The 121,896-nt window shown below is 38.2% G+C and overlaps 1 protein-coding gene across 11 annotated transcripts; it reads left to right on the top strand.

The window, feature by feature from the left end:
- Positions 1-418: 418 nt before the first annotated feature.
- Positions 419-106,066, top strand: KIDINS220 (kinase D interacting substrate 220). Of its 11 annotated transcripts, none has more exons than XM_076000530.1 (31): positions 419-582; positions 10,782-10,925; positions 17,665-17,763; positions 18,782-18,880; positions 19,599-19,697; positions 20,442-20,540; positions 25,303-25,401; positions 28,553-28,750; positions 31,044-31,142; positions 33,751-33,849; positions 35,174-35,272; positions 36,700-36,877; positions 40,774-40,938; positions 42,135-42,314; positions 43,094-43,259; positions 44,905-45,056; positions 45,240-45,529; positions 49,922-50,062; positions 50,799-51,042; positions 51,200-51,288; positions 52,715-52,859; positions 53,912-54,074; positions 75,054-75,232; positions 76,341-76,567; positions 78,626-78,739; positions 79,493-79,549; positions 86,336-86,368; positions 90,446-90,577; positions 92,534-92,632; positions 93,887-94,123; positions 96,298-99,191. In XM_076000530.1, the coding sequence occupies exons 2-31, from the start codon at positions 10,818-10,820 to the stop codon at positions 97,558-97,560; spliced, it is 5,352 nt and encodes a 1,783-aa protein (XP_075856645.1). In that variant the 5' UTR covers positions 419-582; positions 10,782-10,817; the 3' UTR covers positions 97,561-99,191. The 11 variants fall into 11 exon arrangements, with proteins under 11 accessions (XP_075856645.1, XP_012641161.1, XP_012641163.1 ...); XM_012785707.3 differs by having other exon boundaries at positions 20,439-20,540; XM_012785709.3 differs by lacking the exon at positions 86,336-86,368.
- The last annotated feature ends 15,830 nt before the right edge of the window (positions 106,067-121,896 follow it).

Here is a 121,896-nt window from a genome sequence, read left to right as displayed (position 1 = left end):
TAGGGGAGGCTGTGGGCGCTCTGGAAGACCAGGAGTGTAAACCCACAGGCGCTCAGAGAAGGCTGAGAGATCTGGCTTGTGGATTCGGGAAGGCTTTTGAGCTGGCCTTCGTTTGTAATGAGTGTGCAATGTCTTCTGAAGTTATAGTTGTGGTTTATTTCTCTTAATAAACTTGATTATAATGGTAAATAGGGATTATGAATTAACTATAAGAGGAGTGATATTGAGAATGAAAACAATATTGCCTGGGGTACTTGTAAAAAATACACACATTTGGAGGCCCAAAGGGGGACTCATCCTTCAGCCACTTGGGCGCCCACCTGCTGCGCCTGCAGCGCTCCAGTCCCGCCTCCTTCGTGCCCGCCCCGCCCCAGGGGCGTGGCCACTCAACGCCCCGCCCCAGCGCGCGGCCACGTGACCTGTCAGTTTGCGGAGAAGGAGGAATATGGCCGCCGGGCGTGGTGAGGGAGACGCTGTTACAGCCGCCTTCTCTTCCTTTGCGCTCCTCTGACACCGCCTGCGGCCGAGCGGGCCCATTCCGTCCGAGCTGAGGGCGCAGTCCTCGGGCCAGGCTGTGAGACGGTCAGTGTGGAGGTCCGCTGGCGGGGCTTTGCCGCGCGACGGGGGAGGAGGCGGGGGCGAGGCCGGGTGGAGAGAGGGCCCAGGTTGGGCGGGGAGCGGGGCTCAGTCCGGGCGGGGTGGGGGGATGGACAAGGTGGGGGGGCGGTGCAGCCTGGGTGGGGAGGGGGCGAGTCCGGGCGGGGTGGGGGGATGGACAAAGTGGGGGGGCGGTGCAGCCTGGGTGGGGAGGGGGCGAGTCCGGGCGGGGTGGGGGATGGACCGGGTGGGGCGGGGCCCAGGCCGGGCGGGGGATGGGCTCGTGGGCCCGGTGGGGAGGGGAGGAGTGGGAGCGGAGCGAGGTCGAGCCGGGAGGGGTTCTCGGGGACGGCCGGGCAGGGGAGCCCCGGGCGCTCGGGGTCTGGCTTTCGGGGCGAGTTCACTTGGCTGGAGTGCGGGTAGGTTTTCTGGACTCGTTGTCTCAGGTGGTCAGTCTTTCTCGGGGCAGAGTGGCCCCTCAGGGTTGGGGTGGGGTGGGGTGGGGTGGGGGTGAAGGATGTTAGTGAAACAGTTGTTTTTGTTCTTTAGCCGGGCAGCCCCTGGCACACCCACCAGCTGGAGAATCTCTTTAGTTGGTGCCTCTGAGGCAGTCGTTCTGTGTTTCTTTTCTGGGCTTCCATCGGTGAGGAGGTATTGTTTTCTCTCTTGCTTTCATATTGAGCTCCATTGCTCCATTGTCCTGGGTAGCCTTTTAAACGCCTGGCAAGATATCGGCAAGTCATCGATTTCCACGTTGCCATGATTTATTTATAGGGAAAGAATTTCTTTGTCAGCCTGCAGTGGTGGAATTTTTATTCTTTCAAGTTGTTTTGACAGGTTTAAACCAATGAAAAATTTTTCTTGTTAATTATTCATGCTGCCATCTCTGCTCCGTAGAGGTACTTGTTAAAATGTACCTTTGTTAGTCTTTCAGAGATTGCCAATTGTTTGGCCTGGGGTGTGGCTCAGGAATTACCCTCAGTGGGTCCCTGTCCACATTTGACAACACTGAGCACCAGATATCTACATTTTTTAAAAGCACCTTAGGGTATCGGGTGCAGAGCCAAGGTTGGGAAATGCTGTAGCAAGTTGTGTTCTTTGTTCTCCTTTAGCTTTGCTTGGGTGGACTACTTTCATCAGAATCATCCTGGGGTGCTTGTTAAAATGTCAGTTTCTAGGCCCCACCCCAGATCTACCTAATGGGCTTCTCTGGGGGAGGAGTGCAAGGGATATGTGTATTTGACAAGCTTCCCAAATAATTTTGAAGCTTACAAGTTTGCAAATCCTTGTTCTACACTTTGAATGATTTCCAGATCTATTTTTCCGAGTTGTGGGTGGGTTTCTTCAACCTAGTTCTTTTGGAGCACTTCAAATTCATCCTGTCCAAAGCACCCACAGCCCCCATTCACCCAGCCAGGGTGGTGGGGAAGGAGGCATAACCATGCAGAGAAAAGTCTACTCGTCCTCCTTACTTCTCTTTTGCTAAGGGCAACACCATTCTCTAGTCACCTGTACTTGATGTCTAGTCATCTTAAGCCTGTCCTTTTTCTTCTCCAGTCACATGATTAGTTTTATTTTTATATCCAGAATATCTCTTCTGAATATTTGGTGGGTCAGAAAGGTCAAATATTGGATATTTTATATTGTTCAAGTTAATATCTCTCACGTTTCCATTACCACTGCTTGGTCCCTCTTCTATGGGTTGTCTGTTTTAGTGATTCTCTGACAGGTGTCCAGGGCTCTGATTCTTTGTGTTTTTCCAGGCTGGGTCACATAGACTGTTGGGAGATTAACTTTTCTAGGATCATGTATGAGTGTGCTATCCCTTGTTCCTATGGTCAGTTTCTCCACTTTATGTGCTATTGTATTAGTGCTGCTCAGAAAGCAAGTACCAGAAACTTAATCTATTACCTCAAGGAAAAGGAGGCACATGTGACTGAATGAGAATCAGCAAGAAGTCAGGATCCCAGGCAGCACCATGTGCTGCATCTCTCAGGGGCCACACCTGTTCTTTTACTTAGGAGTGAGTCTTTAATCTGTTGTGTTCTCTCTGCTGACTTGGCTGTCTCAAAACTGTATCATTTACACATGGCCCACAATAACAGGCACAGTCTCTGGTTTCTAATTCCCAGTTCTAGAGAGAAGAAGCTGATTGAGCAGTCTCATGTCATAGATCATGTGCCCGTCCTGGTTATGGGCCATGGCAGAGAACATGGCTATTGAGGGTAGCAGGGACTGTGAGCAGGTAAAGTCCTTCAGAAGGGGCATTTTTAGTATACCTACGCAGTTTTTCAATTTCACAGTTACCTATTGAGTTTCTACTTGTTCTAGACCTATAATAGATTCTGGAGGTGCAAAAACAAAGGGGAGACAGATCTTAATAGATGAGTTCAAAGGTGACCCCTGAGCTGGATTTTGAAGGATGTGTTTTGGCTCCTTAAGAATGTTAAAGCTGGGTCAGGCACTGAAGGTAGTTGAATCTGCGTGGGCATGCTCATTCATTCTGCAAGTATTGGGCTCTGCAGTGTACCAGGCACTTTGCTAAGTGCTGGAGATGCAGCGGCAAACAAAACTGAGATTGTCCCCGTTCTCATTACATGAGTTACATTTGCTTGCGTAGAGGGAGCAGACAAAAAAAGTACCTGGTATGTGGAGTGATGCTGAGTGCTCTATAGAGGACTTTTAAAGTAGGGCTGTGGAATGGGGGATGATGGTAGAGGGGATGATGGCTATTTTATACACAGTGGTCAGGGATGCTCTAATCAGGTGACATCTGAATAGAAATTCAGAGGCTTGAGCAGAAAGAAGGAAGAAGAGTGGCATGAGATGAGCTCAGGGAGATGGGGAAGGGGTGGAATAAATCAAGCAGGGCCTTATAGGCCACAGTAGGGAGCTGGGATTTTGAGGGAGAGGATAATTCTTGGGGAGTTTTGAGCACAGAATGGCCATAAGAAGACTTATGATTTAGGAGGATCACTCTAGCATCTGTATGGAGTGGTGAGGTCCAGGCCCGGTAGTGTCAGCTGCAGGGCAGGCTCTGGGGACTGCAAATGGGTCAGTGTTGCTAGACTTAGGTGAAGGGAGGAGGAGAGGCGCTGGAGATAAAACTGTGGGAGAGGCCACATTCAGGAATTGATTGTGTTGTATCTGGAGGAAAACAAATTAGTAAGCATTGGGCAACGTGGTCACTAGTGTTGCTTGGTATAGTTTGTAATGGGAGAAGTTATAGGTTGTGTCTATTAACCATTTGGCCTTTTGGTGAAAGCACTTTGAATACCAAAAAAGTTTTGTCATCCTATTAGATTTGTTTGCAATTTCTATAAATGAGCTTACTACAACATGAAGATTTTTTTTCTAGCATCGCTATTGACTATAGCTGCCATTTTCAAAAATAGTGTCAAGAATGTATAACCTTATATTCCCAGTAGGCAAAAAATGGCATGGACAATAGATTCAAATGACGCCCATTTATTCAAGAGATATAGTGTCTTCTATGGGCCAGGAATTGTGCTAGGTGTTGGGTATTTGTTATAGAACAGTCTTTTCTTTTATAAAGCTTACATAATAGTGAGAGGGACCAGCTACTAAACAGGTAAATGTGTAAATTACAAGTTTATAAAAGTGCTATGAAGGAACAAAAAAGGATCCTGTAATAGATTCCAATCCAGGTTAGGGGAATCTACTAAGAAAGGGTGGTTAAGAAATGGTAATATCTATTATGTAAAATAGTTAATATTTATTGACCTTGTATGTGTTAGGCACCATTTTAATCCCTTTGTGTGTAACTGTGTAGTTATTTGAAGATGGGAAGATTTAGACAGTGAGGTCAAGCAGCTAGCCAGGAGGCGAAGGGTGAAGAAGAGAAGTTGTTTAATGGTTACAAACATAAGTCATATAGGAGGGATTAGTTCTAGTGTTAGATAGCACAGTAGGGTGATTATAGTGAACAACAATTTATTGTATTTTCCAAAATAGAAGGTTTGAAATGTTCCCAGCACAAAAAAATGGTAAATGTTGAGGTGATTGATATCCTAAATACCCTGATTTGATCGTTACACATTGTATACATGTATCAAAATATCATATAAACTCCATTAAAATGTGTAATTATTATATCTCAATAAAAAAATAAAAAATAAAAAACTAGCCCAAGGTGATAGTAAGTTGTAAAGTCAGGAGGCAAGCCAAGGGGTCTTGTTCTAGAGTCTGCACTGAGCTGCCCTTTAAGAAGGCTTTTTCAAAGAGGTAACATTGAAACTGAAGTATGAAAGATGAGAAGCTGCACAGATTTCTTGTGATGAAACATTTTTTCTTTTTTCTAATGAAAATGAATGTTGGCTTATTTTATCAAGTAAAACAATACAGCCCAAGGATGTGTGAAGGCAAAGCTAATCATCTCCTCCTTTTAGTCCTGCTTGTTAATAGATTCCAATCTAGGTTAGGGGAATCTACTAAGAAAGGGTGGTTAAGAAACGGCAATATCTATTATTATGTAAAATAGTTAATATTTGTTGACCTTGTATGTGTTAGGCACCATTTTAATCCCTTTGCGTGTAACTGTGCAGTTATTTGAAGATGGGAAGATTTAGACAGTGAGGTCAAGCAGCTAGCCTGGAGGTGAAGGGTGAAGAAGAGAAGTAACCAATTTTAGCAGCCAGATGTGTGTCCTTCCACACTTTTCTCCTTGTTCATGTGCATACACTGAATTTATACATATACAGGTGTATGTTTATTTTATCAAGTAGAATCATACTATACACATACTCTTTAACATGACAAACATAGGTTTTACTACATATCAACAAATATGGATTTAATATTATAATTTTATTTTGTATTTTCTAGGTATTTATATATGTGCCCACAAACATGATATTTTAATATTGATTATTCAGTGAAATTTATTAAACATTGTCCATGACCTCTAGTCAGAGACCACCAGCACCATGCCTGTAGTTGAACAAAGTTGGTCTCATTAACTTCTTGTGGGAAAGGAGTATGCGTTAGGGCACTAACTATTAGAGGGAATCTTTCTAAGAGGTTGTTAGAAAAGTCTTATAGGGTTTGAGCTTATGTTAGGTGATTTGGAGAGGACTTCAAAGAACAAAGCTTTGCTCTGTATTGGGTGCTTCAAGAAGTGGGTGGGGAACGACATGAATTGGAGGGGCGAAACTGGAGAGAGGAGGCATGAGTTGATAGCCTGTCAAGTTGATTCAGGGGAGAGATGGCGTAGTAGATGTTTTTAGGATTGATGCCTTAGATCACAACTGTTCCCTCTTTTCTGGAAACAGTGGCAATACTATGTGACCTTGTAACCTCCTCCCAACTTTGTGACTATAGTTGATCGGTTCTGGGTTGGCAACTGGCCCAGTCTGGGCTGTCAGTCCTTTCCTGAGACCTTTAGATCTGGGAACAAAGAGTAGACTGCTTTCTCTGGTGTTAGAAACTGTCTGATTTGAGGCTAGATAGCTGTGGGAAGCTATCTTCCTCTTTGTGTAGAAGAATTTGGTCTAGAATGAGAGTAGAGTAACTAATAGAGAAAGAGAATTCTGCTTGCATTTGAGGTCAGGTTCCACCTACATTTCCCATACTGTGGTTGTGGGAAATAAACCAGAATCCTTAAAATACATTTTTCTGTTTTGCTTAAGCTAGTTTAAATTTGTCTCTTGCAGCCTTAAGAGTCTTGATTAGTATGGACGATGAAGGCCAGAACTAAGGTGCTGAGCGTGGGGTTGGCTGATCTCAGGTGTTAGGAGGTGAACTGGACAGAAAGTGGTGACTGTGACTCTGCAGAGAGCAGCGTGCTTTGCTAGAGTGGACACCAGGGCAGTGTTCTAAGTGGAGGGAAGAAATTGGGCAGAGGCAGGTGCAGAGGCAGGTGTGGTATAGCAGGTGGGGGCAATTTTGAGTGCTTCAGCCTGGCTGGGCTGTGGGGATGGGGCTGGTATAAAGAGAGAGAGCTGATTCTGGGTATTGGTTACTGGAGTATTAGGCTTGAACCCAAAGTCTCTTATTGGTTTCTAATGGTACAAATATCACGTACTAGAAAATTTAGGAAATAAATATCCCAAAGAGAATAAAAATTATACTAATGCCATTTGCCATTTGTTCTGTTGCACTTCAGTATTTAAAAATGTGTATATTTTAAATAGTTGAGATGCTGTATATGTAGTTCGTAATCTTTCCCCCCACTTCTTATATCATAAGCATTTTTCGGTCATATATTTTTGGGAAACATTTTGATATATATACATATATGTATTTTTTTTTTTTTTTTTTTGAAACAGGGTCTTGCTCTGTTTCCCAGGCTAGAGTGCAGTGGCATCATCATAGCTCTCTGCAACCTTAAACTCCTGGGCTCAAGTGATCCTCTTGCCTCAGTCTCCCAGGTAGCTGGGACTACAGGTGTGTGCCAATCATGCCTGGCTGAGTTTTCTATTTTTTATATAGAGAAAGAGGGTCTTGCTATGTTGTTCAAGCTGGTTTTGAACTCCTGGCCTCAAATGATCCTCCCACCTCTGATGATTGTATATTATTCTGCTGTGTGAATATGTCATAATTTATATAATGCCCATCTCTAAGTTTTTGTTCTTATGAACAAAATTGCATTATACTTAAAATCTTTGTCCACATTTCTCATGTTTTTAGAATGAATTCCTAGGAGTGAAATTATTGGATCAAATAACATAACCTTTTTTTTTGAGGATTTTTAAAAAGTAAAGTATATAGAAGTATAATTTACATATAGTAAAATTCACCCTTTTTAGTAGACTTTTGTTTTAATCAAAAACCAAGATTTGTTCATGACTAGTGGACAGTTTTGAATTTTGACAAATGCATGTGATTGTATAACTATGACCACAGTCAAGACACAGAACATCCATTAACTCCCCAAATTCTCCTGCACCCTTTTGTAGTCGTCTTACTCCCCCCCCCCCCATCCCTGCTCTGTTTTCTGTCTCTGTAGTTTTCTTTTTCCAGATTGTCATATAAATAGAATTATACAGTACAATAGTTTCTGCCCTCTGGCCCCCAAAGACAGACTTCCTTCCCACACATAAAATATATTCACCTATACCAAGGCCCCCCAGAATCTCATATCATTACAGCATTAGCTCAAAGTCTAGATATCATTTAAATCTCAGCTCAAAAGTTCTAAATCTTGGCCGGGTATGGCGACCCATGCCTGTAATCCTAGTACTCTGGAAGGCTGAGGCAGGAGGATCGCTTGAGGTCAGGAGTTTGAGACCAGCCTGAGCAAGAGCGAGACCCCATCTCTATTTAAAAAATTGGAAAAAATTAGCCGGGCAACTAAAATAGAAAAACTTAGCTGGGTGTGGTAGCACGTACTTGTAGTCTCAGCTACTTGGGAGGCTGAGGCAGGAGGATCGCTTGAGCCCAGAAGTTTGTGGTAGCTGTGGGCTAGGCTGACGCTACTGCACTCTAGCCCCGGCAGCAGAGAAAGACTCTTGTCTCAAAAAGAGAAAAAAAAGTTCTAAATGTTATCATCTAGGTCAGGTGTAGTCCATTTGGAGGCACAATTCCATTCCATCAGTGAACCTGTGAAACATAAGAGATAAGTTATCTGCTCCAAGTACAGTTGGGATGCATGCACAGAATACCAGTGATAGACATTCCTATTCAAGAGTGATGGAAATGGAGGGAAAATAGGAGTCATCAGTCCCAAGCTATCTCCTTCTCTTAACAAAGCAAGTTTTTAAATTTGATGAAGTCTGATTTAGTTATTTTCTTTTTTTATGGACGGTGCTTTTAGTGTCATATCAAAGAAATCTTTCTTAATCCAAGGTCTCTAAGATAGTCTATGTTTTCTTCTAGAAGTTTTGTACTTTTAGATACCACATTTGCTCAATTTTGAGTTAGCATCTGTGTATGGTGCAAGGTATGGATTGAGGTTTGTTTATTTGCATTCATATGTCTAATTGAATATAATAAAGTTCCTACTCTGTGAGAACTTAAAAGTCTACTTGTGGTAGACAGACAGTAAGCAAACAATGTGTCCTTTTTATGATGGTGACAAGTGTCATCTGATGGAGAACAGTAAATCAGGACAAGGATATGGGAGTACAAGCTGCAGTGGAGCCCATGTGAGGTTGGTACTGTCTTATATATATCACATGCCAGGTGAGACTTTCTAATGAGGCTTCCAAAAGGAAGTAAGGGGGAAGAGAAGTTTAGGCAGATAAAGGAGAAGTGCAGAGACCCAGGGAGGGACAGTGCCCAGCATGGTTAGGCAGCCAAGGGATGATGGGGAGCGGTGGGAGCTGAGGTCAGGTGTGGCAGAAGTGAGAGGCTGTGCCACGTAGAGTTAACTAGGCTGAGGTAAAAACATTTGATTTTGCTTTCACTACTTTGAGAAGCCATTAGAAAGTGTGGGAGCAAAAAGGATGCATTCTGACTTAGTACTACTCACAGTGTGATTCTTCTGTCAGCATCTGCTGGGAGCTGGTGGAAGATGTAGCCCCACCCAGACCACTGAGTGAGGATCATTGAGAGTAGGACCCAGAATCTGTTGTAAAAGCTCTCCAGGTGTTGTTTTTTTTTTTTTTTTTTTTTTGGAGACAGAGTCTCACTCTGTTGCCTGGGTAGAGTACAATGGTGTGATCATAGCTCACTGCAGCCTCAAACTCCTGGGACTCAAGTGATCCTCCTGTCTCAGCCTCCCAAGTAGCTGGGACTATAGGCATGCACCACCATTCCTGGCTAGTTTTTTCTATTTTTACTAGAGACGGGGTCTCGCTGTTGCTCAGGCTGCTCTTGAACTCCTGAGCTCAAACAATCTGCCCACCTCGGCTTCGGAGTGCTAGGATTACAGGCTTGAGCCACTGTACCTGGCCTCTCTCCAGGTGGTTTTGATGCATGTTAAAGTGTTTTTTTTTTAATTTAATGCAATTGTTACTTGACAAGCATTTTATTTATGGGGCACAACATGATGTTTTGATACATGTTTATATTATGAAATGATCAAATCAGGCTAATTAGCATATCCATCGCTTCACATACTTATCGTTTCTTTGTGGTGAGAACTTTTTTTTTTTTTTTTTGAGACAGAGTCTCGTTTTTGTTGCCCAGGCTAGAGTGAGTGCCGTGGCATCAGCCTAGCTCACAGCAACCTCAGTCTCCTGGGCTCAAGCGATCCTCCTGCCTCAGCCTCCCAAGTAGCTGGGACTACAGGCATGCGCCACCATGCCGGGCTAATTTTTTCTATATATATATTAGTTGGCCAATTAATTTCTTTCTATTTATAGTAGAGACGGGGTCTCACTCAGGCTCAGGCTGGTTTCGAACTCCTGACCTCGAGCAATCCTCCCACCTCGGCCTCCCAGAGTGCTAGGATTACAGGCGTGAGCCACCGCGCCCGGCCTGTGGTGAGAACATTTAAAGTCCACTCTTTCAGCAATTTTGAAATATATAGTACGTTATTATTAACTCTAGTCACCATGCTATGCAGTAGGTCACTAGAACTTCCTCCAGTCTGTCTGAAACTTTGTACCCTTTGTCTGACATCTTTTCATTCCCCAGCTGCCCCGATGCCCACCCCCCAGACTCTGGTAGCTCTGGCCTAGCTTATGTTTTCAAAGTCACTGTGGTTGTGTTATAGAGGATGGACTGCAGGGAAGGCAGAGTGGAGGCAGGGAGGCCAGTCAGGAAGCTATGACAGTGGTCCAGGTGAGAGGTCATAGTGGCTCGTACCAAGGTGGTAGTGATGGAAGTGCTGAGTAGTAGTCAAATGTGAAATATATTTTATAGGTAGAGCCAAAAGGATTTGCTAATAGATTGAATGTAGGATGTAAGTGGAAGAAGTAAGTCTTGCATAATTCCAAGGTTTTTGGTCCTGGAGGAATGGACCCAGAGCTGCCATTTACTGGATGGAGACAGTAGGAGGAGCAGTGGAGCACTTCCTTGTATTTGAGGTGGTGATAATGGAGGCTTTGGGGATGGATCTAGAGTTTGGGGTGCGGAAAAGTTAACATTGAGATGAGTGTGAATCTTGGGAAGAAACATCTGGTCAGCATTTGACAGCTGAGCTATGGAGCCTTGTTTTCACTTCTACCACTGGAGGTGTACTTGCTCGAGTTCAATGTTAAGAATGATACTATATTTAATAGTAACTTAGTTTTTTTTCCTGAACCACAAATTATGTGTACTTTGTCTAATTTTAACAGGTATTGAAATAAAGATCACTACAACTTTCTGTGAAAATGTCGGTTCTGATATCACAGAGTGTAATAAATTATGTAGAAGAAGAAAACATTCCTGCTCTGAAAGCTCTTCTTGAAAAATGCAAAGATGTAGATGAGAGAAATGAGGTAAGACCATGTGTGTAAAATTAAATTCTTTCACAAAGATTTGTTGACCACTTACTGGGTACAAGGCACTGTGCTAAGGATAGAGGTAAGAAATAGGTGGTTCTCACCCTCACTAATGTTGAACTGTACTTATGGTATAATTTCTCATAGTTAAAAGTACTTCAAATGCCATGTTTTTGGAGTGCATTTTAACTTACATAAATGATTGAATATTGAATTTAGATTTATCATTGACTTTTTATTCCTTGATGGAATAATCAGTATTCAGGATGTTTGATTACTGAAATCTGAAGTTTTGCTAAGAAATGTTAGCATCTAGACTCTATCTTCCTAGGAATTGATTAACCAGGCAAAATTAGGAATTTTTGAAATTTTCCTTAATGGACCCCCCCAACTCTCTTCCATGATTGTTCATTCTACACAACATGGGATTGTAAAGATCCTTCCTCTTTAAGAGAGAGTTAAGTAGGTTATGTTATACTTAATAAGACATTAATAAATGTGTACTTAAATGAGATATTTTTATTTAATAATATGAGTAAAGAAAAGTTGATCTTATTTTATGAATAGCCAAGCTGACCATTATTTAGCATGTTTTAGGTACTAATAAATTTTTGTATAAATATTATATTAAAAAGTGGCAAAGTATGTGTTTGTTTTATAAAACTTAAGGAAAATAATCATGTTTCTCAGAACTGTATATATTTTCAATAAAGTATAATTTTTTTGCCATTAGGTAAGATTTTTATTTTACACATGTGTGTATGTATATGGATTGATATGTATGTATATATGTGCATATACATGTATCTGTGTAGACACAAAAATTTTTGTAAATTATTATAAAGAAACACATAAAATTTACTGTCTTAACCATTTTTAAGGATGCGGTTCAGTAGTGTTAAATATTTCCACTTTGTTGTGCAAAGATCTCCAGAATTTTTTCATCTTGTAAAATCAAAACTATGTATCTATTAAACAACTCTCCCTTTCCCATTTCCCCAACCTCTGACAACTACCATTTTACTTTCTGTTTCTACCAATTTGACTAATGACACCTCATATATGTGGACTCACATATTATTTGTCTTTTTGTGACTGGCTTATTTCACTTAACATAATATCCTCAAGGTTCACTCATGTTATAGCATGATTTCCTTCCTTTTCAAGCCTAAGCAGTATTCCACTGTATATATGTAGCACATTTTGTTTATCCATTCATTTTGGATGGATATTTAGGTTGCTTCTATCCCTTGGCTATTGTGAATAATGCTGTTATAACATGGATGTGTAAATATCAGAAATGTTTTTAAAAATGTGGAATTGACATTTATTGTAACTGTTTTTGGATATTGGGTACCTAATTTTGTTAAATGTTAACTCAGTCATTAATGAAATGTTGATCTAAAAATTTTATTGCAGTAATATGATAGCTAATGTTTTAATTGAATATTTAAATATAATGGTATATATTTTGTATGTATTTGCATAGCAACTGTATAAAGAATAAATACTGTTATTTATGACTTAATTCCTAAGTTACCTATCCAAGATATTATCTAGTAGAACTCAAATTTGAACCCTCCCCTATTTGACTTTAAACAAACTATAATCTGTTTACGACCCACTGCCTTTCTTTGAGTCTTCAGAAGAAAGTTCACCTAATGATGATGCCTCTTTCTTCCCAGTGTTTCTGTATCAAACAAAATGTGTTTTGGTTAGTTAACAACATCATTGCAGCCTTTTATGATTGTGAATAGTCAAAAATTGTTATAAATAGATAAGGTATAAAATTTATAATTGGAGATTATTATAAAAGAATTATAGAAATAATTGTTTTTATTAGCATATATTAGCATGTTTGTAATAACAATGTGATAGTTTAAAAACATTGTTTTACTTCTAGACATTTTCTGAATGAGAAAATAGAATACTGAGAAAATAGCTTCACTTGGAAGGAAAAACATAGTATATCAATAAGCATAAAATTATATTAATCTTATTGCCATAAGGGGCGAAGCATATTTGGCATAGAGCTTAATTTAGGATCATCCATGAGATAGCATTTAATGGATATTAATTATCATTATATCTAGTTTAACATTGTACCAGTTTAAATTGGAGTTTTAAAATAATAATTTGGAACTAGTTGAGATTGTTCAGTTATGGCTCAGTGTGAAGTCTGGAGATAAAGTAGCAGCATTCTCAAGGCCTTTTTTTTTTTAAAGCATTTTGCTTCTACGACTTCTTATAAAATTTAATTTTTATAGAATTATAAAAAGTTGGGATTTTCCCCTTATTAAAAGTAAAGTATTTAAGTAACTTCATGTTAATGTGTTTTAGTTATCAGTTTTGAGAAGGATTCTGAAATATTAGATCAATTAAATAATGTGGTTAAAATTTCTTGATACTGTGTTTAGCACATAATTGGCCGCAATCAGTAACTCTAGTTTCCTTCTTTTCTTTCTACTTTATTTATAAACTAGAATCTAGTTTTATTTTATTTATTTATTAAAAGGATTTGTTCTATAAAATTTGGATTCAGTCAGAAGGCCACACTCAAGATCCAGAAGGTCATATGTGGCCCCAAGGCTGCAGGTTCCCCACCCCGACAACCTCTTGGCCTGTGAATATTCATAGTGATCGCTAATCTTTGCCCTTTGTAGAGTAGTAAAGGGTTTTTTATTTTATTTTATTTTATTTTATTTTATTTTTTTTTTTTTGAGACAGAGTCTCGCTTTGTTGCCCAGGCTAGAGTGAGTGCCGTGGCGTCAGCCTAGCTCACAGCAACCTCAAACTCCTGGGCTCGAGTGATCCTTCTGCCTCAGCCTCCCGGGTAGCTGGGACTACAGGCATGCGCCACCATGCCCGGCTAATTTTTTTTTTTTTATATATATATCAGTTGGCCAATTAATTTCTTTCTATTTATAGTAGAGACGGGGTCTCGCTCTTGCTCAGGCTGGTTTTGAACTCCTGACCTTGAGCAATCCGCCCGCCTCGGCCTCCCAAGAGCTAGGATTACAGGCGTGAGCCACAGCGCCCGGCCTATTTTATTTTTGAAAATAGTAAAAAGTCATTCTCTTTGTTCTCTTTGGTACAAGGGGGTAGCGTTGAGGCTGGACATTTTTCTCCTGTTTAAAAAAATGAACTGGAAGTTTAAATTTAAGCAATAGATTTTGTTATGTGTTTATAAATAGATTTTAAAGGAAATTTCAAAGGAGGATTTCAAAATGTTTTAGTTTCACTACAATTATTGGAAGAAGTATATACCCTCCAAAGGTAACTGCTTTAAAAGGCAATGGTTATTTAGGTCTAATGCATGTAAATAAGTAGAAATGGGAACCTAGAAATTGGGAAGAGCGAAAAGATGGTTGAAGGGTAGATAGATGTTTTTGCATGGAAGTCTTCTGGGAAGCTGAGATAAGGTATGATACCTGTTGTGGGGAACTGCAGTTGGCGCATAGTGTTCTGTTTTGTTTTGGGTGTGTTTTGGCTTGAGGTCATTATAAGTAGGAGAGCAGGGGTTATGTAGGTTATATAATCTTATGTTTTTTGGAAAGAGATAGGCATGGGATTTGCTAGAATGTGTGGAGTTAGGTATGGAAGGAGTCTTTATTGATTCACTTTCAAGTGGAAGAATACAGTTGTCATGATATGATAAATTACTCTGTAGCTCTAAACTGTACTTACTAGATTGGTTAAGCAAGAACTAGGAGAATCTGAATATAGACTTTGTTTTAAGGCCCAACTTATCAGGTAACTATCCTATCTTCGAGGATCTAATAAAATTTTATGGCAGCCTTTACTGAAAACCATTATCTTTTGGAATAATGTAGCTAATAAAATATGTATCAGTTAGGAATTGCTTTGAACTGCATGTGACAGTACTCAAAACAGTGGTTAGACAAATTAAAGTTTTATTTTTCTCACATAATAACAAGCTGGAAGAGCCATTCCTAGGCTGATGTGGTGGTTTCAGGATGCCCTCAAGGACTCAGGCTTCTTCTGCCTCTCTGGCCCCCCCTCCCTGTGAGCGGATGACCTCCCATCACATGCTGACTCAGCTACCTCATTGTGTCTGCATATTGGCAAGAAGAGGGAAAAAGGGTGCAGACCAGCTGAGTTAGTTCCCTTATGGAGCTTTCCCTGGAGGCCCAGCCAGAGCAGGGCCATAGGGTTATTTCCAGCAGCAAGTGTGTCTGAACAGCGTGGGATTTTGACCTGAGCTCATTGTCACCCCCAGCAAAATCCTGTCCTAGATACTGGGTAGACAACTAATAGTTTCTGCAAGAAAAATTATGACTATTCAAGTCTTTTATTTGACATGTTCCTAGATAATCACATTTAAACCTGTTTCTTATTTGTTTTATAGATATTTATACACATTTATATTATGTTTTCTTTCACTCTCTAGAAATACTTATCTGTGTGAACTATATAAAATGTAACTGTGACCCCAGGAAGTAAACAGAAAGCCCCTCTGAGTCTTTGGAATTATAGTTTTGAAAACTATGGTGTAAAATTCATGTGTCATCAGGGTGAAGGATTCAGAGTTTGTTGGCTTTAATTTATATATTATACTAGGGACTTTTTATCGCTTTTTTTCCCAGTAGATTAGCAGGGAGAAGGATGCCGTAGATAGTATGCCAAAGAACTGAGAGCTGACAGAGGCAAGCATGGTGTAATAATGGATGTGTGTAGTCATGACTCAGAATCTTAAACATAATGTTTAAGGTAATCTGTTTAACAGGTAGCAGTGTTTGCACATTGCTTTTGCTTTTAAGAATGATGGTTATCATAAAAGTTATAATCAACTTTAATGCTTTTAATGGATACGCGTTTTGACCTGGAAAATCTGTCTATGTGTAATACCTCATTCCCTAATGACTCTGGTTAAATGGCATGTGGTTCCCACATATAATTTAGTATCCATCGTTATATGAGAATGTCTATATTTAACATGATCTACTTTTGTACTTTATTTAAACCAGTATTTGTGTTTAACTCTTGTGTTAGTCTTATAATAGCATTTGTTGTATTTTGCCAGTTATTAGAATTATTTGTTTGTATGTTATTCCTAATAGATTTTTTTTTTTTGAGACAGAGTCTCACTTTGTTGCCCAGGCTAGAGTGAGTGCTGTGGCATCAGCCTCGCTCACAGCAACCTCAATCTCCTGGGCTCAAGTGATCCTCCTGCCTCAGCCTCCCGAGTAGCTGGGACTACAGGCATGCACCCCATGCCTGGCTAATTTTTTATATATATATTTTTTAGTTGGTCAATTAATTTCTTTCTATTTTTAGTAGAGATGGGGTCTCGTTCAGGCTGGTTTCGAACTCTAGACCTTGAGCAATCTGCCCGCCTTGGCCTCCCAGAGTGCTAAGATTACGGGCGTGAGCCACCATGCCCAGCCTCCTAATAGATTTTTAAAGTCTTTGAGTCTTTGCTCACTCATTTACTCAGTCACTGTCCCTCACACTGGGTATATACGGTATCAAACCCATAAGCAAAACAGGCATGTTTCCCACTCTCATGGAGTTTAGAGGCTTTAGGAGAGAGAGACAATAATCAGTTGTTAATTGCACAAAAATATGATTATGAACAAGGATTAGTGTAGAAGGGAAAATTACAGGGGATCAGTAAGGAGGTGGGAAAGAGCATGAGGGCACATGTAGGGGGGCAGGAATGGTCCAGACTGGGCTGAGATGGAGGCCTGCTCTGCCCTTGCCATCATTCAGGGCTCCTGATGACCTTGGTTCTTATCCTGATGACTTTGGTTCTTATCCAAAAGAGCTGTGAGAAAACATTGCAGGGTTTTAAGCAGAGGAATGATGTCATATTGGTGTTTTAAAAAATCTCGATGTTTTCCCCCACACTGTTACACACATAGTAAGTAGGTGCTTACATTTAAATATTTGTGTAATTGACCTTAATTTTTAGTGCAAATTTTTCTCATTTACCTTAAATTGTTTTAGGACCTTTAGTATTATCACTTTTTAACCTGGTGCTTCTGCATGTTTTTTTTTGTCATGCACTTACAGAAATTGATCATGTTGATACTGCACTTGCAGTAGGTGAGGCTTGCTGCCAGAGGTGACTTGTCCTGGGATCCAGCTGCCTGGGTCCTGCTCCCATCTCTAGGGCTCAGGGAGCACTGTCTCTGTACTCGTGTGACTCATTCTTCGCACAAAGCTGGGAAACTCTGATTTGACTAGCAGGGGCTTTACTTTAATCCATTAAGTTTATAAGAGAAGGCTTTAAAGAACTACATATGTGTATTCTATATACCACCTGTATTTTTATTTATTATTTTACTTTTTCCCCTTCTAGTCCTGTTTTAAATAAAACATATATATGTTAAAAACACACTCTATATATTATATTCTAACTGTATTGTTAGAGAATTTGATTACCATAGGTATTCTGAGATTTTATATATATTTTGGTAATTACTTTCCAGATCCTAGTATTATGCATGTTTACTTTAAATGAATTTGCAATGCCAAGAAACAGATTACTAATACTGTAGGAAGAAAAATTATGTTTTATTTTCTCTTTGACTTTTAAATTATTAGTAAACTGAAAATTAAAATTCAAAGCTTTTTCTAAATTAAACAAATACAGTAAACACAGTAAGTGCTTAACATACCTTTATGAAAATATGTGTGGTATATTTAACCGTGGTGTTTCAGTAAAAGTGCAGCATCTTGATAAGTTCCCTGTGTCTTTCATATTCCCCAGTGTGGCCAGACTCCATTGATGATAGCTGCTGAACAAGGCAATCTGGAAATAGTGAAAGAATTAATTAAGAATGGAGCTAACTGCAATCTGGAAGACTTGGTATATATTAAAATAATGTACTCATTTGTCTTCATTTTCTTTTCCTTAACTTTGCTGTTTCTTTGTTTTTAAGAAGTAATTCTGAAGTAGTAGATTAAAAATTGCACTTTCAGATATATCTCAATGTCGCCTAACGGACTACATCAGTTTTTTAAAAGAGTAAATAATACAGGAGGGAAATTTTTCCTTTCAGTGAAGGATCTCAGCTCTTTATGTTTTTTGTATACAGCTGGCACTAGTGGAGTAGAGAGCACGTACACATACAGTTATCTGCCTGCCTAGAATATATCCATGTATGATTCATGTTGTTAAGTAACACCCCATAATGGTAACTTATAATAAATATCATTACATATGATAATAGCCAGAAAGATGTGGTCCCTTCTTCTATCACTTCTGAGGGAATCACCATTCCAAGAGGTTATATTTCCTCTAATTTTCCCTGTTTTTCTTGGAATTGCTTTTGAGGATCACACAGCTACATCTGTGTTGTTTTGTTTTTTTAATTCAATGAGCATTTGAATTAAATTACAATTATGAATAAAAGTTAAAATAGGATACTTATATCCTTTATTTAAAAAATAAAGGAGAATAGTTCATTTTTTTCTCACAGTTTCTAAACTTATATGGGATCTCTCTAGTTTCTTAGCATGTGAATATGCTCTAAAATTAGATTACAGCCTCTTAGATTTCAATTTATAGTATTAGTTGCTAGCCACAGGATTAGCTTTGAGGTTTTGATGTTCATCTTTTCTCCTTTTTACAAAACACAGTGTATGATTAGAAGTCCAATGCAAAGACTGGACAGTTGTGAAACCATTTCTACACCATTATTAGTGAAATAAGTAGACAGATAAATTCTTAAGAGACTTCAGTATTGTTTTAGAGTAGTTTAGAGTAGATCAAATCATGTCAATTTGGTATGATCATTTGGTATGTAAATTCAAATTTATTTTTCCTCACTTTGGAATGTTATTTTTGGTTTTAAAATGGTAACATTTTTGTGTATGTATTCAAGGATAATTGGACAGCACTTATATCTGCATCAAAAGAAGGGCATGTACACATTGTAGAAGAACTACTTAAATGTGGGGTTAACTTGGAGCACCGTGATATGGTATGTATGTTTTTTACAATATGTTCTTAATTAAGTGAAATCTTATTAACAATAATAGATGTGTGTGAAATCTTATATTTTTATGTGTGAAGTGATATCATAATAATGTTTTTAGGATTTGGGGTTAGACATTGAAAAGACCCTTAAGAATATTTTGGAACCCAGGTGTTATGATGTATCTTTTTAAGAATATTCTTAGTCATCATTTTTAGTTTATTTCAGAATTTAAAATTCTGAAATAGTGTGAAAAACACCTCATTCCCCTTCAATAAATGAATGTTTAGAACTTTGAGAAAATTGATTCGTTTTGTACTCTGAGGGACATCATATAGTTTAAAAATACTTATCAGTTTGAAGTTTAAATTTTCAGAATAATATTTACAGATTTGTTTTTATTTTACAATGTAATTCTGTTTAGATATGCCATCTGTACACATTAGAAGTTTAACAAGATGTTATCCTTAATTATCACTTAGCTCTTATTTGACCTTGGCATCTGGTTAAAGCATAAAGTGATGAAAGGGATTATTTCTGGCTTACTTTAAAATGTATATTTATATGGGGATTTCTGAAATTTAAAACTGCATGTAGTATTATCTTCATAATATAAACATTGGTTTATAAAGATATTCATAAGAAGAACGTCATTAGTGGCATTTTTATGCTCAAAGAAGATCCAAATTTTATCTCCCTTTCTCCCCCTTTCTTTTTCCTCTAGGGAGGATGGACTGCTCTCATGTGGGCATGTTATAAAGGCCGTACTGAAGTAGTAGAGTTGCTTCTTTCTCATGGTGCCAATCCAAGTGTTACTGGTCTGGTAAGTGTTAATAAGAAATTTATTTGTAATATTAAATGGTACGTATTCTTAGGGAATATTTAAGGCTGATTATACTTGACTTCAAAGAGGATAGAAATTTTCTGAATCTTCTGAATCTTATAAGCAATAATAATGTAGAATGTGCTTTCAAAACATAATGAGAATTTTTTTCTTAAAGTAAGTTTATTTCTCAATTTTTGTCCAACAAAAAGGCAGCTCATAAAGTTTAAATACTAACTATATAACATTTCAAAAAGAGATTTTGAAATCTTTAGTCATCTTTCTGTTTTTTTGTAATTATGCATTCTCAAACTGAACTTCTTTAAAGAAAAGAGACATTTATCAAATAACCATACCAGTTTTCTGTATATTCTGTTATATATACACACAATCCTCTTATTTTACTTTCTTCTAATTAGTATTGCCTCTTGGCTAGATAATCACATTTTAATGTGTTGAATTTATAAATATGTTCATAATGTGTTTATTTAAGGTTGGGTGCATCTCAGTTACCATTTATGTATTGTATTATGAGTGTTTTTAAAGAGGAGAATAGTTTGTTACTTGATTTTTTTAAAAAAAATATTACTTTGTGTTACTTCCTTTGATATTCACTTTACTTAGCAAATATGTTTTGAATGTCTACCTAAAACATTTTGTTTCTTTCCCACCCTTACTCCCTTCTTTCCTTCTTACCCATCTACCTTCCTATCTCCCTACCTACCTACCTATCTATCCCAGCAGTACAGTGTTTACCCAATCATTTGGGCAGCAGGGAGAGGCCATGCAGATATAGTGCATCTTTTACTGCAAAATGGTGCTAAAGTCAACTGCTCTGATAAGGTAGGTCAGCACAATTTTCCCAGGTTCCAGTCCATGTTATGTCCACTTAGTGTGTCAAGTTATAAGCATTTTATGTTTTTATATATTAATATATTTTATGTAGATACGTATCTGATATCGTAGCGTCCCGAGTGCAAGGTGCTCTTCTGCAGCGTGCCGTGCCTCTCTTCCTCATCTGCCTTAGTTGCTTTTCATCTGTCCGCCTCAGCTCATTTGATGTCACCTCTAGAAAGCTCCCTAGAATGTTGTTCTATCCTTTTTTTGTTTTTAATCTTTAACACGTACCTCAAATAGTCAATAAGTACATACCTAGTTATCTTATTCTCCCTTATTTTTGGAGAGCTTTGATGGCTTTCACTGTTTCGGGATGAAGTGCAGGCTTCTCAGTTTGGCTTTGGCCAACCTTCTCAGGCTCCCTTCTTGCCATTCCTTTTCATATATGCTGTACTTTGTTTATTCTGTTCCCTATGCTAGAAATGTTATCTCCTCTGTCTAATGAACTTTGATTTGTTTTTCAAGACTCATTTGAGGTGTTATCTTCCTTGTTAAGTCTCCTTAACCTAGGTGCTCCTTCCTTTGTACTGTCAGTTCTGTCTGTGTATACTTTCATTGTGTATGTAACCTGTTGCCTTGTAATGATTGATTTCTGCAGATTTCTTACTTCTAGAGTATAAGTTTCATAAAGATAAGGAATGTTTCTTTTTTTTCTCTTTTTGTACCTCTATTATTTCTTTTAGCTGTCTTAGAACTTAACACATCGTTGGGGTAATTATATTCATTTCAGATTAATAACAGTGTAGCTAAATACAGAAAAATAGCTGTTATTTAAATATTTGTTTTTTGTAATTGGAATAGATTCTGTGGATAAATTTCTCTAAGTGAAACAGTATTGCTTAACCTTATGGGGGTGTTGGAAATCATCCTTATCTTGATATGGATGGTGGTTATACAGGTGGATACAAAAGTAAAAAATCTTCAAAGTAGTACAATGAAAATTAGTGTATTTTTTGCACTTTATGCGTGTTATGCCTTATTTAAAAATACTGCATAAAATAATAGCTTAATGCGGAGTATAAGGAAGCTGTTGCAGATATTTATAATATGGCATTTAGGAATATTGCTTTTTATACTGTTTGCTAATTCAAGTTGACTGAGGTTTGAGGTGTGTCTAAAATGGCTGCAAGTTCTGTCAGTGTTTCTGATTTGACAATTTAATATCATGGAGAAACCTTTATTTTCTCCTGGCCTATAGAAAAATATTTATATCTAGCTTAGCCTTCAAGGCTCTCCAGAATCAGGTATTATGCTAACTAACCTGTCATTCTTTAGCATTTTGAGAAAATGTTTAGCATCTACTGTGTTTAGTGCCCTATGCCTTTACTTAGCATAAGAGATATAAAAACAAAGAAGAAGTCATCTCTGTTCACAGAAGCAGGGACATCAGTGGGACATGTAAAATGCAAAGGCTAAGGGTCAAGTGACTTAGGAATTTAAGGTGGGAGAATTCACTCATGGCTGAGCAGTCAGTAAAGATTGGATAGAAGTGAGACTTAATCTAGATCTTGAAGAAAGGATAGAGCTTATGTTAGGGAAGAGGAGGAGAGGAGATGAACTGGCCACAGGGGAAAATGAGAGCAAAAGCACCAGGGTGTCCTTTGTGTGGTGTGTTGAGCTGGCTTGAGTGGATTGGTGTGGGTGGAGCTGGGCTGAGTGTTGAGGAGGGAGTTGAGAGGAAGCCGGGCCACAGGTGGAGCCACCTTCAGGTGGGCCTTGGACACCCCACTGAAGATACAGAAGAGCACTGGAGAATCTAAGTAGTAGATTGGCACAAAGTGGTGTTTTACAAAAATTAATGTTTGGTAGCGCCCTGTGGGATGGATTGAAGACTAGGAGAATATTTTTATTGCTGACAGAACTAGGGAGGTTTCTGTGCGAACTAATTTTTTGAGAAGGAAAATGAAAAAGTTCTTTCAGATGTGTTGACTTTGAAGTGGTGGGGCACCTGTAGTTAGGCCACCTGCGAGATTGTGGACATCTGCAGGATAGAGGCTTGGGCTGCTGGTGATGAAGGGCTTACGAAGGTGATTCTGAAAGTTGTGAGTTGGATTGGTAACTGGGATCAGTAGCATTGCAATTGCAGTGCTCTGAGCAAAGGGCTGATTATTAGGAGTGTCTGCAGAGGTGGCAGAATTTGGCTGGCTCAACGTCGAAGGTGATGAATGAATTGAAAGTTCAAGTTGGAAGGGACAGTCACTTTAGTTCAGAATACTGCAGGGCTTTCAGGAAGAAAAGAAAGAACTGGCTAGTAGATCTTTAGATCTAGGGTTTAGGTGACTATCAGCGACCTCGGGGATAGTGGTTTTTGAATGTCTATAGCAGAAACTAGTTTTTAAGGGGCTTTTGGTAAGGAATTATAAATTATTTTGAAATGTTTGAAAGAAAGAACAACTAGTATCTTAAGGGATAGCTTGTTGGAAAAGTTTATTAGGATAGGAGAGACCTAAATTGAAAGGACCTAAATCAGAGACCTATTGGGAAGAGGGAATAAGAAGAAAAGACTGAAGATGTGGGAGGAGATGAAGTGAGGTTCTGGGTGAAACAGGAGGGTGGTAGGATCATGAATACATATGAAGAGATTAGGTTTAGGGGGCATAGAGGCCAGAATTTGAGAAAAAGAGAAGAGAGAGCCTTATTGAGGTAGTTCTGAGTGCTGACTCCGGAGCTGTTTTGAAGTAGACAGGAAGCAAGGTGAGAGATGGTCTTGCTGGATGTTAGAAAATCTTTTTCATGATGAAAGGTGAGATTGTCGGTGGAACATAGGGATGAGGACCAGCTGGCTAATGTGATGGGGTGGGAGAAAGAATAGAAATTATGGCATGTAATCTTGTATTGTTCAGTTTTATAAGAGGGCAAAAATCAAATGTAATAGGTGTTCAAAGGACGAGAACTTAATTATAATTAGTATATTTTAAAAAGGCTTTATAAAGGGTCAATGTCTATGTGTGTTATTTTTCAGGATATCTGAGATCTTGATTTATAAAGTTAGGGAAGGCAATTTAGCCAGAGAAAATGTTATCCACAAAGGAGGAGGCTAGAAAAGGGAATTTAATTCTAGGAGAAGACTACAGATGCAGGAGGGAAGTTGGGAATTTACTCCCCTACTCCTTATTCCGTCTCTCTTAAGCCTCCTTTGAGACAGTGGCTGTAACAACTATTTCCCTTTCATTATTACTTTCCTCCTTTTTGTTAGGCACCTGCTCCCATGTGCTGTATTGGCAGTCTCGTGATTCTGGCTGTCACGAGGTCCCAACCGTCAAGGAAGAGCGCCCAGGGCTACAACCTTCAACAGCGTGGTTGCTGGGGTGTCTGACATAATTTATAGCATGGCACTGCTCAGTATAGTAGCCCCTAGCCGCATATGGGTACTTAGACTCAAATTAATTAAAATGAAATAAGATAAAAATTCATTTCCTCAGTCATACTAGCCATATATCAATTGCTTAATAGTCATATTTGACTCTATTGACTGCTGTATTAGGCAGCACAGAATTATAGAGCATTTCTATCAACACAGAAAGTTCTATTGGACAGGGCTGCTGTAGAGAGTAGATGTTCATTAAATGTTAATTTCTGTGGGCTCCCAGGTACCTAAAGGTCACTGTGGGTATTGATATGTCTGTTGATTGCCAGAGACCCAAAGGTACAGCATTGCCTTTGTGCATGATTTACATTCTCTGATACCTTTTGAATCATGTTTCAGAGAAAGGTGCTTTTGGGTGCAGTCTCTAGGCTGAAGTTGTCATGTATAGAGGTTGATTTTGGCTGGGGGCAGTGGGTAAGAGCACAGACTCCAAAGCCAGACTTGTTGGGTTCATGGGTCTCTCTTGTTCCACCATTTGATAGCTTTGTGTTTTGGCCTGTTGATTAACATCTCAGGGTCTCAGTTTCCTCATCTGTGAAAATGTTAGGTATTATGAATTGCACTTACTCTTGTGGTAAGGATTCTGAGTGTTAACCTATGTAAAGTAGTTGGAACTAATTTAGCTTGTTTGGCACTTAGTTGTTACTATTTTCACCTACAATCAGTCTGTTGGACATTAAATTCTATTTCATAAGATATGTGAATTGAGGCTGGGCGCGGTGGCTCACGCCTGTAATCCTAGCTCTTGGGAGGCCGAGACGGGCGGATTGCTCAAGGTCAGGAGTTCAAAACCAGCCTGAGCAAGAGCGAGACCCCGTCTCTACTATAAATAGAAAGAAATTAATTGGCCAACTGATATATATATATAAAATTAGCCGGGCATGGTGGCGCATGCCTGTAGTCCCAGCTACTCGGGAGGCTGAGGCAGAAGGATCGCTCGAGCCCAGGAGTTTGAGGTTGCTGTGAGCTAGGCTAACGCCACGGCACTCACTCTAGCCTGGACAACAAAGCGAGACTCTGTCTCAAAAAAAAAAAAAAAAAAAAGATATGTGAATTGAAAATTTGGGGCTGTATGACTTTATGATGGAAAAATTGTCACTCATAAAAGTGACATAATTATTGTCACTCATAAAAGTTAAAAAGACATTTCATGCGGTGGTTAATCATCTGTTTAGGAGAAATAAATTGGGAGAAATAGGATTTATCTAGGATTAAAGTTATGATTAGTGTGTGCAGTTATCTAAGAATACTCAAGAGTATGATTTTTATTAAAATTCATGTTAAGAGCTAGTTTATTTTAGTAACCTCTGATAATTTTTAATTTATCGTTTGTTTTCATAGTATGGAACCACCCCTTTGGTTTGGGCAGCAAGAAAGGGTCATTTGGAATGCGTGAAACATTTATTGGCCATGGGAGCTGATGTTGATCAAGAAGGAGCTGTAAGTATCTTATATTTTAACTCCTGGTGATATAGATATGTTTTTGATTTTAAGAGAAAGACTGTTTTTCCTTAGTATTAATATATGTCTGGGAAAATTTCCCTCTAATTCTTGAATGATAGTGACTTAGAAAAACATGCATTTTTTTTTCTTTTATCGTAAGTGTGTTACATTATGAATACTATATACTATAAATATATTTTAAGGATCTATTGCTAATGCATATAAATTTTGTGAGGCTGAAAGTATTGTTAATGGAAAAAGACCCAAACCATGGCCTGGAGAACCATGCCCAAGAAGATTTGAGCAAGTGGTCTTGCCGTGGTTGGGTTTTATACATTTCAGGAAGGCAGGAATGACAGTATAGTCATAAATCAATATATGTAAGTTGCACATTGGTTTGGCCCAAAAAGATAGGACATCTCAAAGCAGGGGATTATAGGTTATAGGTGAGTTTAAAGATTCTTTGATTTGTAATTGGTTAAAGAAGTGAAACTTTGTCTAAAGGCTTGGAATGTTTTAAGTTAAGGAAGTCTATTAATCAGAGACATACCATTGGACATATACCCAGACTCAAGTGATTTGTTAAGTAAATTGATGACTTGCAGGTATGGTTTAAGCTTTGTCTTGTATAGCTTTAGGCCTGTTAATGAGTTACAAAGGATATCAACAAGAGAGGAGGTGGGCATGACAAGGCATGTCTGACCTCCCTTCTCATGACCAGTAACTCAGCTTTAGGGTATTTCTCAGGTCCCCTTGCCAAGAGAGAGTCCATTCAGTCAGCTCGGGGACTTAAGATTTTATCTTAGTTCACCGTATAAGTAATAACTTTTAGCAATATTAGTATGATATTATGATATGTATACAGTCATGTGTTATTTAACAATGGGGATATATTCTGAGAAATGTGTTATTAGGTGATTCTACCCTTATGCAAAAGTCTTAGAATGTACTTACTCAAACCTAGATGGCATAGCACACCTGGGTTATATGGCGTAGCCTATTGGTCTTAGGCTACAAACCTGGACAGCAAATTACTGTACTACACACTGTAGGCAGGCATTTGTAATACAGTGGTATGTATTTGTACATCTAAACATAGAAAAGGTATAGGAAAAATATGGTATTATAATCTTATGAGACTACCATTGTATATGCAGTCTGTCATTGGCAGAAATGTGTTGCACATAACTATATTTTGGTTTTTGTCTGTGTTTCCTAGCTCATTGCTCCCTTGCAATTTCCTAAGTGACTAGAGCAATGAGAGTATCTTTTGTTAACATGTTTTGCCTTTTGTGCTTGGTTTTGTTTTTTTTTTTCTGAGACAGAGTCTCACTTTGTTGCCCAGGCTAGAGTGAGTTCCGTGGCATCAGCGTAGCTCACAGCAACCTCAAACTCCTGGGCTCAAGCAATCCTTCTGCCTTATCCTCCTGAGTAGCTGGGACTATAGGCATGTGCCACCATGCCCGGCTAATTTTTTCTATATATATTAGTTGGCCAATTAATTTCTTTCTATTTATAGTAGAGATGGGGTCTCACTCTTGTTCAGGCTGGTTTCGAACTCCTGACCCACTGCGCCCGGCCAATAAACAGATTTTAAAAAGTCAGAAATCAGCTGTCAAAACCTAGAAAGCTTAACAATTGGTTAAAGACATCTTACTGACTAGCAGTTATGAATTCCTTATTGAGTATCACTATGTACCCCCTTTTGCCAAGTGTATCAGGGAAACTGGGGAAGCCTAACAAATTGCATTTCCCTCGAGCTTACAGTAATACAGTTAAAGGAAACAACATTTATACACAGGAAACAGTTAAAATAATATAGATGACTATTTGTAGAATTATTATATTATGTGAGATGGACTGTAAAGAATTCTGAGAAGAGATACCTCCAAGTCTCTGGCTATAATTAAACAAGAGTAAACTCTTTGTATCATACTTTTTTGGTATAATATCAACCAGTTCTCCTGTTTTCCATGTTGGCGGAAGCTACTAATTACCGAACTTGAAACTATGTGTATTGTTTTCGTGCCATGTGGAGACAGCATGATCCATAGGCAGCTGTGAACATCATACCTTCCACTTTTGCTCTTTGTGGACAGTTGGTCAAGTGGATGACTGGCTTGTCTCTCTGGTAACTGACTGCTACAAGATTTGAAAAGCTGTTTTGGGGGCTGATCTAATAATTGAAATATTTCTATAAGAAAATCATATGATATCTTAAAGTAAATCAGCATCTCAAGAAGCAGCTTTTTTTTTTTTGAGACAAGAGTCTGGCTCTGTTGCCCAGGCTAGGGTGCCATGGCATCATCATAGCTCACCACAACCTCAAATTCCTGGGCTCAAGTGATCCTCCTGCCTCAGCCTCCTGAGTAGCTGGGACTACAGGCGTGTCACCACACCTGCCTATTTTTTTTTTTTCTTCTATTTTTGATAGAGATAGGGTCTTGCTCTTGCTCAGGTTTGTCTTTAACTCCTAACTTCAAGCAGTCTTCTCACCTTGGCCTCCCACACTGCTAGGATTACAGGTGTCAGCCACCGTTCCTCCTCAAGAAGCAATTTTAACATGTCTGGTAATGAGCCAGATTCTTCTGTTAGGTGACTTATTGCTATCAAATAGATATGCAGTTTTTAAAAGAATGACTTAACACAGTTTTTGAAGTGTAGTTTCTAGATCACTGTAAAAGACAGAGTATATATTATACTTTTCTTGAAATACCTATAGCTATTAATTCATTAACTTCAGGTTTTCATATTAGTTTTATTATAAAGAATTCTTAGTTTGAAGTCTAATTTGCCTTACTCTGGATTATTTAATTTAGAATGTGTTTAATTTAGTCACCATGCCAACTATTTTATACTTAATTGTGTTAGTGAGAGGGTTTGTTTATTGTGAGTCAGTTTCAGGTTATCATTTAAAAAATGATAATAATAGTTATAATGGCTCAAGAGAATTAACGTATCTTCAGAAACAAAATATGCCTCCTGGCCATTTTTGGTATATGTCTGGTTGTTTATATTGGCATTTTATTGTCAGAAATGAATGTAATAATAGACATCTATTTGAAAACACCTGTTTTATGATTATGGAATACATCGTTATATTTTCTAGACTATACTAATTTCTTGGGCTTGCTTTTTTCTTTTTTAGAATTCAATGACTGCACTTATTGTGGCAGTAAAAGGAGGCTACACACAATCAGTAAAAGAAATTTTAAAGAGGAATCCAAATGTCAATTTAACAGATAAGGATGGAAATACAGCTTTGATGATTGCATCAAAGGAGGGACATACGGAGATTGTGCAGGATCTGCTGGATGCTGGAACATATGTGAACATACCTGACAGGGTAGGTTACCTGTTCATATTGCCTTCTAGTGGCGAAGTGGATGGAGGGTTGCTTTAATTGCCTCTTACCACCTTTCAGGATTCTTCATGCATGAGATAAACTTGTTTTAAGATAGGTTTCATTTCTACCTTTAAAATTAATAAGTTAAAATGATTCAATCTTTTTGAAGAATGTCCATTTTATGCTTGTCAAAAAGTTTTGTTACTGAAAATGTCACATGTACATCTGTAACTGTTCTTGATGTACATCACTGAAGGTGGTGTTCATGACTCAGGTTAGTCATTGTTCCAGGGCTTTAAGTACCACTGTTTATCCTTAAGATTTTCACAGTTCTTTCTATTGTCCTAACTTCTCTGAGGTTCACACTTAAATATCCAACTCTACCTGAACTCTCCACTTGAATGTTTACTTGGCTTCTTAAACTTAAGGCAAATAGATGACCTGGTTTTTTTCATCCCAAACCTGCTTTTCATTTAGTCTTCTCCATCTCAGCAAGTAGTGTGACCATTTGCTCTGTTGTTAAAGCCCCAAGTCATGTGCATTAGCCTTGATTTCTCTCTTTCCTCACCTGCCCCATCCAGTTCTCCAGCACGTTCTGTTGACTCCAAAACATCTCCTTTATCTGTCGCTTCTCTTCATCTCCACTATCACCTCCCCTGCTCAAGCCGCTGTCTTTCATTGTTGTAGCAATAGCATTGCATCTGGGTTATTTATTCTCCACCCTGTTCTCAGAGCAGTCTTTAAAACAATAAATCTCTCATGTACCCCTTTGTTTAAAGCCATCCAAGACTTCCTCCTGCATTTAGTATAAACATTACCTCTTTAGTTTATAGACACTGCATAGCATTGTCTTTGCCTCCCTCTTGTCCTCATTTTATACCACTCTTCCCTGTTTCAATAGGTTTCAGACATGTTAGCGCCTTTCCCCTCTTGAACATACTGATCTCACTGATCTCGTTCCTGCCCTGGGGACTTTGCGGCAGCTGTGCTCTCAGCTGGGTGCTGACCTTCAAATACTGGCTCCTTGTCATCTCCCTCAGCTTAAATGTTACCTCCTCTGAAAGGTCATCTTCTACTACTCAGTCCAGAGTAGCTACTGTGTCACTTTCTATCACATTACCCTATTTTAACTTTTTTTGCATAGCATTTGTCTAATTTTTTGTTTCCGGTATATCATCTTTCACCACCAGACTGTAAATTCTCCCAGAGCTGGGACCTTGTCTATCTTGTTTCCCCTGCCTAGCATGCTGCATGGCACATTGTAAGCAGCGAAATACTGGTAACCTTTTATTAATTTACTAGTCTGCACCCATGTTAATGCTAACATTCTCAACTCAGAGTTGTCAGCCTTGGGTTTATTTATCCTATTAATGTGGCAGTTAAGACACTACACTGTGGTGCTAAACTTAACAACCTTTGAGGACCTGCCTCTCGATTTATAGCACATTGGGGCCCTCTAAGGATTGAACTGAACTGCAGCTCCTGAGCCCCAACCCAAAAACCTACAACTGATTTGTAATTTAGCAGTAAATAAAATATTTATGCTATTTGCCAAAATAACTATTTCTAGTATTTGAAGTATTGGGAAGCGGTAATTAAAAATGATTGTTGCTTAGCTTGTATGCCTAATGTTAAAAAAAAAAAAAAAAATGATTGTTGCTTGATGAATGTAATTTTAGGGCAAAGAGATGTCCTCATGAGCATCTCTTTTGTGTTCATGAGAGAGGTTCTCAACTTTGTCAAAGTTTTGTCCTGGAAATGAATCAGGCTTATGCACTCCTGCACTGTGCCTGCCAAATTGACTAGATATTCATGGATGCTGGTCTGGAAACAAGCCTTTCCCTTAATTAACCCACCGATAGCTTTAGCTTTACCAGCTCCCTCTTGAGAATCCATGGCTTTTTCATGCAGCATTATTCAAAGGGATTTTTGTGTAATTTCCAAATGTTCTTCTAGGTCATTGATAACCACAGTGTCATTTTATTTAATTTACATTTGTAATGGAAGATTACCTTCAAAGAGAATAGATTCTTGTTTTGAATAATTTGTCTTTCTAAACTTTAAAAATGGAATATCAGTGTCCTCTATTTGAGGCATGGAGTCCTTATTCTGAGGGCTGTTAATATCAGGTATTAATATAAGTTAATTAAAATTTTTCTCTTAATTAGAGATAGATTTTTTCCCAAGAAATTTGTCGAAAAAAATCTGTTATATTAATAAATGATTAGCCTTAACTTCAAAACAGTGCTTATGTGTTCTCTCTATCAAGTCACCTTGTTTTTTGTCTTTTTAGAGTGGAGATACTGTGTTGATTGGAGCTGTCAGAGGTGGTCATGTTGAAATTGTTCGAGCACTTCTCCAAAAATATGCTGATATAGACATTAGAGGACAGGTATGTGTGATTATAGTACAGCTGTTATCTTTAAGTATGATTGGTTGTATATGTCCACTAATGATAATGTTATTCTTCCCACTTTCCTATGGAGATAAACTTTTATCCCTAATACATTTAATGGATGTATATTATTATTAAGTTTCACTACCATTATAAAATTTCTGTATTTATGTCATGTTAAATTTAGATCGAAGGAAACCAAAAAGAAGCTCATGTTTTTAGAATGTACTTCCCTTCCTAACATACAAATATATTCAATCCTGAAATGAATAGTGATTGAAACAGTTGAGTGTATGGCACTTATTTATTTCCTTTAGTTTTTTCCCTTTGTTTTGTCTTCTTTATCCATATGCTATTCTTTCATTCTCATTTTAGTTTCTTTTCCTTTTTCCCCATTCTGCTTGCTTTAGCTAGGACCACTTGGTATGGTAGTGCCTATGGACTTTGCTTAAGATAGTCATAGTTCACAGAGCTACAAAGGTTATTAACTTTAGATAAAAGCCTTGCCCATAGTTGTGAATTTATCTAATACTTAAAGAACTTTAGATTAAAAAAAATATTCTGGGTAACTCATTTTGTTGTTGGACAGTCTACATTTCTGCCCACTTTTTCCTTGTATTTAGCCAAAAAAAATCTCTTGTATTCAAATTCATTTTTGAATCAAACTAATAAATATTATGCAAAATGTTTTAGGGGAATTAACATGGGATACTTGCCTTTAAGAAATATGTATTTTTATTTATTTATTTATTTATTTTTGAGACAGAGTCTCAATAATAAATAAAAGAAAAATATATTTATTTATTTATTTATTTTGAGACAGAGTCTCACTTTGTTGCCCAGGCTAGAGTGAGTGCTGTGGCATCAGCCTCACTCACAGCAACCTCAAACTCCTGAGCTCAAGCAATCCTTCTGCCTCAGCCTCCTGAGTAGCTGGGACTATCGGCATGCACCACCATGCCCGGCTAATTTTTTGTATATATATATTTTAGTTGGTCAATTAATTTCTTTCTATTTATAGTAGAGACGGGGTCTCGCTCAGGCTGGTTTCGAACTCCTGACCTTGAGCAATCTGCCCGCCTCGGCCTCCCAGAGTGCTAGGATTACAGGTGTGAGCCACCACACCCGGCCTAAGAAATATGTATTTTTAAGGGAGGAGAAGGGGATTGGTATATATAAACATAATGAGTGAGATGTGCAATGTTTGGCGGATGGTCATGCTTGAAGCTCTGACTCGAGGGGTGGGGAGGAGCATGAGCAATATATGTAACCTTAACATTTGTACCCCCATAATATACTGAAACAATAAAAAAATGGAACAAATATATATTTTAATTTGGAAACTTATAGTTTATGTTTATTTTTATGCCTTTTTTAAACAAAAAGTGAAACCACAAGATGGTATATGATTGATTGCTTAGTGAAATGTTCAAGTATGAGTCTTGAGGTGGGGAAAGATGTTGTTAAGAAAGGAGACTTGAAAGAAGGCAGAACTTGAGCTAAGTTTGAAGATGGGTTGGATTTAGATAGGTAGAGAAAAGGAAGGCTGAGTGTTTCAGGCAAGGGCAGTAGTAATAGGATAAGAACATTTGATAAAATTGTAAAGTGAAAGACTGTATTCCATAGCTAGTGAGTAAATCAGTTTGACAGTGGGGTGGCAGGTGGGTGGTAGAGAAATTGAAATGGAAAGGAAGATGGGACCAGAGACGTTTGAGGGCCACCCTAAGGAAGTTGGCCAGATAGTGTAGCAGGGAACTAACTCCATGAGGGAAATTTTGGTATAGGAAACTTAATGTGGCAGCAGCAGAAAGTCATTCATTATCTTTTGGGTTAAAATCATGTTTTCAATAAAAGATGGTTTCCAGATCACCTATTTAGACTTTTACCTAACTACTTTGTGTCTGTCAATCCTGTTTTCCTATGTTTCAATCAGTTTTTTTGTTCTTTAGCTATACTTTCAAGGCCTGTGTGGATCAAATTTGGGTTTTTGAGCAAGATAGGATTTTTAAGAATCTGATTAAGAAAGTATAGGGGTGCAGGGTAAGTGGAGATTAAGAAAGCTAAAAATGATAAAAACAGTAATACCTATGTTTGTGAAATACATTCTCATGCATTATCTTTTGGAGCATTGGGCAGGTATACTTATACCATATTATAGATGAAAATCTACTGAAACATTGGACGAATATCTTATATTACAGATGAAAATCTTCTGAAACACTGGGCAGGTATACTTATACCATATTACAGATGAAAATCCAAGAGTCAGGATATTTAAGTGACTTGTCTGAGTTTACAGAGTTCAGGCATTGATGACTTCTAACCCAGTACATATTCTTGAAATCTGTTTGCATTACAAAAGTGTAGTTTATTTTATTAACTACATGGGATTGCTGCCTTTTAAGTCAAGCAATGTTAAGTTATCATAGGCTTCTTTCAGAAAGAATTCTCAAAAATAAATCCAAGATAGCATAAAGATTGATATTATTTCCCACCATGCTGCCTGTTCGAATGCTTTTTGACAGAAAAGATGTTTTACAAATAGGGGTTGTAAATATTGTATCTTATATGAAATGATTGCTAATTTTTGTTTTTAATTATATAGGACAATAAAACTGCTTTGTATTGGGCTGTTGAGAAAGGAAATGCAACAATGGTGAGAGATATCTTACAATGCAATCCTGATACTGAAATATGCACAAAGGTATAAATGGTATTTCTATTCTGTTAGCAATACCTAATGCTAAATATTCTGCTCATTTTATTTCAATCACTTTTGATTGGTGTTAGAGTTATATTGATTTTATTGGTAATATTCTATATTAAGTTGAGGAATAACTTTTATATCCTTTCAGGATTTGTTTATTCATAGCAAAATATAGTGTGTAATTTGTTCACTTCAATTAAATACTTTTCAGAAAGTACAATATAAGCTATTCATAAATTGTGGGCAGATTATTTCCTCCAGATTCTTTTATGTTTCTGTTATTGAGAATCCAGAACACATTTCCATTTAAAAGACAATTGTGACTGATGATTGATTCCCCAAACCAGCTACTGTAGCCTACTTTACTGAAATCATATGAAAAATAAAAAATTATATAAGACTTTGGTGATTGTATTTAGCCTTATGTATAGTTGTTTTCCATGGGGAAAATATTATTGGAATTCTGGATTGAAATGGCAGGAATTCTTAATGAATAAAGCAAAATTATGTAGGCACCTGTAAGAAAATCCTGGTAGGTTATTAAACAATATTTCATCTACTGGAGATCTGGACCAGTATATTTCTAAATGAGTGACAGCACCTCCAGTACCCTAGGGCAGAAAAGTTTCTGGGATACCTTCTGGTTTGTAGGTCATTCCTTGATCTTTTTTTTTTGGACCCCTGTGTTAGCCCCTGTGACTACCTATGGCTGGCAATCAGTTTTTTTATCTTTCCTAACTCAGCACTGAATTGTGGTCTCTTCTTATTTCCCTTGGTTTGGTTTTGAAAGCAATCATAAACTCTTTTGGGGTTTCTGAAGGCATCCTGCTTGTATTAAATGGTTTCCAATGTTATACACAGGTCTTTAGGTTTATAGAGAACTTAAGTGATGAAATTTCTGAAAAGCTCAAGATACTGGCCTGCCTGGTTGTTGACAGGCTGGACTGTGGGTTGGTTGGTGGGGAGATGGTGAGAATGGGAAGTAGCCTCTGGAGGGGCTGCCCCAGACGTCAGCAGGGGGGACCTGGTGGTTGACAGGAGCAGCCACTGCTGCTGAGTGCAGGGACTGATGCCAAGTGGGGTTTATAAGCAGGCGGAGACACCTCACACTAGATAAGGGATGCAAAGTTATTTTGATACAAACAGGTGGTTGTGCGAGGAAAGGCACCTTTTTTGTTAGCTTTTAAACTATGTTTTCTTGAGAATATTTTAAATAATAGAATGTTAATAGAGTCAGATATTTTTTGTCAAGTGCATTTGCATGATAAACATTTAGGTGTAAAGCTATTGATACATTAAACTTTCTTCTCTGTGCCCACAGGATGGTGAAACACCACTTATCAAGGCTACCAAGATGAGAAATATTGAAATAGTGGAGCTGCTGCTAGATAAAGGAGCCAGAGTGTCTGCTGTAGATAAGGTAAAGCATCTGTGCAGAAAAACCAAACAAACAAAAAAAGCATCTGTGCAGAGAACACTATTTTTTGTTTTTTGTTTGTTTGTTTTTGGAGGCAGGGTCTCACTCTATTCCCTGGGCTGGAGTGCAGTGGCATCTTCATAACTCACTGCAACCTTGAACTCCTGGGCTCAAGTGATCCTCCTGCCTCAGCCTCTCAAGTAGCTGAGACTACAGGCGCACATCATCACGCCCAGCTAATTTTTCTATTTTTTGTAGAGACAGAGCCTCGCTCTTGCTCAGGCTGATCATTATCTCCTGGCCTCAGTCGATCTTTCCAAAGTGCTAGGATTACAGGCGTTTATCCCTTCTCTTCATATTATAGCATAAGCTCCTTAAGGGCAGGAACTGTTCTGTCTTCTATCTTTGTGTTCTCCAGAGTGTCCAGCACAGGGCCTTACATACATAAGCTCAATGAACATATAGTTATTGTGCCACATTTAGGACATGGGAAGAAAATCTAGAGGAAAAGTCAAGATGAAGTCATGCCATGAAAGCCACAGAAAGAACAGCACAGGACATTTGCTTGTAGCGCCGTAGAGAGATCAGGGTGGGTGAGAACTGAGTATATAATTTGTTAAGTTTTGAGTCATTGGTTATCTTCAGTAGAGGTGTTTGTGAGGTAATGTTCATAAATGGGAGAGCACTTTGCACAGTGAAGAGGGCTTCTTTGGTTTTTACATACTAGTTTTTATTGGTGTCGGATGTGAACACTAATGTGATTGGAGAGTCTAATAAGGGAAGAAGGTGGGCTGATGTTAAGGAAAAGCGAAAGGTGAGGAGAGTGGAAGAGGTTGTAGCAGTCAGAGGACAGATATTACATAAAAGACTCAAAGGTGGAGAATGTAAAGCAACGAAATTTGAGGCTCACCATAGCTGGCAATAGGTCGACAAAGGTCACAGGAACTGTCTGAATGCCTCGTTAGATGGGATTTCAAGCATGGATCGTGGGGCTTTCTAGACAAACGAGGAAAGCTGTGAAATAGAATATAAATTAGTTGAGGAAGGTGATTGACATCTTTGGACAGTGAATATTTGGGTGATGGGTAGATCCAAACCAAGTGGATCCATGGCCTGGGAGGAGCTGCAAGGAGGAAGGACGCCTGTTGCTTCTCCTCTCAGTGAGTTGAGGGAAGGGGAGAAGAATGGCCTTCTTTCTGGAGGGAGTTGGGAGGAGTGATATCTGTGAAAAGCTGGGGAAGAAACTGGAGAAAGAAATTGTGGGGAAAGTAGAAATAAAAATTCATATTTTGTGTGTGCTCTAAATGAAAAATATGAAAGGATCAGATTTTCTATGATTTTACAGAACATGAAAATTGTTACTCTATATATGTAGAAAATGTGAAAATATAAAAATGTGGAAGTTCAAGTTTCATCCTGTTGTTTTACAGAAAGGAGACACTCCTTTGCATATTGCTATTCGTGGAAGGAGTCGGAAACTGGCAGAACTTCTTTTAAGAAATCCCAAAGATGGGCGATTACTTTATAGGCCCAACAAAGCAGGCGAGACTCCTTACAATATTGACTGTAGCCATCAGAAAAGCATTTTAACTCAAATATTTGGAGCCAGTAAGTATTGAGTTTTACTCCTAACTGAGCTTTTAAATAAAGAATGTTCTATCTTAAAAATATGAAAAATAAGAGGCCAGGCACTTTTGCATTGTCACTCAACTAGAAAATATCAAAGTTGAGAAAGTTATGATTTTAATGTGGGAAAGTTGTTCTCCCTATCTAAAGTTCTCCCGAATTGTAGCATTCTAAATTAAGTACATTCAGAGTCATCAGTCAGCTTTTATGGACCTCTGAAAATCTGGCCAACTTTTCTGAAAGTCTTTTCCCCCACTGTTGCCCAAGTTTACTTTGTGCTTTTATCACAGCATTCTCTGTTTCTGTGTGTGGCCCTGGCATGTCTTGTTCTCTGCCTTTGTGTTTTGCCCCCTCAGTCCATCCTCTCCATCCCAGGAATGCTCTCTTGTTACAGGGAACGCTCTCCTTCAAGGCTCATTTCATGTCACCTGTTCCCTTCTCAGTGACTTTAACTGATCTGCCTAACCAGATAAAATGTTTGCCTCATTAGCATACTTAAGCACTTGTGTTTATTTTTCTTTTTTTATACTGACTACATATAGCCTTTATTTCTTTTAGGATTTTCCCCTTTCCAGATCCCAAGCTCTTCACTGTTTCTTAGCTTTGTGTCCTCTGTAACATCTAGTATAATGCCCTGAATATGGTACTAACATAATAAATAATTTTTTTTTTTAAGAGACAGTGTCTTGCCCTGTCACCCAGGCTGGAATGCAGTGGCATGATCATAGCTCACTTCGACCTTGAACTGGGCTCAAGTGGGTCTCCCACCTCAGCCTCCCGAATAACTGAGATTACAAGCATGAGCCACCATGCTTGGCTTAAAATGGTTTTTGATTGACAAGAATGCACATGAGAATGTTATCATTCATATGTGCTGTTTTGAAATATGAAACAATTTTTTACTAGATTTCAAAAATTATGTTAGCCCCAGAAACCAACAGGATTTAGTAGAATGCCATCACCTCCCAGTTTAGCTTTTATATCTTATTTATAAATATGATTCTCTTTCATTATGAGTTTTTCTATTTTAAAATATTTTTTCTGATTAAAATAGTAATGCACCCTCATCACATTTTAAGAATGAAAACATGAATATAACAGAAAGAGCCACTTCCCCATTGTTCCCTGTCTCCCAACTTGTAGAGATCATTGTTTGAATGACACTCCAGGCTTTTCTTTACATTTATAGAAATGTTTTATACTAAGTATGTAGTTTTAAAAAAATGAGTCATTGCTATGTTATAAGTTTTGAATACTGAATTATATCATATTTTAATTACATAATCTTTCATCATAGATTCTGATAGTGCATTGAGTTCTCTGTTGCTGAATATTTAGTTTATTTTGCTATTAACAACTAGTGTTGGCTGGGCGCAGTGGCTCCCGCCTGTAATCCTAGCACTCTGGGAGGCCGAGGCGGGAGGATTGCTCGAGGTCAGGAGTTCAAAACAGCCTGAGCAAGAGCGAGAACCCATCTCTACTATAAATAGAAAGAAATTAATTGGCCAACTAATATATATAGAAAAACTTAGCTGGGCATGGTGGTGCATGCCTGTAGTCCCAGCTACTCGGGAGCCTGAGACAGAAGGATTGCTTGAGCCCAGGAGTTTGAGGTTGCTGTGAGCTAGGCTGATGCCACGGCACTCACTCTAGCCTGGACAACAAAGCGAGACTCTGTCTCCAAAAAAAAAAAAGCCCCAAAAAACAAACAACTAGTGCTGCAGTGAACAGCTTTGTACACGTATTCATTGACTCTTATTTTTAGGATTATTTTCTTAGGGTAAATTCCTAGAGGTAGAATTGCCAAGTCATTGCCCACAGTTTTGACAGACTTTCCCATATGGTTGTAAAAATTTGTTCCCCTGCTGGCAATATAAGATAGCACAATTCCCCACAACCTTGCTGATGTATTTCCAGCCTCTTAATCTTTGCTAATCAGATCAATAAGAAAAAAAAAAGATCTAATTTTAATTTGTGTTTTAAACTTATTAGTGAGATTGAGATCTTTTAATATATTCATAGGCTATTTGTATTCTTGCAGTTTCCCTTTTTGCATCCTTTGTCCACTTTTTAGTTTTTAATATTTTTTAAAAATTGATTTTAAGGCCGGGCGCGGTGGCTCACGCCTGTAATCCTAGCTCTTGGGAGGCCGAGGCGGGCAGATTGCTCAAGGTCAGGAGTTCAAAACCAGCCTGAGCAAGAGCGAGACCCCGTCTCTACTATAAATAGAAAGAAATTAATTGGCCAACTGATATATATATAAAAAAAAAAATTAGCCGGGCATGGTGGCGTATGCCTGTAGTCCCAGCTACCCGGGAGGCTGAGGCAGAAGGATCACTCGAGCCCAGGAGTTTGAGGTTGCTGTGAGCTAGGCTGACGCCACGGCACTCACTCTAGCCTGGGCAACAAAGCGAGACTCTGTCTCAAAAAAAAAAAAAAAAAAAATTGATTTTAAATGTCTTTATATGTTATGAATATCAATCTTGGGACCATCCTATATTTTGTATTCACCTCCTCCTAGCTTACTCTTGGTTTATGGTCATGGTGTTTTTATTGTCTCTCTAAAATTTATACATTTTTCTAGTTTGTTCTTTGGTCTTTTACTATAGTTTTGGTCCTGATATTATATTAAGAAAGACTTTTCCAACAAAGATTTTTTAAAGTTTCTCTTATATTTTTGTCTAGTATTTTTATGGTTTTATTTTTTATATTTAATTTTTTGATGTTTCAGAAATTTAATTTTAATAGAGGCTATTAAGTATGTTAATGCTTTTAGCTATATTGCCCAGGCTGGCTTCAAACTCCTGGGCTTTAGTGATCCTCCCGCCTCAGCCTCCTGAGTAGCCAGAACTACAGCCACCTGCCACCAAACCCGTCTGTGTAGCATTTTAATTTAATTTATATCTTAACAAATAAATGGTCAAACTCTCCTAAAACCACTTGCTAATTCATCCTTTCCTTTCTCCCTTATTTTAAGTGCCACTTATGCTAATATCCTGTACGAGTTCTGCAATGTTCTAATTATTATAGTTTTAATATTTTTATTCTTCTCCAGAGACAACTACCTTTTGGTAGTCTTTACAGTTTTTTTCTTAGCTATTCCTACATGGTTGTAAAAATTTGTTCCCCTGCTGTCAATATAAGGTAGCATAATTCCCCACAACCTTGTTGATGGGAATGGGAGTATTTCCAGCCTCTTAATCTTTGGTAATCAGATCAGTAAGAAAAAAATTCTCATTTTAATTTGTGTTTTAAACTTATTAGTGAGATTGAGATCTTTTAATATAATCATAGGCTATTTGTATTCTTGCAATTTCTTCTTGCTTTTCAATTTAAAACGATTCTTGTGGGTTTTAATTAGAATTGCCCTAAAGTGTTAGATTAATTTGAGAGCATTGCTGAACCTTTCTGCCTCAAGACATAGTGGGCAGAAAGGCTCAGCGTATCTATCATGTTCTTTAGTAACATATCTATCATGTTCTTTAGTAACGTTTGTAACTTTCTTTACGTGGGTGTTACTCATGTTAAATTCTTATGGACTAGTTTGTGTTTTAATTATCTTTTGTTGATTCTAAAATACACATTATTCTATAATGCATTTTAACATCTATGAAATTGAAATGTGTCCTGTAAGTAATGGATAAGAAAGTATTGTGTCAAAATTTAGCAGAATTTTTTTTCTTTCTTTCTTGTACATAAAAGTGATACCTCTTGTAATTGATAGGTAACCTAAATTCTATTAAATATAATATTATAGGTCTAAACATTTAAAATAAGTTTTTTTTCTTTTTAATTGAATAACAAATGAGAATGGATATTCCTTTTTAATAGTAAAGTCCACTGTTTAATGTAAGGATATTTTGTGTTTCTAATTACAGGACACTTGTCTCCTACCGAAACGGATGGTGACATGCTTGGTTATGATTTATACAGCAGTGCCCTAGCAGATATTCTCAGTGAGCCTACCATGCAGCCTCCCATTTGTGTGGGATTGTATGCACAGTGGGGAAGTGGGAAATCTTTCTTACTCAAGAAACTGGAAGGTAAAGGGCCTTCTCATGCAAAGTCTGTATATATAACAGGGTTTTTCTCTGAGCCTTTTTCTGAAGTGAAGGAAAAGGCAGAGCTTTCTGTATGAGCATGTGTGTTGTGTTATACAGTTTACTGACGTGAGCCTGTTAGAGTTTTACTCACCTCTGGTTGATCCTCCACACCAGGGGTCTTCAAACTTTTTAAACAGGGGGCCCCAGTTCACTGTCCCTCAGACCGTTGGAGAGTGCACACTGTGGGCCCAGGATGAGTCGGCTGCTAAGCAGGACAGACAGTGGCAGCAAAAACACCCAGAGAGCTGGATAAGTGTGCTAGGCGGCCCGTATGTGGCCCTCGGGCTGTAGTTTGAGGACGCCTCCTCCACACGGTCATTTGAGTTCTCTTTCTAAAACAAAGCCAGTCTGTGAACACCACATGAAACCCTGGCAACAGGTTTTCCAGGCCCTTCACAAACTTGTCCATTTGCACAGCTCCACCTGCCAGCACCACCTCTGGCACGCACCTTGTGTGTGCTGTGGTCACAGAGGACTATTTGCTCTTCCAGGAATAGACTGGATACTTTTTCAGAGTTGCTATCTCTGCTAGGAGCTGCTTAGACAGCTTCCCCCCTACTTCCTACCCAACACACACCCCTTTTTACTTGGTAAAATCTTACTCATTTTTCAAGGACAGTTTTCAGCATTGCCTGTAAAATTTTCCCCAAGTTTTATATGAAGAATGACTTGATGAGTTGGGCTCATATGGACTCAACACACACCTTTAAGAACAATATTCTTGAATGTGATTGGAGGGAGAAGAGGGGAGGAGGAATAGAGAGGAATGGTGAAGATAAGTACTTTGAAGACACAGAGTTTTATTTTCATTTTTGCATATGGAACAATACCTTGCTGTCTAATATAAACCATAAAAACTAAATACCAACAAAATCTTGACAAATGGAAGAATATGAAAAGAGATTTTACACATCCTCAATGTGAAACAGGGGAATGGTAGCTGTGTCCCTGGGGAACGAGATGTTTATATTAATATTTGGCAAGAGAATGTTGGTTAAAGTGGTAAGTAGCAATGTTCTATCTAGGGACCTAGTAAATGCCCAGTGAATGTTTCTGTTGAAAATGTGAACATTGCAAATTGAGTTAAAAGTTATATTTCTTAAATAGGAATAAAATTTTTCATATTTCTCTTTCAGATGAAATGAAGACTTTCGCAGGACAACAGATTGAACCTCTTTTTCAGTTTTCATGGCTCATAGTATTTCTTACCCTGCTGTTTTGTGGAGGGCTTGGTTTATTGTTTGCTTTCGCAGTCGACCCAAATCTTGGAATAGCAGTGTCATTGAGCTTCTTGGCTCTCTTATATATATTCTTTAGTAAGTCTTTATTTTTTGGCATTTTAAAAAATGTAAGAAATGTCAAGACTCAGTATTTTACTGAAACGTTATTTATATCTGTCTTTTAAAACCTATATGTGATTTTTATAAGTGAGTGAGAAAATTGATCTTTTTGCTATTTTATAAATTGGCCTAGAGGAACATTGTCACTACTGGGCTAGAGTAGCATATAAATGAGTAGACTACTTGTTAATATTGAAGCAGGACTCTAATTTTTTTATACTTGCCTTTTTATATGATAATTAATGATTTATATTTAAATCTTTTCTGAAAAGAAGGCTCCAAGCCATCACTGGCATGCTCTTAAGCATTTTGACTATGACTGTAATTTTTATTTTTATCTAAAAGCAAAGTAAAAAATATATATATAATTCCCTGTTCTTGGGGGTATCTTCACTTGCAAGAAAGGAAATAGATTTACTATTAGAGGAACTGGTAACTTCACCAATTGCAAATACTGATAAACCCAGTCATTTGCATTTGGATCTGAACTACAGATATGTTTCTGTTTAAGGCATTATATTTCTGATTATGTTTCTTAGATCATATTTGAGTTAGTTTACCTTTCATTTTTCACATATTTTCTATATCTTAGGATAGGTTAATTGAATTATTTGAGAAGTAGTTAGGAAATAATATGGGGACCACAAAAAGTGATGTCTGCTTAGCTGTCATTACTTGATATTTTACTGTGTAGAGGAAAGAAGCTACGTGGCTAATGACTGTTTTGGATAATTTTTTACAATGGTGCATTTCAGTTGTCATTTACTTTGGTGGACGACGGGAAGGAGAGAGTTGGAATTGGGCCTGGGTCCTCAGCACTAGGTTGGCAAGACATATTGGCTATCTGGAACTCCTCCTTAAATTGATGTTTGTGAATCCGCCTGAATTGCCAGAGCAAACTACTAAAGCTTTACCTGTGAGGTCAGTTGCTCCCTTTGACAGAAGTAACCTTTAATAAGTTTCAGTAAAAAAATTTTTTCACTTTAAAAGTTTATAATTATGCATCATTTCTCAATGTATGTTGAGAAACACGTTGGTACCTTGAACTTTTTAATGAAAAAAGTGAAAATAACATGTGCGATCAAATACATTGGGAAATACTTTATATATTCCTGTTGTATATTAAAGGATCAGAGATACTTTTCTATAAATAAACCTGTTTAACTTTATTTGCCAAATTTTATTTGGACATAAACCATTTTTTCCCCTTATGTCACCTGTTACTGTCATTTGGAACACCCTCTGAATAGATGACTGGATAAAGGATGAGGTCCTGCCACCAGCCTACTTCATCCAGGTTGGAGGCCCGGCCCCTCCTTATCTGAGCATATAGGCTCGGGAAATTCAGCTTGCTTCTCTGAGCTGCTCTTTCCTCACCTCTGGAAATATACTTATATATCTGAAAGTATTATTCATATTCAATAGGAAATTTATTAGAAAGCAGAAAAGATGATAAACACTTAAGTCAGGGGGTAAAGGAAAGGTAGAGGGCTCCAGAGGAAAGTAAAATGAAAAAAAAAAAGAAAATTAAAAGCAAAAGAAATTTGATAGAAAGGTAGAAAAAAAATTAAAAATGCATTAAAAGATGAAGAATTTTAAAATTAAAATGTGTAATTTAAGATGAAAATAAATAGGCCAAACCAGATGAAATATCAAAACTGAATATGAGAGGAAAATAAAGGGGAAAGCTTCCAAGTAATTAGCATATGAGATTAATTATTAAGAAAAGGATTCAAAAATGAAAAAGTTAAGAGGAAAACATACAGAGTAGAATAAAATAATTGGGGGAAATATTTTTACAGAAAATAAGAAAAACTCTCAAAATTAATGAGATCATATGTTTTTACAAGTTGGAACAACTAAAATAGCATCAGTCAAGACCACACAATATAGTACAGTGTAATACTAGATTGTATTTTGAAAGCAATGCTTATCTACTGGGTTGAGATTAGAGTTTAATTTAGAGATGAAAGAGAAAAAAGGAACTCATGCAGAAATCATGATGTAGAGACTAAAACCCCCAAAATACAGTTATTTTGAAGAACAATTGTGAAAAGAATATCTTACAGCTATTTTTAAATCTCTGATAGATGTTGAAGCTATAAATAAGACATTCTAAAACTTGAGTTTTTAAATGGCATTACTGGGCTTACAATTCTTTAATGATTGTAATTAATATTTTCTCAGGGTTGTAATCTCTGTTAGAAAACTTTGAAAAACTCTGTGTGGTCACATCCCAACATGGGCATCACCTAATCACCATATTGTGAAATCTGTTGGTGTCTGATATTCCTAGTCTAAGCTCTTTCATACCTTTTTTCCCTTCTGCCCTTGTTAGAATTACTTCATATAACTCTGCTGCATTTAACTTTTTTTATTATTTTTTTTTCCTAAAAAAAGTATATAAGATATTATAAGTAGAAGGTACCTAATTACAAGTTCTTTTCTCTCCTTGGAACTTAAAAAACATTTTGAAAGAGACATAAAGAAAATATAGGATACAGATATATTAAAGTTATTTGTTACTTGCTACCTGAGTAATGTTTTATTTGTTCTTTTCCACAAGGTTTTTGTTTACAGATTACAATAGGCTGTCCAGTGTAGGTGGAGAGACTTCGCTGGCTGAAATGATTGCGACCCTCTCGGATGCGTGTGAAAGAGAGTTTGGCTTTTTGGCAACCAGGCTTTTTCGAGTATTCAAGACTGAAGATACTCAGGGTAGGAGTTCCTTCCTTTTTCTTCTTTGGGTGTCATATTTAAGGGTTGAGGGTGGGATGAATGTTTAGTTTATTTTCATGAAAACACAACTTGAATATCAGACTCATCAGATGCCATGCCTGTAAAGGATTTTCTAGATATTTGATATGTTAACAGTTGTTAAAACCATTTGTTGTATTATAGGTAAAAAGAAATGGAAAAAAACATGTTGCCTCCCATCTTTTGTCATCTTCCTTTTTATTATTGGCTGCGTTATTGCTGGAATTACTCTTCTGACTATATTCAGAGTTGACCCCAAACATCTGACAGTGAATGCTGTCCTCATATCAATCGCATCTGTAGTGGGGCTGGCATTTGTGTTGAACTGTCGTACGTGGTGGCAAGTGCTGGACTCTCTCCTGAATTCTCAAAGAAAACGCCTCCATAATGCTGCCTCCAAACTACACAAATTGAAAAGTGAAGGATTCATGAAAGTAAGCACTCATTGGTTATCAGAAAAAATTGTAATGTGAATATGCCACCACTACCATGCCCATTTGGGTTTTAGGGCATATACTCTCTAAATGTTAAAAGTGTTGCATTTATTTTAGTTTAGTTAATATGTTAATTAATTCATTCAAGACTATTATTTAAAAGAGATCTCCCATATGCCCTTTGCCCCCATCCATTCATGGCCTCTCCCATTATCAACATCACCCACCAGAGCTGTACCTTTGTTACAGTTGATAAACTTACACATTATAATCACCCAAAACATATAGTACCTTAGGGATTAGTCTTAGTGTTGTACATTCTGTGGGTCTAGACAAATATATGATGACATGTATCCACCATTATAGTATCATACAGAGTAGTTTCACTGCCCTAAAATCCTCTGAGCTCTGCCTGTTCATCCCCTCTCTCCCAACCCCTGACAACCCACTGATTTTATTATCTGTGTAATTTTGCCTTTTCCAGAATGTCATACAGTACATACCCTTTCAGATTGGCTTCTTTCATATAATAATAAGCATTTGAGTTCCTTCTGTGTCTTTTCATGGCTTGATAGCTCATTTCTTTTTAGCATCAGATAATGTTCCATTGTCTAGATGCACTGCAATTCATTTATCCATTCACTTAATGAAGGACATCTCTGTTGCTTCGAAGTTTTGGCAGTTACTAACAAAGCTGCTGTAAACTTATGTATGTGTGCATGTTTTTGTGTGGGCTTAAGTTTTTAACTCCTTTGAGTAAATAACAAAGAATGCAGTTGCTGGATTATATGTTAAGGGTATGTTTAGTTTTGTTAGAACCCACCAAACTGTCTTCCAAAGTGGCTGTCTCATTTTGAGTTCCCACCAGCAATGAATGAGGGTTCCAGTTGCTCCATATCCTTGCTAGTATTTAGTGTTACTGGTGTGCTGGATTAGGGCCATTCTCATAGGTGTGTATTGGTATCTTATTGTTTGAATTTGCTTTTCCCTGATGACACATGTTGTGGAACATCTTCTCAGGGATAATGAAGAGATGGCTTCTTTGCCATCTGTATATCTTCTTTGATAAATTGTCCATTGAGATCTTTGGCCCATTTTTTTAATCAGGTTGTTTTCTTACTGTTGAGTTTTAAAAGTTTTTTGTATATTTTAGATAACAGTGCTTCATCAGGTATGCCTTTTGCAAATACTTTCTCCTATTCTTTGAGTCACTTTTTCATTCTCTTGGCAGTGTCTTTGCAGAGCAGAAATGTTTAATGAAATCTAGTTTATTAATTCTTTCTCTCATGGATTATGCCTTTAGTGTTGTATCTAAAAAGTTAACACCAAGCCCAAAGTCATCTAAATTTTCTCCTCTGTTATCTTCTAAGTGTTTTATACTTTTGCATTTTACATTTAGGTCTGTGATCCATATTGAGTTAATTTTTGTGAAGTGTGTAAGGTCTGTGTCTAGGCCTTTTTTTGCATGTAGATATCCAGTCGTTCCAGCACCATTTGTCTAAAAGACTATATTTTCTCCATTGTATTGCCTTTACTCCTTCATCAAAGATCATTTGACTGTATTTGTGTGGCTCTATTTCTGGGTTCTCTGTTCTGTTCCATTGATCCTATTTGTCTATTCTTTTGCCAATACCACCGTCTTGATTACTCTAGACTTTACTCTTTTTTGTAAGTCTTGAAGTTGGGTAGTATCAGTCCTCCAACTTTGTTCTTCTTCAGTATTGTGTTGGCAATTCTTTCAATAGGTGGGCATGAGCCACCGTGTCCAGCCTATCTTCTAATACATTTAGTGTTATACATTTTATAGTATAATACATATATCTTATGTATTTAGTATTATACATTTTCCTCTAAGCACTTCTTTTGCTGCATCCCAAAAATTTTAATAAGTTATGTTTTCATTTTTAGTTCAAAACATATTAAAATTTCTCTTGAGATTTCTTTTTTGACCTATGTGTTATTTAGAAGTGTGTTTTTTAATCTCTACATATTCTGAGATTTTCCAGTTATCTTTCTGATTTTGATTTCTAGTTTAATTCCACTGAGAGAAGACATTGTATGATTTCTATTCTTTTAAATTTGTCACAGTGTATTTTGTGGCCAAGAATGTCATCTGTCTTGGGAAATGCTTATGTGAGCTTGAGAAGAATGAGTATTCTGCTGTTGTTGGATGAAGTACCTGTAGCTATTGGTTATATCCAGTTGATTGATGGTATTGTTGAGTTCAACTGTGTCCTTACAGATTTTCTGCCAACTGGATCTGTCCACTTCTGAGTGGTGTTGAAGTCTCCAACTGTGATAGTGAATTGATCTATTTCTCTTTGCAGTTCTATCAGCTTTTGCCTTATGTGTTTTGATTCTCTGTTCTTAGGTGTATAAATGTTAAGGATTATTATGTCTTCTTGAAGATTTTACTCGTTTATCATTATATAATGTCCTTCTTTAATTCCAGTAACTTCCCTTGCTTTGAAGTCTCCAGTCAGAAATTAATACAGCTCTTCCTACTCTCTTTTGATTAGCATTAGCCTGGTATATCTTTCTCTATTCATTTACTTTTAATCTATTTGTCCTTTTATTTAAGGTGGATTTCTTGTAGGTAATATGTACTTGGGTCTGGTTTTTTGATCAACTCTGACAATCTCTGTCTAAGAGTTTAATTGTTGTCTTTACAACATTGACATTTAAAGTGATTATTGGTATGCATTAGATTAGTATCTACCATTTTTGTTACTGCTTTCTATTTGTTACCCTTGTTTTTAGTTCTTATTTTTGTCTTTCACTTTTTTTCCCCTGACATTTGTTTCAGTTGAGTGTTTTTCCGTTTTCTCACCATTCTTAGCATATCAGGTATACTTTTTTTTTTTTTTTGAGACAGAGTCTCACTTGGTTGCCCAGGCTACAGTGAGTGCCATGGTATCAGCCTAGCTCACAGCAACCTCAAACTCCTGGGTCAAGCAATCCTTCTGCCTCAGCCTCCCAAGTAGCTGGGAGTACAGGCATGGGCCGCCATGCCTGGCTAATTTTTATATATATTTTTAGTTGGCCAATTAATTTCTTTCTATTTTTAGTAGAGACAGGGTCTCGCTCTTGCTCAGGCTGGTTTTGAACTTCTGACCTTGAGCAATCCACCCGCCTCAGCCTCCCAGAGTGCTAGGATTACAGGCGTGAGCCACCGTGCTCGGCCTTTTTTTAAAACTTTTTTTTAGTGGTTGCCCTAGAGTTTGAAGTATACATCTACAGCTAATCCAAGCTCATTTTCAAATAATATTATACTGCTTCATGGATCATGTATTTTATAATAAAATGATCCTAATTCCTCCCTCCATTCCTTGTATCATTGCTGTCATTAATTTCACTTACATGTATAAGCATATATAATAGGATATGTACATGATATATGCATAAGCATGCATAATCAGGAGTAGCCACTTGTAAGATACTTACATGTACGTGGAATGAGAAAACAGAGGTCCTCGTATTTATTTTAAATTTTATTTCAGATTTTTTTTGTGAAAATATATATTTAGAGTGAGAAAAATTATAACTACAATATTTTTATAAAATAGGCTGTTATAAGTTAGTCAAAGGAGTTAGCAGATTATTCCACAGATGACAATTGTTATCTAATAATATAAATTCTTCTAGAGCCCAGTCAAGTAAGCAGATCTGTTTTTAAAAACAATGGATTGAACCACCAAAATGTATAAAGTAGGACTGTACTTTTCAAACTAGGAGGAACTTTATAGAATTCTGCAGTCCATTCCTTTGAGCAGGGTCAGGTGCCATAGGGAGCCAATGATAGTGTGGTCTTCCATCGTTTGGATTTGCATTCAAATCTGAGGCTTTTGACATTCAGAATATGTGGTTTTGGCAAGTAAGTCACTCGACCCAGTTTGTACTTTTTAAAATGGACATGTGACATTGCACAGGATATGACAGTGCACGATGGACATGACAGTATCTACCTTATAGTGTTATTCTGAGGGTGAAGTGCAATAATTTATGTGTAGTCACTTTCTAAGTTGTTATGTGCTCAGTACAGTTTCAAGGAGAACTACAACTGGCAGCAAGGACTGAATTTCTTTTGTTCCTGAGAACATGTGATATTTGTTTGTCCTTTCCTGAGATGCTTCACTTAGGATAATGGTCTTCACTTCATAGAAGTTTCTGCAAAAGACATTTCATTCCTTTTTATGGCGGAGTAGTACTCCGTGGTGTGTGTGTGTGTGTGTGTGTGTGTGTGTGTGTGTGTGTGTATTTTTTTCTTTCTCCACTCATCTGTTGATGGGTACTTAGGGTTAATTCCATACCTTTGCAATTGTGAATTGTGCTATGATAAGAAATGTGTTTAACCTTCTATCTTAAGTGCTTTCTGTACTTTACTTTGTGCAGGTTCTTAAGTGTGAAGTGGAATTGATGGCCAGGATGGCAAAAACAATTGACAGCTTCACTCAGAATCAGACCAGGCTGGTGGTTATCATTGATGGATTAGATGCCTGTGAGCAGGACAAAGTCCTTCAGATGCTGGACACTGTATGTTTGAACCGTCTCGAAACTTGTCATTGTTACATTGTGGCAGCTGAAAGGATGTATGGCTTCATGAAATATCTCAAATGGAATGGAAACCGTGGTTTTATCTGATTAGTACTTATTTCTCTTGTGATTTTTCTTTTGTAAAAACAGCCATTCTTTAAACAGAAACGTAGCAAAAATAAATGTTTCATTACAAAAAGATTTAAATAATTTTAGCTTAATGGTAGTGTCGGAAAAAAATGAATAGAGCATCTCTTAAGTCCATAGCATGGCTTCAGCTTTTCTTTGTAGATAGTTATGATTAGACTCTGAGATAATTTAGGGAACCCACAGAATTTGTAGAGTTCTTTGTTAAAGTAGGGTATGTTGGAAGCTCTATAAGGTATGTTATTAGCAACAGGGGGCTTAACTGGGGGCAGAGACCAGTGTGCCCAGCACTTTATGTGTGTTTCCAACGTGTGTTGATCTTACCTCTTACGCAGACTATAATCGTTTCAGAGTAGGACAGTATTAATTGTTTTCTTTTCAGGTTTAGTCACTTTCAGATAGTGGCAAGCCCAGACTGAGCTGTCAATAAAATTTGCTTTCATATAGTATAAATTCTGATGAAAAAGCAATACTATTTTAAAAAAAAAAAAACATAGTCACCAAAAGACAGCACATATTTTGAAGAGTTGTCTTATTGTTTCAGATAATTTAAAATTTATGTCACAAGTATACATTTCTTCTACCACAGGTCCGAGTTCTGTTTTCGAAAGGCCCATTCATTGCCATTTTTGCAAGTGATCCACATATTATCATAAAGGCAATTAACCAGAACCTCAATAGTGTGCTTCGTGATTCAAATATAAATGGACATGACTATATGCGCAATATAGTTCATTTGCCTGTTTTCCTTAATAGTCGTGGACTAAGCAATGCAAGAAAATTTCTTGTGACTTCAACAACAAACGGGGACATTCCATGCTCGGATACTGCAGGTAAAGATCAAGCTCCTAAAGTACTTTGAGTTTGAAATAGTTTTTTAGTTTTTTATGGTAACTTTCCTTTTACCTTGAAAAATATTGTTGAAAGTTCATGTCTCTAAATATACAACAGAATTTTACAGTAAACAATGCTGTTGATAAATTCTTTAAGGGATACAGGAAGATGCTGACAGAAGAGTTTCACAAAACAGCCTTGGGGAGATGACAAAACTTGGTAGCAAGACAGCCCTCAATAGACGGGTAAGATGCCATTGGTTTTGAGCTGTATGTTATTGCTATTTATTTGAATGCAAATAAAGTTAAGGTGATGCCACTTAAATAATCTTTTGTGAATATTGTATTAAGCTCTTCAAAAAAGTGTTACCATTGAATTTCCTGTCAGCTTCAGGTGTTTCAGGGACTGTCTGTACCTAGAGCCCTAATGACTGTACATCACATAGAGGTCCCTTGTCCTCTCTCAGCCTATTCTCAGCCTAAGTGCTGTTCCAGATCCCAGGCCAATAGAATGGAAATCTCTTGAGAGTGAGATTTTAAAGCTTGCCAGATACTTTCATCCATGGTTGGGAACCACTGTGTACATTCCTGGTCAGTTTGAGATTATTACTGTTGCTGCCACAGCTGTAGGGGAGAAAGGTTTGTAGTGAGAAAACTCCAGGCTTTGTCTTCCTACTGGCCTTCCTCCATCCCTAATGTTTGTCTATAGGCACACAGAGATTTTTGTACCCTTCCCAGCTACTTTGGGTTTCTCTTCTAGCACTTCAGTTGTCCCTGTCCTCTCCCATCTTGTCTGTATGGCCTTGTTCTTGTATGTGTTCATATACAAATGACAGGAAGATGTCCACTTGCAGGAGAGTTGTGGTAATAGTTCCACTTAGGGACAGCTAAGTTGGGCTGCCATTAGCATTGTGTTTTTTCTAACTGGCTACCATTAAATTTGAACATTTTACTCTAAAAAAAAATCTTCATGAACATTTCGATTTTATGCTTATACTGTTTATAGGTATGGATGCAAAGTTATTATGATGAATGACAATTAATGACACTAAATTCAGAGGAATGATTTATCATTTTGAACTTCTGTCCTGGCAGTCTGGACTCTTGGGCACCCCGTGGTTGCATCGTGACCTTAGACAAGGACACGCCTTTGGTGTGCCTGTTCCTCCTCTTGGGAGACAGAATTCCTTAGCCCACCTCAACAGTGGAGTGATAGTTAGAGCAGCTGTTCCTTTGACATGAATGTCACACACTTTAAAATAACCTAAAAATCAAAATGCTGAATCCTTAAAATCAGACAAAGGCTTATTTGCTGTATTACTTCAGGGTTTCTATAAATACTGAGCCCCCATAGAGTTTGAATATAATTCTCTTTATACAATTTTGCTTATAATTTTAAAGGCATTGAGCTTTCTCTAACTATACAACTATAAATCAAAATGCATCTGAAGCTAAATCATAGCTTTTGATATAGTTGCTGCTAACATCACTTTGTAACTGCTGTATAAAAGTTCAGCCTCAGGGATAATAATCACTACTCTATAAATATTTCTCTTTGACTAATATTTTGAACTTTTTGTTATTATCATAAGCATCTTTTAACTTCTCAGAAAGACTTCAGTTCTCAGACTCGAAGTGCAGGTTCATTCTCATTGATGATGTGCTGTTTCAGGATACTTACCGCAGAAGGCAGATGCAGCGGACAATCACTCGACAGATGTCCTTTGATCTCACAAAACTGCTGGTTACCGAGGACTGGTTCAGTGACATCAGTCCTCAGACCATGAGAAGATTACTTAATATTGTTTCTGTGACAGGTGACTTTTGTTTCTTATTGCCTATGGTGGATAATAAGCTTTAACTGTAACAAAGCAATTTAATTTCAAAGACAAAGGGATCTATTGTGGTTATATGTTTACATCGCTGAATACCAGCCTTATTTGTATTAAGTAAACCTAATGAAGTCAGTATTGATTTTAATAATGAATCTAGTGCCTGATGATCTGAGCTAGAGCTGAGGCAGTGATGCTAGTTCTGGGGAGTGAAATACAGATTATCATTAGCAGAAAGGTTTGACTGCACAATAAATGTAATGCATTTAATCATCCTCAAACCATCCCCCACCACTGGTCTATGGAAAAATTGTTTTCCATGAAACCCGTCCCTGGTGCCAAAAAGGTTGGGGACTGCAGCTGTAAAGTACAGTCTGCTAAGAACCTATCAGTGGACCTTAAACCAGTGGCACCTTTTTGGCACTAGGGACCGGTTTTATGGAAGTCAATTTTTCCACAGACTAAAGTGTGGGGTGGGAGGTTGGGGAGAGAGGGAGGGAGGGAGGTGGAGCTCAGGCAGCAAAGCTTCCCTCACCCCAGTCTGCCACTTACCTCTCACTGTGCTCCCCAACCTCCCTTCTTAAGTTTCAAGGAAGATAATTTTTCCATGAAAAGGGTGGGAGAGTACAGGGCGACAGGGGGTGCAACAAAACTCTGCAGCCTGGAGGTTGGGGACTGCAGCTTTAGAGGATCAGGGCCCATCATGGGTGAATTGATGTTCTACTGTGGGATTGTGGGTGGCGGCCAGATTATATGCCTGCCTCCATGTGGCCAAAGAAGTGTATCTCACCAATGGCAAATCAAATTTAAAAATTTACTTTAGAATTAAACAGAATTGTTTTTAAGCTCTAAAAGGCCTTACTGTATAGTTCTTTGGATTCTAGAAGCCATACAAATACTAGATTGAATTTGTAGTATAAATTAAATGGCAAATTAAAACATTTTCAAGTTAAATTATTTGTGAACATACTAAATGTTTTGCTTAACCTAATATTACACATCTTGTAATTTTAAGATGTTTTTGTATTCCTTAAAAGGGCGGTTACTGAGAGCCAATCAGATTAGTTTCAACTGGGATAGGCTTGCTAGCTGGATCAACCTTACCGAGCAGTGGCCATATCGGACTTCATGGCTCATATTATATTTAGAAGAGACCGAAGGTATTCCAGATCTAATGACATTAAAAACCATCTATGAAAGGTACTTTGTTTGACCTCTTTGTATTTAACTTGATCTTATGTTGAGTTAAAAATAAAAGTTAATGCATATCAAGCAAACTAAATATAAAATGTGCACTTCTGGATTTAACTGATCATTCTTATTATTTCCATTATAATATTGGAGTTGTATCAGCACAGGTATATATCCCATCATGTAAAATTCACAACTTTATTTGGACATATTCTTTGTTTTTCAGGTATATAAAGTTTTATAAGTTACCAGTTTCTTGTCAGATTCACAAAAGTTATAATTTGTTTTGTTTTACATAACACATCAATTGTTTTGTAACACTTCAAAGATTTCAATTGTTATTCTAAATAAACTGTCTCTTAGAAAAAAGATAATACAAAGGAACTATACAAATAATTTTACAAAATGGGGCATAATTGAAACTACTGTTTTTTTTTTTTTTCTTTTTTGTTTTAGAAGTTAGTCCTTGAAATGAAACTACTGTTTTAAAAATGTCAATGAAATATTAAATCTAACAAAGGATTTAGTGTGTCGATTATATATTAAAACTTTTAAGATTTAAAATAATTTTTCTTCTCTCAGAGTATTGTCAGCATATAGTTTTCATAATTTTCTAATCCCTGTTTTTTATATGCATATTTTACTTAATGTTGTCTAAGTAATAGCTGGTTTTAGAACTGTAGAGGGTTGTTATAGTATTAGTTTTTAGATTTGAGCTCCTCTAGGTTTTGCTGTTTGTGCTAAATTAGTCATTTAAACCCTGTGTGCTATATCAAGTCGGTATTCTGGTAGATGCGGTGATACATAAGTACCATAGGCCTGTGGAGAAGTGGTGTTGAATTGCATCTGGTCTTCGATGTTTTAGAAATCATCTTATTGTGAGATACATAATTGGTTTTTCTCTTGGTTGTGTAGTAAAATATTAAGTTTTGTTTTCTGAATAAACATCTGCATCTGTTATAACAGAGGTGCTGGATAATTATGAGTGCTTGCTAGATGAGCACAGTAATAATTAAACAGTTAAAACTTAACTTTTAAAAAGTTTTAACTGCTTAGTAATAATTCATGCCAAAATAATTTTTTACATGGTATATTTGTACATAAAGCCCTGTTTAACATAAACATAGTCCTTTGACACTCTCATTTATCCTTGAGATTGTTGTTGTTATTATTTGTGTATAAATAAAAATATGCCAAAAAAGGGATAAGCTTTCATTTAGGAACAATGAACTGGATTTGAGTTTAGAAAAAATTTCTGATAAAATAGAGGGATGGCTTAAGAAATAGTGGAAGTCATTTGAGACTGCTTTATACTCTTAGACTCTCTCTGAATTGGTATTACTGTTCCAACAGTAATATATTGCTCTAGGAATATATTTCTAGGTTTCAAGAAATATGAATAATTGGGAACAGAACTATTTGTCTCACAGGGATCCCCATTTAAGGAGGACAGGTTGCTTAGCATTCCTAACCTCTCTTCCTTAACACCAGGTACTCTGCTAGGTACCTTATGTATTCTTGAATCTTTATAAAGTTCAGAGAGGTAGTTAGAATGGTTCCATACCATTTAGAAGGAACACTGAAGCTCAGAAAATTTAAGTAACTTGCCAAAGTAATAGCTCTTAAGTAACAGAGCTGATATTTCAATCCAGGTATCTCAGACTCCATATACTGCTTATGAAGTTGTCACTGTTCTGAGCGCTTTACATTTTAACTTCATTTAGTCTTAAAATTCTGAGGTAGGCTCTGTTATTATTCTCATTTTGCACATGAGAAAACGGAAGCCCAGAGAAGGTAAGTCTTGCTGAAAGTCTCACAGCCAGTAAGTGGTAGAGTTGGCATGAAACAAGGCACTGTGGCTCCAGAGTCTATGCTCTGGAGTGTGCTCAGTTGTCTCTCAGGACATGTTGCAGGAGTGAAACTTCTTTAAGCTATAACCCTGCCAGACACACTTAAGAAACTGAAATTTTATCATGAAATTAAGGGTCTGAAGTTTTAACATTTTTGTGTTCTCCATTTCTCTTTAGAATATTACAAGTTACAATCGCATATTTAACATTTAGGAGATTTAATACAAATTATTTCTTATTAACTCTAATAACCAATCTGTGTAGCAGACATTGCTATATTCGTTTTCTGCAACTTTTCTTTGCCTTCATAAAAACATCAGTTTTCCTTATTTAAAATAGACTATTATCACCTTTTCCAGTTTTCCTTCTTTTTCTTTCATTTTTTTTAAACATGGTGACTAGTTCATGTAAGTCTTTGGTTTTGGTACAGAACAGAACTCAGGAAAGCCTCCATACCTTCCTTTAGTTGAATGTAGCATGCAGAAATATCCTGGCTCTCAGGGTCATAGGAAGGAACATTGACTGGTATCTCCCACTCTAAGGACTGAGTGGCTTTACATGTCTTGTGAAGGGGATAGGAAGAGTGAAAGAGAGTCTGTGTCCTGAGACACAGGAGAGGGAGGCAGGAGAGACGTGGAAATAAACAAAAAAAGTTTGAAAGACCCTCCAAAAATATCTGTATTTCATTTCCTTCCAACAAAAATTTATTAAGCATCTACTATTTGCAGCCCCTGCTGCTAGATGCTGGGGATGTCCTTATTTGGATAGAACATATCTTCCTGAAATCTTGGCTCTTCTTTTCTTAAGGAAACCAAGATGAGTAGGTGTTAGAAGTCTAATTGCTTCCCTTGGTTTTTGTTTGGCTACACTAGTTCATTTTCTTAATTAACATATATTTAGTGTGAGTTTTTATTAGGAGCCGAAGCTTACATAGTTGTTCTTTATGCTTTCGTGTGTTGTAGGGGCTGTCTAGGGAGGTGGGATGAATGAAGGGACTAGTACACAAGCATCTTATGGGCTTGAGGAGCTTTTATTTAAACAATTGTTTTCTATTTGAAAATATTTTCAAACTTATAAAATGGTACAGGAGTAAGAATAGTTTGAAGAACACCCATATACGCTGTATCCAGATTTACCTGTCGTTAACATTTTAATCTTTGTTTGCTTTGTCATTTGCACTCACATTGCCTCCTGTGTGCTAATTCTCTCTCTCAGATATTTTATACACCTGTCTCCATCTACCCCCCCACACACACACAAATGCTCACGTGTTTTTCTACACCATATGAGTGTAAATTACATATGGCATATCATTTGCCACTAAATGCTTGAGTGTTGTGGAATTGATGTTCTGATTGAAGGTAAAATATAAACATATTTGAAGCAATTAGAGGAAAACAAAAATATGGTGGCTTCAACAATGAGCCAGTTAAGTTTTATCAGTATCAGGCTAAATCATTATTTTCTAGATGGTAGAAAACTTCTTAGTTTAAAACTACTATTGCTGATAGAAAATTGCTTAACTTTGTAAAACTTTCATTCTGATTTTCAGCATTTTGAATCTCATAGGAAATTTTCAAAAATTTACATTTTTGATTTAATTAAAACATATCCTATAAACAAAAAAGAATATGTAACAGTTTAAAGATAATAGTAATTATGACACACTGCTTATGAAATAGAGCATTTATGAAAGAAATATTTGGGGGAGTATCTTTCATCATGTAATAAAAATAACTTGGAGTGAATTTTTATAGGGGGATATTTTATTTTGTTTAAGTAAATATACAGTGTTATATACTAGAGGTATAAAGAGGTGATGTGAACTTCGTTTACCATTAAAGCAAGCTATTAATTTAGGCTTCAGCCCTTGCTGTTCACGAGTGGGTGGGACTCAGGGTATGTCTGAGATGCTTTTTTTTCCTTTTTCTTTTCTTGATGAAATAAGCATGTATGTCTTATATGCCTACAATTACAAAAAATATTTTGTAGCTAGTCTAAGGAGGAGAAAAAGATAGTATACTATAAGTAGTCTTTGAGAATTCATAAGGAATTGACTTAAAATAATTAAATATAATTAGATGATTTGGAATGAAAAACTATAGCAAGATAATTTGATCAACATATTGAAAAACCAGATATTGGCATATGTGAGAATAATTTAGATGACTCTGTTTCTAGTTAACCATGGTTGAGTTCTTTGATGCTATTGCTTGTCATTTGAATAATAAAAAGTTTTATTTACAGCTGACAAAAAACAGCAGTATATAATTGATATTCATTTATTTTATTAAGAAATCTGGTTTGGTAAAAACAATCAGAAAATAGTATTTTTAACGCTAGTAGTAAAATTTATTTTTTTAATCCATAAAAAGCCTCGTTTATTTTTATAGCAATTTGATGACACATCTGCTTGCTTTATTCAGTTGAAAAAGAAAATGTTGGTTCTTGGTGTTTGGTAAAATTGCTTTGTTAAATTATTTTCTAAATTGTTCAACTTTTAACAAATGACATTTGATACTAACACTGGAAAGCAATTTCAGCTAATTAAGTAGATCCCTCTATAAACCATTGGAACATTAAGATGACATACTGTTCATTCAAGATTATTTTAATTGGTACAATTATTGTAATTTTCTTGCAATTATGTGTTGAGCTAAAAGCTTTTGTCTAGATCATTTGAGGGTTTTTTTTGTTAACATACATTTAGTAAGAAGAAAGGGAATAAAATAAAAACTGTAGGGAAAGATTTTTCTGTCTACTTTTTATTACAGATTTTTAGACAACCATTGAAATACAGTATTTTAGTATAAAACTTTATTTCTGGTATTTTAAGCAATGATAGAGATTTTTAAAAGATCAACTTAAGTAGTTTTCATGAAGATAACGTTTTAAATTTCTGTTTTGATCCTGCTCAAGCAATCTTTAGATGATATGGTCAGAATTATTTTGTTATAAGGATAGCGACATAATTTATTTCGGTATGCTATTTTGATATTTTAAAAAACAATTGAATAGATTCTGAGGGAGTGTCAGAATGGTAGCCTTTTTCCATTTCATTGAAATAGCTATTTGCTGAACAGACACTATGGCCATCTAATTTATGGCCTTTATAGACCTACCTGAGATCTTTAAATTATTGAAGTAATGGTATTTTTATACATTACCTAAGACATTTTTCATGATAAAACAAATCTTATGATATTCCTTCCTGATATTCACCCAGAGTTTTCATAAGCATAATTTTATCTCTTCTGATCATCTCATCCTTCTACTAAGCACCTTTTTTCTCCTTCACTTGCTCACTGATTTTATCTCCTGGTGCAGCACCACATCCACCCCCGGCCCATCTTTGGGCCTGGGTTATGCGCAGGCTTGTTTCTTTTGCACATGGACTTGGTCATGAATGTGAATAGCATGAAACATTGGACATTAGTTAGTTTAGATTTGTGAAGTTGTCTCGTTTCCTTTGTAGTATAAGGTACATCCTTTGTACTAATAATTTTTCTCTTAATTTAGGTTTTGAGATACTAGAAATACTTATTCCAAACATTTTTTCAGGCATGCTGTTTTGATGTTTTTTATATATAGCTTAGAGAATCTTAATGAAATTCTTTGTTCTTGATATTATATGACTTGTCTATAGGTATTGGTGTTGTCATCATTCAAAATTTATTCAGTTGCTGTCTTATATATAATTATTGTTTCCATCTTTATTCTTAAAACACACTTGCCCTGAATGCAGAGGTTCAATATCTTATCAATATCTTTATCTTTTTAAAGAGATAGCCTGATCTCGTTGTTTGTAAAATCACAGGATAAGTCTCCATATAGAAGAGGAAACTAAGCAGGCTGGTACTGAAGTAAAGATTATATAATCTGTAATAGAAATCACATTTTATCTAAATGGAAATAAATAGCATTAGTATATTTTCCAAGTTTAACATGAAAAGTGAGCCTATAAACAATGGACAAAGATACCTGTAATCAGATGTAATATTGACCTTTGAATGTGCATTTCTCATTATTCACTATCTTTGTGGAAATTAATTTGAAACTCCAGATTCCTAAGGATAGATAAAAATAAGGCAAAGGGCAGAATTTTTTAAGTTTATTTTGATGCACCTGCAAATCATGCTTACTTTTATTGTTTGGAGGAAAAAAATGAAATATGTTAAACTAGACATGTTTGACTTGTTTTGAGTTTATCTATTCACATATTTTGCTACTTATTTGTGTTGTTGTTATTTTCAGACTTTAGTAACATCCAAAGGTGTGAGAGAAATTAATGGAAGAAAGCTTAAAATTCACCCATTATCCAGAAAATAGTTATTGCGTAGCAGTTATGGACCAGGCACTGTTCTAGGAGCTAGGATACATGCATGAACAAAACTGGCAAAGATCCCAGCCCTGAGGGCCTTGCACTCCAGCAGAGAGTTATGGATAATAATAAAATAAATAAATAAATATATATATATATAAAATAAATAATTAACATGTTAAAAGACAACAAGTTCTATGGAAAGAAGAAAAGGTAGAAGAGGATTAGGGAGATGAGGAGTAGTGCAGGTTCCACATTAGGTCAGCGGGTCAGTATAGTCTTCTTTGAGAAGGAAGGAGTTGACCAAAGGCTGAAGGAGATGAGGGAATTAGCTAAGCAGATCTCTCAAAAAGAGTTTTCAGGCAGAAGAAACAGTCTGGACAAAGGTCCTATTGATTGCAGAGAGCACCTGCAATCAATGCTGGAGGAATAGCGACATCACAGGTGCTGGTGTGGCTAGAGGGTCTGCAGGGAGGGGAGTGAGTGGGAGGTGTGGTCTGGTGGGTTCATATACCCTTTTTGGAGGACCGTTGTAAGGCCTTGGCCTTTACCCTGGGTAAGATTGGGGTCCACTGCAGGATCTTGAAAAGTGGTAGCCATTCCCCTGATACTCTAGTGTCTATTACTTGGTTGTTTCAGTGCAATTTGGCCTGAGATAGGGAACTCTATTGATCTAAGGGAGCATATTTTGAGAATCTCATGCTGTGAGTGGGATGGGAATGAATCTGGGTAGAGAAATAAGGGTAAATGAAAAATGCAGAGCGTAGTTGGCTATCCCACAGTAAGATGAAATGAGGGATAGAGCTGTGGCCGTTGGGGTACCTGCCAATAGTCCAGCTACTCAGGTTGCTGAGGCAGGAGGATTGCTTGAGGCCAGGAGTCTGAGGCTGTAGTGTGCCATGGTCACACCTGTCAATAGCCACTGCACTCCAGTCTGGTAACATAGCAGGACCCTGTCTCTGAAAAATAAAAAAATGTGAAACAAGTGATAGAAAATGGCCCATAGTGGCACCTACAAGACAGCCAGGAAATAAAAAAACCTCATCTACAGTCTTGTTGCAGGATACTGAAAGAAAGTGAATTAATTTTTGTAAACATATGCAAGAATTTATAGGACAATTTTCCCTGCGTGTCTTACTGTTATAATAGTTTCTTGTTTTTTAGGGTCATTTTATTCTTTATTTTCATCTAAAAAGATGGCTTTATAGCCTACTTTTGGGATCATTTCTTAAATTGCCTTCTTTCCCTGTGCTTGCCAGCTGCATGATCTGTCCCCCTGGTGTTCGAAGCCCTGGTTGTGAGTGGATGAACGATTTGTGGATGAGCGATTTGTGTAGCATTGAGGACTGCTAGGTGTAGGAAGATGTCATAGACAGAGAGCAACTGAGTTGCTTTTAGGATAATGTTGAATTCGAGTTATGGAGAGTATAAAGTAGAAATGATGGTCTTTACATATCAAATTGGGCTCTAAGGATAAAGGGAAATAATTGGTCAAAATCCATATGCAGCTTGCAGTGTCCTCAGCCTCTCTCTCCAGCCCCTTCTCCCTCCTAACTTTCCACTGTTCCCCGTGCTCTTGTTTCACCCTCCTCCCTCTCTCCTGCCTCATCCTTCTGAACCATCTGAAATGCTACTGCCTCAGGAAGACTTTCATAAGCATTCACCTCCCATTCTTCAAGACTTTATTAGATGATTCCTTTATTTACTGGTATGTTCTTTCATAGCACATGCCTTAAGTACCCTCTTGTAAGTATTTGCATTGGTGTTTTCTTAATATTTTCTTTGGAATGAGACTGTAAACTCTATGAACTATAACTTTCTTCAACATTAATGAATTCCTTGCTTCCAGACAGGTGCTTAGTATTTAGGCAGTAGTGGGTATGTCTGAAAGAATGAAGAAATCAGAGAATGACATTTGTGTTGAAGAAAGCATGTATTGGGGAAAGAGGGTAGATGAGAAGCCTCACTTTATCTTGAAAAGAATCCTGTCCTTCAAAAAACAAAAAAAACAACAACAACAAAAAAAAAGAATCCTGTCCATCTGGACCACTTCTTTCTTTGGTTCTAAATATGGGTAAAATGTTTGTTTTATTATTATGCTAGTATTTCCCTGGGCCAGGCACATAGTAAAGCCTCAGTACACATTGACTGGCTGAATGGTGACTTCATATTTCACCTACCACTTAGTGGTTTCTGCCTTTTGTCAGGTGATGCTAAAATCACAGCAGTGTATTTGAAGGCATTACCCATAGCTTTGCATTCGGCTACATTTCTAAGGTTTCTTATATTTACAGTCCATTCATGAATGCCCTGGTCTGGTAGAGTTGCTTCTTATTTGGCAACTTCTAGACAGGTCCCTCCCACTTCAGTCTCTTCTTATGGACTGTTGCCAGTAAGTATTGTTTTGAATGGCTATGTGACTTAGACGACTCCATTTTTGTTATGGTAAACATTTTGATTGTGTTACATTTATTAAACATTTATCGAGTATATTATGTGCTAGCACAGTCTAATAAAAGTACTAGATAATATAGTACCTGACCCTCAGTATGTGCCACATATTGGATTAAGCACTTTACCTGGATTATCACATTTAATACAGTTTGAGTATCTCTAATCTGAAAGTCTGAAATCCAAAATGCCCCCAGATCTGAAACTTTTTGAGTGCTGATATGATGCTCAAAGGAAACACTCCTTAGAGCATTTTAGATTTTTGATTTTTGGATTAGGTATGCCAAGCCAGTACTGTAAATATTCCCAAATCTGAAAAACTCCAAAATCTGAAACACTTCAGGTCCCAAGCATTTCCGATAAGGGATATTCGCTCGTCCTTGTAACCCTAGGAGGCAGAGAATGGGAGTTACCTAAGGTCTCACAGCTTTAACTGTGGAGCTTCTCCGGGCCCATTTCTGGAAGCCAGGAGCCTGTGCTCTGTATCTGTGAGCGAGGCACTGGGTCTGAGGTGTTAGAAATACAGAACTAAACTAATTTTTTAAATTTCTAGATATATTTTATTCAATTTTTCATTGATACACCCATAGATATTTAGAATAATTTATTGTGTTTCAGTGGGAATGTTACAATCGATAGAAATTTTTTTAGAAATTTTTTTTGGGTTTCTTTTCTATTAAACAATGCAAACTTCTTACCAACTTATATAAAACTTCAAATAAATGCTTTAGTCACTTCTGATTGTGTTTAGTAACTATAGTAGGTTTTATATGGAAAGCTTAAAAAAATCAGTTGTGATATTTAGCATTTTCACAGGTTGTGCATCTGTTTGTTTAAGCATTTATACCATTTTTATGTGTACTGAGTGGTTATAATTTTTTTCTAGGTAGTTTTTTTTTCCTCCCTCCCTCCCTCCCTCCCTCCCTCCCTCCCTCCCTCCCTCCCTCCCTCCCTCCCTCCCTCCCTCCCTCCCTCCCTCCCTCCCTCCCTCCCTCCCTCCCTCCCTCCCTTCCTTCCTTCCTTCCTTCCTTCCTTCCTTCCTTCCTTCCTCTCCCTTTCTCTCTCTCTTTCTCTCTCTTTCTCTCTCTCCTCTCCTCCCCCTCCCCCTCCCCTCCCCCCCCTCCTCCCCTCCCCTCTCCTCCCCTCCCCTCTCCTCCCCTTCCTTTTCTTTTTTCCAATAGAAACAGGGTCTTGCTTTGTTACCCAGGATGGAGTGCAGTGGCATGATCATAGCTCACTGCAGTCTCAAATGCCTGGGCTCAAGACATCCTCCCGCCTTAGCCTCCCCGAGTAACTGGGAGTATGTTTCTCTAAAATACATGTTTTAATATGTAAAAGTATATATATTTAAAATGTAAAAAAGTATCATTATCTTTGCAGGTTTATAGTTTATATTATAATACAATAAGAGTATTTTGCATATTTATACTTTAAAAACATGTCTGATTTTTGAAGGATTCAGATTTACCAGAAAAATTCAGTATATCTTTAGAGATCAGGTAGCTTTTTTCCTGAAGTTAGTTTTTTTCAGTAAAGGTTTATGATTTCAGAATTTCAAATCAAAATATTTCTAAAATACAAGAATAAACAAAAGTAACATCCAACAAAAATGCTAGCTAATTAAAACGCTAAGATAACTTGGTGCTCATGTCAATCAGTGCTGCAAAAGCAGCTTCTAACAGAAGTTAGCATTTTTCAAGGAGTCCACAAGATGGGAGTATTTCACTGGAAACATTATTAGCACATTTGGCCAGAAGAGATGTCACGCATTTTGCTTTCCCCTTTCCATAGCAGAAAAACAAGTGAAAAATGAAAGGTTTAATGAAAGGTTGAATTTCTTTTTTTTTAATGACTTCGCAGGACATTTGTCGGCACTGAGAATCATGACCCTAAGGAAATGAGTGGTTATCTAATCATATGGCAGAGTTTTTAAGTTTATTGCTACCTTTTTCTCCTAAAGTTCTTTTAAATTAACTTTTGGGGAAAGGGTGGATATGAAAAAAAGATTTTAAAGATTTTAAAAATTGATCTTCTTACAAATTTGTATTTAGACTTAAAAATATTAAATCTTAAACATTGTAGAACTTGGGTTCTATGCTTATTAGACATTAAATATTTTAAGATAGCTTATGTAATAAAGGTTTTGCTTTAAAACAATTCAGAGGATTTATTTTGAATTCAGAGCCTCCATTCTCTATTCTTGTTATTCAGAATTTTATTACAGAACATTTGCTTCTATATATGATTAATGTGATACACTTTTAGTTTTCTTAAAGGCAACAATCGCATAGACAATTCGTATCACTTGGTAGCCACTCATGATATTATTAGTGTTGCCTAAAACAGCTATGAAGATTTGATGTCATGTACTTTCATCTGAACATTTTAAAATATCATAGCATAAACTTTTTTTAAGAGACAAGGTCTAACTTGTCACCCAGGTTGGAATTCCTGGGTTCAAGTGATCTTCCTGCCTCCTGAGTAGCTGAGACTACAGAAACTTGCCACCGTGCCCAACTAATTTTTAGAAATTTTTTGTGGAGGCAGAATCTTTCTGTGTTGCCCAGGCTGGTAACTCCTGCCCTCAAGCTATCCTCCCACCTCAGCCTCCCACAGCACTGTATTATAGACATGAGCCACCACACCCAGCTCATAGTATAAACTCTTAATGCCAACAAACAGGCTTTGATTGTTAATGATAGATATCATTTTCATTTTCACATTTGAGTCAATTGTGAATTGTTTTGCCTCTTTTACCTCTTTACTGAAGTCTTCTCTCATTACCCTAGCTGAAGTTACTGTTTTGCCATCTGAATTGCTATTATCTGATTGCTTGCCTGGTCGTAACTGGGTAGGTATCATTCTATAATACGCTGTTTTCAGACTTTTGTTCCCAGTGAAAACCTTTTTTCAGATGACATCTTATACAGAATCCCAATAAATAAATCAGAATTAGTATAAATTAATTGATTCAAATTATGGCATTCCCTAATAAATTCAGTTAGTGAGAAAAATGGGCTATCTGAAGAATATTAAAATTAAAGAGTTGTGGGCTGGGTGTAATGGCTTATGCCTATAATCCTAGCCCTTTTGAGACTAAGATGGGAGGATCAGTTAAGGCCAAGAGTTTGAGACCAGTCTGAGCAACATAATGAGACCCCATCACTACAAAAAATAGAACAATTAGCTGGGCATGGTAGTGCGTGCCTGTAGTCCCAGCTGCTTTGAAGGCTGGGGTGGGTAGATTGCTTGAGCCTAGGAGTTTGAGGTTGTAGTTAGCTATGATGGCACCACTGCACTCCAGCCTGGACGACAGAGACCCTTTCTCCAAAAAAAATAATAAAAAAATTGAAGAGTTGGGGATGACTGTTGCAATCTTACATCAGTTTATATGTTTACTTGTTTCTATAATTAATTTTGGTAATATAACATTGAGAAAATCCTAAATCATAAGTAGATACAAAAGTTACCAATTTTTAAACTCTTTGCAATGGCAGGATGTTTTCAATTAATCTGATCTAGAAACTTAAAAGAGGATTAATTGGGAATATTGTTTCATAGGTGAATCACAAATAGTATCTTACAATTGCTCACATCTCACAGTTATTTGAAGTGTTGGATGTTGCTTCTCTGACTAGGTCCTGTCACCTGGGTCATGTAATACAGTTTTCTGACTGATTTTATGTTTTTTGCTTAGGCATGTAGGTTGTAGTATAATGGCTTGTGTAGTTTTGTGGACAGAAAAGTGCTGGCCTGGATTTTTAAAAAATGATGAAGGAATTTATGTGCATGAAGATGGAGAAGAAGCTGCATTTGAAAGTCTGTGAAAAACTGAAAGTAAACAAAAACCTAGGATGACATATTAGCACAGGCTTATATGTTGATCTTATTTAATGTGTAAACATGTAGCAGCATTCTTTTTATTATGTTTCTGAGGAGTTAAAAACGTGTAAATCATTAACTGTGTGTGGCCCCTGTCTGCACTGGCGCAATGAGCAGGGCATAGGCTTTGGAAGCAGGCGCTGGCTGGTTCCTGCTCTGCTGCTGCTTCCTCGGGCCAATTGCTTACCTCTCTGAGCCTCAGTTTCCTCATTTTAAAAATTAAAAAATACCTCATGGGATATTGAGAGATGGAAATTAAATAAACTGGGTAAAGCATCTCGCTCAGAGAATGGCCCACTGTAGGTATTAAACAAATATTAGCTTCTTTTTTATTTCCCTCTCAATTTTTTATAGCTTTTAAATTTGTATTTTCCTGTTAGAGTAGATATAATATAACAAAAGGGATACTGAGCCCCTAAATGTGCCTTACTGAGAAGATTCGACATAATAGGCATGAAGGCAATGCCTCATCTGTATTGTAGTTGAATCTGAATAGATAACTCTGTGCTTTTGTATTTTACCCTCCCTGCTTATTTTGTTTGCTTGTTTTGAGAGAGTCTTGCTCTGTTGCTTGGGCTAGAGTGCAGTGGTGTCATCTTAGCTCACTGCAGCCTCAAAGTCCTGGGTTCAAGCCATCCTCCCGCCTCAGCCTCCCAGAATGCTAGGAATATAGGCGTGAGCCACTGCGCCTAGCCCTTCCTTGCTTGTTGGTCCTTTCTCATCCCTGTGGTTACTAAAATTGCAACCTTAAAGCCAAGTGGAATTATGCTTCAGGTGTCTCATTTTTTACACCAAAAACCAAGGGAGCTCAGACATGGAAGGGACATCTCTGATCTGTGTAGGCCAAGGCTTTCCTTCGTTGCTGTGAGAGGAGAGAGCATCTGCCTGCACAAGAAGGCACTAGAAGCAGTTATAAGACCACACCTGGAAATCAACCTCAGGCCCTTTGAAATGAGGGAACTGCAGTCTAGAGAGGTTAAATGCCTTGTCCCAAATCACCTATAGTTAATAAGTGACATAGCCTCTTAAATACATTTTATGTCTTTTAAAAAAATTAATGTCGTTGCTTTTCAGTCAAAGACTATACAACCTTCTAAGTTATCTGAGATCAAGTCTAGATTTAAGGGAAGACACTGAAGTATATACTGTGTTCATTTGTCTCAAAATATAGCCAAGTTGCATTTTATGCAGGCACTGTATCCCTAGAATTACTGCTTTTATCAAAATTGCATTTAATGAAAAGCATCTAGCTTGTAAATATGTATTAAATTTATATTATAGCTTCAAGAGGAGATTGTTTTCCCTCCAGACATTGAATATACTAAGTTTCTTAGTCAATTGAACACACTGGCAAATTGAATCACCACTGTAAATTCACTAAGCCTTGTTTCTTTTTGAGTGTGAATGCTTTTATGTCAAAATAATGAAGTGCTTTATTTTAACCTATAAAGAATGGGATTTTTATGATCATAAAATTTTTCCTCCTATTATTTCTAGTCCTAATTAATTTTTCAGTTTCTGACCCTATTTTTTTATTCATGCACAAAACAAGACAAGAGCAGCTGACATGTAACTTAAGATCGTGCCAGCAGCACTGACTGACCACCCAGAGAGTGGACATGATGGAGCAGAGGGGCTGTGTTGCTCAAGGTGTTGGATGGGGTGGTGCCTCTGCTGCCAGCGCCAGGTTCTGGTGCTACCCACTTGCAGCTTAGCTGAGGCCTACCCGCAGATAGACCATTTGCGTGTGTGGTGACATTCTGTCGAGTTCGAATATTGAACATTTTTTGTCCTTTAAATGATTTACCTGTGACTGGGCAAGGTAACTCATGCCTGTAATCCCAGCACTTTGGAGGCTAAGACAGGAGAATCACTTGAGTCCAGGAATTTGAGATTATAGTGAGCTGGTGATTGTGCCACTGCACTCCAGCCTGGGGCAACAGAGGAAGACCCTGTCTCTAAAAATAAATAACATGCTTATATGTTTCCTTCATTTGTATAAAAAAATAATCTTGGAGACCTAATGTTTTGGTTAAATAGATCATCTTGGAAATATACACCCTCAATGGGAAATACTTTTTTTAAAATATAGAGTATGCTCTTCTAGCAAGTAAAACGATAACATTGTTTAGCTCTGTCAGTGGTTTCTGTGGCAACTTAGACAAGTACTTTCATGGTGTACATTATTTAACCCTAAATAGACCCTCGTTAAACACATAAGTCAAATACATTAAATATTTGCAAATGTCTTCAACACACTTGAAGGTTTGTCATGATGATATATTTGGCATGAGAGTACAGAAGTGCTGTGTTGTTTCCTAGCTTATTTACTGAATAGATTGCCTGTAAAAATATAAACATACCTTTGTAGGCTTTGGAAAGTATTAGTGAAAACACCTGGCAGTGTTCACATTGTTGTCTTGAGAATCTGCTCTGCCCACTGCGTGCACATAGATACCTCTTTATTTTCTTTTCCAACAAGTTCTTTTCTCCATTGAAATTTGTGCACTCAGTGCAATCTTATGCATGTGGACAGTTTCAGCTTTCATTACTTTTATTACTTAAGCCATGGCAAGGACAGCGACTGTTTTATTACCCCATAGGTTAATGTTCTTTCCAACATGATATGAGAGGTGACTCATGGAATAGTTATCAAAGTACTGCAAATCATCTTAAGAATGATTAAAACTTATGGGATGCAGCAAAGGCAGTGCTCAGAGGGAAATTCAGTTATAATAGTCTAACTTTATACCTAAGTAACTAGAAAAGAAGAACAAATTAAACTCAAAGCTAGAAGGAGGAAGGAAATAATAATGGTTAGAATGGAGGGAAATAAAATAGAGAATAGAATAATAATAGAAGCAATGAGACTAGAAGTTGTTTATTTGAGAAGACCAACAAGTTGACTAGCCCGATGTGGACGTCCAGGCTTGGAGCTGGAGACGGGGAACAAGGTGAGTGGAGGTGGCTTGAATAGGAGTTGCTGCCAGGCTAGGGCCTGCCTCTGAGGATTGGTCAGGGTAAACAGCACTTGATCCAATCTGTTTGGAACCCAGGAAATGAGGATTTTAATTTGGGGATTAGATGGAGCAGGAAAAAACCCCACAATTTGTGTGGATTACAGGTTGGAGAAGTTGTTACCAGTATTCCTACCATTGGATTTAATGTTGAAACAGAAACATACAAAAGCCATACAAAATTCTAAGTCTGAGAATTAGAAGGACAGGGTCATACTGGAGATGTTACTATTCAAACACAGTTTTATATAGTAGACAGTTATGGCTGAGACCAAATTGGCATTTCCAAATTGGAATTTGTTGCCATGTTGAAGGAAAAACCATTTTAGTGACATTTGCAAATAAGCAGGACATGGAGCTATTAGTACTATCAACCTTGCATAAATAAAAAAGATTACAAGATAATATTCAGTTGATGCAGAAGAGGCATTTGACAACATCCAATATACTTTCATGATAAAAACACTCAGAAAACTAGAAATAGAAGGGGACTTAACTTAGCATGATAAAGGGCATTCATGAAAAACCCACAGCTAACATCATACTCAATGGTGATACTAAAAATTTTCCCCCCTAAGGCAGAAATAAGACAAAGATGCCCCCTGCTATGGACTGAATGTTTGGGTCCCACCAAAATTTACATATTGAAGCTCAAACCCCCATATGGTAGTATTTGGAGTTGGGGTCTTTGGGAGGTAATTAGGTTTAGATGAGGTCATTAGGGTGGGGATGGGATTATGCTCTCTAAAAAGAGACCAGAGAACTCCCCCTTCTCTCTGTTGTTTCCTTGATATGAGGACACAACAAATCAAGAAGGGCCCTCACCAGAACCCAACTATCTGGCACCCTGATCCCTGACTTCCAGCCTCTAGAACTTCAAGATATAAATGTTTGCTGTTTAAGCCACCCAGTCTGTGACATTCTGTAATAGTAGCCTGAGCTAAGACACCCACTTTCACCACTGCTATTCAACATTGTACTAGAAGTTCTAGCCAGCGCAATTGGACAATAAAAAGAAATAAAATGACCCACATTGGGAAGGAAGTGAACTATTTCTAGTCGATGATGACATAATCCTGTATATAAAAAATCCCAAGAAAGCTACTAGAGCTAGTAAAGAAATCAAAGTTTGCGAGGTACAAATCAACACATGAAAATTAGTTGTGTTTCCATGCACCTACAGTGACCAATCTGAAAGGAAATTAAGAAAGTAGTTCTATTTACAATAGCTTCTAAAAGAATAAAATACCTAGGGATAAATTTAACCAAGGAGGTTGAAGATTTGTACAGTGAGAATGAAAAAACATTGCAAAAGAAATTAAAGAAGAGCTAAATAAATGGGAAGACTGAATATTAGGATGTCAGTACTATACAAAGTGATCTACAGATTCAATACAATATCTGTCAGAATTCCAAAAGTCTTTTTTTTTTTTTTGCAGAAACATCTGATTCTCAAATTCATATGCAATTGCAAAGTACCTCAAATAATCAAAACAATCTTAGAAGAAAACAAAGTTGGAGGGCTCATACTTCTCAATTTCAAAATTTATTGCAAAGCTGCAGTAATCAAAACAGGGTGGCACTGGCATAAGGATAGACATGTAGACCAATGGAATAGAATTGAGAGTCCGGAAATAATCCCATATGTTCTGTGACCAGTTTTGACAAAGGTGCCACGTCTACTTACTTGAGGAAAGAACAGTCACTTAAACAGATGGTGCTGGGACGACTAGATCTCCAGATGCAAAAGAATGAAGTTAGACCCTACCTCACACCATGTACAAAAATTAACTCCAAATAGATCAACCAACTCTTTCCCAAGCACAAGGTTTTGTCAATATTAGAAAAGATAATTAAAATGAAAATTATTTTATTGTAAAAGAATAGAATTCTTTTGGAAGAACACATTTTGTGTATGTAGTTTCCTCACTCTACAAATATTTAGTGAACGACAGCATCGTGACGTTTTTGTGAGATACAATGGTGAACAAAGCCAAACTTGTTCCCAGTTTTAATGGACTTTACAGTCTAGAGGAGGAGACAGACGTTAAGGAAATAATTCCACTAATGAATATAGAATTTCAGTTGTTATATGTGCAAGAAAGTATGTGTGCTATGTGGCTTTGAAGTGGAGGAACTCAAGCTGGTCCCTGGGGAAGCTGCACTGAGTACAAAGGATGGGTAGGGATTAACTGGGTGAAGCTGGAGGAGGAAAGTGTAGCTAGCTCCTGAGGTGTCTAGGATTTTTGATTGTTTTTCCACAGATAGTAGTAGGAATAAAAATGGATTTTGTTTTATCTTTTGTTTCTGACTCTTTGGCAACAGTGCTGAGTGGCTGTTTCTGTTTGTGTGTTCCATCTGTCTCGCAGAAGCTCCAGTGTTCTGTGCATAGAGGATATTTAATAACTGGTCATTCACTGGTAGAAAGTATTTGAGTCTATTTGAAATTATTTCAAGGTAATGAAATTTTAATGCATTTAAGAGTTTTCACCTGTTTAAATTTTTAAAGAAAATGTATCTTAATTTTTAATCTCCAATTAAATAATGACATTAGGCAACTACTTTTAGATAAAGTATGATAAATAATGCCTTTATAAATATGCACTAAGAACCTGTTTATACTTTGATTTAAAACAAATCTTTTTTATGTAATTTAAAACTTCATTTTGAATGGAAGTTATATGAATAGCTTGTGTAATTTCTGCCAAGGAATTAATATGGACTTTCTATAAACCACTGTCATTTATAATCAAAATACTTTTAACTTATATTGATGTTACATTAACAAGTACTGCTAGACTGGTAGCATCGACAGAAAATGCATTTAGGCTTACTAGGGGCTCATTGATGCCTGAGGCTTTATAATCCTTTCTTGTGGCCATTTAACTGCCGACAACTTTAATTCACATGATTCATAATGCTGGAAATTTAAATTCACTCTTAATTGAAAAGTGAAGTTACTTAAATTCTTTAAATGCTAATCTTTGGAAAAATATCTGAAAAATAAAGGCACATATGATTTTGATGGCCCACTGCCAAAAGATTATCATTTACATAAATATCTCTTTCAGCAGAAGAGTTTAATGTATTGAGCTCAGAAGGTTAGAATAGAGACTTCAATCTGGAAACCAGCAGTAGCCTGTCGGCTTGTGAACAGCAGCATTGTTCATCACACTGGGAACACTGCTCGCATTCAAGCTTAAGCAGCGCTGGCATTAAAATTCAGTTAATTTGTTTCATGTGACTTGTCAGCTGTGTGTTTTTATCTAAATCTTTCTATCCTTTCTTCCCGGTATTTTGTGGTAAACTCTTAAAATAGATGAACTACCTTTTTAACTGTTTAAATAAGCTCTGATATTTTGGCTACTTCTGCAAATGAATTCATTTTAAATATATTTAACAATCAGGTTGAGTGCCATTTTGATTTATGAAAAGTAATCCCATTTTGGAAGATTTTCCTGTTTCTTGTTTTGTGTGTGTGTGACTTTGTAAAAGGGACTTTCTGAAATTCATTAAGGTAAAATTGCTATCCTTATTTTCTTACCAACACCCTATTCTGTTCTCGTTTGCTAATTTTGTTCTCTGGATTTTCTATTAGATGACTTTTAATATTTAGCTACCAGCCAACTATTGAGTCTGAGCAGTAAAGTGCTAGTCTCAAAGAAATAATATAACTGTTACTAATATTGGAATTAAGATTCCCATTTTACTTCTTGAAGTGCGTGAAAATCTTACCGCTCCTCTAAAACTGTACTCACTCAGTATAATCTAACAGTTAATATTCTTGATTAATTGGGAAGTGTTTTGAAGATATCTCCAGTGATTTGTAAACAGCTTTTTGAGATATAATTGATAAATAGTAAACTGCCACATTTAAATTGTCCAGTTTCACAAGTTTGATGTATGTGTATACTCACAAAATCATCACTACAATTAGGAGAGTTTCCATCACTTCCAAAATTTTTTGCCTATTCCTTTGTAATCCCTCCCTGTCTCCTTCCTCCACCACATTCCTGACTTCACAGGAAACCCTGATCTGCTTTGTTACTTTAGATTGGTTTACATTTTCTAGTTTTATAGAAATAAAAACACATAACAACTATGTGCTTTTTATTGGCTAGATTCTTTTACTCAACATAATTGATTATGAGATTCAGCCATGTTGTGTGTCTCAGTAGTTTATTCCTTTTTATTGCTGAGTAATGTTCCGTTGTATTATAGACCACTGTTTATTTATTCTTCCATCTGTTAGTGGACATTTGGGTTGTTTCTAGTTTTCTCATCTACCTCCTTGTCATTTAATTTCTCTTTCATATATTCCATCCTTTTATATCTCTGTGATGCATTCTTGCCCACTGCCTCAGATCAGCACATAGCCTGGCAAAATAGGTTGAACCATACAGAATTGTCAATGTGTGACTGTTTTTAACCTACAAAAATTGCAATTTCATATAGTTCAACATAGTGATATTTAATAAGTATTTTTTATGAATATTACTTATTTTTACATTTACAAACAAAATAGTTTATACATACTAATACAAAATAATTTACATATTGTTTGAACTCAACTATGTAAAACATTCTGCATAATAAAAGGCTGACTGACATATTACATCAACAGCTATTGTGTCTGATAAAAAAATGTGCTTTTTTCTATATTTCTGTCTTACATATATGCTTCTTTGTTATTTTTATTTTTATTTTTTTGAGACAGAGTCTTACTTTGTTGACCAGGCTAGAGTGAGTGCTGTGGCGTCAGCCTAGCTCACAGCAACCTCAACCTCCTGGGCTCAAGCAATCCTTCTGCCTGAGTCTCCCAAGTAGCTGGGACTGTAGGCATGCACCATCATGCCCGGCTAGTTTTTTCTATATATATTAGTTAGCCAATTAATTTCTTTCTATTTTTAGTAGAGACAGGGTCTTGCTCTTGCTCAGGCTAGTTTCGAACTCCAGACCTTGAGTGATCTTCCCGCCTCGGCCTCCCAGAGTGCTAGGATTACAGGCATGAGCCACAGCTTCCAGCCTATGCTTCTTTTTTAAAAAAGGAAAAATCTATGCTTTTTTCTAGTTTATATAATTTATTTAAAAGTACTTCTTTATTTCTTCTTTTATTTGCAAAGTGAAGAACCATGATATTCCACTAAAAAAAAACATGGGTTTCAAAACCAGTCACATTCTTTTTCCTAGCTTTGTGACTTTGGACAGGCTATTTGATCAGCCCCCTGTCCTCGTGTGCCTTTGGCTAAAGGTAGTATAACTCTGACCTCTCTCATTGTTACCTTTTTTCATAACCATACCACTTTGGGGGGAGGTTCTTTTTTTTCTTTTTCTTATACTTTTTTTTTTAGATGAGAGCAAGATGTGTAATGTGTTGTTATATAAGTAACAAATTTTAAGTTACATGCAGAATTTATCTTTCTAATAGTGACATTAATGACCTTTTTCATTTATTACTTGTTTGAAGAATATCAAAGAATATTCCAACAACTAAAGATGTTGAGCCACTGCTTGAAATCGATGGAGATATAAGAAATTTTGAAGTATTTTTGTCTTCAAGGACCCCAGTTCTTGTGGCTCGAGATGTAAAAATCTTTTTGCCATGCACTGTAAACCTAGATCCCAAATTACGGGAAATTATTGCAGGTGAGTATAGTAGTAAATTTAATTTTTCTTCTTTAAAGTCCTCAAAAATTTTCCTTTTTCTAAGTTGGTTGTGTAAGTTTTTCCTGCTACGTGAAAAAACCAGGAAGTGTTGAACCAAGCTCTACATAGGAGAATTGATGATATTAAAGATTAGGAGTCTTTTTTTTTTTTTTTTTTTTTTTTTTTGAGATAGATCTTGCTCTCTTGCCCAGGCTGGAGTGCAGTGGTGTAGTGACAGACAGCTCACTGCATTCTTGAATTCCTGAGCTTAAGCGAACCTCCTGCCTTAGCATCCTGAGTAGCTTGGACTACAAGCATGTGCCATGTCCAGCTAACATTGGGAGTCTTGATATCCTTTCTGGAATATTAATAAAATGTTATATGTTAAACTTACTTTATTATAATTTGCTCCCCCACCCCAACCATATCTTTACTTTGGAACTTTGGAATTTGATTCCTTTTAACATATAGTCATGATTGTAAGATGTTGGTTTTGGATTAAGTTCTTGAGGTACCACTACAAGCATGTGCACACACACACAGAAACGTTTTTATAATAGGGCTCCTTTGACCCACTTTTGAATTTTCCAGGAATTGTGACGAGATTGCCTTAAACTACTACATTCTTTTTTTAGGTGCCTGTTATAAGGCTGATGTCAAAGGTGCATTTTGTGGCTATGGAATCCATTGTTGTGCAGAGCTGGATGAGTCTCACAGTTTCCAAACCCAATACTCTTAGCTAGCATTGTATGTATTAACATTAGACAAGTGTGAGTTGTTGATAGTTGGTAACATTTTATGAATCATAAGAATTGTAGAATATCACAAGTAAAAACAAATCCTTTAAAAATTATAGAAAAATGAATAGTTCTGATAACTGAAGAGAAGAATCCAAATGTTGATGACTTTTATGTAAAGTACTTGGGCTTTTCTCACTAAAAGTTCTGTGGAATACTCAGATTTCTTGTCTTCTTTAATCCAGTTGGAATCCCTGGCAAGAGTGATAAGATCATGTCTCTGTCTAGTTAGCTAAAGAAGGAGGTGATAATTGAACTTATCCCTAATGTCCTATTTTTCTATCACCTCCGGGTTTGATGGAATCCTGCAGACGTTCGTGCTGCAAGAGAGCAGATCAGCATAGGAGGACTTGCGTACCCCCCACTCCCTCTGCACGAAGCTCCTCCCAGGCCACCATCAGCGTACAGCCAGCCCCCCTCCGTGTGTTCCTCTTCCACGTCCTTCAACGGGCCCTTCACAGGTGGCGTGGTGTCACCACAGCCTCACAGCAGCTACTACAGCGGCATGACGGGCCCTCAGCATCCCTTCTATAACAGGGTAAGGAGGTCGAGGCAGCTTTACTTTTAAGAATTTGTTCCAGAAAAGTCACACAAGCTTTCTGCTTGTGGATTCCATTATTGTTTTGAAACTATACTTTGGCTTTAAAATAGGAAAAATGTAAGGTTCAAATGTAAAATATATGATTTTGCAAAAATGAAAAGAATGTTGAATTTTAATGTGTTTTAGATCTCCAAGAGAGTCTGAATATTAGAGATGCTTTTTGCTTTAATTTATTTTCTTGATTAGAAAATGAACACAGGGTCAGCAGCAAATGTGCTGTGGGTCAAAGGAATCTGTTTCTCTGTTTATAAACAAATGTTCCATTTGTTATATCTTGTATAATAATTTATAGTGGCATTTAAAACAATGACAAACTTACATTCCTACAGTCGTTCAGTAAACCTGTACTTAATACATTTTATGTCTTTTAAATGTGAGGTAATAATGGGGAAATACTTGTAGGGCTCAGATGTTATTGCCAAATAAGTACCATAGCCCATTTTTAGAGTTTTATTTCAAGTTATCTTCAGTCATGTATAATTGTTTACTTAATATAAATAAGACAGTTTTCTAGATCAAAAGAGCAAACCACAATTAATTATTGATGGTACACCCAGTCAGGCATAGTAAGACCAAGCTATCTGCTCTTACTTTAATGATTTAATGTTTCCCAGAGGAAAATGGGGCATGCATGAACCATGGCATTATGCTTTCTGGAACTGTACTCCAAGATCCATTGCAGCTTCTTATTTTTTTGTCTCTCTTTTTAGTCTAATTTGAGAGAACTTAGGGACTAGTATTCATAGGAGGCAACTGCCTGCCTAAATAAATTTCATATGAGCTAAATGTGGCAATGAAGGAATTCCAGATTTTAAATTAAATTTTCAGTTTTTGAAAAATGTTGCCATGTAAGTAATTAGGTACACTGCTCATGGAGACCTAGGAATGTTGTTATTCCATTTTTCTGTTGCAACAAGGAGACAAATGTGGAACAATGACATTTTATAATATATTCCATCCTTATAAAATTTAACTATGGTAAGCAGTGTGAAATGCAAGTTTTTATTTACCAATCTTAAAATCTGATGGCTCAATTAATGCCAGTTGAAGTTTTGAAATGAAGAAGTTTATTTGAGGAAAAAACAAAAAAGATTACCAGGTCATCTAGGCTGAGTTAGATTTTATGTTCAATAATTTCATGAATAGCAATAATGTGATAATGTTTCAATGGTATTTTATTATTTTTAAAACATTTAAAATTTTCTCTTGTTTTTAGTTCTAGTTACTTTTTCTGTAGTTATTTGAATTTTTAGTCTTAAAAGCAGAATAATTTTTCTCAAGTGGTAGGAGTCTAAAAGGTGTTACCTCAGTATAATGAAACCTCATGAAGTACAGTCTTTATGTTTGGCGCATATAATCTGATGCCTCCTGCTTATATGAAGCTGCTTACAAATGCATGCTGTAGTTATAAATCTCCTGTAAACAGTGGATTCCCTACTTGTTTTTTAAAAAAATCCACTTGCTTATTTAGGGTATAAACTTCAGGGTGGAGATTAGAGGTAAACTCCAGGAACTTGGAGTAACACTATTCTTGGAATCTGTGCCGGGGTGTTCTCATATAATCTGGACCTTTTTGGTCTTATTTAAGCTAATACTTTTTGTAAAGAATCTTAATTGTAAAGAATTTCTTCTTTTAAAGAGATTGTGAGTTAATATTCGGAATCACTTAGAGCCTAACACACGGTAAGCTTGTAAATATATTAAAATGTAAAGAGAAATTATTGTTTCAAATTGTAAGGTGAAAAATTTTATTTGTTTTTGTTTTTTTAAAAAGCCCTCATATTAAATGAACAATATAACAATGTAAATAATATGTTTTAAGTCTGAGTTTGCTATCTTACAGAATACGAGTGAGGCTTTTTTATTTTTGTTTTGTCACTTGCATTAAAAATTTTACAGTTGTATATTATGGTTAGTTTCATTTGATAAATCTCATTACACTTTGATTTCTGTGATTGTTTATCCCCTTTTTTTTTGTTACGTGTTTTTCCATAGCCATTCTTTGCCCCATACCTTTACACGCCAAGGTATTACCCTGGCAGTTCCCACCATCTCATCTCACGTCCATCAATAAAAACGAATTTGCCCAGAGATCAGAGCAATGGCCTAGTAAGTATATAAAAGGGTAACTAAAATATTGATCTAATAATAAACATAGATAGCATTAGAAATCTGGTTATTTCCTAAAATAATGCAACTTATTTTATAAATAGTTTTAAGAAATATAATCTATTAATAACATAAAATGTATTTTGTTTTCATTTCTGGCAAATATCTGTGGAAGGAAAATAACTAGCAGTCTCAGTAAATAAATGTTGACTTATTTACAACCAGAGATTTCTGGCTTGTAATATAATGTTTATTACCAAAACTTTTAAAACTAAACCTTTGTATTTACTAATTTCTAATATCTTTTTAAAGGACATACATATATGGTATCTGTATATATATGTCAGCACCATGGCATAAGAAATAAAGGATGTATTGAAAGAAGAACATTTCAATCTAATAGCAGAAATTAAACAGGATAAGGGAAATTCTTCAAATGGAGTATTGAATCTAATTAATCCAAAACAAAAGATATTTGTGCCCAAAATGTTAGGGGTTCCTGATGATAAACTTAGTTTAATTAATAATTTACAAAAGAAATTCCCTATTAATGTATTTTTATACATTAAAAGGCAAAAAGCAGTATAGAACTTATACTGCTATTTAAATTGTGAAATGTTACAAAGGGAAAATCTAGTCACATGAAGTGTTTCAGTGTTGTATGTTATTATTTTGACATCATGTTCATGTGTCTCCATGGTTTGGCTCATCCCTCCACCTTTGCACCCACACTCTCCCATTTTGTGTTGTTAGGAGGTTATCAAGGAGGATGCTGCCGAGGGGCTTTCTTCACCCACAGACTCCTCAAGGGTAACAGAGTAGTCTTGTGGTGTGGACTGCTAGTGTCTCGTTGCTTGTGCAGCAGTAACGACTGCATTACTTGTGATGACAGCGGCTCACTAACTCTGCCTTTGTGGTGTGGTGGGCAGCCGATGTAGAGTAGCTGAGTGCTAACAATTATAGTTCATGAATTAATTAAAGCTGATGTTTAACTTTGCCCTTTATTTCCTCCCACTTTTCCCCTTTTTCAATGACATGGGATGGGGTTTTATTCTACAATAAGGAAGGGCTTTTTCCAGCAGCCATCAGGAGTGTTCAGTTGGTGGTATTTGAGATATAGAATATGGTATTTCCAGATAAACACAGCATGGAAAGGGAATTACTTAAACTTTTTTTTGTGTGCAAACACCTTAAGGTAGGTTTCTTTAAAACAAACAAAAAATCTTTTAGAGGAAATCACTTTGTAAATTATTATTCAAGACTTTGTACTTAATAAGAAATAATTTTGTGTTGAGCCTTAAAATCTTCATTTAGTCATTGTGTACTTGGGTAGGCAATAGTTTTTTAACTTTAATTTCCTATGAGTTAATGTGAGAGAGAAAATGAGAATCATTTTGGTGTTTTCACTAAGGGGTTGATGAATCTTTTTAAGTCATTCACATTTCAGTGTTTGAGTGACTCCAATTATCCACAAGTGATAGACACAGTAAACCACAATAATTCTATTAGGGTGTTTAAGGAATCTTTAAGTTATCACCACTGTATGCAAGAATGATTTTGGTTTAGTCAGAGAGCCTTTGTTACATAGATTCATGCACACAATGCAATTCTCTGAGCTAAAATCCCTCAGCAAATTTTTGATGAAAATCAGATACTGTGAAGAATTTGATGGCCTTAACAACATAGGCTTGCTAACGTAGTAGCTATTCACATGCTCAAGAATGTAGACAAACACTTGTCTTTCAAAGGTGTTTGAGTTTCTTTCAAGGAACCAGTGAAGGAGCATTAGGCAGATTTTGAAATGAGTTTTGGAAAAGGGGAAATAATGCAATTTTTGAAACATGTTTAGAAGCCCAATAACAAAGAGTAAAGGAGCTCTGCATATATTAGTGCCTTTGTTTAGTAAAATAACCATACTATTTGCTGTTCTTTTACTATTAAAAGATAGTTTTGTGATTAGTGTAGTGAAGTAGATGCTTACTTAGCTTCCTTTGTTTTTAAGAAATTAACAATGACAATAGCATGCAAAATTTGCTTTGTAGAAGGCTAGTAAAAGTAAGTAGATACCTGTTCAAAGCCAACTGAAAAACAGTGGTGGAAATGTGAAGAATCTGTACATGGGAATAATGTCAAGTACTGTTTAGCAGGACCAAGAGAGAATTCTTGATAGGAAAGTATTTAGCCCTTCATGGCTCACAGGGCTTTCCAGATTGGTGGTGGGAAAGTCTGTATTTCTGGGACAACAGGATTGCCCATTGATTCCATCTCTGCTCATTCAGCTGTCCCCTGCACAACATTTGTGAGATGAGCTATTTATAGATAAGTCAGAAACTATACAGATGTGTTTGGACAAATTGTTATCACAGACAAAGGATAATTTGGTTTTTAAAAAAGCCAAACCATGAAGGGTTAACTAGCTACACTCTTGTCAAAATATGGGTGGTCCCATCTTTTTTTACCATAAGTAATTTTTGATAAACATTCTTAAAGCAGATCGTTATGAAAATAATTGAGTTTTCTCACATTAGGGAACACTGTAGTGATTATACCTAGTGAATTCCAGCCAATGACTTATCAGATATTAACAAATTATAGATATATTCATTGTTTCACAAAGGTGAAGATTTAAAATGTAAGCCAGCCTCCATGCTACTTTTTTTCTTATAATTTTATAATAGAGAAAAATATATGCCAATCTGTGAAACTGGAAAAAAATATTAGCATTAGACCTAAGATATTGCTTCCCGGAATATTAGTGCTAGGCAGAGCCAGTGTTTTTCAGACTTTCAAAGCGCAGAAGCTCATTCTTAGTAATGAAATCTTAACCAGAGCTCCAGTTTATAAATTCGTAAAAGCAGAAGCATGGGCCCCACCTTGGACTTGCCTTGAGGGTCCCCCAGGGAATGCTGGCACTCGAGGTCTAGTCCAGCTTCCATGTGCCGCACATGAGGCGTGTGAGGCTCACCTGAGGGCACAGGGGGTAGTGACAGATTTGGAACTAGAATCCCTGAGACCTGTGTCACAGTCCACTGTCTTTACCATGCATCCTGCCCCGTTCCCATTCAGACTGGCTGTGATAGGTCTTTAGTCTTTGAGTTAAATAGACCCTGGCTGTTAGCTTTTTGCTCTGGACAAATTGCTTAACCCCTCTGCTTCTCAACTTTCTTACCTGGGAAAAGCAGACCTACCTCATACATCTGATAGAAGGATTACTCAGCCTTAGCATATTTTAAGTGCTTTATTACTACCTAGAGGCCAAACTCCATGAAGCTTTAAAGTCTCAGAACTGGCTGGACATGGTGGCTCATGCCTATAATCCCAGCATTCTGGGAGGCTGAAACAGGAGAGTTGCTTGAGGCCAGGAAATTGAGACCAGCCTTGGTAATATAGCAAGACCCCGTCTCTACAAAAAATAAGAAACTCAGCCAGGCCTGGTGCTGCACGCTTGTGGCCCCAGCTACTCAGGAAGCTGAGGAGAGAGGATCGCTTGGGCCAAGGAGTTCAAGACCAAACTGGGCAACATAATGAGACCCCTGTCTCCACAAAAATTTTTTTAAAAAATCCAGGAATGGTGGTTTGTGCCTGTAGTCCCAACTACTCAGAGGCTGAGATCAGAGGATCAGGTGAGCCAGGGAACTAGAGGCTGCAATGAGCTGTGATGGTTCCACTGTATTCCAACCTGGGCAACAGAGTGAAACCCTATCTCTAAAAAAAGAAAAGACTCAGAACTAAAACTGTTTCAGGTTAAATAACCTTGGTCTCATTAGTGGGAGTAGTGTACAAATACTCCAATCAGTTTAGATTAACTCAGCCTTTTTATCTGTTGGTGCTTCTTAGGCCCTCCCTCAACAAGTTTCAATTGGTTTGTTTTCTTAGAATTTAGAAGACTTTCTAGATTATTTGAATACTTCAGATACTTTAAAATTTTGAAAGCTTTTCAGGGATATTTTATCTTGGTACCTTTACCTCTTTTCAGTCCAGTTCCCAGCAGGAAATAGTGGTGTCTCTTAGTCCATTGGTGTTGCTATGAAGGAATACGTGAGGCTAGGTAATTTATCCAGAAAAGAGGCTTATTTGGCTCACAATTCTACAAGCTATACAAGAAGCGTGGTGCTGGCACATACGTCTTGTGAGGGTCTCAGGCTGCTTCTACTCATGGTAGAAGGGAAAGGGGAGCTGGCATGTGCAGAGATCACATGGCGAGAGAGCAAGCAAGGGAGAGAGGAGAGGTACCAGGCTCTTTCTAACAGCCAGCTCTTGTGAGAACTAGGAGAGTAGTTCTCACCACTCACCACTCACCACTCTCCCAGGAAGGGCATTGGTCTATTCCTTAGGGATCTGCCCCCATGATTCAAACACGTCCTGTTAGGCCCCACCTCCAACATTGGGGATCCAATTTCAGCATGAGATTTTGGAGGGGTAAACATCCAAGTTATAGGAGGTGGAATTCGGATCATTCTGTGACCCTCATGAAAGGAAGGACCCATTATTGAGGGCCTATATCTGGCCAGGTCCTCTCAGTGGCATGTTGTTATCTCAAAGAGTTGTTCTGAAGAGTGCTGTAGCCTGTTTTAACTTAAGGGATACTACTCCTGTCAGTAACTGTTTCAATGAAAAGCATTTTTTCAAAGGAAGGAGTAATGTAGCATTTCTTCACCCTTTCGTCCTTCCCTGGATCATTTAGCATTAAGTACTGCAGATGCCTGTGTAATCATTCATTGGTTCAGCAAACATTTATTGAGTATAAGATGCACTATTTTATGGGATACAGCTGTGAACAGGAATGATGAAAGTCCTGCCTTCATGGAGTTTGTGGATTTGAGGTCACTGAGGGAGTTATCAGTACCTTTAAGTCATTCTTTCTTGACCTTCTCTGCCACAGGGTTTACTTGATATTTCTAGAACTTCAAGACAGCTTTATTTAGATCACTTTTATACCTTGTTGAAAAGGCATGACAATGATTAGCACAAAGCTTAATTGTAAAGAACTTTAGAATTGCAATGGCAGTGTTAATACAATATCAGAATTTCCACCATGCTGCTAAAACTTTTACCTTCAGAGACTGATGAACACTATTGGATTAATAAAGGTACTAAAAGTGAAAGTATTAGCTTTCATTAAACAGGATCCAATTGTTGGAGTGACCAAGTAAAAAGTATAAAAAGATAGGGTTCACTTGTAGATAATTTTTATTTCCACCACTGTTTTAGAACTTACAGCCTGTTTTCAAATAAGCACGTGTCCAACCAAGCTGTCTCTCATTGTTCAGGAGACTTGGACAAGAAAGTTACAGATGCCATGGGTAAGGAGTTGGGGGCATTTTAGGTTTCGTTTAGACTGCGGGCTCAGGACAGGTACTTCCTGTCAGCTCTCCGGGACTCCCTGCAGTAGCTTGAACATTATTCATTCCTTTTAAAGTATTTTAGAAATAGATTTTTATTATTCTGTTTGAATTTGGAAAATTTTTTCCTCTTATTGAAGTATAGTGAAAAATTATATTTCCTCTGTTTGGAAATTGTATTTCCTCTGTGTTTTCCTCTTATTGAAGTATAGTGAAAAATTGTATTCACTTTGTGCTTGAAGGTCTTTGTGCCAGACTTCAACTCAGATAACCCTTTTTCTTAAACATTTAATAAATTTCAGCTAACTTGCTTGAGATATTTTCACAAAAAGGATATTACAGTAATGTTATCATTTAATCATAGAGTACAGTTAAAAATTAACAAAATTGTGTTCATTGCAGTTGTTTAGTACTTGTGTATTTTTAAATGATGACCCTTAAAATGTAGTGTTAAGCCTTACCTGTCAACTTTGACCTAATTATTGTTTCTCAAGTAGTTTGAAGTATAAGTTACATTTTCCAGTTATGTCAACAATAGCTTTCTTTTGCGTTTTGGGTGTCTTGTAGTAAACTGTAATTTCTTTAGCACTCCTATTTTGGTGTTTTTGAAAGTCTCCACAGATATATATTGTAACCTTTTTAAAAACCTATTTATAACAAAGTTGATAATATAAACTAAACCATAAAAGAGTCCTATGAAGTACTCCAGATATTGAATATGTTAAAAGAAGGATGCCTGGCCGGGCGCGGTGGCTCACGCCTGTAATCCTAGCACTTTGGGAGGCCGAGGCGGGCGGATCGCTCAAGGTCAGGAGTTCGAAACCAGCCTGAGCGAGACCCCGTCTCTACCAAAAATAGAAAGAAATTAATTGACCAACTAAAATATATATATACAAAAAATTAGCCGGGCATGGTGGTGCATGCCTGTAGTCCCAGCTACTCGGGAGGCTGAGGCAGTAGGATCGCTGAGCCCAGGAGATTGAGGTTGCTGTGAGCCAGGCTGACGCCACGGCACTCACTCTAGCCTGGGCAACAAAGTGAGACTCTGTCTCAAAAAAAAAAAAAAAAAAAAAAAAAAAAGGATGCCTGATATTAGGGTAGCAAATATTGGCATTTATTGCACTAAAATAATGTTCTGAATTAGCTTTGATAAAATATTGTCAGTCATCTATAGATCATTTAAGCATTTTAAGAATATTTTCCACCAATCTAATAAGTACAGAAAAATAATTGACTGCAGCGATTGTTTGCTTTGAATTAGAGTTTTAAAAAGTCTACCTCACTAAAATGGTTATGTTCATCATAGTTTGCAAGTTCTTGTCCAGTAAGCTTATTATTTCTTGACCTGTGAGGCTCTTAGGGCCTTTCTTTTGAAATGATATCTTAGTGCACCTGCTATGTGCCACATACCCAATGAAACAAAACAGTTTGAAGATGTATTTATGAACATGAACAGCAGTGTGGCCAGATATTTCATTTTATGAAGTGATTATGTGATAGCCCAAGTAATTAAGCCTTTTTATTTTTAAATGTTTTAAAATTAATTTTAAACTTGTATGTAGCAAGAATATTGACTTTTCATAGCAAGTTTGATCTACCTTGTTTTCTTTTTTTTTTTTTTTTTTTTTTTGGAGACAGAGTCTCGCTTTGTTGCCCAGGCTAGAGTGAGTGCCGTGGCGTCAGCCTAGCTCACAGCAACCTCAAACTCCTGGGCTTGAGTGATCCTTCTGCCTCAGCCTCCCAAGTAGCTGGGACTACAGGCATGCGCCACCATGCCCGGCTAATTTTTTATATATATATCAGTTGGCCAATTAATTTCTTTCTATTTTATAGTAGAGACGGGGTCTCGCTCTTGCTCAGGCTGGTTTTGAACTCCTGACCTTGAGCAATCCGCCCGCCTCGGCCTCCCAAGAGCTAGGATTACAGGCGTGAGCCACAGCGCCCGGCCTGATCTACCTTGTTTTCTTATTGAATATATATCCTGTGATTTATTCTTTTGATACAAAAAATATAAATTTTGAGAGTACAATTAGAAAATTACCATGTGCATGTTAATGAAATTGAACTGTGTTTGCACATGCGCGTGTATTCCTTGTTGTTTTGCTGCTGAGTGGTCTGTTCAAAATTAAGGGGAAAAAAGAGGAATGACAAAGGGCTGCCTGTGTATATTATACATTTATACATGTATATTTGATGTGCTACTTTGCATTCTTGTCCTTCATTCTGTTCCTTCTGTTTTATTCCTTCCTTAAAGTCGTGTGATTCTGGGTTTAACAAACAGAGACAGGTACAGAAACTCTCAGTGAAATCTTACTCACTTACTCTATAAGCAATCATTGACAACTTCATGCTGGGCTGTTTATAAATCTGCTCATTTTGATATCTTTGGTTTATTTTATTAGTTGCTTCTTGCCATTGCATGGCATTATTTCTGGCTAATCAATTCTGAGCTTATTTAATAAATTTACCTAAGATGATAATGTTTCAGAGTGTAGTTTTAATCTACTTATAATATAAAAATGATACAGTTAGTTACCTCAAGTTAATTTCAATATTTTGATAGCTTTACTTTTACCTGGAGAAATTTTAATTTGCATGCATTTTGAATTTTGTATTTAACAGTTTAAACAAACTAACATTTTCTGCATTCAGTTTTCCAAATTAGAATATTTTTAAATAAATTCTGATTTATAAAATCAGTAAGCTGAAATGATCTGTTCTTGACCTACATGTAAATTTCAAGTAAGAATGCATGATAAATGTTAAAGTATTCAACTATTTCATGTGTTTTCAAGTAGTATCTTAGTTTCTAATAAGAATTTACCTTCTGAATTATTGAATATGCTTTTTACTGTTTCCTTATCACTTTGTGCTCTTTCTTCTTCCTTTTATGAGATTTCTATCCAAAATCATTGTTTTGGTTATAGAATTTATTTAGTTTCAGAATAATTTTATTATATATGATTATTTTAGAAAAGACCTGACAGGCATTTATCATTTCTCCTTTATTCAAAGAAACATATTATAGCACATTTTCATTAATTGATAATATATTCCTTATATAAAGCCCAACTTACAAATAATCGAGAGTCAGACTATAGTTTTGATGCAGTCACAAAGATCTTATGCCTGTGTGTGTGTCTATCTTTTCTTATACAGCTTTTAAAAGTCATCCAAATGTCATATATATATTCTACATAATCCCCAGTGAAGTTTAAAATATACTTTAACTAATAAAATATAAGTTTTAAAGGATGATGGTAATAACATTATGTGGAGTTTTTTGCTTTAAAGGAAAAGTGTAGTATCTTTATTAACATGTCTCTGTCGCTGAATTCTTAGATTCTCCATGGAAATAAAATATTCTTTAATATTTTACATTTTCCCCCTAAGCTGACAAAGTTAATCTGGTTCATATCTATTATACTTGTCCTTTTTAGCACAATCAAAAGTAGTTATGGGGGATTTTTTAATTAACTTTTTCCTTTAAAATAATTTTACACCTAAAGAAAAGTTGCAAAAAATACGGAATTCCATTAATGTAAACATCTTTTATAACTAGAAGTTAAAATGACCAAAAACAGAGTTATCAAAGGCAGAAATTAAAATTGGTATACTACTATTACCTAAACTATGGACTTGATTTGAATTTCACCAGCTTTTCCACTAATGCCATTTTTCTGGTCCAGAATTCAATTCATTTGCATTTTATTATTTCTCCTTAGTCTCCTCTAATCTGTGACAGTTCCTTAGTCTTTCTAATTAGCACTTTTGAAGAATACTGGTCAGTTATTTTTTAACATGTCCCTCAACTTAGGCTTGTCTGATGTTTTCTCATAATTGGAAGGAGGTTGTACATTGCGAGAAAACCGCAGGAATGATGCTGGTTCCCTCTCAGTGCATCATAGCGGAGGGTCTGTGATGTCCCTGAGTCTTCCCACTGGGAATGCTAACCTCCATCACTTGGTTAAGGTGGCGCCTGCCAGGTTTCAGCACTATAAGGCGTTACATTTCCTTTTGTAACTAATAAATCTCTTGGGGGAGATACTTTGAAACTGTAAATGTCTTGTTTCTACTTATACTCTAGCTGATTAATTTTAGCATCCATCAGTGGATCGTGTGTACAATCACCATTATTATGTTTGCCTAATGATTATTTTCTGTTTCCCTCTTCTACATATTTTAATTTGAATTCTGTAAGGAAAAGCTGTCTCTTCTTCCTAATTCGTTTATTTATTCAGTTATTTAGTTATATCAGTATGGACTCACGGATATTTATTTTATCTATGAGGTATAATCCTGTATGATCATTATTTATTTTGTTGATCAAACCATTCTTTTGTAATTTTTGAACCAAAAAAATATAAACAAGTATAAATGCTTCCAGAGCAAGGAGACGGGTTGAGGAATAAAAGCATTTGAAAGACAGAATTAAAGATCTTTTAAAAGATAAATATTAATTAACAGTAAAAAGAAATGAAGTACTGACATGTTATAATGTGAGTGACCCTTAAAAACATTATACTAAGTGAAAGAAGTGAGATACAAAAGGTTATATATTGTATGATTCCATTAATATGACATGTCTAGACATAGCAAGTAGATTAGCGGTTGCCAGGAGATAGGGGTGGGTGTTGAGGAGATGGGGAATGACTGCTAATGAGTATAGGGGTTTCTGTTTGGGGTGATGGTTTCAAAAGTATATAAATATACTAAAAATCACTCTATTGTACACTTTAAATAGGAGAATTGTATGGCATGTGAATTATATCTCAAAGCTTTTTAAAAAAGAAAGATAAAATAATTATAGTTATTAAAAATTCATAGAAAGCATTTTCCTAGTAGATAGTGGATAATTAATACTTTGAATATTGGTTCTACTTGGCCAGGCAGAAAATAGAACTATATGGAAAAATAAATGTTTTGCTCTTAGTATTTTTGGAGCAGTTGAACCCTGGACCATTAATATGGCATATTTAAAATTTATATTTAATTAAAAAACAAACTATAAATGTGCTTGCACTATATTCCAGATCATTCATTTCCAAACTTTTATGGGCCTGTGTCATACTTGTAAACTTGCTAAGACTCCCTAATTCTCTGTTTCTACTCAGCTATCTGTTCAATGTGGTATCATTCCCTAGCTATATTTATATTTATCTATAATAGATATATGCCGTATATATACTATATGCATATCTTTGTCAGTTAGTAATAAGAATAGTACATTATGCTTTCATATTACAGAGGATGTTTAACAAAAGGCATTTTTGACTATGCTGTAGTCTACTTTTGCCCTTATGTGGTAAAAGGCCATAGGAAATATAAATTCACATACCCTGAGGATATGATAAATTTTCCTTTCTGTTTGAAGATTACATGTAATGGTAAACAGGACAGATTGTTTGGCACATTGTCTTTGTCCTTTATATTAGTTTCCTCTGTATTTGTCTTCTCTTTATTGTGGTTATAATTTATATAACCTCATCAAAAATAGACAGTTGGAGCAATGAAAATAGGAAGTTAAAAGACCTGTAAGTTAGTGTTCTGGTCCAAATCTACCACTAACTAGCTATTTATTCTGTGACTTTGGAGTCCTGAATTAACCCTCTAGATCTCAGTGTGAGCATCTACAATTGAGGAGATGCAGGTGACGTTGACCACAGGCAGATCCTTCTTTGATATGTCACCACATTCAGAAAATGTTTTGTTCCTAAATAAATACTAGGCTTATTTATTATTTTGATTTTTCTTTTAAATGAGAGTAAATTATTATAGACTATGTTTACTTTCACATGTTAAGAAATACTGGCTTATCTTTATATGATTATTATATATAGATTCTAAAGTAAATTTTAGATCCCTTAGATGTAAAATGTGATCAAGATCTGAAAATTTCAGCTGTTGTCTGTGGAAACATTTAAAGCTACTTAAGTGTTTAGTATAGGCACTTTAAAAATGATTTTCTAGGTTTATCTTTTGTGTTCCTATAATACAGGCATCAGTAGTTTTCCCCCTTTGTTGCTTTTTTTTTAACCTCTGTCCTTCCTCTTATTAAGGACAGCACCCTCCTCTCTTGAGGTTAGGCTATAAGCATTTGAGGAGTTGGCCTAAGCTTGGTTCGTGGAATGTTTTATCTTCTTAGAAGAGTAGTTTTGACAAAGCTGTATCAGCTATAATAAAAGCTACTCATTAGGATGTAACAGTGGTTAAATCTGTCCCCTAATAGCTTTTCCTTATGTGATACACATTTATTATTTTTATTTTACTTCATAGTACAACTTAATGAGTTTGTCGGTCACATGACCTAATGTATCTAGCATTAAATGCTCCTCATACCTGTATTTTTCCTCGACTTACCTAGGGATCAGGCCCGGCCCCAGGACCAGTGATACTGCTGAATTCACTCACTGTGGATGCAGTATGTGAGAAACTGAAACAGATAGAAGGGCTGGACCAGAGCATGCTGCCGCAGTACTGTGCAACAATCAAAAAGGTGATGTACCCATTTACATGCTAGCTAGGGATGGGACTTAGGTGTAGAAGACAGAACTTTGTGGACAGAGCACCCTTCCAGATAGCATCTCAAAGACAGGTTCCCTATTGAAATGGGAAAGCTCTAAATGGAAAACATGACTCTTACTTCGTTGTTTCCTAGAACTGCCCTATTATCTTTATAAATGGATAAAAGAGAATAAAGTAGCTATATTACAATGTTATTTTCTTAATGACCTAATATAAGTAAAAGAAAGCCTTTGTAAGAAATTTAAGGCTCTAAGGGGTTTTATGTTGAGAAAAACAGTAACTCATCCTTCCAGTGTGGGACAAGGGAACCTTTTCTTTTATGTTACATTTTCTTTAATTCTAATATTTGTATGTATGACTCCATTAAAGTAAGCCACACTTGCTTCATTTTCCCCAGATTCTCATTTTTGTGTCATATAGGACTTAGGATCATGTCACATCTGATGAATCCACATAGGTTTGGGTTTGCCAGGCTAATGTATTTGCAGAAGTTTATTTCTTCCAAAATCCTATTCTTGCAATTCTAATAGCTACTAAGAAGTTGGACGGTGAGGTGGAGATTTTGGAGGAGGCTTCCCCTTTACGAGGTTAACCAAGTCCAGTTGTAATAGATATTTCCACTAAGTTATACTTTATATGTCCGAGTACTGTAGTAGAGTAGAACATCAATAACAAGCCTCTGATCGCTCACTCCTAGGAGTTTGAGGCTGAGGTGAGCTATGATCACACCGTTGTATTTAGCCTTGGTGACAGAGCAAGACCCTGTCTCAAAAAAACCAAAACAAAAAGCAAGGCTCTGATATTTACATACTTTAAAGAATGGCTTCTGGAAGAAGTTTTTAAAAGAATTATAAGCATATATAGATACCATTTTACTAATCTTAGCCACTGTTTAGTCAGAAAAGTTTCAGATAACGTCAGTTTTCTTGCAGAGTTCATCGTGCTGATACAGGTGCACGAGTCAAACACTGCCTTTCCCCTGCGCAGACTGACTCCTCCAGGCGGCTGGCTCGTGTCAGGGAAGAGTGAGGCCTCCTGCTTCAGTCCTTTGTGACAGTCTCGTTTCCAGCAGGGTGGTGGTTTCCTTCCCACTCAGTCCCTACTCCCAGGCCCTGGCTTTCTGAAGTCCCTCGTAGCAACTATTATAGTTTCTTACATGCTGCAAACGCCCTCGCATTGTTATAGTGGGACCTCTACCACAGACTTGCTCTGTTTTTCCTCAGAATTAACTTGAAAACTGAACATTCTATCAATTTTAGGCATAGGTATTCCATAATTTTACCACAGTTAATAGAGGCAGTTTTATATTTCATAAAATCGGCAAGCTACCTATTATTAATAAAAAAACCTCTATGTTCCTTATTTGGGGAAAACTAAAATTACAGAGAACCAAAAGTGATAGAAATCATTTTTTTGTGAATTTGATAGACAAGAAAGTTAGTGGGCAGATGTTCTTTATAGCTGAAAGTATGTACTGTAACTGATAAACAAGTTTGTTAGAAACACTTCACTTAGAAATTCTCAGTGACCAGACACACCTATGAGGACAGATGTGTTTGTTGCTTCCCTGCAGCTTTTCATGTTCATGTTTTCTAAGGCCAGAAAAGAAAAACTAGCAGTTCTGTTGTTGGTCATGACAGGGTAGGTGGTTTTGGAAATAGTTGGGAGGGAAGGTTCTTGGGTTGGTCCCTGAAGAGTGTTTCTCTTTACTTCAATGCTTAAGGCACTTGGGAAAATATAGAGTGGCTTGTTATATTGTTCAAATTCAGCTTTTTACTATATTTTTGCATGAGATGACAACCTTTTTTAGGGCCAGCCTTTCTAGTCTCTAAAGACTTTCATAAAACTAAATGTAAGTATACTTCTTAATCACCAGTAATTCAGAATATTTCACATTTTGTTTGTCCTTGTACTTGTTTTTACTCAGGCAAACATAAATGGCCGCGTGTTAGCTCAGTGTAACATTGATGAACTGAAGAAAGAGATGAATATGAATTTTGGAGACTGGCACCTTTTCAGAAGCACAGTAAGATATTTATAACATTATTTTAACATCCAAGATTATTTATAACATTGTATAAAACCAGTACTAATAAGTACTGGTCTAAACTAGTATTTTTCCATATTTAAAAAAAAATGTTAAAACTACATTTTATACTTGTGTACACCCTGGGTTAGGGAGAATATACACAGCAGCGCTTGGCAACCTTTGCCTTTTTGACATTTCATTCAGAAATGTGGGGAAGAGGCCACTGCCAGTTCTTCATGCTTTCACTTGACACAGACTCTTCTTGACCTCACTGTGGTCAGGCTCTTCTAGGCCCTGACCTTCAGTGTCTGTCCATCCTGCTTGGATGGCCCAGTTTTGCAAGAATCCTGTTAGGTCGGTTTAGAAGGAGCCCCACCCCGACCATACTTGATCACCCTGGGCAGTTGATCAGCTTCCTCACCCACTGCCCCAGGTAATGTCTGTTCATCCCGGCCCTTCTAGACCTGCCCACCCGATCCTTCCTCTTAGTCACTTTCCAGTCACTGGCCCCACCCTGCTCCTTGGCTATAAATCCCCACTTATCCATGCTGTATTCAGGGTCGAGCCCACTGCCACCCTGAGATCTCTTTTCCCCTATTGCAATAGTCCTGAATAAAATCCTAACTACTTACTGTCCAGTTCTGGTTTTCTTTGACACACTCCAGTTGCATTTTGCTTTGTTCTCAAGTTAAGTTTTAAACTAGAGTAATAATATAATATGCAAACCAAAGGGTAGTATATATGGTAATTTCTGCCATTACTTCTTTTAGTATTAATTGTAAGCAGATATAGTACAAATTCACTAGAAATTTTCTTACCACAAGTATGCGTTCTCATTTCCTTTATAAAAATTTTATAATATTTTAAAAATCTATTTCTAAAGCTTCTAAAATATAATTTGTTGGCTGGGCACAATGGCTAATGCATGTAATCCCAGTACTTTGGAGGGCAGAAGTGGGAGGATTGCTTGAGGCCAGGAGTTCAAAACCAGCCTGGACATCATAGCAAGACCCCATTTCTATTTAAAAAAATTAACCAGGCATGGTGTGATATGTGCCTGCTGTCCCAGTTATCAGGAGGCTGAGGGAGTAGGATTGCCTGAACCCAGGAGTTCAAGGCTGCAGTGAGCTGTTAATACGCTACTGCACTCCAGCCTGGGTGACAGAGCAAGACCCTGTCTCAGGAAGGGAAGGAGGGAGGAAGGAAGAAGATCAATGTGTAAATATTTATGATATTCTTTCTTCTGTTAAGATACTAGAAATGAGAAACGCAGAAAACCAGGTGGTTCCTGAAGACCCGCGTTTCCTTACTGAGAACAGCAGCGGCCCCGCTCCTCACGGGGAAGCCACGCGCCGCCCTGCACACAGCGAGCTGCCGCACACTGAGCTCTCCAGCCAAGCACCCTACACGCTGAACTTCAGCTTTGAAGAGTTGAATACACTTGGCCTAGATGAAGGTGCCCCACGTCACAGTAACCTGAGTTGGCAGGTATTTATTAAATGTCATTTTTCGTATTATTATTTTTGAAGAATAAGGACACTATTCAATTCACTGAGAATATATCGGACATTTATACGGTCACTCGGAAAATGCTTACTGTATACTTAAGTGGGCAAGGTGGAGGGCGCCATGTCCTTAGGGAGCTGCTTTCACCTGGAGAGGGACAGTCAGTGAAGTAAAGGGAAAAAATGAGATCATTGAGAAATCAGCGAGACCTGTGGAACAATCGGGTGATGGCTGGGAGAGTAAACAGAAGCGGGGCTGCCTCGGCGAGGGTGGTCGACATATTCAGCCTTTCACTGGCAAGAGTCCTGTTAAATTCATTAATCATTGGCCAAAATACGTCTTTATTGGTACACTTGCCACAAATCTCCCTTTGAGCACTGTCACTTGGTTTTCCAGTGCATGTGCATGCTTTTTATGGGTATTTGTTTTCTTCTTCTTACCTGGTATTGGGAGTAGGTGAATTCCTCCTTTGGTTATCCTTAGTGGGGAGAGTGAGGCCAGGTGAGGAGCAGGAGGAGGAGGAGGAGGAGGAGGGGAGGGGATTGAGAAGGAGAACACTCTAGGAGAAATCAGAGCAGAGTACCGAAAACAAGCTAGGGAGGACAATAAAATAGCTGCAAAGAAGCACCACACTAACAGGGTCAGTATAGAGGAAAAGCAAGTACTGGGTAGGTGTACCATTGTCAACACTATTTTGTTTGATAGTAAAAATACTTTTTCTTTATTATTATCTTTTTCTCCATACTATCTACCTATATTTCTGTAAGTTGGGAAACCATTGACTATTATAGTATTACCCTTTTATTAAGATAAAAATTACTTACTTTACGATAAGTGAAGTCCACACTTGATCATTTTGTCTCTCTGTGTCAACGGCAGTCGCTCTTTGCTTTTCCCTAGGGTTCCTTTTAAAACTTCTTAAGAAATCCTCAGTTTTAGCTTCATTATACTTGGTATTTCCTACCAGGACCTGGATATTCAGAGCTCTTCCATTAATGCAGCAGTTCTCAAATTTTTCTTTAATCTCGGGCTCTCTTGCACTCTTAAAAACTATATTTTCCAAAACAAAAAATTTAGTGAGAACGGTATTGTCTCGCAAATCTCTTGAATGCCTGGCTTCATAGAAGACTCCTAGGTTCCCATCCTGCTTCCACAGGCGAATCTCTTATGACATCACGTGGCCTCTGGAAACTCCACTGGATGCTCTTGTGAGAATGAGAGTGGAAAAGGCAGATAACATGTTCCTATTCATATAAGAACAGCTTTGACCTTGTGGGTCCCCTGGAAAGGGGTGCACACGTACATTTGAGAACAGCCGCCCTAATGGATGGAGAATGGCGCTGTCCTCACAGTCTGAATGTGATCACTGGGGCCTTCGTAAGGACGTGGGACATCTTCTTCCCCTGGAAGGAAGACTCTGCTTTGCTTCTACTTTGTTTTAACCTTTGCTCTCATCCCTTCTTAAAATTTCTTGATTCTTTTTCTTCTGTTTCCCTTTTTCCAATCTGTGCTTTTTACTCCTTGTTCATTAGTTTTTCTGGGATCTAAAGCAACTCTAGTCCTAAAACTTCATATTAGAAATCAAACTTTAAAAAATATGTTATTTCTGTGTTTACTAGGGCCCAACTATTGGTCTCATGGTTTTTTATATTTTATCAATGGAGGTGACTTTACCTTAAATAAAAGTTAAAAGTTTGAAGTTATAAAAACAAGTGCTTTGGCTGTGTGTGGCGGTGTGCCCCTGTGGTCCCAGCTACTAGGGAGGCTAAGATGGGAGGATCGCTTGAGCCCAGGAGTTCAAATCCAGCCTGAGCAACATAGCAAGACCCTGTCCCTTAAAAAAAAAAATTAAATTAAATTAAAAATATCACAAAACAAAAACAAATCTAAGATTATTGTTAATACTATTTTTAATTATACTTTTAAATATTAATAAACTGATTTTATTAAAATTGATATAAAGCTTTCTAATACCAGTAGAATTATTTATAAGATCATAGCTTTTGTTAAACTGTCATAAAATTCTTTTAAAAGAACTTGGTATTTTGATGACTTTTAAAATTGTTAGTGTACCTATATCTTTTCTAAACTGATGTTTATTATGCTTTTTGTTTTGCTTATTTGAATTTTTAAATTTTTTTTTTCTGTCTTCACAGTCACAAACTCGCAGAACCCCAAGTCTTTCGAGTCTCAATTCCCAGGATTCCAGTATTGAAATTTCAAAGCTTACTGATAAGGTGCAGGCCGAGTATAGAGACGCCTATAGAGAATACATTGCTCAGATGTCCCAGTTAGAAGGGGGTACAGGGTCTGCAACAATTAGTGGCAGATCTTCTCCACATAGCACATACTATATGGGTCAGAGTTCATCAGGGGGCTCTATTCATTCTAATCTAGAGCAAGAGAAAGGGAAAGAGAGTGAACCCAAACAAGATGATGGAAGGAAGTCCTTTTTAATGAAGAGGGGAGATGTCATAGATTATTCATCCTCAGGGGTGTCCACTAATGATGCCTCACCCTTGGATCCTATCACTGAAGAGGATGAAAAATCTGATCAGTCAGGCAGTAAGCTGCTCCCAGGCAAGAAATCCTCTGAAAGGTCAAGTCTCTTCCAGACGGATTTGAAGCTTAAGGGAGGTGGGCTGCGCTATCAGAAACTGCCAAGTGATGAAGATGAATCCGGTACGGAAGAATCAGATAATACTCCACTGCTCAAGGATGATAAAGACAAAAAAGCTGAAGGGAAAGTCGAGAGAGTGTCAAAGTCTCCAGAACACAGTGCAGAGCCAATTAGAACCTTCATTAAAGCAAAAGAATATTTATCAGATGCCCTCCTGGACAAAAAGGATTCCTCAGATTCAGGGGTGCGATCCAACGAAAGTTCTCCCAATCACTCTCTTCACAATGAAGCAGCGGATGAGTCCCAGCTGGAAAAGGCCAATCTCATAGAGCTGGAAGACGACAGCCACAGTGGCAAGCGCGGAATCCCACATAGCTTGAGTGGCCTGCAGGATCCGATCATAGCTCGGATGTCCATCTGTTCAGAGGACAAGAAGAGCCCTTCCGAATGCAGCTTGATAGCCAGCAGCCCTGAAGAAAGCTGGCCTGCGTGCCAGAAAGCATACAACCTGAACCGCACACCCAGCACTGTGACTCTGAACAACAACAGTGCCCCGACTAACAGAGCCAATCAGAACTTTGATGAAATGGAGGGAACCAGGGAGACTTCTCAAGTCATTCTGAGGCCTAGTTCCAGTCCCAACCCAACTGCTGTTCAGAATGAAAATCTAAAAAGCATGACGCACAAGCGAAGCCAGCGTCCGAGTTACACAAGGCTCTCCAAAGATTCTTCAGAGCTCCATGCAGTAGCCCCTTCTGAGAGCACAGGCTTTGGAGAAGAAAGAGAAAGCATTCTTTAAGAGAAACACACAACGGCAGAGTAGTATTACTATACCCTATGACAAAATTGTCCTAAATTTAGACTCCATCTGTGCACATCACCTTTATACATTTCATTTACAGATAATTAATGGATGGGAAGGCCCTTGGTCAGTGAGACATACACTGTGCAACAGAGGAAGCATAAGAAAAGATGGTACACCAGTCATCCTCTATTGTCTTTGCAATTAGAAGCTTAAAAACTCACTAATATTATTATACTTTTCATTGGCACATAACCCCATAAAACCTTTTGAGACAAGGCAGGCCTGAGCTGAGTGTAAAGATAGGTCAGAAATATTCTATAAAATGTAAAGGGCTTAATTTGGCAAAGAAAATAAAAATTTAGGGACTCCTTTTGTAGAATATTCAGTCACCAAATATTTGAGGGATGATATGGCATTAGATGAAGCAGAAACAAATTTTGCTCTTAGGGGTTTAATCTGGATAAGATTTTATAGGTTACAGTAGGTGGGGGGAGGGGGCAACAACTTCCTTATTACCTGGAAACTCTACTCTTCAAATCCCAGACCTGGCTTCCAGCACCATCTATCTGTGCGCAAGAAACCACCCAAGTGTGTCCTGCAACTCTTTTAAATCATGTGTCCAACTTTTTCTTAGTGAGCTTAACAATGAGAGGGGGGAAAACCCACAAATTTTCTTTTTGGAAAATCAGGAGACATTGGTAATAATAGGCACTCATAAATATTTATGGAATGAGTGAATGAAGAAATAATTACATCAAAAAGGTCAGTGACAATTGACAAATGACAAGGAGATATTTAATTAGGTACAACTAAATCATTGCTTTCCATTACTAGGGCAGAATTTGTCTACTTCATCTGTTCCCAAATCAGCATATTAATTCTAGAGGAGGAGCATAAGAAAGGAAAAACATTTTTTAAAAAAGTTTAAAAACATGTAACAAAGCAGGGGTTAAAAAAAAAGATAAAACTGATGTAACTATAAAACTATGCTTTCCATTAATTGTTAGCAGAGTTGAGAGAATGATCATGTTTACGTATTGTGTGGACTAGAAATGTATCCTGTCATCATGTATTGAAATTTCTTTTGTCATTTTAATGTAGCTTGTTCATGTAGAATTAATTCTGGCAGTATATCCCAAGTTACAGATAGGGTCATAGATGGTGAGGTCACAGATATGCAGTTGTCTAGATTCAGTGTTATATTTGCAATGTTTATCACTTAATGGATTTTTATTAATGTGCTGATTAAATTATTTACTTAACCAGTCATTGTGCTAAATAGTTGCTCTTTTGTGTTTCATTACCTTGATGTTTGAGTGTAATCTAGCATTTTAATGAAGTGTTTATTTTGCATGATCCTTAACAAGTGTTTTAAGCAATTAAAAAAAGGCAGGATATTATTTACATTATATATTGAACTCTTAACATTTTAATATTTATAGTGTTTGTTAGTTTGCAATATTGTATAATTAGTAATTATTTCAGAGGCAATATTTTGTTTCTTTTCAGGTGAGTAATTGCAGTTTAATATCATTGGAGCACATTCTTTTATACTGTTTGTGAAATTAAGACTAGAATATTAAGTGTACAAATAGAATTAGAAAACAATAAAACATTGCATGCTATTCTGAGTCATGAATTTTTATTCACTACAGTGATGATGATTCACATTTTGATTAAAAATAAAAAAGTAATGTGTGTGTTTATCATATGTCTAAAGTTTATTAAAGACTTTCAGGTTCATGCGCAGCCGTGGAGTTGGCAGGAGGGTTCTGAACTGCTCCCAAATAGCCTTTTTGAGCAAACTTGGCTTCTAAGTCCCAGTGCCTAAATGGTGCTTTCATGAAGCATTAGCGCCCAATAGCACAGAACAGTCATTTCTATAGCTACAGGGATAGGTTGTCTAGATCCAGGGAGGATATCAGTTTATTACGTGAACATCCTGGAAAGGTTTGCTTTTTCATACTGATACAGAACATGACAAAACAGTTGAGTTATTGAGTCACATGCCATCATCCTTTTGAACCTGTGTCGATGCTTGAGTTCATCTGTGTCTATTTGTAACACGTAGCTCATTGCAATGCTCACAGTCAAAACTCTGCTTTAAGGTGGGTAAAATATGATAGAAAAGAAAATTGGTGCTCTAATCTTGCTCATCCCTTGGATTGTGTCTCATTTAGAGCCTATGTTTTATAAACAATTTTTTACCTTCACTTAAAGCCACAGATAGGTCTGTTAATGTAGCATAATATTAAGCAGATTGTTCTTGGCCTTGTGGAGTACTACCTGTGAGAGCAACCTCTCTGCAAGAGAAGACTAGAAATGAAAAGAAGCTTCTTGATCTTTCAACTGAAGCAACTTACACAGTGTTGGGTATTTCAGGAGCACCTCTCTTACACTGGGAAATTTGAGCATTTATAACAACCAACATTTTAGATATTAAAAGGAAAATTTGTCTTCATGTTATATTTTACTTACATTTGTTTTATTTATATAGTGGGTAGAATAATTTTATTTGCCTAGCCAAGTAATTTTGGAAACTTACTAACATTCTCATCTTGAGAACTCTAGATCATTTGCATGTTACAGTCCTGCAGTAAAATATATTTATAATTATGATTTGTTTCTTACAAATACTAACCATTAGAAGATATATTTTGAATGAAATTAAATCCTTTTTTCTTCTGGCTAAAATACTAAATTTAAAAGATTTTAAGACCAACATAATTTTTAGTTACACCAGGAATTCTCAGCCTATTTAGAAGTATCCCAGAGTTTAAAAACCCCTGAGTTACTGGCTAACTCCTGAGTACGGCAACATAGCTAGCAAGAGCTGGAGCGAACTAGATGCACTATTCTGCTTCATTTGATGGGTGAGTGACCCTGAGAAGAGAACAAACAGGTCAAAGGGAAGGTGCCATAAGATTAACTTCTTTGGCAAACACTTGAAACTGAATATCTGTGCTCCATTATTCCCCACCTTCCCTTCTGGACCTAGCCTGCCACCTGGCAGAAGGGAAGAAACAAGCCGCATACTTTGCCAGGGTGGGGCTGGGTGGGCAGCCTTGGGCGGCTGTCAGAAGTGACTGAGTCTCTGATTTCCAGGGTGGAGGGCCTCTTTACCCCCTCCTACTTCAGGATTTTAAATGTAGGCCATAATTATGCAAATGAACTGAAAAATAGAAACTTATAGATAAGAGTGAGCCAGCACTGATGGCTTTTTAATGGCTTATCACAAAGGTTGAGAATCCCTGGTTGAGACTGATTAAATAGAGAATTTAGAATCTTACATAATTTTAAACCCTTTCATGCCTAGGAAGAAAATGCTGTTCTTGAGATAGATAGCTCTTCAGAGGATACAAATTAAGGTAGGTAAAAAAAATTAGTTTTCAAAGTCAGCTACAGTCATGTGCCCGATAAGGACACTTTGGTCAGCAGTAGATCGCATGTGTGACAGTGGTCTCATACGATTATAATGCCGTATTCTCACTGTACCTTTTCTATGTTTGGCTGTGTTTAGATACACAATTACTTGCCATTGTGTTACAGCTGCCTACAGTAATCAGCAGGGTGACAGGCTCCCCAGGGTTGTAGCCCGGGAGCAACGGGCCGGACCACACAGCCTAGGTGCGTAGTGGGCCGCACCGCTGCCTCGGCCTAAGTGCGTTGTGTGATGTTGGCACAAGGACGAAGTCACCTAACGAGGAGTTTCCCAGGATGTCTCTCCGTTGTGAGGCGGTGCATGCCTGCACTTTTAAGCTGGCTGTTGAAAAAGTTCTCACCCGTTAGAGAATTTATATTTCTCATCACTGTCACAAGAAACATCTAAAGTGATTGCTAGAAATTAAGTACTGTTACCTACGTGGTCAAAGCTTTTTTAAGTAAAATGACCCGCACACCACCACTTTGGCTAACGCCAGCGTCAGAGTCTGGTGTGTCACACGTCCGTGCTGTGGGTGGAAGGTTTCATGACGGGGTCTTTGTGGAACTTGGAGCAGAATCCCCTTTTGCGTGGGGCCTGGGTGGTTGTGGCACGAGCCTCGACCTGAATTTCCAGCACAGTGAGGCATTTTGGGAAATGAAGAATTTATAAGAATGAAGGGGTCGGGTCAAGAAGGAAGAACAATTATTTCCAAACTATTAGTAGGATGACTTTATAAAGGTCAATAAAAACCTATGTGAAGACCAACCTAAACTAGCAATATCCTGAGTCACTTAATGTGAAATACAGGCAGTGTTACTGTTTCAAAGCTCAAAAAATACGCAGAATCTGCCTATGGAGTCATTTGTTTACGAAGAATACACTTAAGTCCTTCATACTCCCAGTTAAATATGCTTTTTGTAATGTTACTTATACTAGTGGTATGTATGAGGAACCCTTTCTTAGTTTTGCTGGGACTTGACAAAACATGGAATAATAACATCAAACTGAGTAAATGACATTTTACCTTTGGAAAGAATATAGAACGATATCCTCCAAAGTATTCAAATTAAGCTGTTTGAAATAATTAAGATCGTCTTGATTGTCCACTGTCATTTTCTCATGTTAACATTTTATACTTATTTACCTCATTTTCTTTCAAGGCAACAGGGGCTCTAGAGCTTAGTTCCTTGCCCGTAGACCCAAGCTCGTTTCTCATTTCTCCTGACAGCGCGAGTCACTCCTCTCAGTTGGCTTCCTCGCCAATGTCAGGGGGAAGAAGACACAGCCTGCCCACCGTTCAGTAATCCTGCTGTCCCGCCGGCCGGAGAAGAGATCGGTTCACCTCTGCCAGCTCTGTTCGTTCTCAGTAGTTGTAGACTGTAAATTAGTTCCAATGAAGTTTTCCTTTTATGAAATTTTAGGTACAAGCCCAAATGTATAGCAAAAAGCATGTAAAATAAACTCTACATAACTGACATTTCATATCTGATAGCATCCTCTTGGGCAGATGTCTGATAAAAAGTTAGATTACTTTCAAATTTATCATAATTCCTGATACTTGCACATTTTTAGCTGTGTTTCTGAATTTGTAGACTTCATATTATTATACTTACTGCAAATTAAACTTTTTGTTTAGAAAGAAAGAAATTTTCTTTTTGAGTTCTTTGTGGTTTTCTCCCTCTGCTATCTCTTACCTGTTTTTTTTTTCAGTATTTTTTTGTCTGAAGTTTTGTTTTGTTTTGTTTTTACATACTAAATTCTACTGATATGTCTTAAGTTTTTTTGAGGTTGTCATGTACTCATCCTATTTTACCAGAAAACATTCCTTAGAGCAGTAGAATGGGAAAAACCTCAAGACAGCTTTTAGACTAAACCCTAGATTTCAGATGGCCAGTGGACGTCGGTGAACACTTGCTGAGTGAGTGAGTCAAGTGCGTGTATGTGGGGGCTAAGCTGGGAGAATCTGCTGGCGAATCCTACCCAGGCCCTAAATACCATTGCACGTGAGGTGGCGCTGGAGCCCCTCAGGCCCACCTTCCCTCTCGCTTTGCACTCACCCTGCTACCTGCCTGCTCCGTAAGCTGTTCTGTGTATGATTTCAGGACTCTTGAGACACAGCAGCATATTTTGGTAAACACTCCCAGGGATGGCATCCACAGCCCATCTCGACAAGCGCCGTTGACGTGCTAGGCTGTGCGTCCTTCTTGGCTGTGTTTTTAAATCCTTTTGTGTACTTGGCTTAGTCCTTCATGAAGATGCCCATCTTATAAATTAATATAATTCTAGAATCAAATTTAAACGGTTCCACTCTGCATTTTCTTTGGGATAGTACCAGGACCATCACAAAGTCCGAGATGTGACCTACCCCATCCGGAGCTCGGTTTCCAACCTTTGCTTCAGGGAGCCCGGTTATTTCCAACGACCATCCCTATCGATTGCTGTCATCTCCCACCTCAGACCACTCAGACTGACGTAAAATGAGCACATTATCCTGGGATTCCGTATAGACTACTTTATATATGAGTGAGTCATTACGTGGTGGTTGAAAAATTCTTTATCACGTGGAAGTAGGCAAACCACTGTAACAGCAATTCCCAAACCTTACTGGCTTGCTACATTGGAAGCTTATTTTTTTGTTCATGTCACATTCGCTGTCAACTAATTTCACATAGAGACTCCGGAGACCCGGGCTCCTTCATCCTGGGCTCCACCATCCTGCAAGGCTTCAGAGCCCTCTGCCCACCTTCTGCATCTGGTCGACACTTAGGGGAGGAGAGAGGGTGGAGGGTCACACGTGTCCAGGCCGGTAAGTGATGCCCACGGCGCTGTTACCCACAGTCCCTTGGCTTTCCTAAGTCATGGCTCCTGCTGAGATGGGAAGTCTGTGACTGTGCCCTGGAGGAAGGGGAGCCTTTCAGAGTCTTTGCCCCTTAGACGTTGACGTGGATTACCCACAGTGGACCCAACGTGGTGCATTCATCTCGTATTAAACAGCAGTCAGTTATTTTTGTTGACATCTCTTAAGTTTTACTTCGTGTGCAGTTTTTATTCTGATGGTGAGGTCTGTTAAAATCTTAACACCTGACTCAAAGAAGGGTTTTAGGGAAGAGTGGTTTTCAATAAGCCAATTCTTTCCATGCACTGAAAAGCTTAATTTCTAATGCAGAGCAGGTTGCAGGCAAGGTTAAGAAGAGGGGAAAGATTGGCCGGGCGCGGTGCTCACGCCGGTAATCCTAGCACTCTGGGAGGCCAAGGCGGGAGGATTGCTTGAGCTCAGGAGTTCCAGACCAGCCTGAGCAAGAGCAAGATCCTGCCTCTACTAAAAATAGAAAAATTAGCTAGGTGTGGTGGCGCGTGCCTATAGTCCCAGCTACGTGGGAGGCCGAGGCAGAAGGATTGCTTGAGCCCAGGAGTTTGAGGCTACAGGGAAGTATGATGATGCCACTGTACTCTATTTAGACTGGGTGACAGAGCGAGACTCTGTCTCAAAAAAATGGCGGGAGGGAGGAGAGGAAGTTTCACAGCTCCTCTGGGATGCTTTTTATTCAAGGGACTCCTGGACCATCAAACCCACCCAGAATCTGCTTGATTTTTAAGATATGATTATATATATTTATGGCATAAATATTCTGTTGCTATTGTTTCTTTAGTCTCCTTCCCCCATCCCCAACAGTGGTGACAGTAACTCTTGGTGGCTTCTCCTTGTACCTGGCAGGTGTGGTAGGATGTGTTCCTGTGGGGCTCCCTGGCCCGGTGCACGTCCTTGTCCCTGGCGGACCAGAGGTTGATCGTTAACCAGATGCTAAACCACCTGTCCCAGAGATACAGCCCCCGCCTTAGAAGGCAGTGGGGAAATGAGACTTCAGGTCTGCATTTTTGTTTTGAAACAAACTCTTCTACAGCCCAATTCCCTGGACCACTTTGCAGTTTTTTCATAGACTTTCTTCGATTTTAAGACACACATTTTTTTACATTTTGACTATGTGAAATTAGAGTATGTCTTGCAATCAATAAGATCAATGGAAACATTTTTTTTTCTTAATAGTTCCTAAAGTTCCTACAGTTGATGGTATCTTGTCAGATTTAATGAAATGTGATATTATTTTAACATATGGCATGGTTACATTTGATTATGTTGAGTTGTATCTTTAGCAATAAGAATAGGCTGGTGATGATTTTATATTCAACTGACCCCAAAATTCAACATTTTCTGTTGAATATTTATTAGTTATTCCTCATTCTATGTTCGTTTTGGTTATTTATGCATTTATTGTAATAGAAACAGCTTACCTTTTTTGGACATATATTGTATGCCTGACAATGTTCTGAGGCCTTTATATGTATTAACTAATATGATTTTCACAACAACCTCATAAAATAGTTACTGTTATCCTCACTTCACAAATGAGAAACTGAGACACAGAGATGTTAAGTCATTTCCCAAAGTCACACAGCTAGTAAGTGGCAGGGCCGGGGCCGGGCCCAGGCAGTGTGGCTCTAGAATGCCCACTCTAGGGACTAGATTTATCTTCATTGTTCCTTACCAGTTAGGAATGAGTCAATATTCACATTTTTCCAAGATACATTTTAATTTTAGCTTTATTTGCTGTAACATCATCATCATCATCATCATTTTTTCTTGTTTTAAAATGGGGTTTGGAGTCTCTCGGAGGGTTGTCTGCTTTAGAAAGGTAAAACTCTTAATGTATAGTCATGTGAATTATAGTCATAAGGAAAAAGTCTTGATTATTTTTAACATCAGACATCTTTGTTCCTACTAGCTATTTTAACGACATCAAATATTTGGTTAAAAATCTATTGACATTTTTAATGTCCCTCATCCCATTATTGTTCATGAATTAGACCACTACATTAAAGTTTATTTATAATGTTGAATATATTCATCTTATTTGCAATGCTATTGTTATCTGGTTTTCATATACTTGCCCTTTTATATGTCATTGTCAGTGTTCTGTTAGATAGAATCCTAATACCACTATATGTATTTTTCTTCATACTATATTATTGAACAGTTTAATGCTTAATAAATGTTAATATATAAGAAATATATATCTATTTTAAAAATCATTACTGCAGTAGAGTTTTTTGTTTGTTTTTGCTTCTCCTCCAATGATTCTGGTCATTGTCTCCTAAGGAAAGAAGAAAAGGAAATAGGCAAAACAAGGACCCTTCTCCTTTTGATAATGACAAATCAGTCACCAGAGTCAGGAGACCAATAGACACATAGATAATAGAGAACAGATAGTGGGTTGAGATGGTCTGGTGACATTTTAGTTTTATATAAGTATCTGCCTAACAATTGGAGCACTTGCCACATGCCAGACCTTGTTGTAGCACTTCACCTGAGTAGCCCATTAGATCCTAATAATCCTATAAAATGGATACTGTCATTATCCCTAGTTCACAAATGAGAAGACTGAGATGCAGAAAAGTTATAGCTTTTACACACTAATAATGCATTTGATTTTTATAACTGTCCTCTAGAATAGTAGTCCCCAACCTATGGCAAGTTGTATAATTATTACATATTACAATGTACTAATAATAGAAATAAGGTGCACAGTAAATGTGGTGTGCTTGAATTATCTGGAAAACCAACCCCCACCCCGTCTGGTGGAAAAATTATCTTCCATGGAAACAGTCCCTGGTGCCCAAAAGGTTGGGGACCGCTGCTCTAGAACACTGACATTATTACTATCTCTGTTTCTTGGTGCGGGAAAAGAAGATTCAAGAATTTGGGACCTCTGTACCCCTCAAGTTTACCCAGCTGCTAAGCAGAACCAGCTGGGTTTTCTGACTCCAAATCTGAGAGGTTTGCACTCCACCCACATCACTACTCAGCTCCCTGTGGAGTACCCCCATCTTGAATGTCGCTGACCCTGTCACCTGCCTCCAGCCCCCCCCCTTCATTTCTTGTGGGCACAAACGCCAAAGGAGCCTCCCAAGCGTGGCCTTCACCTGTCATCGCAGAATCAAATTCTAACAGCCCAGGTGGGCATTCAGGCGCTGCCATGGCCGACCCCGATTCCCTCCTGTGCAAACTGATTTCTCAGCCAAAGTCGTCCACTTAACTGGTTTTTCCTAAATAATCCAGAGATCTTCAGGAAACTAAACGTACAGATGGACCTTGTCTTCGCGAGTCTGTCCTCCAGAATGCACGCTCCTTTCTTCCTCTGCAGCGCTGCGCCTCTGGGCACAGTGTCTCAACACCGTCTATTGAAATGCATTTGTCCATGTGGGGGTAACCCTTGAAGCTTAAAAACTTATTACACACTATGGAAGTGTTCACTCACGCACTCATTGCTATATGCGAGGTGCTGGGCCGAGGGTCGGACCTGACCTTGGTGCGCAAGTTAGCAGAATTCGTTCCTGGAACATCTGCGATAGGCTGAAACATAACTGAATCTCAAACATTTTAGATAAATTTAATGAGTAAGTTAATAAGAATGTTCTTGTATAACTTATGGAAACAAAAGAGTCCTGAGCTTAACTATAGACGAAGCATTTTAAATGTCTCCAAAGAGACTGTAGAGTTGGAGTCTGGTCTAATACTCTTAATTTGTAAATTTAAAAATCCAGGCTCAAAATGTTTTCCAGCATGTTGCAACTTGTTTTAATGTGCAACAGCATTAGTCTCAACATTGCCTGATTAATTTTGCTCCAGCAGCCTTAAAAAACAGAATAATGTATTATTATGCATTGGCTTGAAAGGAAGTGAACATTATCTCGAGCAAATATCAAAGTTCATGTGAAGTCAAGTTTTCATGTAAAATATAGTACATAGAGAAGAGCCTTGATTGGAAAGAAAGACATCAAAAGTGAGTGTGGCAAGAAACAAACAGGATATAGAAGGTATAGAAGGCAATCTAAGTAAAAAGGCAGTCACAGAATCGTGGGAAAGGTAAAACATGTGAATTTAGCCAAATGACAAGTACCAGGAGAATGAAGAGTTAACTGTCAAGAGACGCGCATGTATTCTGAGGGATGACTTACATTCAAGGTTAAGACTCTCTGAAAGCTATACCATAAGTTTGAATGACAAATGGATAAATCAAAATCTTGGCATTTGTTGTAGTCTTTCTAAGGACAGTGAACAAAAATAGCATGCATTCGAGGAAAACAGTACTCGGTGAGGAGAGGTGGTGTTCTCTCTGGGACCCAGAGACAAAGTATCAAAGTTTGCACTGGAAAATGACAACATTCCCAAGACCCCAACTCGTGCACACGTCAAAATCACAAACAGGCCGGGCGTGGTGGCTCACGCCTGTAATCCTAGCACTCTGCGAGGCCGAGGCGGGTGGATTGCTTGAGGTCAGGAGTTTGAAACCAGCCTGAGCAAGAGCGAGACCCCGTCTCTACTATAAATAGAAAGAAATTAATTGGCCAACTAATATATATAGAAAAACTTAGCTGGGCATGGTGACACATGCCTGTAGTCCCAGCTACTCGGGAGACTGAGGCAGGAGGATTGCTTGAGCCCAGGAGTTTGAGGTTGCTGTGAGCTAGGCTGGTGCCACGGCACTCACTCTAGCCTGGGCAACAAGGCGAGACTCTGTCTCAAAAAAAAAAAAAAAAAAAAAAAAAATCACAAACAAAGAACATGTTGCTTGGTTCCCCTGACCTCTGTGACACTGTTAGTCAAGGAGGTCGAGAAGTCCATCCACAGCAGCGTGCTCACACTCCAATGGTGCAAAGAAGGCTTCGCAGCGCAGGTAGCCGCAGGGCCTCGCCACAACGGGGGCCCAGGTGACGGGGTTTTCTGAAAGAGTTGAAATAGCTTCTTTTTATTTTGAAACACAGTCTCTGTTGCCCTGGCTAGAGTGCTGTGGCATCAGCCTCGCTCACAGCAACCCCAAACTCCTGGGCTCAAGCAATCCTCCTGCCTCAGCCTCCCGAGTAGCTGGGACTACAGGCATGCACCACCATGCCCGGCTAATTTTTTCTATATACTTTTAGTTGTCCAATTAATTTCTTTCTATTTTTAGTAGAGACGGGGTCTCACTCTGACTCAGGCTGGTATCAAACTCCTGACCTTGAGTGATCCTCCCGCCTCGGCACCCCAGAGTGCTAGGATTACAGGCGTGAGCCACCACACCCGGCCTGCAATAGCCTCTGGTCAAAACCCGTCACCAGCTTTGTCACTCAGCTCAGCCTTTCCCTGGGAATGTTCTGGGGAAGACCAGGCATGTGAAGATGTTAGCAGGTGTTGCACACATGTAAACTGGATCTGTGGTCCATTTAGAAAATCCAACCAAACAGGTTGCTTTGTTACATAATTTACTAGAACTTTTAATATACATTTTGAACCCCAAGAAGAGAAAATGTTTTGTAGCCTCTTGCAAATTAACTCACCCCAAACCCTTTTCCCCCTGAGCAACCTGTAGGACAGTATTCCATAGAACATTCTATAAAGGGCCTTGCTTAATGCCGGCCTTTCTTCCAAATGACTTTTGGCAATTTCAATAAATCAAATCCACCACTGAGCATATTAAAAAACTATGATGTTAATTGCTGAAATCAATTCCAAAAGAGGAGGCCACCCGAGGGTCTTCAGGGTGTAAGACGCTCATTTGCGCAGGTCTGAGTACAAGTCACTGTCTGCCAGTTCGGGTTGGGAGAGTGACCACGTGCATCTCTTTACTCTCCTTCCTGACCCGGGTGGCAGTCTATGAACACAGAGCACAGGAAGGAAAGTGACAGTAGAGGAGGTGGGAGGGTTCAACAAATACTGTCCTGGGAATCTAGGAAGCAGACGAGTCATGACAAGTGCTTCAGCGGAGGAACCAGCCACATCCCCGAGGCTTGCAGGAGGCCCTGGAAAGATGAGTGTCGATGCACAGGGCCCTCCAAGGCCCTCAAAGAACCTGGAGCCCAAGGGTGTCCCCTTGAAGCCAAGGGGAAAGCGGGGGTGAGGATAGGGAGGTTGGCCGACAGTCTTCACATGGCCACACAAAGCCCCTGCTCCACTGCATGGCAGGTGACCACCCCTTCCCTGACCCTTTGATCCCTTCCGGCCCCCTTGCATGGAGGTTACAGGACATTGATTCTTTGGAGAAATTGGTATAGAGACTCCCAGCTTGGTGACACAGGATGGAGGGTGAGGCGCAGGTTCTAAAACAAGGGGATTAAGTAAAATTCTGCAACACTGAGTAGCTGGAGGCCTGATGCCCTGCTCTGCTCTCAGGAAGCTAACAACCAGGTCCCCTCCTCACCCCCACAAGCACAAGACTGGGGCATTGTATCCTAGAACAACTGAAGAGTGCTGAAATAGGACTGAAGCCTGGAATTTAGGGGGTGTCATACCCCACCTAAGTGACAGCCACCAGCTGACACCCACCATCTTATAAACATAGAGCGTCTGTGTTTTCTATGTAACTTTTTTTGCTACATGATTGAATATATCCAAATAACAGCAAACAGTTTAAGAAAGTTTCCAATAAAAAAAAAAAAAGAATGACTAAAACAACCAAGGAAAAATAAAGAAAAAAACATAGTTGTAAGAAACAGAGACAACGTAAAGACAAGCAAAAGAAGCCAGGCACAGTGGCTCACGCCTGTAATCCTAGCACTCTAGGAGGCCAAGGCAGGTGGATCGCTCAAGGTCAGGAGTTCAAAACCAGCCTGAGCGAGACCCCGTCTCTACAATAAATAGAAAGAAATTAGTTGGCTTACTAAAAAAATTTTTTTATAAATAAAAAAAAGACAAGCAGAAGAAAACTTAAAAAAAAAAACTCCAATAAATATTTTCAGACAGCTAAGAGAAGATACTACACACCAGAACAGAATGCTATATACAAAAAAGAAACAATTAGAGAACAAAAAGATAATTTTTGGAAATTAAATAAATGATGGACAAAATTTTAAATTTAATGAATAAGGATGAAGTTCAGAAAATCTCCCAGAATGTACAATAAAATCACAAAAGGACAATACAAGGGAAAATTTTTTTAAAGTTAGGCAATCAATACAGGAAATCTAACATTCAACAAATGGCAGTTCTAGAAACAGTAAACAGGAGGATTTATCACAGAACATTATAAGAAAAAGTACCCAAACTGAAGGATAGAATGGTCCACCAATACTCCACATAGTGAATAAAAACAGCCACCCTAAAGCACATTAATATGAAATTTTAGTATCTCAGGGATAAAGAGAAGATTGTAAAAGCTTACAGAAAAGAACAAATGGGTCATATGTAAATAATTCATATGTAAATAAAAGAATCATAATAGTCTTCTCAGAGCAATATTGGAAGTTGAAAGATACTAGAACAAGCCTTTAAATTCTGAGGGACAAATGTCATTCAACCTAAAATCCTCTATCCAGGAAAAAATTATCAGTCAAGTGAGAGAGTAGAATAAAGACTTCCAAACATGCAAGGACTCTAATAGATTACCACACATGGACTTTTCTGAGGAAGCTACTGCAGGATATACTCCAGCGAAACAAGAGTAAACCAAGAAATAGGAAGACAAACAATCCAGGAAATGGGATCCCAAAGAGAAGAGAGTCGAGTATATCAAGATTATAGCAAAGGTACATTCCATACCGACAGCCATGCAGCCAGACTGAAGCAAAGCAGAACGACAAAAATCTTCATGGGTGGGGGAAAGACTGATACTTTTGACTGCATGGAAAATGTATTGACAAACAGGTGAAAGATGTATTTGAGAATTTGGGGAAAATTAAAAGTAAGCTTATAAGAAAGAAGACAATTGAGAAAATATGATAATCAGCTTCAGAAAAACTGAAGGTATATGCAAGAAAAGAGGTAAGGTTTGCTACTTGGTGGTTTTAGTAAAGTAAACACTAATGGCTGACTTAATAACAGTTGTGATTATAACTCTGGGAAGATGAGAAAGACTGTCTATGTATGCTGTTGGGGTAGGAAGTGATTACAGGATGCCTCCACTTGATAAATCCAGGAAGAGCAGTTGACACACTATTTACATATGGGGAGGTAAACCAGGGAAGGTGGCAGAGCTGAAGTCGGGTTGCCCTTAGGGAGTGGAACGGATGGGTGCGATGGGATGGGCCAGAGATGCTGTTTCTCATCATGAGCATTTTGGTATTGTTTGGATTTTTAAATTATGCTCATATATTACCTTGGTTAAAAATGAAAATGAAAACAAACAAAATGTTACATATCCAAAGCCATCCAGGTTTCATTTCTTTATAGTTACTCCTATAACCCCTAGATTTTTCAGGTGGGTGGGGGGACGTGCACTGCTCGGTTCGTCGCTAGCTGCAGTCAGCAGTCAGCGAACGCCGGATGAGCAGCGAATACTGAAGTGCACGTAGCCTCTCTCAGTGCCAGACGGAGTGTCTGCAAACTGGAGACACGCAGGCTGCAAGAGGTGAGGGATTCGCTTTCACAGCCTCCCTGTGCTTGTTCTCTTCCCGGAGCTGGTTGGGCATGGGAGCACACCTGCGGGAGGGGCGCACACCTGCGGGAGGGAGGGGAGCACACCTGCGGGAGGGCGGGGCGCACACCTGCGGGAGGGAGGGGAGCACACCTGCGGGAGGGAGGGGCGCACACCTGCCGGAGGGGAGCACACCTGCGGGAGGGCGGGGCGCACACCTGCGGGCGGGAGCATCACCTGGGTGCCTGGCGGGCGGAAGCACACCCTCCCCTGCCTCTTACAACCTCCTTTCTCCACTTCACCGAAGAGGGGCCTGAACCCTTCGCCCGAGGCGAAACCTCAGAGGCCTCAGGCTGAAGACTGCGAGGCTGGCTGCAGGGAGGCTCCCAAACCCGCGGTAGGACCCGTCTTTCAGGGTCTTAAACACGTTTCTGCTACGGGGAGGCCCGCACTAGGGAAGGAATGTTTAAAACCGAGTTGGGATGTTCTGAACTGAGATATGTTGGAGAGAAGGGCGGCAGGAATGATAGTTTTTTATTTAACACCCTTTCTTCCCTCCCTCAGTTATTGGGAAGTGCGGCCCGAGGGAGAACCCCCCAATCCCGGTAAGAAACTTGACGGGGGGGGGGGGGGGGGGGGGCGCGGTGGGGGGCGGTGGTCAGCGTGGCCAGGCTCCCTGCAGAATTAGAGTCACAGCCACGGGGCTGCCAGCAGGTATTACTGACACATTTATTTGAATGTTGAATGGAAAAATGAAGTTAGTTTTTTTGTTTGTTTGTTTGTTTGTTTTTTTTGAGACAGAGTCTCACTTTGTTGCCCAGGCTAGAGTGAGTGCCATGGCGTCAGCCTGGCTCACAGCAACCTCAATCTCCGGGGCTCAGCGATCCTCCTGCCTCAGCCTCCTGAGTAGCTGGGACTACAGGCATGCGCCACCATGCCTGGCTAAGTTTTTGTATATATATATTTAGTTGGTCAATTAATTTCTTTCTATTTTTGGTAGAGACGGGGTCTCGCTCAGGCTGGTTTCGAACTCCTGACCTTGAGCGATCCGCCCGCCTCGGCCTCCCAAAGTGCTAGGATTACAGGCGTGAGCCACCACGCCCGGCCCCTTGAAGTTAGTTTTTTAATGACAAAAAGTAAGTCTGAGTTGGTTGATTTGTTTGACGATGAGGACCCTTTACCAGTTAGTTTTGATGGGGACATTTGGAATAATTATACAAACTTTCCCTTTTGACAAAATGTATTTAAAGCCCATAATATAAAAAGCATTCTATCAGAAATATTGTTTGGGGAAAGGTTTATTGACACGATTGATATTACCATTTTCTCAGTCCTTTCTGAGCATGAGATGTTCAATGGGGTGCCCCAAGTAAAAGAGTAAATGGTAAAATTAATAGTCACTTGATCAGTCTTGGTGAAGCCTTTTTATTATATTATAATTCTCAGAAATGGAAAAGTTGAGTAACTCAAAGGCCTGGGGAAATGTTCAAGCCAAGTGATTTCAAATTATTTACTCTCAATAAAATTGAAGGCAGATGCAACTGAGCTACATCCTTGGCTAGAATACTGAAAATGATGTTTGATGGTGAATCACTACGCGATTTCTAGCATATTATTTGGAAGAAGTTGAAAGAACCAATGATATTGTTCCAACAAAACTGCTTCCATTTCCATCTACTGATTTATGGGAATAAAGTTTCTTGGTACTTATATCTATGCAAATAAAAAAAAGCAGGAGTAAAATTCATGCTGGCACGGTGGCTTGTGTCTATAATCCTAGCACTTTGGGAGGCCAAGGTGGGAGGATCATTAGAGGTCAGGAGTTCAAGACCAGTCTAAGGAAGAGATAGATCCTGTGAAAGAAAGAAAAGAAAGAAAGAAAGAAAGAAAGAAAGAAAGAAAGAAAGAAAGAAAGAAAGAAAGAAAGAAAGAAAGAAAGAAAGAAAGAAAGAAAGAAGAGAAGAGAAGAGAAGAGAAGAGAAGAGAAGAGAAGAGAAGAGAAGAGAAGAGAAAAGAAAAGAAAAGAAAAGAAAAGAAAAGAAAAGAAAAGAAAAATTAGCCCTGTGTGGTGGTACACACCTGTAGCTCAGGTACTTGGGAGGCTGAGGCAGGAGGATTGCTTGAGACCAGGAGTTCGAGGTTGCAATGAGCTTTTTTTTTTTTTTTTTTTTTTTTTGACACAGAGGACTCTCACTCGGTTGCCTGGGCTAGCATGCTGTGGCATCAGCCTCGCTCACAGCGATCTCTATGTCCTGGGATCAAGCAGTCTTCCTGCCTCAGCCTCCCAGGTAGCTGGGACTACAGGCACGTGCCACTGTGCCTGGCTAATTTTTTTTCCTATTTTTTTTTAATTGCTTGGCTGATTTCTTTCTATTTATAGTAGAGACAGGGTCTTGCTCTTGCTCAGGCTGGTCTTGAATTTCTGAGCTCAAGCAATCCTCCCACCTTGGCCTCTCAGAGTGCTAGGATTACAGGTGTGAGCCACTGCACCCAGCCGCAATGAGCTTTGATGATGCCACTGCACTCTAGCGAGGGTGACAAAGTGGGATCCTTTTTCCAAAAACTAAAAATGTTCATGCTGAACTCTGGCTCATTCTTTACAAAAATATAACAGTCTTATTCATCTCATTAAGAGACTTATTTCCTATAAAATATTATCTTAATGTTTATATAAAAATATTAGGTGTTGAATGATTTGTGATCACTGGAAATAAAAACATTTATAATTACTGTATATTTATGTATATTCTTTTTTTACAGGAAAGTATGATAGGGTAATCAATAAATAATTTTCAAGTATAAACATGTATCACATTAGAATAAAATTCTATGGGGGAAATGGAACAGAAAAACCAGTTCAGAGAGAAAAAATAATGTGAAGTTTTTGACTGTTAAAGAAGAAATTTTAAATATGCGTGCTAATGGTGCTAATGTTCCAGTGGATGCATTGAAGAGAATACTGTAACTATTTTGCATGAAATTTTCTTTTGCAGACATTTAAACTGATAGCAAAACTTTTAGATGGCAACTTAAAAAAAATGTGTGAGTGGATACATAGTTTTTCAAAATGCTGTAAGTGGTTTACATAAAGAAAAATATTTGAAGATAGTAATTCTATTTGCTCTTTTACCTTTCCAGACCATATTCAGGTTATCAATTGTTGTGTAAGAAATAACTCCAAATGGAATGCCATAAAACAACAATGGCTTATTACAGATATTTATTATCAATATTTTTTTCTTATAGTTCTACAGTTCTGGGGTTGACTGGCCTCAGCCAGGCTTCCTATTTCAGGTCTTTCATGCAGTTGTGGCCAGATGGTGGCTGGGGCTGGAGGTAGCTCAGAGGCTTCCTTGCTCACATGTCTGATGGGCAATGCTGGCTGTCAGCTGGGACAGCAGCTACTGGAGGCAACACCTACACACCGTCTTTCTCTGCAGCTTGGGCTTCCTCACAAAATGGCAGCTCCATACCAAGGATGATCATCCCAAGAGAGAGGGAACCAGGCGGAAGTCCTATCACTTTTTATGAACTAGTCTTGGAAGTCACAGAGGGTCACTTCCTTTCATAGCATCCTGTTGGAGGCAATCACAAAGTCCGGCTTAGACTCAAGGGCAGGAGACATAGATGTCCCTTCCTGTTGCAGGAGTGGCAGGGGTCTTCTAGAAGAGCATGTGGGACTAGGCGTATTTTTTACAGCCATGTTAGGGACATACAAATTGTCACAGATCACTACAGGGAGAAGGAAGACAAATAGTTCGTAGGGACTGATTCCATCATGGCAGAAAATGAATGGAAAGATACATCTGGGCATGCCCGGTGTGTCCCAGCTTGATTGCAAGAACTGCTAATCTTCTGGGGCAGGAGAACAGAGCTGAGATGACCCCCTCCTTTCACCTCTGGCAGACTGAGGGCCAGTCTGTGCACACACCCCCTCACACCCCACTGCGGGTGGGCACGGTGTTGCTAAGCTCCCTGCCCCACAGGCTTTCTGTGAGGTTGGCTTGGGGCTTAGTGGAAAATATTTGAAACCAAGTAGGTATTTTCCTTCAACATGGCAGCCTCCAGCCCTCTTTTGGTATCTAATTGCCTCCGTCCCCTCCCCACCCTGGAATGATTTTCATGTAGTTGGAAAATGTCAGTTAAAATTCACACCCTTACTACAGTGGAAGAGATGTAAAAAATAGAAATGGCGTTCTTTGCAGACATTCTCGCCACCCTTTGCATATGGCTTCCAGGGAGTTTTTTTTTTTTTTTTTCCTTCTTCTTCTGTTTCACTGATGATTTGGCTATGGGATCTCAGAAAACTTGGGCTCTTGCCTATAACTAAGAATATAAAGGCCTTACACAGAAAATGTTGAAGTGTATAAAAATCTTCAATATATACTATTTTGGGATTGCATATCAACATAAGATTTAGGATTCAAGTCCCTCGTCTTTATCTATCTAGATATTATGAAAAAGCTACCACCTTCCTATGTGTAAATGTGTGGAAGTGGCCGTGGGCATTAGCTGCATTTCCAGCACTTTGGTCCTTTTGTCTATTTCAACGAGGCACTAGGACATGAGGGAGTGTCACCTGCAGTGCTAAGACTTAAGAACACCACCGATTGTGGGTGACCTTTCAGTAATTATTCCCGCAGACAAGCTGCATGCATATGGTGGGAAAGACTCCTGAATTTCTTCCTTGGCTATCATACCTGTGCACCCATTTGCCTTGTCATTTCATTTATTATTATAATAATCATTCCAAGTTGCAAATCATTTAATAGTATGGTTTTTCTGAATAGAAATAGATACATTCTATGTACATATGTAAATACACTCTACAATGGCCGAGAGAATTTTGGCATATCTGAAGGATACAATATAGATGATATAAAATAATACATATTTAATAAAATAATATAAATTAAACATTATTTAATAAATATGAACATAATGAAAATACATATCTTTGAGATAAGCCAAAATTCTCCTTGCCTTCGTAGAAGTGGACATGTTACATTATTATCTGCTGCAGCTCAAGGTCCCCTGGATGGTCAGGGATTTCAATCGGCTGGGAGTACTATTTGGAAAAAGTAAAAGGATCTAATGAAACGTGATTACTTAATATGCTATTTTCTCGGGCTAAAAAACCAAGTTAATTGCGGTCTAGTAAATATGTTTGACATATCTTGGCTATAACTAAAAAAGACCAATATAAACCACTGACATCTAGACATTTCAGCAGCTGGAGGAAATGCCAGCATAATTCCTAAATCGAGAGTTTTAGTGACAAAGCAAGATACGCCTGGAGGAGTTACATGGCCAAAATTATCCCTGCCATTTCCACCAAATGTTTCTGCAGAGCACCCAAAATGGTGCCTGAGGCAGGAAGGTAGCCATTTTTTAAAGAGGCATTTCCTGCTTGTAGGACCTATGGAATGTAGTGCTCACTCATGATCGGGGTCGCTACACGGGTTTTCACCGACAGCCAAGGAATCAGGACATCTGGCCTGGCCTGATCCCACCCCACCCTGCAACCCAAAGTTTTTAATAAAAGTACTTCCCAGATGGTCCCCAGCAATCTCCCTGCCTCCTGGGGTTGGTCTGTGTGACCAATATCAGGGGTAGGTCAAGAAACTGAAACCTTTGGCCGGCAGCAGTTGAGGAGAGACCTGCCGGCCACCACAGGGGTGAGCTCGGAAGCAGATTCTCCTGCCTAGTGGAGCCTTGAAATGACCTTGGCCTCGTGAGAAACCCTGAGCCAGGACACCAAACTAAGTCGCTCCCAGATTCCTGACCTTCGGAAACTATGCAAGAGGATACATGTTTGTTGTTTTAAGCGACCAAGTTTTGGGATAATTTGTTATGCAGCAATAGATAACTAAGGCGTGACTAAAATTATTTTTAAATACAACACTTGATGAGCCTTTGGTCTTTCTGTGAGCAGAGCGGGTTTCACTTCGTCTGGGAAGTTTGCATACGGGAAGGAGGAAGCGCTTGAGGGCTTGACTGTCCTATCAATGTACTTGGTGCAGCTGGAGCCGGACAGCAGGGAAGGGGCAGGACCCAACATTTAGAATCAACGCTGAGAGCCCAGTGTTGGCCCCGTCGTGTGCCAGGCACGTTGCTGGCTTCACTCAAGGAAGTGGGTACCCATTTCACAGATGTGGAAACTGGTGCACAGAAGGGATAAGACACTGGCCGGAAGCCACATCCCCACCCAGGAATCACAGTCAGGTTTGCTGACTCTGGAGTTCCTGTTGCTCCCTCCCCACGACGTGCTAGGGGCCTACGCAGGTCATCATGCGGCTGGCAGACGGCACCACGTAGGTGGGACTTGGAGAGGGTCTGAGCCCCAGCTGCCCACTGCCTCCCTGTGTGACTCTGCACAAACCACTCCACATTTCCAAACCTCAGGCTTAAATGCTGCTGAGACAACTGATGTCACAGTGGGGCCGTGGGGACTGAGATCACCCCACTAAGTAACTAGAGCAGGGGTCCTCAAACTTTTTAAACAGGGGGCCAGTTCACTGTCCCTCAAACCTTTGGAGGGCTGGACTATAGTTTAAAAAAAACGATGAACAAATTCCTATGCACACTGCACATATCTTATTTTGAAGTAAAAAAAAACCAAATGGGCAAAAACACCCGCATGAGGCCCGCGGGCCATAGTTTGAGGACGGCTGAACTAGACCGATAAATCACTTGGGCTGGTTAATTTCATGATTAAGGGTGGGTGAACGCTAAAGAAAACAAATGTGCGTCTTCACACACACACACACATGCACACACATGCACACAGAGGCTTGTTTGCTCACGGAAACTGCTAGAATGAACTCTGTATCGTGTTCTGGTGATTGGAATGTAGAGGGTGGGCACGTGACTACGGGTCAGTCTGGAGAGAAGTGTGGAGCCCATACTGGCCCGGACCTAGAAACGCCTAGAAAACTCATATGAGTGCCTGAGCCAGCCGCTGTGCCGCCCACTGTGTGTCTGAGACAAGGGCGAATCCAAATTTAGGACGAAGCACCCACGGTCCCACCCCTGCTCTCTCGGCGTCCTCCTCGTTCCCTCGTGGCAGGTGCGCAGCTTGCACGATCCCAGTCGTGTGGAGCCGTCTCCCCCAGCGGGGCCCTTGTGCTGGCCTCACACCAGCACCCTGAGTGCTCAGTGCCTGCCCGGCTCTAGGATCCACTCCATGTCACCTTGTGTCATGATAAAAACCTCAGTGGGGCTCGCAGGTAGGAATGGGATGGGGAGGGCCTTGAGGAGCGAACTGGGGTTTGGGCTTCTGTGTGACGCGGAAAGTGCTCTTCCTACAATTTCCTCGACGCAGGCGGGTCCCCTGCCGCTGCTGGAGCGAGGAGTCTCCGGCAGGAACTGAGCGCTGGCAAGGGGCCGATGCACTCAGGCGAACCTCACGCTAGCTCCGTCCATGGCTAGTGCCGCCTCCCACACACCGGGCCTGCGCCCGCCGGACCCTGGGACCAGCCCCCAGCAAGGCGGACCTGAACTCCTGTCGCCTCTTCCCCTCGGGGGCGGAACCCCATGCTGTGGTTTGAATGTGTCCCCAAAGGTTCACATGTTGGAGACTTAATCCCCAATGTAAGTGTTGAGAGGCGGGATGGTTAAGAGGTGACTAGGTCACGAGGGCTCTGCCCTCCTGAATGGATTAATGTTATTTTTTTAATTTTTATTTATTTATTTTTTATTTCGGCATATTATGGGGGTACAGATTTCAAAGTTTCAATAAATGCCCATTCCCCCCCTCCCCTCACAAGTCTGAGTCTGCAGCATGACCATCCCCCAGATGGTGCACATCTCACTCATTATGTATGTATATACCCGCCCCCTCCCCCCTGGATTAATGTTATTAACGATTAATGTTGTCGTATGTGCAATGCCCGAGCTTTTGGGAGCCACCAACCCTTCCTCTAATGGAAGCCCCAAAGTATCAGAATCTACAGAAACACACCCGTTTAAGACACACTGCGCTGTGCTCTGATGCCAGACCTAGTCCTTCTAGTTGTCCTGATTTTATTTTGCAAACTCGGTTGCATTCCCCTTTGCGCAGGGGCTGTCGCGTGGATGGCGGTTCTCAGGAAGAGCACAGCCCGTGCTGGTTTGCGATCGCTGCTGTCACAAATCACCACAAATTTAGTAGCTTAAAATGATGCGCATTTGCTATATTATGATTCTGTAGGTCAGAACTGCCCGGGTCTCCCGGGAGTGGGCAGGGCTGTGCTCCGTCTGCAGGTTCTGGGAGAGAAATGGTGTCCTTGCATTTACAGTTTCTCGGGCCCCCAACTATGAAGCCAGTGGCATTGCAGTTCCCTGACCCTCCTGTGTCGTCTCATCTTCCTCCCTGAGGACGGCAAAGGCCTCTGTTTGTAAGGACTCCAGGGATCAGACTGGGCTCACCTGGAGAATCCAAAATAATCTCCCCACCTCAAATCTGTGCCCTTAATCACAGTGGCACAGTCCATTTGTCACAGGAGGGGACAGACATTCAGAAGTTCTAAGGGTTAGGGCATGGACATCCTTGGGGCCATTCTCTGCCCCCCAAAACTGTTGTCTTCCTTCCTCTGTCGCTGGTCCTTGCTCTCCACTGACCAGGTTTTACTCCAGAATCAAATGCAGGAAGTGACAAACGATGGCTTTGCCTGCACATGGTTGCTGTCTCCACGCGGCCCATGCTGGCTCCCTGCTCTTCTCTCCCCATTTTGCTGCCTCCTCCCATCCCTGCCCGAGAAGTTCCCACTCCTCTCCGTTCTGCTCCTAACCAGAGAAGCTCACTTGGCTCTGTGCCCCCAGCTCTGGTCTCCGCCCATGTGATAGCACACCTGGGGCTCCGCCCATGTGATAGCACACCTGGGGCTCCGCCCATGTGATAGCACACCTGGGGCTCCGCCCATGTGATAGCGTACCTGTACCTGGCGTTGTGTTATCCACTGTGTCTCTCACTCCTAATGGCTTCATTGAGGTGATTGTTGTTTCCTGATGCAAAACCATGGGGTTCAAGGCGGAGACCTCGAATTTTCTCTCTCTCTTCCGCCCTCTCTATTTCTCTTGCTTCACACAGTCCTGGGCATGTAAGTCCTTGATATTGCCTTGACTTTCTGACTAATCAGAAAAAAATCCGAAGAAGGGAGATTCAAGGGACCAGGAATCCCATTCCATAGGGGTCGCCTTGATGTTGAGTCATCCTTCTGCCAGCTAATGCTTGTGATTAATTTTAGTAACTAAAATATTTACTAAAATATTAAACTAGTATCAGGTAAAGAACTTTTGAAAAATTGTAAGATTGAAAATTAAAATCACCCGCAGTCATACTGAACAAAGGTACTGCTATTAGTGTTTGAAAGTGTTTTCCTCCAGTCATGCCTTGCTCCTGCCCACACGTGTGCAGATATAACAAAAATAGAATGAGACTATCTCATCTCACAGGTAATTAATGAAATGAAAGGTGGAATAATGAATAAGAGAGTGCCAGTGTAAGACATTTTAAAACTTCAAAATGTGTATTTTTGGAAA

This window comes from Microcebus murinus, chromosome 3, assembly GCF_040939455.1.
Source record: "Microcebus murinus isolate Inina chromosome 3, M.murinus_Inina_mat1.0, whole genome shotgun sequence".
NCBI lineage: Eukaryota > Metazoa > Chordata > Mammalia > Primates > Cheirogaleidae > Microcebus > Microcebus murinus.
This window is presented reverse-complemented; position numbering and strand designations above follow the sequence as displayed.

Excerpts from the sequence above, each read along its gene's own strand:
- KIDINS220 (XM_012785707.3), top strand. The coding sequence starts at position 10,818 with ATGTCGGTTCTGATATCACAGAGTGTAATAAATTATGTAGAAGAAGAA. Across the intron at positions 35,273-36,699 it reads GAGTGTCTGCTGTAGATAAG|AAAGGAGACACTCCTTTGCA; the intron begins GTAAAGCATCTG and ends GTTGTTTTACAG. Across the intron at positions 78,740-79,492 it reads GAGATCAGAGCAATGGCCTA|GAGGTTATCAAGGAGGATGC; the intron begins GTAAGTATATAA and ends TTGTGTTGTTAG.